The sequence below is a fragment of the Antechinus flavipes genome, chromosome 4, assembly GCF_016432865.1.
Source record: "Antechinus flavipes isolate AdamAnt ecotype Samford, QLD, Australia chromosome 4, AdamAnt_v2, whole genome shotgun sequence".
Taxonomy (NCBI): Eukaryota; Metazoa; Chordata; class Mammalia; order Dasyuromorphia; family Dasyuridae; genus Antechinus; species Antechinus flavipes.
In genome coordinates, this window is record NC_067401.1 from 25,340,246 (window position 1) to 25,484,424 (window position 144,179).

General features: G+C 43.0%; 4 protein-coding genes and 1 long non-coding RNA gene across 17 annotated transcripts in view; 3 read left to right on the forward strand and 2 right to left on the reverse strand.

Annotated features, from left to right (window-relative positions):
* Window positions 1–36,650: 36,650 nt before the first annotated feature.
* LOC127558806 (uncharacterized) lies at window positions 36,651–43,102 on the forward strand. Its single transcript, XR_007952982.1, has 2 exons — window positions 36,651–40,175; window positions 41,081–43,102. It is a non-coding gene; the product is annotated as an uncharacterized LOC127558806 (long non-coding RNA).
* Window positions 43,103–50,046: 6,944 nt separating this feature from the next.
* Window positions 50,047–102,375, reverse strand: AKAP10 (A-kinase anchoring protein 10). 4 transcript variants are annotated; one of them, XM_051992114.1, is made up of 15 exons: window positions 101,255–102,375; window positions 89,541–89,588; window positions 82,212–82,394; window positions 80,315–80,869; window positions 76,013–76,111; window positions 74,236–74,320; window positions 73,535–73,658; window positions 72,216–72,352; window positions 66,143–66,287; window positions 65,879–66,049; window positions 61,822–61,931; window positions 60,314–60,396; window positions 56,110–56,162; window positions 55,171–55,266; window positions 50,047–51,603 (listed from the first exon to the last, which is right to left on the reverse strand). In XM_051992114.1, the coding sequence occupies exons 1-15, from the start codon at window positions 101,397–101,399 to the stop codon at window positions 51,598–51,600; spliced, it is 2,040 nt and encodes a 679-aa protein (XP_051848074.1). In that variant the 5' UTR covers window positions 101,400–102,375; the 3' UTR covers window positions 50,047–51,597. The 4 variants fall into 4 exon arrangements, with proteins under 4 accessions (XP_051848074.1, XP_051848076.1, XP_051848075.1 ...); XM_051992116.1 differs by lacking the exon at window positions 101,255–102,375 and adding an exon at window positions 101,103–101,248; XM_051992115.1 differs by lacking the exon at window positions 89,541–89,588 and having other exon boundaries at window positions 101,255–102,374.
* Window positions 102,376–107,092: 4,717 nt separating this feature from the next.
* EXO5 (exonuclease 5) lies at window positions 107,093–126,247 on the forward strand. Its single transcript, XM_051992123.1, is given in 7 exon segments — window positions 107,093–107,676; window positions 111,750–111,814; window positions 111,817–112,017; window positions 115,320–115,424; window positions 117,802–117,974; window positions 122,344–122,634; window positions 124,907–126,247. Coding segments are annotated over 7 exon segments (1,203 nt in total). The 5' UTR covers window positions 107,093–107,488; the 3' UTR covers window positions 125,087–126,247.
* A 441-nt stretch (window positions 126,248–126,688) lies between these two features.
* LOC127558808 (tapasin-related protein-like) lies at window positions 126,689–138,287 on the forward strand. Of its 4 annotated transcripts, XM_051992120.1 has the most exons (7): window positions 129,909–130,908; window positions 131,862–132,092; window positions 132,284–132,628; window positions 133,879–134,211; window positions 135,681–135,770; window positions 136,904–136,920; window positions 137,013–138,287. In XM_051992120.1, exons 1-7 carry the CDS (start codon window positions 130,455–130,457, stop codon window positions 137,025–137,027), a joined length of 1,485 nt encoding a protein of 494 aa, XP_051848080.1. In that variant the 5' UTR covers window positions 129,909–130,454; the 3' UTR covers window positions 137,028–138,287. The 4 variants fall into 4 exon arrangements, with proteins under 4 accessions (XP_051848079.1, XP_051848078.1, XP_051848081.1 ...); XM_051992119.1 differs by lacking the exons at window positions 136,904–136,920; window positions 137,013–138,287 and adding an exon at window positions 126,689–128,532 and having other exon boundaries at window positions 130,693–130,908; window positions 135,681–136,895; XM_051992118.1 differs by lacking the exons at window positions 136,904–136,920; window positions 137,013–138,287 and having other exon boundaries at window positions 129,906–130,908; window positions 135,681–136,895.
* A 5,808-nt stretch (window positions 138,288–144,095) lies between these two features.
* The window catches only part of RAP1GAP2 (RAP1 GTPase activating protein 2), a 261,381-nt gene continuing 261,297 nt past the window's right edge, over window positions 144,096–144,179 (reverse strand). For all 7 annotated transcript variants that reach the window (XR_007952983.1, XM_051992129.1, XM_051992127.1 and 4 more), the window contains one exon: window positions 144,096–144,179. This exon is cut by the window's right edge and continues 5,993 nt beyond it. The gene's annotated coding sequence lies outside the window, so the exon portion shown is untranslated.

Consider the following 144,179-nt stretch of genomic DNA (forward strand, 5'->3'; position numbering starts at 1 on the left):
GATCCTCACAACAACCCTGGGAATTAGGTGCTGTTATGACCCCATTGTACAGATGAGAAAACTGAGGCAAAGTTTGCCCAGTGTCATCCAGCTGGGACCAAGGCTGCATTTGAACTCAACTCTTTCTGACTCCAGACCTGGCACTCCAGCCATTGCACAATCTACTCTCTCCCCCATAACAGAAAAAATGCCGATGTGAAGCTAGAGAACTTGGGTTCAAATTACAGCTCTCTCAATTACAACCCATGGAATTTTGGTCAAGTCTTTCCAACGATTTCCTCATCTGACAAAGTTGTACTTGACCTCTAGACTCCATTCTATCTCTGAATCCTATGCGGTCAAGGCCATGTCCTGCCGTAAATAGCAAATGTGTGATTTGAACCAAGAACCTTTTCTTCTGATACCAGAACTCCTCCTCCAGGCACCGGCTTCCCACTTGTAGAAGACCAATTCCATTCTCTTCTTCAAGGCTCGTGGTTCAGTTGTTTGGGGGTTTTCCAGCAGTGTCCAGTCGGACTCTGTTGGACACATGAAGAGTTCTTCCTGACCACATTTTTGGGGGTTTCCTTAGCAGAGGGACTGGAATGGTTTGTCATGTCCTGCTGTAGCCCATTTGACAGATGAGAAAATGGAGGCAAACAGGGTGAAGTGACTTGCCCCGAGTCACACAGCTTAGAAGTGTATAAAATGGGGTATTGTTATTACAACAGGCTTGTTGTGAGGTTCAAATGAGGGTCTGCAGGGGCAGTGGTCAGGACACTGACTTTGTATTCAGGGAGCCGTGGGTTTGAATCCTATCCCTGATATGGACTAACTTTGTGACTAAGGTCAAGTCACTTAATCTCTCTGAGCCAGTTTCCTTATCTGTAAAGTAGTGATGAGAGAGCCTGTGTTCTGTAAGGGGCTTAAATGAGGTCATAGCTGTGAAGTGCTTTGCAAACCCTAAATCATAATCTGCCCGTCTGTTGCCACTATTACCATTAGTTAAGAACAAATGGGAATGGGAAAATAGAGGGAGTTTGGAGCCCGGCTCTCCCGGTCCCTTTAGCTGGGCTGCTTTGTGCCAACTAGAGAAAAAGTTATGGCCAGAAGGCAAGTGACTTAGCTAAAGTCACCTGATGAGTCAGGAGCAGGGATAGACGGAGAAATTCTCCCTGCCCTGTCACCTGATCCAACTCTTAGATAACCATTCCAAGAATCTCTAAGTAGGGGACAAGCTCTACAGGAGAGCCCTGCTAAGAAATGTCCTTAGGCGCCCGGGTTATAGGTCAGATGGCTTTATAAGGGACTCTCAACAAGACAGCCTCCTGGAAGGGCATCAGGACAAATCTGCCGGGTTCTCTCAGAATGAGAACTCTGGGCTCACCAGAAACCAGATCCAAAGCTGACTCCTCCACCCCAGAGAACCCTGGTCTCTCTTTGGCTCATTGTCCCCATCCCAGAGAACCTGTTGTGCCCAAGTTCCCTTTTTCATGTCGTGACCCAGTTTCTCCAATTGTCCTATTTAGTTATTCTGCCTTAGGTTATAATCTTTCCCTCTTAATGTTTGAGATAAAGCCTTTATATCTTTCGATTATAGAGATTCCTTCTTAATGTTTGACAGGATAAAGGTTTATCTCTTTTAGATGTCATTAGAATATCAGTAACCTCCCTCCATTGTGTCATCCTAGGGGCCTCCCCCACCATTAGGTTATCCCCACCTAGGTACCTCCCCCATTGTGTCCTTGTTCTTGGTATCCTATAGAAAAGCTTGCTGTCCCAATACTCGGGGCTATATCTTTGAGATGATAGTCTCATCTAGCCCTGGGATCAAACATGGATCCATTGGTCCCAGTATTTCTCTCCATTGAATAAATTATTGAAATGGTCTCTAATCTCTTGTCTTGCTCAGTTTCTTCGGCATTACAAACCATGGTCTCTTTTTGGCTCATTGTCCCCATCCCAGAAGACCATGGTCTCTCTTTGGTTCATTGTCCACCTCCCAGAGGATCATGGTCTCTCTTTGGCTCATTGTCCCCATCCCAGAGGGTGATGGTCTCTCTTTGGCTCATTGTCCCCACCCCAGAATAAAACTCAGGAGAAATATAAATGATGTATGACTCGTGCCTTGTTTTCCCCAAGAACAGCATCCTCATTCCTGCAGAAGTCCACAATCTGAAATACGAATGTAGGGTACGAGACAGCCTCCTTTACACCCACCGCAGAATATGCCTGGGGTGCCAAGGAGTCACCAAAGTCCATGAACAAATAGGCAACTATGAGGCGCTCAGATAACCCACTAGATGTGGCTGAAATAATACTCCCCCATCCACCTCAGGGCCACACCAACTGAGCAGCTCAAGCGATGGGACAGAGGTTTGCAAGATCCAGAACACCTGCCCTCGTGGCATGGCTGGTTCTGTTCAGTTTTAAGGAGATGAGGTAGAAGAGGAGGAAGAAGAGAAAGAAAAGGAAGAAGAAGAAGAGGGAAAGAGGAGGAGGAAAAAAGAAGAGAGGGAGGAGGAAGAAGAGAGAAGAAGAAAGAGAAAGAAGAAGAGGGAGAAGAGGAGGAAAAAGAAGAGGAAGAGGAAGAAGAGAGAAAAAAGAGAAAGAACAGAAAGAAGAGGGAGAGGAAGAAGAAGGGGAGAGGAGGAGGAGATAGAGGAGAAAAAAGAGAGGGAGGAGGAAGAAGAGAGAAGGAGAAAGAGAAAGAAGAAGATGAAGAGGAAGAGGGGGAGAAAGTGAAGAAGAGGAAGAGGAGCATGTAGCTTTCTTTCTTTCTTTTTTTGTTTTTATTTTTTTAATTGAGGATGTAGCTTTAAGATTTGCAAGATGCTTTACAAATATTTCATTTGATCCTCACAACACCCTAAGAGGCAGGTACTGTTATTATCCCCATTTTACAGACAAGGGAACAGATGACCTCTTCTGGTGAGCCTCCTCTTGCTTCTTAAATACTCCCAGGATTAAGGAAATCTGTTCTGAGAGGCTGAGCCCACTTCCAAGCTCTCTACCCTCTTGGAAATTCTGGAACTCCAGATCAGCCAGGAGGTAATTTGCCTCCTCGGCTACCCAGTCTCTGACCCGTGCTCTGAAAAGGAACCGGAAAGAAATCAGGAAACGGAGCTACAGAAACTCCCTTCCCAGGCTCAGCTAGGAAGCCCAGACCACATGCTGCCCCTACAAATTGCTGTTTTATGCCCGGGGTGGGATAGGATCGTGGTGGCTCAAGAAATCCCTTTACTCCTCCCTGACCCCTTGCTAGAGTTCAGCCTAGAAGTGCAAGGAAGAGAAAACATAGAAAAGGGAAGGGGAATAGAACCTTTCGTGGCTCACACTGAGGGATCACAGTGACCAGAAGTTCATACACTTCTCCCCCATAAGTCCGTCCTACTGAGCTGGAGTTAACTGTAAAGCCCCACACTGCTGCGGCAAGGCCCGTGTTTTGTAATATCATTTAGCTGATCCGGGGAAAGTCCTGGGATTGATGAGGGTCACGTGTCCCTTGAGAGAGAGCTTCTCTGTGCATGTGCTCCTTCTTCCCCTTCCACTGTGCATGGTTGTGGAAGAATCTGCCCTGGGTTTATGGAGAGAACAACTGGTCACTCTTCTTCTAAAGATGCCTTCTCAGCAGATGTTCTTGTGTTTGAGCTAATTTTGGCTCATGGCTGACTGCTAAGGGGAAGGATGCCTTCGAAGGTTCACAAGCTACGGTTTTAGGGCTGTGGGACCTACAGTTTTTCTGAACCAAAGAGAGCCATTTTCTGGGGAGCCCAACCTATAAGAGCAGGTACAAAGAAAGGGTACAAAGTGTGAGGAGTCATTATTTTTTATGAAAGTTTTTTATTTTCAAAATAGTTCATTTTCATTCACCCTTACAAAACCGTGTGTTCCAAAATTTTCCCCTCCTTTCTCCCCATCCCCTCAGACGGCAAATAATCCAGTATATGTTAAACATGTCCAATTTTTCTATATATATTTCCACAATATGCTGCACAAAGAGATTTTAAAGGAGGGAAAGGGACCTGTATGTGCCAAAATGTTTGTGGCAGCCCTCTTTGTAGTGGCAAGAAACTGGAAACTGAGTGGATGCCCATTAATTGGAGAATGGCTGCATAAATTGTGGTATATGACTGCTGCACAAAGAAAAATCAGATCAAAAAGGGAAAAACGAGAAAGAAAACAAAATATAAGCAAACAACAATAAAAAAGGTGTAAATACTATGTTGTGATCCACGCTCACTTCTCACAGTCCTCCCTCTGGGTGCAGCTGGCTTTCTCCAGATCAGAATTGATCATCATATAGTCTTGCTGTTGCTGTGTATAATGATCTCCTGGTTCTACTCACCTCAGCATCAGTTCATGTCAATCTCTCCAGGCCTCTCTGAAATCTTCCTTCTGGTCATTTCTTACAGAACAATAATATTCCCTAACATTCATAGACCACAATTTACCCAGCCATTCTCCAGTTGATGGGCATCCACTCAGTTTCCAGTTTCTAGGATTACAAACAGGGCTGCCACAAACATTTTGGCACATACGGGTCCCTTTCCCTCCTTTAAAATCTCTGTAGGATACAAACCCAATAGTGGATCAAAGGGTATGCACAGTTTTTTAGCCTTTTGAGCACAGTTCCAAATTGTTCTCCAGAACGGTTGGATCATTTCACAACTCCACCAACAATGTACCAGTGTCCCGCATCCCCTCCAACATTCCTCATTATCTTTTCCAGTCATCTTAGCCAATCTGAGAGGTGTGTAGTGGTAGCTCAGACTTGTCTTAATTTGCATGAGAAATGATTATTATTGACAAATATCTTGGAGATTCTCCCTGTTCTAACAAAGTCCTGACTCGAAGTTCAGTTCTTCAGAAGGACATTACTGATAATGAGATTACACTGACTCTCCAGATCTTGCTCAGACACCACCCATCCTTGCAAGGAATTTCATTTAGCTTGAGGAAGCCCACTGTGTTCCACTCAGGCTTGGGAGGGATGTACGTTCTTTGAACTGCTAACCTAAAGCTATGGATGGCCTGCCACACAGATACCTTCCCCCAAAAGATACTCAGTCCGGCTCCCATCACATTAACCAATCAGATTTGATGGCTTTTGATGGACCATCTGCTGTTTTGAAGGGTCTGCCATTATTGTCTTTGGTCTAAGACAGATGGCCAAATGACTTTTTTTTTAAATTAATAACCTGCTGCTCTTATTAATAAATTACCAAATTACCCCAAAACTATGTCTCTCAAATCTTTTTAAACTTCACACAACAAACAAGATCAGAGACAAAGTTAAAGCAGGTCCAGAAGAGGATGACTATAGAATGGCAAGAGCACTTAGGAATATGCCCTATGATAGCTAGTTAAATAAAATGGAGACCTGTAACCTGGAAAAGGCACGTGAATGCATTCTCATTCAAGTGTGGAGTGTATGTAGGAAGTCTTTAAAATATATATATTTTGTTTGTTTTTTGGGGGGTTGTGAGGCAGTTGGGGTTAAGTGACTTGCCCAGAGTCACACGGTTAGGAAGTGTTAAGGTCTGAGGGTGGGCTTGAATTCAGGTCCTCCTGACTCTAGGCCCTGGTGCCCTTTGCACTTGGCCATCTAGCTGCCCCCTGTCCTTAAATATCTGAAAGGCTAATTAGACTTGTCTTCAAAAGGCAGAGAAGTTAGAGGAGAACAGCAGGTCCGTATCAGCGCCAGTTGTTACTATCCTTATCAGCACCATCACCATCGTCCTACCTGTGCTGAAGATTATAATCAATCAATCAATCGATGAACAAGCATTTATTAGGTGCTCGGTACATGCCAGGGGCCTTGCAAGCACTGAGGATGCTAAAGAGACGGAAAATTAGAGCTGGCTTTAAAGGAGGTTGTATTCTAAAGAAGAGATGCAGTCCCCAATAAAGCTCCAGGCCCCGCCAGGTTGACCTTCTCAAGCCTAGAGGAATTAGCCTTGCCCCTGGAAGAGTCCTGTCATGGGAACAGGTCTCTATGGAGAGCTGAGCCCAGACTGGACAGAGCCAGTGCAGGGAGAAGATTAAGTTGGCAAAAGCCGTCCTGGAAGAATCCTGGAAAAACCGGCTGCCCTCCCAGACCTTCAAGGCCAGGAAGGGCGCTGAGGTGGTGAGTAAGGGAGAAGCTGAAAGAAAGGGTCAGAGGTGAGGATCCTGGGAGGATTTCCCAAGCAGAAGCAGCTGGGCCATCCTGTTCTGGTAGAAGTATGGTTAATATGGAAGAAGGAAAGGAGTGTCATTTTCAGTTCCCCCTGTTTGTCTACTGCCTGACCTTGGCCCTACAAAGTCCCTCTTTCAGAAACTGGAAAAGGTTATTTTCTCTTCTTCTTCCTCTCTTGCTCCCCATTTCCCACTCCCTTTCTCTCTCTCTTTCTTTCTTTCTCTTTTCTCTCTCTCCTTGTCACTCTCTCTCCTCTCTTTTCTCTCTCTGTCTCTCTTTGTCTCTCTCTGTCTCTGTCTCTCTCTCTGTCTCTCTGTCTCTGTCCCCTCCCCCCCCTTTCTCCTACTCTCCTTTCTGTCTGTCTCTTGCCATAACCAAACCTGTACCTGAACAGGAAACCCCTCCATGATGTTGCTGACAATTAACCCTCAGCCAGCTGGGCTTGGAGCCCGAGGGACTGTTCTGTGCAAAGTCACACAATCTCTTAAATACTCGGGCTACGCCCAAGCCTTCTCTCAGTCCTGGGGCTCCCTGACCTGGGGGTATCCATCCCCTTCTCCGGGTTAAGCTTTCGTCCTGGGGCTCGAGACACCGTCCAGGAGCACAGTCTCAATTTAATGTCATTCAACAAACACTTACTAGGGACCTACTGTGTGCGCAAGGCCCAGCGCTAACGTTAGGAATCCAAAGACCTAGTGACAACTTGGGGCCTGGGGCGGGGAGAACCTGCCCCGGAAGGTGGGCGATGTATTAGCGAGCGCGCACACCGGGAAGGGCGGAGAGGCTGCGGGGGCCGGTGCTCAGGCAGAAGGCGGCACCGAGAGTCTGCCCTGAAGGATGCCGGGATCCCGGAGGCAGCGGGAGGCGGCACTCAAACCCCGCTCTAAGGGATGGATTGTCTCACAGCTCGGACTCAGAAGCAGGAGGGGCTTCAGGACTCGCCGGCCGGAGGAGGAGCTCGGGCCCAAGAGCCCCCAGGGGCGAACGCGGTCCCGGCCACAGAAATGTGGGAGAGAACAGTTTGACTGAAATTCGAGGGGATCAGATTAGAGCTGAATGGGAGCCCTCAAGCCATTAAGTCCAAGCCAGTCATTGTACATAGGACAGAAATGGGATTCGTGGAATTTGTTTGTTTTTGCTGAGACAATTGGGGGTAAGTGACTTGCCCAGGGTCACACAGCAGGAAGCGTTAAGTGTCTGAATCGGATTTGAACTCGGCTCCTCCTGACCTCAGGGCCGGGGCTCTACCACAGCGCCCCCTAGCTGCCCCGAGCCTCCGGAGGTCGGTTCTTTCCACCGCACCCGTTCTGCCCAAGCGGATGCGTCCCTTCCCCCACTTCTCGGGGCCGTGCGTCCCTGGGAAGGAAGCGCCCGGGACGGGAGATGTTTCCCGCGGCCGGTGGGAGGATAACGAGGCGGGCTTCACCCCACACGCGGATGGCCGACGGTTACCAGGCGGTGGGCGGGGTCCCGGGCCCCCCAAGCTGCCCCTCCCCCGGCTGGGGGCTCCCTCCCAAGCAGGGCCCCTCCCCCAGGCCCAGCGCCTCCGGCTGCCCCTTCGGGGAACGGGTCGGCGGCCCGGGCTCGCAGGCGCCCAACCGCCTCCCTGGGGGCCGGACGGAAAGTCAGCGGCTGCCGGGGAAGAGCCTCGGCCGAGGCTCCGGGGCGGGGCAGGCTCCCCGCCCTTCCTCCCTTCTTTCTCCATCCCGGAGCCAGGCGGCCTCCCCGGGCATCCTGCATCAGCCTGTTCCCTCCGCTCCCACAGCCAGCGGTGCTCCTCCCTCCCGCCACCTGCCAGGTGTCCCTCCGGCCTCCCCGCCCCCCCAACCCTTCCCTTCTGCCCTGGCCGGGCCAAAGGTCCTCCAGCCCACGACTGGTCAGGTCCTGCTCTGCCGGCCAGTGAGGGACCCGGGAAGCGGCCGGAAGCCAGGGGTCAAGTTCAAAGTCTTGCCGGGCCGCTTCTCCCGAGCGAGCTTGGGCAAGTCCCGTCTCCTCCCCAGGGAGCAGCTCCTCAACTGTTATTAAAAAAAAAAAAAGTCTACATGAACTGATGCTGAGTGAAATGAGCAGAACCAGGAGATCATTATATACCTCAACAACGATACTGTTTGAGGATGTATTCTGATAGAAGTGGATCTCTTCGAGAAAGAGAGCCTTAATTGATCAAAGATGGACAGAAGCAGCTACACCCAGAGAAAGAACACTGGAAATGAATATAAACTGCTTGCATTTATGTTTTTCCTCCCGGGTTATTTCTACCTTCTGAATCCAATTCTCCCTGTGCAACAAGAGAACTGCACACATATATTGTATCCAGAATATACTGTAACCCATTCAACATGTAAAGGATTCTTGCCATCTGGGGGAAGGGGTGGAGGGAGGGAGGGGAAAAATCGGAACAGAAATGAATGCAAGGGATAATGCTGTAAAAAATTACCCTGGCATGGGTTCTGTCAATAAAAAATTATTTAAAAAAATAAATAAATAAATAAAAAGTCTGGCCTACATCTTGCCATGGACCCAGATGACTTTGCTCCCCCTGCTTTCACTGAAATCCACCTCACTCGCATGTCCCACGCTCCTCTAGGAGAATAAAGGACAAGGGGTCAGGCGGACAATACAGCTCTCCTCTTCCTTCCTTCCCAGAATATCAGACAGGGGGCTCTGCCCAAAGGAGTGTAATTTGGGGGGAGGGGAATCCCCGGGACTTCCCTATTGTCACGGTGCTCTTTGAGGATGACGGACAAATCCATTGAGAAGATAAGCAATATGATAGCAATGATACATTAAAGTCATGCAATGACTTTAGCACATGTTGCCAAAAAAAAAAAAAAAAAAAAAAGGCAAGAAAATGAAAAAGTCTGCTTCGATTTGCCCTCAGATTGATCTATTCTTTCTCTGGAGATGGGTAGCATTTTTCATTGACTGCTTCAGAATTGTCAGGGACCATTCAGTTAAGCTCAGTCTCACAACTGACGTTCATTACAGTTGTTATTATTATTGTGTGCATGTTCTATTGATTCTGCTAACTTCGCTTTGCATCAGTTCATGTAAGTCTTTCCAGGTTTTTCTGAGAGCATTCTACTTATCATTTCTTATAATACAATAGTACTTCATTACATTCATATACAATCAACTTGTTCCACCATTTCCCAATGGATGAGTATCCCCTCGATTTCCAATTTTTAGCCACCACAAAAAGAGCTGCTGTATTTCGGTACATATAGGTCTTATAAGAGAAGCCTACTCCATCCCCCAGAATCTTGCTTTCCTTCTAATTTTGACTGCATTGGTTTTATTTGCAGAAAGCCTTTTTAATTTCATGTAATCACAATTATCCATTTTACTTCCCACAATCCTCTCTTTTATTCGGTCATAAACTCTTCCCTTATCCATAGATTTAACAGGTACATTTCCCCATGTTCCCCTAATTTGCTCATGATATCCTTTATGTCTAAATTATGTACCAGTTTTGACCTTATCTTAGTAGGATGTATGAGATGCTGGTTTCTGCTTAGTTTCTACCAAAGTGATTTCTAGTTTTCCCAAGCAATTTTTATCAAGGAGTGAGTTCTTGCCCCCAAAACTTGGCTCTTTGGGTTTAACAAATATGAAATTATTATAGCCATTTATTACAATATATTGTGTACCCAATTTATTCCATTGATTTCTCACTCTATTCTTGTTCAGTCGTTTCAATCATGTCTGCCAGCGATTTGTGACCCTATTTGGGATTTTCTTGGCAAAGACACTGGAGTGGTTTGCCATTTTCTTCTCTAGTTCATTTGACAGAAAAGAAACTGAGTCAGATTAGGTTACGTGACCCGACCAGGATCACACAAAAAAGTGTCTGAAGCTATATTTAAACTTGGGAAGATGAGTCTTCTTGACCCCAGACAGCATGCTCTATCCATTGCATGGTTTAGCTGATCTTTCTATAGCTTAGTAAATTGTTTCCACAAGTCCTGCTTTGTAACATGAAATCTAGTACTGCTAGGCCACCTTCACATTAAAAAAAAAAAAAAAAAAAGATTCCTTGGATATTCTTGGCCTTTTGTTCTCCCGTATGAATTGTAATTTTTTCCTAGCTCTATAAAATATGTTTGGGTGGTGTGCTCTGTCTAAGCTAATTACTGTGGATGAAATGAAGGTAAAGCTCTTCCCAGAATAAGTAACTTTAAATATTAAAGAAATGGAAATAGGGGGAGTTTGGGGTTTTGTTTTAGTAAATAGAGATCCTCGGCTGGCAAGGACAGCGTGAGCCTAACAGATTTCTAACTAGAAGGAAAATATTGGTCTTAAAGATTTCCTAACACTAACAAGATTAAGCGACAGAGAAAACATTGCACTGGAAGAAGCCAGATCTTCAGCAACTCCCGAGACGTTCAGATGACCCATCCCCCAAGGTTAACACATTCTTCCCAAATCGCCAGACGTCCTCTCCCTACTCAGTCTCCCCCAAAAGGAAAGTGGCCGAGCTGCCTCCCCCAACAGGCTCCAATAGCCCCGAGGTTGTATAAGCAGTGTCTGTATGTGCCCGACAAATGTGTATCATCCCCTTTGTTCTATGACTTCACCTTAAAACAGGAAGAATAAATACAGAGGCAAGAAGTATCGGTCCATCTACCCGGGCCACCTGTCAGCGTTGGATGGGAGAACTCAACCCTCCCTCCTTACAACACTGTCTTTCTCTCGCCAGAATTTGGTCCGGAAGGAAAAAGTCTGACCAAAACGAGCCAACAAGCATTTATTAAGTGCTTACTGTATACGAAACTCTGGAAATACAAAGACAAGGTAGTCCCTGCCCTCAAGGAGCTTACATTCGTAAGTGGGGAAGATGGGCCGTAAGAAGACGCTCAAGTGGAAGAGGGCACAGGGGCTCCCGAAGACACGCTGGAGAAAGTCTGGAAGGTTAAAAGTCGAGTCCTGGAAGAACCAGCTAACGGGCGGGCAGGGACAAAGGGGTGCGGAGGTTCCTCGGCGCGGTGAGCTTCTGGGGAAGGGAGAGAACGCCAGGAGAGGAGGGGATTTAGGGAAAGGAGCTCCGGTCCACGTTCCGCGCCACTGGTGCCTTTTGAAATGACCCCAGGTCTGGACCCGTCGGGGAGTTACCGGAATAAATTACGGAATGTGTGGCCGCGCTCCAAGCCGGTGGGGATTGCATCAGCCGCGCCCGGGGTTCAGGCCTTTCGGACTGGGGTTATCCCAGGAAAGCTCCAAGCCTGTGGGCTTGTCTCGCCCTCCCCTCCGCACCCGGACGCCCCACCCCAGCTCCCCCAGGGCTCATCTTCCAGCCGGACACTTTGTGACCCTTTGCTCACCTCGCTCTTCACAGCCGGGGCCCCCAGCCCTTCCCTTGCGGAGCTCCCACCGCCCCTTTAAAGACCGGCTCACTTGGGGGCCGCTTCCTTCGAAAGCCTGGGGCCTCGATTTCTTAAACTGGGAAATAAGCCCGTCCCAGCCCTAATCCCCGCTCCCTCCCAGCCGGCCCCGCTCCGGGAGGCCCCGAGCCCTTGCCAGCCCCCACCTCAGTTCCTAAATTGCGAGGCTCTGGGAGGCTCGTCTGGCTCGCAGTTCTGTCGCTTCCTCCCTGTGGGACCTCAGGCGAGTACCCGAGCCGCCTGGGAGACAAGCGGGTGGCCAGTGACCCGCGAGCCTTCTCCCGCTCCCGGGATCGCAGATCACTCCGAGGGGGGCGGCCCGGCCCCGGCTGCCCCGAGAAAGGTGCATTTCAGGAGCTGGGGGAAGGGCTGAAGCCTCCGCGCCCGGGGGAGGCTGTGGGGGGTTGGGAGAGTTCCCGGCGGACGGGCTGCCAGGTCTGTGGCGAGCCGGCCAGGATCAACAAGCGAGCGAGGAAAGGGCGGCGGAGGGCGACGGCTCCGAGCCGGGAGGAGGCCGCCCGGGGGCAGGGCCCCGCAGTCCCCGGCTACTGGCGGTCCCCCGGGAGCCGGGCTCCACCCGGGAATGATCTGAATGCGCGGCACTCGTCGGGCGGAGGGAGCGTCTGTGTGGGCGCCCGGGGGCAGAGCCCGGTCTGCCAGCCTCCTTTAAAGTGCCTGCGGCCGGGGCAGGCCGCTCGCCGGGCAGGCGCTGGACAGCGTCACCCTCCGGGACGCTCCGCGGGCCTCCCGCTACCTGCCAGGGGCACTCGATTTCTGCAGTCGTCTGTGGGAAGCTTTTCCCGATCCCCCAACTGCTAGTGCCCCCCCCCCCCATCTCTTACACACACACACACACACACACACACACACACACACACACACACACGCAGAGTTATATATGTTTCTGCGGGTCCCCCCAACACCATCAGCATTGGAATACAAACTTGCTGTGAAGAGGGCCTGTTTCCTTACACTTGTGCTGGGCACATAGTAGGTCCTCCAGAAATGCTTGTTGAAGGGCTGTTGGATAGTAGGCCCACTAAGCACATATCGAGGTTAGCAGAAACCCGAGGATTAGCGGTAGAAGCCAATTTAATGAAATAAAGGGATGGGATTAGAACTCAGGTCCTCTAACTTAAAAGCCCGAGAATTTTCCACTGAGCCACACTGCCTCCCCTTGGTCGAAGCGCCTCCCAGACAAGGCAGCGCCTGCCCGTCCACCTCTGAAACTGAGAATCTTAAACAGGAGCCTAGGGTACAAAGAGATTAAATTCAGGGCTATACAACTTAGAAAGTTAAAGCAGTATACAAGATATAATATCAATAGCGTTATTTATTTATTAAGTTATAATAAAACGACTAAATATGAAATAATATTTACAATATCATATATAACATAAATTAACACTTTATATGGAAGGTTACAACACATTTTCCATATATTTGTCGTTATAATCACCCACAAGATGATGGTAGGATTTGAACTGAGATCCTGAGCCTCCAAGGTCAGTGTTGTTTTTACAACTATCCCACCATGTGTTTACACGTGTTCTGACTTGTCCGTGCCCTTACTGTGACCCAGCATAGAACTGATGGGCAAAGGCTGAGTCCCAGGGAGGAAAAGTCCTCTTCTCCCATGACAGTCACCGTGTCTCTGATGACTACCAGGTCCAAAGGGATGCTTCTGCCCCAGGCTCCCTTCCTGCTGTTGATAGAGAGGTGGTTTTTGTTTTGTGTGCCCTACTGGTGCTGCCACTGTGCCCTGCCCCCAGCCAATCCGTGAGAAGAGTAATTTTGCATTATCTGGAAAAAAACATACTTTTTCATAATTATTTCATTTGATGACTGTCAGATTCCCTCATGTTCCTTCCCTTTGATTTCCTATTTGTGAATTTCATTCAATGTATTATGAATATATTTTTAAAATGTTCTGAATCTGGCTTTTCTTTTCTGAACTTTCGGATCCTTACTGTGTTCTGAAAACAAAAATAGAACAGTAATGAAATGGTTTGTTTTTATATATTTCAAATCTCAAAATATAGATGAAAACATTTAAAAATAACTTAGAAATAAAATGAGAAAACATTTTCCCCATTTGTTTAAAAGTGGTATAAATATTTTTAAACCCATTTTTCTTTTTTTAAAATAGTAGCTTTTTATTTTTCAAAATCTATGCAAAGGTAGTTTTCAACATTCACCCTTGCAAAATCTTGTGTTCCAAATTCTTCTCTCTCCAGCTCCCCTTCCTCCCTCCTCTAGACAATCCAATATAGGCTAAACATGTGCAATTCTTCTAAATATATTTTCACATTTATCATGTTGCACAAGAAAAATCAGATCAAAGGGGAAAAAATGAGGGGAAAAAAGCATTCAAACAACAAAAAACAAAATACTATGTTGTGATCCACGTTCAGTCTCCATAGACCTCTCTGAGTGCGGATGGCTCTCTCCATCACAAGACCATCGGAACTGCTTTGAACCACTTCATTGTTGAAAAGAGCCACGTCCATCAGAATTGATCATTGTATAATCTTGCTGTGGCTGTGTACAATGATCTCCTGTTCTGCTCATCTCACTTAGCATCAGTACATGTCAGTCTCTCCAGGCGTCTCTGAAATCATCCTGCTGGTCGTTTCTTACAGAACAATAATATTCCATAACATTCATATGCCAGAACTTACTCAGCCATTCTCCAATTGATGGGCATCCACTCAGTTTCCATTTTTTTTTCCACTACAAACAGGGCTGCCACCAACATTTTGGCACATGTGGGTCCCTTTCCCTCCTTTAAGATCTCTTTGGGATACAAACCCAGTAGAGACACTAATGAATCAAAGGGAATGCACAGTTTGATAGCTCTTTGGGCAAATTGCTTTCCAGAATGGTTGGATCCATTCACAACTCCACCAACAATGTGCCAATGTCCCACATCCCCTCCAACATTCCTCTTTATCTTTTCCTGTCATCTTAGCCAGTCTGAGAGGTGTGTCACGTGGTACCTCAGAGTTGTCTTCATTTGCATTTCAAATCAATAGTGATAGAGAGTATTTTTTTCATATGACTTAGAAATGACTTTAATTTCTTTATCTGAAAATTGTCTGTTCATATCATTTGACCAGTTATCCACTGGAGAATGGTTTGTATTCTTATAAATTTGAATCAGTTCTCTATATATTTTAGATATGAGGCCTTTATCAGGAACACTGGATAGAAACATTTTTTCCCCAGTTTTCTGCTTCCCTTCTAATCTTGGCTGTTTTGGTTTTGTCTGTAGGAAACCTTTTTAATTTAATATAATCAAAATGATCCATTCTGCATTTTACAATGTTCTCTAGTTCTCCTTTGGTCATAAATTTCTTCCTTGTCCACAGATCTTAGAAGTAGACTATCCCTTGTTCTCCTAATTTGCTTAGATCATCACCCTTTATGTTTAAATCATGAACCTATTTTGACCTTATCTTGGTATAGGGTATTAGATGTTGGTCAATGCCTAGTTTCTGACCCAATTTTCCCAGCAAATTTTGTCAAATAGTGAGTTCTTATCCCAGAAACTGAAGTCTTTGGGTTTATCAAACACTAAATTACTCTCGCCATTGAATATTGTGTCTTGTGAACCTAACCTATCTTCCACTCATCCACTAATCTATCTCTTAGTCAGTACCAAATGGTTTTGATGACTGCTTTATAACATAGTTTTAGGTCTGGTACAATAAAGACACCTTCAATTGCATTTTTTCTCCATTAATTTCCTTGAAATTCTCAACTTTTTGTTCTTCCAGATGAATTTTGTTGTTATTTTCTATAGCTCTATAAAGTAATTTCTTGGCAGTTTGGTATAGATTAATTTAGGTAGAACTATCATTTTTATTATATTAGTTTGGCCTACTCATGAGTACTTGATATTCTTCCAATTGTTTAGATCTAAATTTATTTGTGTGAAAAGTGTTTTGTAATTGTGTTCATATAGTTCCTGGCTTTGTCTTGGCAAATAGACACCCCCAAATATTTTATATTATCTACAGTTATTTTAAGTGGAATTTCTCTATCTCTAGCTATTGGATTTTGTTGGTAACATAGAAATGCCTATGATTTATGTGGTTAAACCCATTTTTCTATCTGATATCGCAATTTCTTATTGCTTTTTAAAATAATTTTTTTCAATTACATGTAAAAATTTTGTAACCATGTAAATGTACATGTAATATATATGTATGTAAATATATATGTAAATGCATATTTAACATGCATATTAACAATGCAAAACACATAAATGTTTTCAACATTCCTTTTTGTAAGATTTTGAGTTACAATTTTTTTCCTCCTTCCTTTCCTTACCTCCTCTCTCCCCAAGATGGCAAGCAATCTGATAGAGGTTATACATGATTTAAAAATACTTTGTATGGGTCAAAGGACTATAAAACTGTGTGCACCTTTTGATCCAGCTGGGTCTGTATCCCAAAGAGATCAAAAAAGAAGGCAAAGGACCCATATGTGTAAAAATGTTTGTAGTAGCCTTTTTTGTAGTGGCAAGGAACTGGAAATTGAGTGATTGCCCATTAGTTGGGGAATAGATGAATAAATGATATATGAATAGAATGGAATATTTTTATTTTATAAGAAATGATGAGCAGGCTGATTTCAAAAAAGCCTGTAGTTCACGTAACTTTCTACAGGCTTTTTTGAAATCGGATAAAATACAATTTTTTGTATTTTTTGTGCTTAGGACAATGTGATAAAATACAATTTTTAAAATGACAAAAATATAATAAAACCAAAAAAAAATTTTGTATGCATATATTTTAACATATCTAACATATATGGGACTAGCTGCCATCTAGGGGAGGGAGTGGGGAGGAAAGGGAAAAATTTGGAACACAAGGTTTTGCAAGGGTCAGTGTTGAAAAATGACCTATGCATATGTTTTGTAAATAAAAAATTTTAGTTTAAAAAAAAAAAAGAAAACATACTTTGTATGCTACTATGAGCAAAGACCCCTAAGGTCATGGTCCCCAGAGACTGCAACAAATTCCCTCCTCAGTAAGATTAGAGGTTTGAGTGAATGGCCACTGGGGTCCTTTCCAGGCCCAACCTGGGGATTTTTAATCTCCCACCAAGTCTGACTCGGATCAGAGGGCAAAAAAGTAGGTGGGAGGCAGCCCGATACAAAGTGTGCCTTCCTGTGTGACCTCATCCACACAAGAGGACTGACCTAGATGACCTGTGGGGTCCCTGCTAAATCTCTGATCGAGGATTCCATTTCAAAGTTTTAACTAGGGCTGGCTCTGGGCCCAGAAAATGTTCCTCTTCTTCCTCCTTCCTCTTTCTTCTCCTCTTCTTTCTCCTCCTGCTCTTGGAGAATTCTCTGGGTCGCCATTTCCTCACTCTTCCCCCTCCATCTTCTTCTCCCTACTTTTGACCCCCAGAATTCTGAATTTGGGGTGTCAGCATTCAGAGCACTAGCTCACAGCAGCAGAGAACTGCAGGGAGGCTCTGGTCCAGACCCTTCTTTTGACAAATGAGAAAACCAAATCCCAGATCGATAAAGCCAAGAGCTAAAACACATTAACGGTCGGAGTTGATCTTGGGTCAAAGGGAGAGATTTGAAGCTCCGAGGACTCAGAAGTGATATCATTTTAGCATCCCTCTTTTTACAGTTAAGGAAACTAAGCCCCAGGAAAATGAAGTGACCTAAGCCCTGGGGATGGGATGTGAACCCAGATATTCCACGCTCTTCCCACTGGGCAATTCTGTATATGTTCTGGAGAGGATAAAGCTTGAGCTCAAGTCCAACAAGATGCCCCCTTGTGGCGTGGAGATGGCACTCTTGGGAACAGACCATGAAAGGAAGGAGGGATTATTTCAAAAACAATTTATTATTAATATATTATTATAATTTATTATAAAGGCATGGCAGGTCACCATCAGCATCGCCAGCACCCAGAGAATGAAATCGCAGATCCTTGAATTACTGGAGTAAATATGGACAAAAATGGATTTGGCTGGACTGGCAACCCAACTCCGTTTTATGTTTTTTTTTAAATAGTTTTTTATTTACAAGACATATGCATGGGTAATTTTTCAGCATTGACAAATGCGAAACCTTCTGTTCCAACTTTCCCCCTCCTTGCCCCCACCCCTTTCCCCCGGATGGCAGGCAGTCCCATATATGTTAAATATGTTAAAGTATAAGTTAAATACAATATATGTCTGCATGTCCAAACCGTTATTTTGCTGCACGAGAAAAATCGGACTTAGAAATAAAGTAAAAATATCCTGAGAAGGAATTCAAAAATGCAGGCAGACAAAAACAGAGGGCGTGGAAATGCTACGTAGTGGGCCACACTCATTTCCCAGAGTTCTTTTGTTGGGTGTAGCTGGTTCTCTTCATTATTGAACAAGTAGAACTGATGTGGTTCATCTCATTGTTGAAGAGAGCCACGTCCATCAGAATTGATCATCATATAGTATTATAACAGTTTTTCAAAACAGGAAAATGCCTCCCAGGTTTCAGAGAACAAACCGCCTTTAAATTGAAGGATGGACGGCAGTGGATGGTGCTCCAGACCGCAGGCTCCCTAAAAGTCAGACAGAGCTGGGGCTGGGCGGTCCCCACCTCAGCTTCCTGATCCCCCAAGGGCCCGTCCGGGATGTGATGGTTTCTGCAGATTGGGAGTCAGCATCTCTCTCACCATCTCCCTGCTTTGCCAAGCGGTTCGTTATTCTTTGGTGTTGGGTTATGTCCAAGCCTTTGTGACCCCACATGGGGTTTTCTTAGCCGAGATACTCAAGTGCTTGGCCATTTCTTTTTCCAGCTCATTTGACAGATGAGGAAACTGAGGCACCAGGGGTTAAGTGGCTTGTGCAGGATCACGCAGCCATTGAGTGTGGGAGGAGGAAGAGTTTTCCTGGCTGCAGACCGGCCCTCTGTGCGCTGCCCCGTGTCTCTCTGCCGGACCACCCAGCTGCCCTCTTCGAGGCTGCCCTAAGTAACCAGGAGGACAGCTTCTGGCTTTTGCAGGTTCCCAAGGGCTGGATGCCTAGCTGGCCTTTACAAAGCACCTACTGTGTGTCAGGCACTGTCCTAAGCACAGAGAAACCAAAAGATGGCCCCTCCTCCCAAGGAGTTCAAAGTCTGATGGGGGAATATAACGTGTAACAAAATTGGATAAATGGGGGCTGGGGCTAAGATTAAGGAGGATTGTGAAAGACTTCCTGTGGACCTGGGCCTTGAGTGGAGGCTTGAAGGAAGCAGGGGGAGTGCAGAAGTAGACATGAGGAGGGAGCACTCTAGGAGATGGACATGAAGAGGGAGCACTCCAGGAGGTGGACACAAGGAGGGAGCACTCCAGGAGTTGGGCACAAGGAGGGAGCACTCTGGGAGGGGCACATGAGGAGAGAGCACTCTAGGAGGGGCACATGAGGAGGGAGCACTCCAGGAGGGGGGGTACAAGGAGGGAGCACTGCCAATGAAAGTTCACCAAATTGGGAGAGAGAGCGTTCAGGGAACAGCTGCAGCCAGAAGGGAATGAGACAACTGGGAAAAGGCAGGAAGAAACGAGATTAGGAAAGGTTTTCAAGTCCTGTTGCCCGGTCTTGCTGGATTAGGAAAAAGTACACTCTGTGTTGAGGTCTGTTTGATGAAGTCTTGTCCCCCAGTGAACCTGAAGGGCTGCTGGTTCTCTGCCTGCCCCTGGCAGACGCCCCGAGGTTCCTCCAGCTCCAGACCTGGCACCCGGCCGGGACGATGGTCCCCCGGCTCTCCTGGTAGAAGTCCTGCAGAGGGCTGGTGGTCCCGAGCTGCCCCGAGGAGGGCTCAGGCTCCACAACCAGCCTGGACTCTAACACCCTTGCCCACAGCCTCTGCCGCTCCCGAGACAGTGGAAGATAAACAAGAGCCCTGGAGAAAAAGCGGAGGCTGGCTGCAGCTGGCTGGCTTTGGAGCCCGGGAGCTCGGATTAGAATCCCAGCTCTGCGGACCACCTGGGGCGGCTGGGGGCTCCACTGGCTCTCACAAAATGCCCGGTGTCCAGCCCCCCCTTTTCTGTCTCCATCCTCCCCTGCTCCAGGCCCAGCTCCCCCCACAACAGGCCCGGGGCAGGCAGATTCCCCGACACCAGTTTTCACTCCTCCCTTATTTCTCCTTTTGGAATTCCTCCCAAGGAATTTCTGGCAAAGGCAGGGGAAGGGGAAGGGAGGGGGGAGAAACATGTGGACCACGGAGCCTCCTCCCAGCAGCTTCCCCCAGGACTGGCCTGGAATGGAAAATTCTCCACCTATTTTAGGGCACTGGCAGGTGGGGATCAAGAAAGCGGCAAAAGGGGACTAGGTCAGAGCCTTGTTTAGCCCCAGCCTTGGGCCCCAGGATCATGAGCTCCTGTATCTCAGAGGCTCGGCTATGTAGAGCTGGAAGACACCGAATCCCTTCTTAAAGGCTGAGGCTCAAAGGAACCAGCTGACCCAGGATCATTCAGAGAGAAGTTGACCATAGGCCCTTTCACTGTTATCTCTCCAAAGCCCTCCCTGTAGAGATGAAGGAACTGAGGATTGTGGGATTTTTGTTTGTTTTTGCTGAGGCAATTGGGGTTAAGTGACTTGCCCAGGGTCACACAGCCAGGACATGTTAAGTGGCTGAGAGCGGATTTGAACTTGGGTCCTCCTGACTCCAGGGCTTGGGCTCTACCCACTGCACCACCTGGCCGCCCCTGGCTGGGATGTTTTGAGGGGACTTGTTCAAGCTCAAACAGAACGTCAGCATCGGCGGCCAGATGTGAATCCCAGGGTTCTGAAACTGCACCGTAGCCCATCTCGCCCCTCCCTTGCCGTCCCCCCACCCCCAAACCTATGTTGTGCCCCCATCCCCCCAGCAGAATACAAATGCTTTGATGGGAATTTTTTGCCTTTATGTGTACAGAGTCTTGTACACAGCTGATGCTTAATAAGTGCGTGTATGTTGGTTGAATAGTGGTACCTACTTCATCAGATTAGTGTAAGGATAAATAATAAGTGAAAAACCTTTCCTAAAGAGTGGAACACTTCAGAAAATATTAATGATTGTTCCCCATGCCCTCTGGCCCCCTGACCCCCGACCACAGTGATTAGGCGCCAGACCTCTGCTGTCCTGAGTGCGGGTCCAGGTCACCGGCTAGGAGCAGAAGCCCAGGGGCCCAAGGAGCTCCTCCGGGATCAGGGGTCTTGTGGAACAGGACTGGCCAGGAGAGCACGGAGGGGAGCACAGGGAGACTCCAGGCTGTTAGGATGAGATTCACATGAAACAAATGGGAAAAAATAACCAACCCACGGACCAAATGTTTCTGATTATAGTTAAACTGAGCACTTATTAAGCACCTAATATACCAGACACTGCTAAGCACTTGGGATACAACGGTAAAAACCACATCATTCCTGCCCTCAAGAACCTAACATCCTGGGGGAGGGGGAGACAATGGGAAGGGAACATGTCCACTGGTAAGTTAATACCAAACAGTCAATCAATTCATAATCATTAAACGCCTACTATGTGCTAGGCACTTATGCTAAAGGCTGGGGACCCAAAGAAAGGTAAAAGACAGTCCCGATCTCAAGGAGCTCATGTTCTCATAGGACGACAACCTGCAAACTATTATGTGCAGACGATTTGAAATTATCAGCATAAAGTATACGCCAAATGATTGCATGGGCAAGGAAGGAGAAGCATAAACTTCCAGGAGGAGCAGGGAAGCAGGGAGGGCTTCCTGAAGGAGAAAATGCTTAAATTAGGCCTTGAAGGTAGCTAGAGATTCCAAGAGATGGCCATGGAGTCTGGAGCCCTGGGTTCAAATCCCGTCCATGCCAAATGTGGGACCCTGAGCAAGGTCTGTCCCTCTGGAGCCTCAGTTTTTGTATCTGTGAAGTGGGAACACGGATATTCCCTTTGCTGCCTCCTTAGCTGGTGGGGGATGGAGGATGAGGAAGCACTAGACAAATACTGAATATTCCGGTTATTGTTACGAGGCGCCTGGTGACCTCCCGTACACAGAGCTTCCTATTGTAAAGCCATTCCAGCGGCAGAATTCTCAGAAAGTAACTTGGTACCAAAAGGCTGAGGGAAAGGGCGGCACTTACAGGAAGCAAAACCAACCTGGGGAGCAGGCGGGGCTGGTAACTGGAGACGCAAGGGAGAGAGGAGAAAGCTGCCCCCATCCAGCGGTCAGTCAACAAACAGCCCGAGCTCCCTGGTGCAGGCCTTGGGCTAAGCCCGAGCACAAAGAGACGGGAGCTTGGGAGGGACCAGGAGATAACCTACGAGGCGGGCACTGGAAGCGAAAGGCATTAGCTGAGGCAGTCGGGCGGTGGCCATGGAGGAGGGAGGAAATACGCCCCTATTTTAGGGACAGAGGTTCCCAGGAGGCAAAGTCCAAGAAAGGATGGATGAGGAGCGGCCTTCAGTGCTAAAGCACGGGCAGGACCCAGATGGGGGAGCAGGGGGAAAGTAAAAGGCCGAAAAGGCCCCCGAGGGCTGGAGGAGGGGCACAGCCGGCTGCACAGGATGGCCCTGGCTCTCTGGGGACCCTTGCCAAAGGGCCCACGGGGCACAAACCCTGGTCCCTTGGTCTCTGCTCTTGGAGACTGGGCTTCGGGCCAGAAGGAGCCAGAGACCTGCAGGCTGTGGGAGGAAAAGCAGCGTTTTCCTTCTTTCTGTCTCCCTTGCTTGCCAGCGGTGGGAGAGGGGAAGGGGGACGGGTTTTCTCTCTCTGCCCACCTCCATCCTCCCGAAGCTGGGGCACATGTAAGCCCGGGCAGTGAGGGTAGGTCCTGGCCCATTAGGAACTTAGAGCGGAGCCTGGCACAAGCAAACGGGCAGTAAATGCCCGGGGACGGCCTGCCTGATGGCCTGGCTCTCAAGCCCCTCCTGCCCGTGGCTCTCCCTCAGTGCAGGCCACGGAGCGGAGAGCGGGGTTCCCGGGGGCTGAGGGCTGTGGGCTCTGGGAGCAGCGAGCCCGTGGGATGGCAGCAGAAGGGCTGCAGCCCTGGCAGAAGGAAGTCCTCCCCAAGGCCCGATGGGGGAGAGGGCCCGGACTCTGTCAGCAAGGCCCGGCTTTCAGCCCCACTTGACTACTGACTAGTTGTGATCTTGACCAAGTTCGCTTTCCTCGTGTGCAAAAGGACCGGCTGGACCCGATGGCCAGAGGCCTTCCAGCTCCGGATCTATGGTCTTAGGTGCTTTCTCACCCAGGCATGACTCCAATGGCCTTTTCCTTCTAGGAATCACAGCATCAGCCAATCAACTAGCATTTATTAAGCTCCCACCAGTTGCCAGTCACTGAATTGTACTTACACAGATCAAACAATCTAGTGCTCGATTATTATATTGCTCTAGGATCAAAGTCTGTTATTGCACCTGGATCTCACCTGGATCAGAAGAACCTTGAATATTATTCTTTTAAAAATCACTATTATTATATGCCTTTATATAATTAGATCCTATTGATTATTACACTAAGAAAATTGATAGTATCAAAAATGGAAGTCAATAATAGTCGATAATAATAACGACAAAAATAAAAATAACTGATATTTCTAAAGTTCTTTACAGTTTGCAGAATGTTTTCTTCACCACTCCCTTGTAAGATAAATACTGGGAAGTTTTATGACTAATTATTAATAAACGTTAATAATTAACAGATACCAATTAGCAGCAACAATCAAAACCTTTTTCTTATTCTGAATTTGATAAACAAAAGCATTTCTATATATAAAGAGGAGAAAGAAAAGCACACAAAAACACAATTCCCCATTATATGAATTTTGCTTTAAAAAAAAGTATACATTGACTTCATCCCATTGACCCCATTGTCACCTCTGAACTTTCTTCTCTTTTGTACTTAAAAAAAAAATGCTTCACTGACACTCTGTGTTTTTCTTTTTTTTTTTTTTTTTTAGCATCATTATCCTTAATCTCCCCAAATCTCTGGTCCCTCATAAAATAAAACAAAACTCTCTTATAGCATAACCATGCAAACTAAATCCACACACTGACCACCACAGAAAAGATCAGTCTTATTCTTTACCACTGGTCCATCACTTCTCCGTCAAATGGTAGAGCATCCTTCACCACTGGCCTTGTAGAATCTTGAGGAAGTCTTCATATTGATCAAAGTTTAATAATAATAATAATAGGGGCAGCTCAGTGATGCAGTGGATAGAGCAGTGAATCTGGAGTCAGAAGAGCCTGAGTTCAAATTCAGCCTCAGGCACCACTTACTAGCTATATTCCAATTGCCTTGCAAGGAGAAAAAAAAAGACAAAAAACTAGCACTTTTATGTTGACTTATTGGATCCTCACAACAACCCTAGAGGTAGATGTTATTATGAGCTCTGTTTTACAGTTAAGGAAACTGAGGCAGACAGGGTGAAGTGACTTGCCCAGGGTAATTCTTCATTTCCTTCTTTAGTTCCTTTGACAGATGAGGAAACTGAGGCAGACAAGGGTACAGTAACTTGCACAGGGTCACACAGGCAGTAAGTGCCCGAGGCCAGATTTGGTCTAAAGATGAGTCTTCTTGACTTCAGGCTTGGCACTCTATCCCACTATGGCGCCACTGAGCAGCCCAATTCTTCCCTGCTCTACCCAATGAAGTTTCTGGTTGCTGTTGGCCATCAACCTCCCCAACCCTTCACACAAGGGACTTCAATGTCCACACTGATACTTCCTCAAACATCCTAACCTTCCAACTAACTCCTCAACTTGATCATTTCTTATGACCTGCTCCTCCACCTCATCTCAAGTACACGTAAAAGATGTCACCCTATGGATCTTCTCACCCATAAATGAATCACCTCCCATGTTCACAAATTCTGAAATTCCCTTATCTAATCACTATATATTGTCATCCATCTCTCTCCATATCTTATGACCCTAAACTTTATTCCTTACCCTTCCCATTGTCCTCCAAACCCTTAGCCCCTCAGTTTCCCAAGTCATCACCCTCTCCCCTTTCCCCTTCTTGACTCATTGGAGAACCAGCTTCACTCTATGCTACCATGTGCTCTCGAGTCCCTGACCCTACCCTTGAGACCAATCTTGCTTTGTTAAATCTCAGCCTTAGATTAATCCCCCCCATTTACTGCTTCCATTCTTCCCACTACAAAACAGTGCTGACCTGGCGTGGAACTAGTCCACTGCAAATTTGTGTTACCTAATCTCAGCAGGAACCTCACTTCAGCAAGGCAGTCGGGTCTCTTTATACCTTCCTAATTGCCTCATTATCCCCCTTACCACATCATCTTTCCTGAACCTTTTTATCTCTCCCCAAACTTCCCATAACTCTCCTCCTTCTCTCCCTCTCTCCTGAGAACCTCATTTCACATTTCTCCAAAAAGAAAAAACCGAAGCCATTTGCCCGGAGCTCCCTCTTTTCTCATCTTCTCCCCATCTACAACACTAAGATGATTCATAATGACGTGGCTCTCTTTGCCAAGATTTACAAGTGACCCTAGTGATTACAGAAATGCAAATGAAGCCAATTCTGAGGTACCACCACACACGTTTCAGATTGGCTAAGATGGGTTGGAGGGTATGTGGGAAAACTGGGACACTGATACATTGTTGATGGAGTTGTGAGCTGATCCAATCATTCTGGAGAGCAATTTGGAAATCTGTCCAAAGGGCTATCAAACTGCATACACCTGATCCAGCAGTGTTTCTACTAGGTCTGTTTCCTAAAGGGATCATAAAAGTGGGAAATGGGACCCACTTGTGCAAAAATGTTTATATGGCAGCTCTTTTTGTAGTGGCAAGGAACTAGAAACTGAGTGAATGCCCCTCAGTTGAGGAATGGCTGAATAATATGGTCTATGAATGTTATGGAATATTATTGTTCTGTAAGAAACGACCAGCAGGATGATCTCAGAGAGGCCTGGAGATGCTGAGTGAAGTGAGAGGAACCAGGAGATCATTGTACACAGCAACAACAAGATTATGTGATGAACAACTGTGATGGACATGGCTCTTCAACAATGAGGTGACTCGGGGCATTCTAATTGTCTTGTGATGGAGAGAGCCATCTGCACTCAGAGAGAGGACTATGGGGGTTGAATGTGGATCACAACGTAGGATTTTCACCTTTTATTGTTTGCTTGTTTTTTTTTTTCTTTCTCATTTTTTCCCCATTTAATTTGATTTTTCTTGTGCCGCCTGATAAATGTGGAAATATATTAGAAGAATTGCAGATGTTTAACCTAGATTAGATTACTTACTGTCTAGGGGAGGGCAAGAAAGTGAGGAAGGGAGAACAATTTGGAATAAAAGGTTTTGCAAGGGTGAATGTTAAAAACTATCTTTGCCTCTATTTTGGAAATAAAAAACTATGATTAAAAAAAGAGGGATTTACAAGTGATCCATTCCATCCTGTCTTCTCCAGTTTCCCTTCTATCATCCCTACTCATTTATCTTCAATCTCTCCCTGTCTACTGGCTGCTTCCTATCGCCTTCAAATATGTCCATGTCCCCTCTATCCTCAGAAAACCTTCCTAGATCCATCCATCCTCAATAGCTCTTGTCCTATTATCTGTTCTCCCTTTTGTGGTTAACACTCCTTGAGAACACTGTCTACAACAGATGGTTCCTCTCTCTTTCCTCTCATTCTCGACAGTCTGACTTCTAACCTTATTTACTGAAACTGCTCTTTCCAGTTACCAATGATCTCTTGGCTGCCAAATCGAATGGATTTTCCCTCCTCCAGTATTCCCTCTTCCTGAATCTCTCTTTTCTCTAGGCGACATCCCTCTCTCCTGATTTTCCTCCCCCCCCATGTGAGCACTTCTCACTATCCTTTGCTGATCTTCACCTTGTTAATAAGGGGCATCTCACTAGACTTTATTCTTCTCTTCTGCCTCTATGATATATCGCTCAATGATTCCATTAACTCAACTATCAACTCTATCTGATAATTCTTAGATCTATTTGTCCGGCCTTAACCTCTCTCCTACCTTCTAGACTCACATTACCAACTGCTTATTTCACATCTAAAAGAGAGTTCCGTAGATATCGTAAACTCAATGTGTTCAAATCTGAACCAGTTTCTTTCCCCTCCTAATTTCCCATTCCTGTGGAGGGCAATAGCATCCTCCCAGTTACCTAGAACTGCAACCTGCACAATGTTCTGGGTGCTTTACCCTCTCTCCCTCTCCTTCCTGCCTTCCACCCCGCATCCAATCCGTCGCCAGGGTTAGCCGATTTCATCTTCACAACATATTTTGATTACATCTTCCTTCTTTCCTTTAACATGTCACCTCCCTGGCTCAGGCCCTCATCCTCTCACACCAGGAATATTGTAATGTCCCAGTTCGTCTGGCTGAATCAAGTTGCTACTCGCCGCAAGCCATCCTTCTCTCAGCTCTCAAACTGATATTGCTAAAGAGCAAGTCTGACCATGTCATTCCCCGTATCCGACCAATTCCAGGGGCTCCCTATCACCTCTCTATAAAATCATCTACGTGGGAGACTTTAAGGCGTTAATCATTTGGCCAGCCCTATCTTTCTAGTCTTCTTATCACATCATTCTCACTACAAGGTCAGAAACTCCAGGGTCTCGGTGAGTGGGGATGCTATTAATAGCATTAAGGAAGTGGAGGTGGATGGAAGAGAGGCAGATCTCGGAGGGAAAATAGAATTTTTTTTCTCTTTAAAAAAAAAGCTTTTTATTTTCAAAATATATGCATAATTTTCAACATTTGCCCTTGCAAAATCTTGTGTTCCAATTTTTTTCTCCCTCCCTTCTCCCCATCCCTCCCCCAGACAGCAAGTAATCCAAAATATGTTAAACAGGGGCAACTCTTCTGTACATATTTCCCCAATTACCTTGTTGAACAAGAAAAATCAGATCAAAAAGTTAAAAAATGAGAAAGAAAATAAAAAGCAAGTAAACAACAATAAAATGAAGTATTATGTTGTGATCCACAAACAGTAGATTTTAAACCCACGGATTTGGAGGTGCCAAGGAGAAATCTGGCTGCTGATGTCTTAGGGAGGGAGTCTGTGGATAGATTTCATGGGAGGGCCCATAAAATTAGCTGGGGAAAAGATATATTTTAATATAAATAAATAATATAAATAAAACATCAACTACAAAATATAACAATAAAATAAATGAAAACATCTTTATTTTCACTAATTTTTCACTGTAATATAGCATTTGCTTCAATTATTTAAAAACCTTATTCTGAGAAAGGGTCCATGGGCCTGTCAAAGGGGCTCCCCACTCAAACTGTGTCCTGGGGAAGTGGGAGACAGGAGCTGTGAGCTAAGAAGGGAGGTCCAAGCTGGAGCTATGACCTGGAAGTCACCCTGCAGGGGAGAGAATACAGGTCGCTGCCAAGGGACAGAGAGCTTGTGCATCGGGGTTCCTGCTGCCTCCTTCCAAGTACAAAAAGTCTTCCTAAGTAAGGCTGGATCCCCCTCCAGCTCCGTGGGCCCGGTTTTCTCCTCTGTAGAGCGAGGGGGACAGACTGGATGGCCTCTGAGGGCCCTTCTCCTGCTGGATCTCTGGCTCTAAGACAGAGAGGAAGAGGACTCGGCGGCTGTCCTTCCCTCCCTCGCAGAAGGGGCTGTTGTCCAGCCCAAGTCTGCACTTGTGTGAACGGGGCTGACCTATGCTCTCCATCAGACGTCTCCCTCCTGGCCGCACAACAGAGAGGAAATGGTGGCAGGACAGGACGTTCCCTTCCTGCTAACTCTGGGGAAGATAGCAGATGAGTTCCTCTCAATAACAAGAGACAATGGAAAGAGGAACACAGATTTCTCAGTGGGGACAAATTACATAAATGCACCATCAATACCTGGAGTTTCTGGGGGGAAAAACAGTCTTAAAACACACACACAAAAAAACCTGTCTTATAAACGTGAACGATCCTGTTTGATTGTACTTGTTTGTCATAGAGACAGGCTTTTAATTGGAGGAGGTTGTGAGGAAAAGGAAGCAAACAGAAAAGAACATCAGTGAAATAGCCCAAAGTACACAGAGAAACACTGGCAGGGAAACGTCTGCGTGTTAAACGGGACATAAACACTCCGTAACGCTTCGTATGTAGCCTTTTTCTAGCTAATTAACCAGCATTTCTACCTCACTCGGAGGTTGGTAGCGGCTTTGCAGGGGATTTCCCATGAGTCTCACACCCAGGGAAGGAGGCGACTTTATGATCCCCAAGGCTGAAGGGGTCTCTGAGGCAGGATCTGAAGGCGGGCCCTCCTGGCCAGGGCTCCGCCCAACAGACTATCCTAACTGTATGAAAATGTCATGTTTATTAGCTGATAATGAAACGGCTTAACAGAAATTCACAGCTGTACATAAATGCAAGTCCGGTCCAAGCATTTATCCATGTCCGGGGCCAAGCGCTAGCCCATAGTGAGCTAGTCAAAAAAATAAGCATTTAGTAGGCACCGACTGAGTGCAAGGTATTTGTGCTAAGTGGCTACAGACCCAGTTCTTGCTAAGCAAGAAGCATTTATTAGGTGCCTACTGCATGCCAGGCCTGGGCTAGGCACCGGGGCACAAAAACAAGACTGACATAATTTCAACGACTCTTAAGGAGTTTGCAGTCTTGAAAAGGCAGCAGCCGGTTTGCTATGCAAATAAAGTGGCTAACTAGACTGGCAGGGCTGGGGGAGGAGGCGCTTGGCAGGAGAGCCAAACGAGGCTCATCTAGTGGCTCAGACTGGCTCAGCAGGGCCCTATTTGGAAATAGGTCCCCAGCGCGGCGCTGGCCCTCACGGCCCGGACCCGACCACGGCCTGCCTTTCTTCAGAAATGCTTCTGGCCCGGGCAGGCGGGTGAGGGCGGGGGCTGGGTGGGGCAGGGAATGCAGATGGTCCGTCAGGCATTCCGGACCTCCCACTGCCCCTGGAGCCGGCATCTCGGCTCCCTCCGCCCGCCAAAGCCCCGGCCCAGGCGGACACAGAGCCTCGGCTCCCTCTGCCCCCCCAAAGCCCCGGCCTGGATACAGAGCCTCGGCTCCCTCCGCCCGCCAAAGCCCCGGCCTGGATACAGAGCCTCGGCTCCCTCCGCCCCCCAAAGCCCCGGCCTGGATACAGAGCCTCGGCTCCCTCCGCCCCCCCCAAAGCCCCGGCCCAGGCGGACACAGAGCCTCGGCTCTCTCTGCACCCCCAAAGCCCCGGCCTGGATACAGAGTCTCGGCTCCAGCCCCGGCCCAGGCGGACACAGAGCCTCGGCTCCCTCCGCCCCCCAAAGCCCCGGCCCAGGCGGACACAGAGCCTCGACTCCCTCCGCTCCCCAAAGCCCCGGCCTAGCGGGACGCAGAGACTCGGAGGCTGGCTGGGGGGGAGCTGGTGGTCTGCTCCTGGCCCGGGGGCTACTGTCCATCCTGGCCCCGCTGCCCCTGGGGCAGGGCTAAAGTGAATAAAAGCAAGTCAAAGCGAAGTCCCTGGGGACAAAATCAGCCCCGCTGAGGGGTCCGAGCCCCCACGGATGGGCTTCTCTAAGGACCCCAAGGAGGGGAGCTGTCCGGCCCCGGAGGCGCCACCCTGGGCGGGAGGAGGGAATAGGAGCCCTGAGAACAAAGCAGAGAAATCATGGAGCGCCCCCCACCCCCACCCCCCAGCAAGCTTCCTCCTGCCTCTGTGAGGTGACAACCCCAGGAACCTCCCAGAAGAGCTGCTGGAAGCCGTGGGTGGGGAAGGGGAAGAAAGCCAGGGACAGAGAGAGGAGGAAGAGAAGGGAAGAGACAGAAGCAGAGAATGACGACGAACAATCAGGTGGTGTTTACAAAGAAATCCGGAGAGCTCCTGACACTATCACCCCCTTTTTACATATGAGGAAACTGAGTCCCCGAGCAGTGAAGCAGTCTGAGTCTCTCCTATGTGGAAGCCCGGTGCTTTTCGTTTCCACAGGCCCCCAGAGGAGGCTCTGGCTGGTTGGGGAAGCCTGGAAGCAGCAGGTGAGGGATGGGGCCACACCAGGATGGGGAGTCCGAGGTCCTGGGTTCAAATCCCTGCTTTTTGAACCTTGGTCACCTGGGACAAGACCCCGAGTTCCCCTGCCCTCCGAGTTGGACCCTGCTCTAAATCTGATGCCATGAATCCCCTCGGAGGCAGAAAGTTCCCAGGGAAAGGTGATCATTCTAGACGGATTCCCAAGTGGATCAGCTGCCTGGAGGCTTGGACAGAATGACCAGGACAGCCGGGGCCTCCCCTTGTTGCCCAGCCCTCGCTGGGGGCGAGCTCTCTGCCCTCCAGACTGCCCCTTCCTCGGACTCTCTGCTGGGCTAAGCGCCCCAAGCCCCAGCTGCTCTCTCTCAACCTTGTATCTAAGCAATCAGGCTGGAGCCAGGGGCAGGACGCCTGGGGAGCAGCCCTAGTTCACCTCCAGCCTCTGCTGCCCCCTCCTCCAGGAAGCCCTTTCTGGCCCTTCCAGTTAATAGGAGTCTCCTTCCTCAAAACACTCTGTTTTTGTGGTAGATCTTAGGGCTGACCCAGTAGTCACATCTCTGGGGGAAGGGGGAGGAGGGAAGGGTTGGGTTCTAAAGTCAAGACAAAAATAATGGAACGAATAGGGATTAGTGTCTCTGATGGACTAGAGTTGATTACTATGGAAACAAATGAATGTCAATTTTATTATTCAATACACAAAGGAAAACTGCGGATGGGAAGGATGGGGGCGGGAAAGAGAGAAAATAAATCTGTTCGTTAGGGAAAAAAATAAAAAATAAAAAAGCTGGAAACCAGAATTTCAGCTAGAAGAAAATAGAAGGCAGTAAAGACTTAGCTGGCTGAAAAAACTGATGATTACAGTAAGAAACAAAAACAAAAACCCCAACTCTTAAAAAAGCTTCACACATAAGCGTGATTCTATTAGCGGGATGATCTCACCGCCACAGAACTGTTTCTTCTTCTTGCTTCAGCACGAGGCAAGAGCCGAGACAAAGAAAAGGGAACACAAGGCCGGGGGCTGTCCCTCGCCTCCAAGAACTGGCCCCAGCAGAAGAGGGTACGCCGCTGTTCGGCCCCGGCTGACTCTGTGACCCCTCTTGGGGGACAGAGACCCCGGAGGGGTTGCCCATTTCCCTCTCCAGCTCATTTTACAGCTCAGGAAACTGAGTCAGAGTTCAGTCACTCGGGTACGTGGAGCATCCCAGCTTCCAGACCCAGTGCTCCGTTTCACTATGGCGCCACCTGGTGGCCCTCGTGGGTATGAGGAAGAAATGACTCCCTTACAGTCCCCAGGTGGGCTCCCAACATTCTGGGAGGGGGATCAGAACTGGCTAAAAAGCAACAGGCTCCCATCATCCCTCGGGTGCAACCAGCTGTTCAGAGAGTCAGCAGGCTTAGGGGAAAGCCCCCTGCCTCTGGACACAAAGCACCTGCCTTCACATCCCACCTGGAGCTTACCTGGGAGACCCTGGCTGGTCAAGGATTCTCCCTGGGTCTCCTTCCTCATCTGTAAAATGAAGGGACTGGCCTAGACCAGCAGAGTACATACAATTCAAATAGAAATGGAGCCACTGAGCTGCACATAAACTATGGGCCAGGTTTACCGCAGGTTTCTCTGATGGAGACCCGGGGCGAGTTTATCAGAATATGAGCAATTCCCTGATAGGTAAATGGTCATGAAGGAGATGAGGTGAGATCTTTCAGGACAGTTGTAAAAATCGAGTGAGGCTTCACCTAGTTCAGAGTTGGAGCAGGCCTGAAGGACTTTGAGCATTGACCAAGGGCCTACCTAAGTCCCCTTCCTGCTACCCTCCATGACATCATTTTCTCCTTATTTCAGTCAAATATGGGCAACTAGGTACTTATTGGTCAAGTTCAATTTCTTGGGTAGTTCCCGCCGTTTAGAATGTAAGCTCCTCGGCCAATGAAGATGAGGGTCAGTGGTGGGAGGGGTATTTGCTTCAGGGATTAAAAGTGTTGACCCTGCCCCAGAAGGTGCTTCCTCCCTTGTCTGCTTGATGGGTGAGTCGCCCTTTTCCCCAGAATGTATAATAAACTTTGCTTTGCTTCTAGAGATTTCTCCAGCTTTTTTTTTTTTTTTTAATTAAATGATGACCCCTCCCCATTTCTGAACCACACAGTTACAAGAGATGAACAGGCAGTTTTCAGAAGAAATCAAAGCTAAATATAAAAAAATGCTGCAAATCACTGCTGATTAGAAAAATGCAAATTAAATAAATGTGGGAGGGGATGTGGGGAAATTGAGACACTAATACACTATTGGTAGAGTTGTGTACTGATCCAACCACTCTGGAGAGCAATTTGGAACAAAGCCCAGAAGACTACAAAAAATGTGCATATCCACCAATATTATTACTAGGTCTGTCCCACAGATAATTAAAAAAAAAAAAAAAAAGGAAAGGTCCTCTGTACAAAAATATTTATAGCAGCTCTTTTTGTGGTGGCAAAGGATTGGGAATTGAGGGGATGCCTATCAGCTGGGGAATGGCTGAACAAGTTGTGAAGTGTAATGAAATACTATTGTGGCATAAGAAACGGCAACGTGCTCTAGGAAAAACCTGGAAAGACCTACATGAACTGATGCAAAGTTGAGCAGAATAAGGAGACTACCCTACGGAGGAATAACATTTTTTTTCAATGGGATTTTATTTTTCCAAATCTATGTAAAGATAGTTTTCAACATTATTCTTGCAAAACTTTGTGTTCAAAATTTTTCTTTCTCCCTCTCCTCTTTCTTCCTACCCAAAACATCAATCGGCTATAGGTTAAATATGTGCTATCCTTTTAAACATATTTCCATATTTGGCGTGAACAATAATATTTTTATGATGAAGTCACTTGGATTGATTTAGCTTTTCTCAGCAATACAATGATCCAAGATAATTCTGAAGGACTCATGATGAAAAATGCTATCCACCTCCAGAAAAAGAACTGATGGGAGTCAGAATGAAGTATTAAGGCATACAATTTTTTCAGGTTGTTTTTTTTTCTTTAGGGGGGAAGAAGCTGTTTTCTTTCACAACATGACTAATATGGAAATAAGTTTTGCATGACTACACATGTGTAACCTAGATCAAACTGTTTGCTGTCTTATGGAGGGGGAGGAACATGAGGGAAGGAAAGAATTTGGAACTCAAAATTTTAAAAAGTTGAAAATTGTTTTTTACATATAATTGGGAAAATATTATTTTAAACTCCACATAAGGATTCAGTGGACATATTGGCTTATAAAACCACTTATTAACATTACCTTTGTTTTATTACATTTTTATTTATTTGGGTAAATATTTCTCAATTACTTTTTAATCTGGTCTGGGTTAGATAGTGCTGAAGGTTCTGGGCCTCTGTTTGACACCTCAGGACTAACTGGCTCTGAGCTCCCTTCCAACTCTAGATCGGGGATCATGGATTTGCTGTCCATGATGCTTTTTAAAAAATATTTTGGTAGCTAGATGGCACAGTGGATAGAATTCTGAGTCTAGAGTCAGGACCTGAGTTTAAATTCAGTCTCAAGATTACTGTTACCCACTATCTCCTTAGTTTCCTCAACTGTAAAGTAGATATAATAGTAGATATACCTCTCAGGATAGTTTTGAGGAACAAAGTAGGTAGTAAAGAAGTAGATTGTAAGGTGCTTTAGCAATTTTAAAGCTCTAGACAAATGTTAGTTATCATTAATGTTGACTTTGTGATCCTATGTATTTTATTTTATGCATCGTACAAACATGATTCTGAGAAGAGGTCCATAGTCTTCCACCAGATTCGGCCCAAGGGGACCATGTCCTAGATGGGGAAGAACCCCTCCTTCTAGAGTCCTGTTCTGAGATAGTTAATCTCTCTGCCCCTTCCGTGGCTGGCCCGCTCAGTTCCCCAGCAGCCTCCACACTTACCCTTGATCATCACTCCCACTGTGGACCCAATCCACCACGGCATTAATATCAAGCCCCATTTCCTTCCATAACCTGTAGCCAAAGGGCTGATCCGAGCCCTTTCCCCTACAACCTGTACTCCCCCATCCCTCTGCCCAAGATCAACCTCTTTCCCAGCTACCCTTTCCTTCTCCTGCTTCAAAGTTTACCTCAAATCCCCGTTGTGGGCTGGGAGCAGAAGCTGGGTTGCCATCGCTCAGGCTTGGAGTGGAGGGCTGCAGGTGACACTCTGTCCTCGGCGCTCCACCAGGGCCTAAGGCGCTCAGTTCCTGACCCGGGGCTGGAAAGCCATCTAGTGTCCCCCTCATTTTCCAGACGGGGAAGTGAGGTCCAGGACAAAGTGATCCATTCCAACCCCTCTCGTTCCCACTCTTCTTCCTCAAGGTACCTTGTGTTTACTCTTGGATAATTCATGACTTAGCCCGTGCCTGCCCCATAGTAGATACTCAATAAACGTCGATTTATCATTTTTTAAAAATTTTTATTTAATAATTACTTTATATTGACAGAATCCATGTCAGAGTAATTTTTTTACAACATTATCCCTTGCACTCATTTCTGTTCCGATTTTTCCCCTCCCTCCCTCCACCCCCTCCCCTAAATGGCAAGCAGTCCTATATATGTTGGATATGTTGCAGTATATCCTAGATACAATATATGTTTGCAGAACCGAACAGTTCTCTTGTTGCACAGGGAGAATTGGATTCAGAAGGTATAAATTACCCGGGAAGAAAAACAAGAATGCAAATAGTTCGCATCCGTTTCCCAGTGTTCTTTCTTTGGGTGTAGCTGCTTCTCTTCGTCATTTATCAATTGAAACTCAGGTCTCTTTGTCAAAGAAATCCACTTCCATCAAAATATGTCCTCATACAATATCGTTGTCGAAGTGTATAATGATCTCCTGGTTCTGCTCATTTAGCTCAGCATCAGTTCATGTAAGTCTCGCCAGTCCTCTCTGTATTCATCCTGATGGTCATTTCTTACAGAACAATAATATTCCATAACATTCATATACCACAATTTACCCAGCCATTCTCCAATGGATGGGCATCCATTCATTTTCCAGTTTCTAGCCACTACAAATAGGGCTGCTACAAACATTTTGGCACATACAGGTCCCTTTCCCTTCTTTAGTATCTCTTTGGGGTATAAGCCCAATAGAAACATTGCTGGGTCAAAGGGTATGCACAGTTTGATAACTTTTTGGGCATAATTCCAGATTGCTCTCCAGAATGGTTGGATTCGTTCACAACTCCACCAACAATGCATTAGTGTCCCCGTTTTCCCGCATCCCCTCCAACATTCATCATTATTTTTTCCTGTCATCTTAGCCAATCTGACAGGTGTGTAGTGGTATCTCAGAGTTGTCTTAATTTGCATTTCTCTGATCAATAATGATTTGGAACACTCTTTCATATGAGTGGTAATAGTTTCAATTTCATCCTCTGAAAATTGTCTGTTCATATCCTTTGACCATTTATCAATTGGAGAATGGCTTGATTTCTTATAAATTTGAGTCAGTTCTCTATATATTTTGGAAATGAGGCCTTTATCAGAACCTTTAACTGTGAAGATGTTTTCCCACTTTGTTGCTTCCTTTCTAATCTTGTTTGCATTATTTTTGTTTGTACAAAGGCTTTTTAATTTGAAGTAGTCAAAATTTTCTATTTTGTGATCAGTAATGGTCTCTAGTTCATCTTTGGTCACAAATTTCTTTCTCCTCCACAAGTCTGAGAGATAAACTATTCTATGTTCCTCTAATTTATTTATAATCTCGTTCTTTATGCCTAGGTCATGGACCCATTTTGATCTTATCTTGGTATATGGTGTTAAGTGTGGGTCCATGCCTAATTTCTGCCATACTAATTTCCAATTATCCCAGCAGTTTTTATCAAATAATGAATTCTTATCCCAGAAGTTAGGGTCTTTGGGTTTGTCAAACACTAGATTGCTATAGTTGACTATTCTGTCTTGTGAACCTAACCTTTTCCACTGATCCACTAATCTATTTCTTAGCCAGTACCAAATGGTTTTGGTGACTGCTGCTTTATAATATAATTTTAGATCAGGTACAGCTAGGCCACCTTCATTTGATTTTTTTTTCATTAATTCCCTTGAGATTCTCGACTTTTTATTGTTCCATATGAATTTTGTTGTTATTTTTTCTAGATCATTAAAATATTTTCTTGGAAGTCTGATTGGTATAGCACTAAATAAATAGATTAGTTTAGGGAGTATTGTCATCTTTATTATGTTCGCTCGGCCGATCCAAGAGCACTTAATATTTTTCCAATTATTTAAGTCTGACTTTATTTGTGTGGAGACTTTTTTATAAGTTTGCTCATATAATTCCTGACTTTCCTTTGGTAGATAGCTTCCCAAATATTTTATGGTATCGACAGTTATTCTGAATGGAATTTCTCTTTGTATCTCTTGCTGTTGGGTTTTGTTGGTGATGTATAAAAATGCTGAGGATTTATGGGGATTTATTTTGTAGCCAGCTACTTTGCTAAAATTATGAATTATTTCTAATAGCTTTTTAGTAGAATCTCTGGGGTTCTCTAGGTATACCATCATATCATCTGCACAGAGTGATAGTTTGGTTTCCTCATTGCCTATTCTAATTCCTTTAATATCTTTCTCGACTCTTATTGCCGAGGCTAGTGTTTCTAATACGATATTAAATAATAATGGTGATAGTGGGCAACCTTGCTTCACTCCAGATCTTACTGGGAAAGGTTCCAGTTTTTCCCCATTGCATATGATGCTTACTGATGGTTTTAAATATATGCTTCTGACTATTTTAAGGAAAAGTCCATTTATTCCTATGCTCTCAAGTGTTTTTATTAGGAATGGATGTTGGATTTTATCAAATGCTTTTTCTGCATCTATTGAGATGATCATATGGTTTTTGTTTGTTGGTTATTGATATAGTCAATTATGCTAATAGTTTTCCTAATATTGAACCAGCCCTGCATTCCTGGTATAAATCCTACTTGATCATAGTGTATTATCCTGGGGATGATTTTCTGTAATCTTTTTGCTAATATTTTATTTAAGATTTTAGCATCAATATTCATTAGGGAGATTGGTCTATAATTTTCTTTCTCTGTTTTCAGCCTACCTGGTTTAGGTATCAGTACCATGTCTCTGTCATAAAAGGAGTTTGGTAGGACTCCTTCCATCCCTATTTTTTCAAATAGTTTATTTAGCATTGGAGTTAATTGTTCTTTAAATGTTTGGTAGAATTCACATGTAAATCCATCTGGTCCTGGGGATTTTTTTTTAGGGAGTTGATTGATAGTTTGTTCTATTTCTTTTTCTGAGATGGGACTGTTTAGGATATTTACTTCTTCCTCTGTTAGTTTGGGCAAGCTATATTTTTGGAGGTATTTTTCTATCTCATTTAAGTTGTCGAATTTATTGGCATAAAGTTGGGCAAAGTAACTCCTAATTATTGCTCTAATTTCCTCTTCGTTAGTGGCGAATTCTCCCTTTTCATTTTTAAGACTAACAATTTGATTTTCCTCTTTCCTTTTTTTAAACAGATTTACTAAGGGTTTGTCTATTTTGTTGGTTTTTTCATAGAACCAACTCTTAGTTTTATTAATTAATTCAATAGTTTTTTTACTTTCAATTTTATTGATCTCTCCTTTTATTTTTAGAATTTCAAATTTAGTGTTTGACTGGGGGTTTTTAATTTGTTCCTTTTCCAGCATTTTTAGCTGCAAGCCCAATTCATTGACCTTCTCTTTCTCTATTTTATACAAATAGGCCTCTAGAGATATGAAATTTCCCCCGATTTATCATTTTTAATAAATAGTGGATCCTAGTCTAAGAACACTTTCAAGGCAAGTCTCCTGCCAGCAAGGATTGGGTTAATGAGTAGTGCACAGAGTCCTGCATGCGAGTGCTTAGTAAATATTTGCCCAACTGTCAACTTGGAAGTGCACAGCACGGTGGTGTATGAATTACTTGGTACCAAGTAAAATAACAAATTTTATCGACATGCAATAAATATAACTTTCTGTATTAAATAACTCGACATGCCTGAAGGTTCCTTTTGCTGCAATCAGTGCTGCTGGCACTGAGTTTACTCATTTTTTTCTAGTTTGAGAGTATTTTATTTTTCCCAGTACACATATAGTTTTGAAAATTCATTTTTGTAACTTTGTGTCCCCAATTCTTCTCCCTCCCTCTATTATCTCCCCCTCCCCCAAGACAACAATCTGATATATGATCACTTTTTCCATATTTGTCATGTTGTGTAGCACTGTTGATGAGATTTGACATTTATTCATCATGAAACCACACATTATCTCACTGAGCATTAATTTCATCTTTTCCCCAAATAGAGCCTCAATTAGGGTCCATGTTTTTGTTTGATTTTTGGTAACTGCAGGGCACTGGGTGGCGCAGTGGAGAGAGCAGATCTGGCCTCAGACACTTGACACTTCCTGGCTGTGTGACCCTGGGCAAGTCCCCGAACCCCAATTGCTTTTTGGTAACTCCCTGGCCTTTTGTGACATACGTCACACGGCGCTAAGTGATGCGATGGTTAGGGGGCGGGGCTTGGACTCTGGCAGCCTGGAGGGAAGACCAGCCATAGGCCCTTACTAGCCGCGTGAGCTGCTCACAGCACCGGTTCCTTATCCGCAGAGCGGGGTCCGGAGAGCGCCTGCTTCCAGGGCTGGGGGAGGAGCAAAGCCGCGATCACAAAGCGCTCACACAAGCCCGGGCCTCAGTAAGCGCATAAACGGCGGCTCTCGTTACTACCCACGGTGCTCAAATCAGGTCTTGCCTCCCACCCGCTCTGTGAAACGAGGCGATCTCGTTAGTGTCCATTGTTATCCATGAAGCCCGCCCCGGAGGGAAGAAGGTCAGCCTCGGACTTGGAGACCGCGGGTTCAAATCCCCCTCTGCCCTCGGGGTAAGGGGTCTCAGCTTTCTGATGTGTAGCAGGGGAAGATGCGCTCGGGAGCCCCGCCCCCCAACACTGTGATTCTCCGGGCCTCGGCTTTCCCTCCCAAATCCTTGCTTCAAATGGCCCGGGTTCCCGGGGTACACCGGCAGTGCCTTCGGTAACGGGGGAGGGGCCGTGGGGCTCCCGCGCCCCCTGCTGGCCAACGGCCAGAACAGCACCGGCTGAAGGCGAAGGCGGGCACCGGCCAGAGCTGCTCGGACCTTCCCAGAGCCCTGCGGGCGCAGGTGGTGACATCACCTCTTGTAACGGAGGTGAAGGCCGCGGCACACGTGACGGGCCTCCCTTGGAAGCGGCTGCTGAAACAGCTTCCTCCGGGGACCACCCCTTCCACCTCCCGCCTAATCGGGGGAATCCTTCCTGCCGCCAGAGCAACCGTGGCTCGGGCAGCTCCAGTCTGCAGGGCCGAAATGCCTTGTTACCGACCCTTCTCGGTTAAAAAGTTAACGCCCAGGACTACAACAAAGGGAACCGATCATACGGAGACGCGGTCGTCAAAATGCACCAAAAATGAGTTTGCTGGCTTCCCCAGCTGAAGGAGCAAAGCCCAAAGGCCAGGGAAAGGTACCCAAGGAGGACGGCGAAGTTCCCCGAATCTCCTCTTCTCCAGCTCGAGCAGCCCTAGTCCTTTAACCAGCCCCCATCCGGGTCCTTGAGCATCTCCCCCCCACGGACCCGCCCCCGTTCAGAACCGAACCCGAACACGTGACTTTGGAAGCCCTGACACGGAGGCCCAGCTCCTGGCAAACCCGGGCAAGTGGAAGCCTAAGCTGCAGCACAGGTGCTGGTCTGCTCTGGGAGGGGGGGGGGGTTCTTTCTGGGAAGAAAGAACTTTCCCACAGGATAGGTAAAAATAAATTACCTTTCTTCTATAAATAACGTCCTTATTTAACAAAAACCAGACCAACTCCTTGGAGACTGCTCCCGGGAATGTTGGTTTTCCTCAGAGGGAGCACGTGGCGCAAACTGGACCGCTTTCTGCAAGACGCCCACAATATCCGACGCCCGGTTCCAGGGCTGGAAGTCTCCACCAGAGTCCGCTGGGAAGGGGGGGCGGCGGGGATCGCCCACAGTGGGTTCAGAAGCGAGGCTTTTGGCTGATTAGACCATTCTCAGACTAATGGTCCTTCCTATTTTTTCCCATGCTATGGACCCCTTTGGCAGCCAGCTGAAGCCTCTTTTCTCCATCATGGCTTTTTAAAAAATGCATTAGATTTCAAAGGAAATCAATCACACTGAAATTACCAAAACTTTTTCTTAAAAAAAAAAAAAAAAAATCATGGATCCCAGGTCGGGAAATTTCTGGTTTGAGAAGCATGAAACTGTGTTTTCCTCCAGATGTCAATCTTCCCTGACCACATCAGGTCAGAGTGACTCTCTCCTCCTCCCAATATGGATAACAGTAGAAAACAAGCCAGAGTTAGCATCTGAGTCATGGAATGCTAGAGCTAGAAGGGACCTCCAACAGTTTCCAGAAGAGCACAAGGGAGGTCAGGAGAGGTTTACTAACTTAGCCATGTCCCCATAGGGAACCAAATGGAGAAGGGAGGATTCTCGCAGATCCTTTGACCAACCCTAGTGAGCTTCTCAAAGGCGCCATTGCTGGATCTCTGGAAGATTAAGAGCCAGAAGAAAAAGTTTATCTTAAAAACCCCCAAACCTATTAAACTGCATTGTCTATTTTAGGTTCTCAATAAAACAGAAGCCAACAATCCTGTACCGGGCGGCCCGAGCCATTAGCCAAGGTCAGGATCCTTGCTCCCCATTCTCTTCCTTCTCCTTTCTCACACGTGTGAAACAACTTTGGGGTTCAGTAGATAGACCAGCACAAGTCAGGAGGGCCCGAGTTCAAATGTGGCTTCAGACAAGTCCCGGACCAGTTTCCCCATCTATAAATTAAGAATAATAACGGCACCTACCTTGTAGGGCTGTTGGATCAAAGGAGATAATAACTGTCAAGTGCATAGCACAGTGCCTGGAATAAAAATGCTGCCTCCTAATAATTCTTGCCTGGCTCAGTTTCAGCTGCAAAATGGGAGGTTGCCGAGAATTAAATGAGATGATTTGTCAAGTGCTTGCAGAGTTCCTGACACATATTAAGTAGGTACTTAATAATTGCTTCTTTTCTTCTTTCCTACGTACACATGTATGCTGCATAGCGCAGCACAAACGCTCCAAGGTGGACTTCTAACGGCCCGATGACTGCAGATGTCTGAGACCCCGCAGGCCCAAAGGCGACCCCCATCTCCCACAAAATCTCGAGCTGCCAGGCTTAGTGGGGCTGTCCCAGGGCCACGAAGGCAGGCAGCTTCACTGAGCTTCCCTGCCACCCAACGCACCCTCCCTGAGCTATCAGGGCTTTGGGCAGGATGTTCTGGGAGGGCAGGCAGGGCCTCTCTCCTTGGACACTCCTAACCTCCTCCAGGGCCTCCTCTCACCATCCTCCACCAGTGACACTATGAAGGCCCAGGCCTCCTGCTGCTCCCTTGGTCATTGACTTCCTCCTGTCTCTGGGAGAGTCCTCCATAATCTGGCTCCAACTGGTCTTTGCATATGGTTCCCCTTCCCATAGAGTTTAACTATCATCTTAACAGGACTATCCTTTCCTGAGAAAACAAGAAATAACGATGCTTATCCATGAAAAGTTTTCTATATCCTATTCAAATAGCTTTGTTTCTTAACTAGAATTGTCTACATTTATATCTCAATGCCTCTGGGATCAAATATAAAAAAATTTTAAAAGCCCTTTAAATCCACCCCCTTCTACTCTCCAGTCTTCTCACATCTCCCTTCTCCGGCCAGTCCTCTTGAATCTAGTGACATCAGACTGTCCTAACTCTCAGCTCAGGCTATTTTCTCCCTCTTCCTCCTCCATCCAACTGCTGACCTCCCTGGTTTCCTTTAAATCCCAGCTTACATCCTGCCTTCTACAGGGAAGCACTCCCTGACACCTCTTCATTCCAGTGCTTTCCCAGTCATTCATGTTCTACTCTTGCTTTGTGCATATTTGTTTTCATGCTACCCATTCAACCATAAGCTCTATGAAGGCAAAGGCTCTCTTGCCTCTTTTTAGTTTCCCCGCACTTAGCACAACTTAAATTTGCCTGCTGATCGACTAAAGCATGTTTTATTCCAATGTATTTGTCTTTTCCCTCTTCCATGTTTTCCTCTTCTTGTTAGTATGGCGAAGAACAGAATAAGCATTTTTGATTGTTGCTTTTCTGCATAAAAGAAGCAATGTGGAAGCAAGTTAGGTTTGCATGAAAAATCTCTTTGTGCTTCTCCCTAACACAGCAAGTAGGAAAAAAAATCCATCGACTAGAGATTGTCTTGTGAGGTTGGTCTATCAGCTGGTTTCCTCTCTCTGGCTTCCATGACTTTATACGGTCCCTCCCCATGCCTGGAACATCTTGGTTCTGGCCTTTTAGAATCCTCCTGATGCTCTTCTGCCTGAAAGTACCAAACTCACTTATTCACTGGGTCCTAGGATCACATGTAGGGCTGGAAGGGCCTGAGAAGTCATCAAAGGCAAACCTCTCACTTCACAGATGAGAGAACTGAGGCGTAATGGGGAAATAACACTATATAACCAGTGTCTCAGCAGATTCGAACCCAGGATCGACAACAGGCTTCCTCCATCAGACCCCGAGCTCCTTGGAAAGGCTTGTTCCTGTTCTTCCATCTCCCACTGCCCAGCAGACCCTTACCGAGTCCGCTAAGGAGGACCTTGCAGGCCTTGCCCATTACTGCCCTTTGGAACCTTCAGTTACTAGGACTAGCTTTGCTTCCTGTTGTCACAGAAAAGGACGTGTATTTTATGAGTTCAAACTTGTGTTTTTCCATCTATTCCATACTCACCCTTCCTACCCCCTCCAAGGTCACAAAGGTCCTTGATACTACAAACCTTCCGTTTTCCATCCTTTTAAGGCCCTATAATGAGGATAAATACTTGGTACAAAATACATACAACTTTTCTTTAATGTTTCTGTTAGCCCATAGGCCCCATGGCATGGTGAGAACCATGGCACAGCTGTTACATAGCCAAGATACCCTGTGCACACAGTAGAGGTTTACAGATCTGGTTAATGATTTACTTCTATAAGCATTTTTTAAGGCACCAACTGTTTTCAAGTATTAGAAGTAGATAAAAATGAGAAAATGAGGACATTCTAGATGAGACGTTCCTTACGTTAGAATCTTACAGAAAACCCTCGGATTGGGAGGAGACAGGGTGCTATGTGGCACAAGCTTACTGTTTCCAATGTCCTTGGTGGGAAGTGGAGAGAGGGTCCTGCAGTTTTATCATAAGAAAAGCTGCTGAGAGAACGAACCATGCAGCCATATATCCAGGAGAGCCCTCCAGGTAACCTGGGTTGTGCTGGGTCTCTTGGAGCTTTTGTCCCAGATTCTCAGGGATTTGCATGAAGGGACATCAGAGGTTTGGGCCTCTCTTGCTTAAGCCAGAAGCTCTTCTAGGATAACTGCTTTCTGCCCAAAGCAGCCCACCTTACGCCCGACTCATGAAAGACATTTCTGCCTTAGGCAAAACCCACACTGACCTCTTAGCAGCTTGCTCAGCTCTGGGATCTTCCACCTACTTTCTCTCCATACTTCCAGAGGGTCCCTAGTTATTTAGATGTGGTTTCTCCTAGCAGAATGTGAGTTGCTTGAGGGCAGGGACAGACTTGCTTTTCTTGGCAGCTCCAGGGCCTAACCTGACTGCTTCAGACTAAGAAGAACCAGGCTGGTCCTTCTTTCCCCAATTCTAGTCCTTCAAACGCTCCAAGGTTCTTATCATGTGCTCAGGTTCTCTTTCCGCCTTGGCTCCTTCATCCAATCCTGATACAGCATTGTCTCCAGTCCTTTCACATCTCCAGCACTCGGCCTATGACCTTCCTAACATCCTATACAGAGATTCACTCATTTTTCCTAAGAGGAGCATCGGCCCAAGGAAGGCAGAACCAGCTCTGGCCTGCAATCATGTGCTCCTTGGAGTTGCACAATCAGCTGAGGTCAGACTCGCCTGAAAAACTTAGTAACCTTTCTTGCAGGAGATGCCGAACAACGGACACTCTATGTCAGTGCTGCTAAATACAAACTGCACAGACCACGTGGAGTGGGGAGCCTGGGGATGGCCTGGTGGTCTTAGAGCACACTAGTGAGCATACAGGACCTTTACGAACCATGTCACAAAGACATCTTCCGGAACTCCAGGTATTCTCCTACTTCTGAGCACGTGCCATGACAAATATCATGGCTTTGGTCCCACACTTAGATGAGGCAGGGATATGTCAACAGTATTGTGAGATGATCAACTACGACTGACTCAGCTCTTCTCAGCAACACACTAGCTAAGACAAGCTCAAAGCCTATGTTTCCCTTTATTCTTTCTTTTTTTTTCTGTTTTGATAAACTATATCAAAATATCTACCATCTTTGGAAGAGGGGAAAGAAGGAAAGGAGAAACATTTGGAACTCAAAATCTTGTAAAATGAATGCTAAAAATTTTCTTGACTATATATAAACTAGCGGGAAAAATACTATATAATTTCCCTAAAAAAAAAAAAAAAAAGATGAAGTAGAATATCAGACTCTATCTACAAGCTGCAAGCTCTTCAGGACAGGGACTATGTCCAAAATTCAATGTATGCCTGGAGCAAAGCCTAATGCTTCTTATGCACATAAAACACCCCATGAATGCAGTGATCTGAATAGGAAATCATATTTTATCAGCAGATAGGGAACAGAATAATTTCTATCTCTTGAAGAACTAATTTTTCATCAATCAGAAAATCATTTCTCCAATTATAGGAAATTAGCATGATTTCACTACATAAATTAATGGCTAGCCAAATGCAAAACAGTTTATAATTGAAATTCGGGGATCCAGTTCTAATGACCAATTCTACTTTTCATACACTCAACAAGTCAAGACATCACAAACACACAGACACGCAGGTACATCTTGTTTTAGGTGAAAGGCAGGTTCTTGAAAACTTGAGTCTGTTCTGGATTGTGTATGTTGTATCACTAAAGGAACTGGAAACTTAATGTTCTAGGAATTCTTTTCTAAGGAATGGTGACAAGCCCATAAAGAACTAACTCTACAATTTGCAAAGTCCTTTGAAAAAACCTCAGTTGACTCCTCCTACTCAGAAAACTACACTGATGACAGGGATTATCAATTTTATAGATGGGAAGCCAAATATAGTAAAGGGAATGTCTTTTATCCCCATATGGTTACACAGCTAGGGGATAGTGTCTTGTCAAGTTCAATACTGTAACCCATGCATGAGCCTGAAAACAAGAAAATTTCTGTAGTACAAATAGTCATCTCCCATTTTATTTTGCAAACCAGATAAAAATAAAAAGACAAATTTTCTATAAGAATGGGTTTATAAGTGATTTTAGTTGGTTCAATTTCTTTTGCAGTTCGAAACTTACATAAATCTCCAGGAAATAAAACTTATGTATGAACTCCTCCTCTCCCCTACCCCAATACTATTCTATTACTTTGTCAGCATTTCTATATTTGCATGACATGATACACTTTGGACATGAAACCCTCATCTGAATTAGTTTCTGAAATGTTTCCTGAAGGTTGTTGTGAATATGCTTTAGGGTAAGGCTTATGGCGTAAATAGAAATAATCATTTTCATATAGCTGGAAGAAATAATGACCTATTTTATCTGTCCTCTATCATTACATTTTTAAGTGGCTCTTATAGCGTCAGTTTAAGTCATGTGGGAATTCTGACAGGAATTATAATGAACTTAACCTTTCCACTATCCTTAGGGATTAGGAATTTAGTGGTGGGGAAATTCATGAAGGTCATTTAGAAGTTTTCTATTTGTCCTTTAAGTGTGTTCACTCTACAAGACAGAAATAGAAGGAAGGAGTATAGCTGAGCTCCCATCCACAATGCCTCCAAACAGATTTATAAAATGCCCCAGGCTGAATCTCGACAGAGAAAGTGACACAGTGCATCTTTTATCTGGCCTGGTTCAGCAGACACTGGAACTGATGGGGGGGTGGGAGCATGGGGTGCTCTGGCAATCGGAGAGCTCTGCACCAGAACAAGAGGAGGCCCCAGACTCCCACTGGTACATTCCCTGATCCCTACCAGGGAACTGCTATGGGGAGAAGTGCCAACTTAACACATCACTCATGACCCAATGCTGGGTCAGAAATGGAGGGCAGCGTAAGAAGGGACCCTATATATAGAAGCCCTGGGTAACGGACCAGAAGCGTGCAGCAGCAGCAGGATCAGTATGGCCCAGAGTCCAGCCCCATCATCTGCAGAGGAAACCCAGACCTAGGAGGAGCTGGTGATTATGCCACAGAGCTTTCCTGTGAGTTAATAGGGGTGAGGGTTTAACAGAGCTCTACACTTGTGCAGACCTAAACCCAAGTCAAGAACATGCAGAGCTCAGACTGGGGGCAGCAATCAAACTTTGCCCTGGATCACACCCCTTAGAAGGTACAGAAAGCTTGCAAGTTCCTAGCCTGTCCTGGAGATCCCCTGGATAAGACAACACACAATATCTCAAGAATTCTTAACAGCAAAAATACCAGTCCAGACCTTTCCTCCAAAATTGCTGTAGAGCCTGACACTAATACTGAATATGAAGTAAGGAAGCAGACTGGAAGAATGAGTAAACAAAAAAAAGGGCCACACTATAATGAATTATCAGGGTGGAGGACACTCAAAGACACAAATGCGAAAGAAGAGGAGGATTTCAAAACATCTACGAGCAAAGCCTCAGAGAAAAACACAAACTCAACTAGAATTCCTGGAAGAAATGAAGAATTTAAAAATCTTTTTATAATTGGAATGAGAGAGTTTGAGAAATAAATTGGGAAATAAATGAGAGCTATGAAAGAAAGTACTGGAACAGGAATTAACAACTTTGGAAGAAACTCTCTGAAAATTAGAATGGCCCTAATAGGCAATAAGAAATATTAAAATCAAGTCAAAAGGTTGAGGGGGGTGGGAAACCCCAAAAGAAAATGTAAAGTCTCTCTTATAAAAAACAAGTGACTGAAAAAAGATCAAAGAGAGGTAACATAAGAATCACTGGATTGCCTTAAAGCCATGACCAAAAAAAGAGCCTAAACATCCTATTTCAAGAAATTTTAAAGAAAACTGCCAAGACCTTAGAATAAGAGAATAAAGTGGAAAGAACTCACCATCCCCTCTTGAAAGAAATTTCAAAATACTTGCAAGCAACGCCCCCTCCCCCACCCCATTCCCCCCCCCCAAAAAAAAAAAAAAAAAAAAGAATTCAAGATCTGGAGCAGAGAACTTGGAATATGGTATTTCAGAAGGCAATGGAAATGGACTTACAATTAAGAATAAGTAAAACTGACAAAGGAAAAAATGGATCATTGATGAAATGAAGAACTTTCAAGCATTCCTGATAAAAAGACCAGCACTACTTACTTAGAAATTCAGAAGTTCAAACACAGATGTGAAATACAGAAGAGAAACACAAAAAGTAAACGTGAATGAACAATGATAAAGGACCAAAAAAGGATACATCATTTTCATTCCAACAGGGGGAGATGACACGTGTTTCTTCTCTAAACCCATCATCATCATCAGGTTCACAGAGAGAGAGCCTAATTTGACAAGTTATAGGAATAGTTCTGTCTTGATGATCTGAAGAATGGAAAGAAAGGAGAAGAGAAAGATACTAGGAGGATCATGTGATGATTAACTGTGATGGATTTGGCTCTTCTCAACAATGTGGTGATTCAAGACAATTCCAATAGACTTGGGATGGAAAGAGCCATCCGTATCCAGAGAAAGAGAACTATGGAGACTGAATGTGGATCAAAGTATTTTCACCTTTTTAATATGTTTTTTTCTTTCTCATAGTTTTTTCCCTTTTGGTCTGATTTTTCTTGTATAGCATGACAAATATGGAAATATGTTTAAAAGAATTACACATATTTAACCTATATCAGATTGCTTGCTGTCTTGGGGAGGGAGGAAGTAAGAGGAGGAAGAAAAATTTGGAATACAAAGTCTTATAAAAAAATGAATGTTGAAAACTATCTTTACATATATTTGGAAAAAATAAATACTACTGAGAAAAAAATCCACCTCATTGTATAGGAAAACAGAAGGAAAAAAGGAGAAAGGGGAAGGAAAATTAAAGAAAAAGTAGACTAAGAGAGGGATGAGTCCTAAGCAAAGGTATCAGGATCTACAAAAATATGTTAAGTTCTTTTTGAGATGGCAAAGAATGAGAAACTGAGAGAAGGTCCATAAAACTGAGGAATGGAGGAATTAAGTGATGGCACACCAATGCGATGGAATACCATCACATTGTTAATCTGCAAGATGACCAACTAAGACTCCAGAGGACTAATAATGCAACACAGAGAGACGAAGGACCCAGGATGAGACAAACATTTTTAGGATATGGATAATGAAGAACACTGCTTTGGCTATAGACATCCTTTGTGATAGGTTGTTTTTTATCTCATGCTCTTAACTAGGGATGAGAGAATGAGATACTTCTTGACTAATTAAAACAAACAAAATAAAGAAAAAATAAGTGTGAATGAAAAGAACTCCTTGAAGAACGTTTGCTTAAGAGAACACACTGCTTTCAAAGGCAAAAGAGGAAAAAGTTTGGAACCAAGTCAGGAAATAAGGGTTTTAATCTGGCTGTATAAGTTATATAGCCTTCAGCAAGCTGACACCCATCTATGGGTATTTATTCTACTCTTCTCCAATGATGGTTCCAAAGTTTAGTGGGCTAGGATTCTGTGACTCACTCAGCAGGAGTGACATATAAACAATGCTAATTAAAAATACTCTTCTATTTATTAAAGCAGGTGTGACAGATTCCCAGGTGAATCACTATTGACTACTGGTTTGAATGTATTTCTTTAAAAGGGTCTATTCAAATCTTCCCATTGATATAGATAACTCATCCCACAAATTATCAACAATAAATGCTCTTCAATAATTTCATCTTTATTCACTAGGTCTGAATTCTATGCCATTTCCTGAACTGGCCAGCCTACCCTGCTCATTTTGCAGACGAGCTGGTAGAGACTCTGCCGCGACAGGATTTGTCCATAGTACTGCAGTCAGTTAAGAGGCAGAGCCTGGATCCTAACTCTAACTTCCAAACTCCCATTCTGGCCCTCTTGCAATTTACTATGCTATGTGGGGAAAAAGTAGCTTTCTGTGGAATGGACATCTCCTGATAAACATGAAGAAAAATGGACTCAACTTTTAACTGAAGTTGACTAAACTGAAGTAACTAGGCTGTTCTCATGCAAATAATCGTGCCAAAATATGTAGGAGAATGAGATCCATCCCAAACCTCATTTGATTTTATGTTCTTTATATAGTTTTTCTATGAAGACTAAAAGAAATCTCAAATGGGCTAAAAATGAAAAAACCAGTATCTGCCAAACCAAACCGGCTCAAACATACCACCTGCACCCAGGGAAATCAGAGTGGCTAAAAATTCACACAAAGGTCATGGCCAATAATGACTCATATTCATACAAACGTACTAGTTCTAATGAATACTTAAAAAAAAAAGTTAAATGAAAACATTCAGAAGTTTCAACATATAGATTGAAAAGGCCATAAAAGCCCCTCCAAGCAGAAAATGGACACGACTTTTAATATATTTTATAGATATTTATATATATTTTAAATCAAACACAATTAAATAGAATATGGTTTAGGTACATGAATACTTGGGCATCAGGAGTAATAGAGGTGGTACATAGTACCAAAAACCTATACACAGCCTTTCTGTTTCTTCTTGTTGATAATACACAGTGTGCCTCTATACAATCAAATATTGCAATGGAATAACATTCTGTATTCATTCAAAGACTCTCAAAAACGGAGATGATTGATAATCTTTATAAAGTGATTTTTTTCCCCCAAGTCCCTTGACAAAAAAGCAGTAAAGGGAAAAAAAAAAAACCTTCCCCATCCCATCAAAACAAAAACATCTTACAAGGAAATATGGGCAAAAACATAATGGAGTGATAACCAAATGCTGTGCTGCCCTGCAGAATTGCTTCAGGGTTCCAAGCAGAAACATGGGAGAATCTGCTTATTGTCTTAATGACAAGGAAAGGAACAAAGGTTATAAATGGCCAAATTCTAAACTACCAGCAGAAGCAGGAGATGGGAATAACTGCCAAACAGAACTGATTAATATTTTAAAAATTTTTCTTCTTCTTCTTCTTCAAAAAAAAAGTCCTATTTGGGAGCAAACATTCTAATTTATAAGGAGAGCACAAGATGAAAACCTGGAGTGAGTCATTATGATATAATCAATAAACCAATTGGTATTTTTAAATATGCTGCTTCTTCTACATGTATTTCTGGACAAGGAGTAGTAAGTAGAGAGCAGAGTCCAGGGAGAGCAGGGAGACGTCGATGCTCACACATGGCATTCTTAATTGCACCTTCGGCCTTGTGTTAGCAACACAGAGTTATACCAGTGAGACACTGGTTTTTATATATTTTGCATCTCAGAAGCTAGTAAAAACACAAAAATTATATACCTCTACCAAAGGCAAGGAGAGTGTAGTCACTTTACTCATGGCCTATTCCTTTCCTTCAAAATTAATGCTTCTGCAAAGGAAGGAAATACATTTAGTTTGTAATTAATACTCACCTAGTTTTGGTAAGGAAAGCAAACCGACAGAGCTCTTAGCCCACATGCCTTCCCAAAGAACATTTTAGGACAGGGCAGAATCTTTTTAGATACTCGCTCTGCAGTCTTCAGAATGTGTGATTATTACTATAAGTAACATTAGCAATAGAACTAGTGCTAAGCTTGCCTCCACACTTGCTAGTGTGAGTGGACCAAGACTATTCCCGAGAGTCTAACAATCTCTCAAAAATGGCTTCTTGCTGCAGTGAAGTCCATCAATCACATTCTTCTGGCAACAACATACAGACCCCCGTCGGTCTCTTCGACTCTTCCCTATGTGTGCTATACGTGCAGTGACGGGCAGACTTCTGGATGGGACTCCGCACTGAGGTGGGGGGCCTTGGATGGCTCCCAATCCTTCCTTAGGAAATGACGGCGGTATCAGTGATAAAATACAGTGCTTGTTTTCATTGGCTGTGTTAAAGAAGAATCCAACCAAAGGAAAAAAGTTCACTTATCTTCAAAAGCAGATTTCCTGGATCTCATCTCTAAAATCATAGCTGGAAAAGAAAACAAAGACAAACTTAACCCGGAGGAAGCTTAGCCTGAGTGTTTACTCTGTCTGTGAGGCTGGGGCCTGAGAGCAGTACCAGCTAGAGCGGCCCGTGCTGCCAGGGAAAGAAGAGCCCGGCCTGCTCTGCAGAAGCCAGCCAAGCATTCTGTCCAAGAGGCTGGCCCTTGCAGAACCAAACTTCAAACTGCCCTGTCCACTGAGGAGAGACGGGCCCAGGGTCAGGAGCTGGCCCTGGAAGGACTAAGCCCCAAGAGGTCACCAGACACCTGGACAGGCCAGCCAGAACGCAAGGCCGGGCTCTGAAGAGGGTGCAGGGAACAGGATTTACAGGGACATCCTACAGTGAAAATGCAAGACTCCAATTTTCCTTCTCCAAATCTGCCTTTTCTGCATGACCTTTCCATTTCTCCCAACTAAACGCAGTGCTGTCAGCGTAACGCGAGGCAGAACCACAAAAAGTAGGCCTCTATTTTTATCTTAGGCCTATATTTATCTCCTTTCCCTCCCGTGGCATGGATAGCTGGAGCTGTGTAGCTAAAAACCAACTCAGCAAAGGCTGCCTCCCAAGGAGGGCAGCCCACCCTGCACATGGAACTGTGGGTTCTGGGGGGAATCCACTCCCACCGTCATGTAAAGATGCTCAGAAACGGCTCCCAATGAGGGCTCGATGCAGAAAAGCAGAAAAACCGGGTCCTGCTCCAAAGACCAGAGGGAGGCTGAGGGGGTTGGGGCTCAATCTGGGTTGAGTTCTTTCTCTGGGTCTTTCCAGCTACTGCTTGGGCAATCACCCAGGGGGACCATCTTGTCCTTTCAAAGCATCTAAGCAGAACCTGCCTTCTCCCAGCGACTTCCCAACCTAACGGTCTGACTCCTATTGGGGGTCTAACTCACTCACCGCTTTGGTCAGCAAGGCTCCTGGGTCTTAAGGCTTAACCTGAGGGTTAGCGCACCGGCCCCCTCTCAGAGGGTCCTCTTGGCTTCGCTGGAGGTCTGAGGTAAAAACTGGGTTTGAACTTTCTCCAAATATCCTCAGAGAACTTTATTCAGAAATTTATTTCAACAGAAAGCAGATTCCATCCAGCCACTGGATAGATGGAACAATGAGAGCACAGCGCTGTCAGCGAGGCTCACGGCCGCTGGAGCTCCACCTTTCCTGCCCACTGCCCTCAGGTGTCTTTGTGTGTCCCCTGTGCTCTTCTCGGCCCTCTCATGCCTTCTGGCCTGGGCTCTTTTTGCCTCTGTCTCATGCTTGACAAAGAGCCCACTTGTGACGCAGCAGCCTCAGTCCTTTTACTTTTGTGTGCAAGGAGAGGCTGGGGGTCCTCGACCAACGTCCCCCAAGCCTTGGCCTGCCTCACTCTGCAGCCAGAGACCCTCGGGGTCTCTGATACCGCTGAGAACAGACGGAGGCAGCTGAAGCTCACCACGCACTTTCTAACTGTCCTTTGGGCCACTTAGAATTCAAGCTCTTCTGATGCCTCACGCATCAGATGTTTCTTGATTTGCAGCCACATTCTTTTTTTTTTTATTTTATTTATTTTATTTATTTTATTTATTTATTTGTTTGTTTATTTATTCATTTATTCATTCATTTATTTATTTATTTTTGCAGCCACATTCTTTAAAAAAATCAACCAACCAACTAGCACTTGTAAAGCACTTAGAAACACTGCAAATCACAAAGACCAAAATGAAATAGTTCTAAGGTGCCTCTCTGGAGTGCGCCTTTGTCTATATAGTAACAGACTAACTCAACTGATAATTATCCATCAATATGCATGTCTTAGACTGGGCTAGTTGTATTTTTCATCCAATTAACTTATGTAGTATGAATAGTTACTCCACTTTCCATCCTATTACTATGTATTTTCACTGAAAAGCTGCAACAATTTAGAGTGTGGTGCAAAATAAATTATCATGACTTATAAATTACCTACAAATAAGAACATTTAAAGAATATTACCATCAATAAGTAAAATACTCTACTTATAGTACTCTGACTAAAATGTCTTCCATGATATTAGTAAATGTCTTAAGAGATTATCTCCTATGTTTTATTCTCAAGGGACATTAAGGCTCAGCAGATCCCTATACAAACATTTTTGGGGTCATCCCAATTACTAGTGCCTTCTCCCTCCCTCACCCCACTGCTTTGTTTATTTTGCAAATAATTCATAAATGCTGATTTATGGATATGCTACCTCCCCCTATCGATTATATATTCCTTGATGTAGGCTATTCTTTTATCTCTGTATACCCAGCACTTACAACAGTGTTTGTCACACAGGCTTAAAATAAATAAGCAAACATACATATATTTGTGTGTGTGTGTGTGTGTGTGTGTATGTATTCATATTCCCTACAAATCTCTTTCAGTTATGTAAAGATCTGACTGGTTAAACGAAGTCATTGAGGAAGCCAACTTTGTGTTTTTGCCTCGATTTATGCCCAGACACTTGTAAAGATGCTATAGGTATAACAAAGTGGTCCCCATCTGTTCTGAGGGGTAGAAGGGACCTCTGTGTTCTGTTCCATCCTTTGTACAAATACTACTGGCTAACCATGTGTTGGAGGCACTGATAAGACAGACGATAATTGTGACTGTCCCACTACCATCATTACAGAGATCAAGTTGCCCAAGAATCAACTGCAGATGCTTCATTTTATAGTTTTCCTATTAGTTTCATCTACAAATTTTCTTGGGAAGGTCTGGCTGAGTTTGATTTCAGATGCAGTCCCCTGCTACTTTGTGAGGCAACAGAATTCACAATCTCCATAATGTTTTGCAAATGATCTTGTCTTCAAAACCAGTGGAGCCCTAGCTGCGAAAGAATGCCTCTTTGTTTGGCAAAAAGAATCGAAACTTACTGGTAGGGTGGCTTCCATGGTTTGCAATATTTAAATCTTTTATTCTTTTAAGTTTTATATATAAAAAAAGGCTTTTTATGGCATTTTCCTATTTTGGGATACTTACTGGAATTCATTATCTTTCAATCCAAAGTCTTCCTAAATTCCGATTTTTGCTTATGGCACCATTGTTCCATTCACCCAGTTTTACAATCTTAGCATCACTCTCAATTCTTAGCTCTCTTTCCCTCCCCAAAGCCTCTCAGTTGCTGAGCCCTACAGAGTCTTTCTCCACTTCCCTGCTCTATCGCTAGTCAATATCATTAAAAAAAAATTATTAAGCAACTAGTATGTCTCTATTAGGGACTTTAAAGAGGCAGGAGTGAGAAGGGAGGACACTGAATAGCAGTACAAAGAGGAAGGAATAAGGGCCAGAACCAGGATGGTCGCTGAGTGCAAAGGCAGGGATGGATGGGAGCCCGACAGAAAAGCCAAACAAGGCAACAGTGAGGGGATGGGGGGAGTAGTAAGCGATGATCTGTATCTCTCAGGTCCAAATGGACGCCACCGAAGGATAGAAACAATTTCATCCTTGGTATTAGTATCAATAATACCTGGCACACAGTAGGAACTTAATAAATGCTGCTTGATTAATGGACTGAACGAGGCCGTGCTGTTGTGACCAGCTGGACAACATGGGTCTTACCTTGGTCGACTTCTCCAAGGGCACATCGTACTGCGCCTGCTGCATGACATCATTGACGATCATCTTGGCGATCTTCCAAGCCATCTCTTCTTGGGCCTGTGACAGTATTTAACACAACACTTGAGCCACTCATTGACTGGTTCTGGTTCTCTCACGTAAGCCCGCTTCGGGCAGAGTGTTCTAGGTAACGTCCTGACTATGGTCCCAGGGCCCTCTGTGGGGGTCCAAGGCTGCCAGCCCCCTACATGGGTAAGCCAAAGGCCGGGGCTTAAAGAACTAGTCCCCAAGCCCAAATTCTCTGGGGCTGCGGCCGGGGCACCACCCAGTCAGAGTTAGGAGAGAAGTTAGGCTGTTACTCTGAGCTCAGCAGGTTAAAAGGATATGCCCTTCCTCTGAGAAATGATCAATCCAGAACTGAATAAGGAACAATTCTGGGGTGTTTTGTAAAGACAAAAAATTCTCCTGAGTGAGTTCTTTATTCTCAGAACCCGCTTAGAGAGCTAAGAGCAAATTCTGAGTCACCATCAGGTCAGTTGGACTGCCACTAGGGAGTCTGAGAAGCCATTTCCCCCCAACACCTCCAAGGCCTCATATGAGCTCAGTTCTGGTGCTTTTATCCAGCAGGTAGGCAAGACTGTTTCTTACGGTTGAAGAATAAGATATCAAGTTGGTGACAGAGCATTAACAGTTACCCTCCGGCCACCAAATTATCTTCAGCTGGATTGAATATAGCAACTGAAAAGGAGATGAAGGGGTCACAAAAGTACCACTCTTCCTCACTGCATCCTGGACAAGGGGAACCCTTTGATTTTACAAAAGGGCTGAAATCTTGGCAGTGACATTTAAAGGGAGCTAAAGTAAGAGGGGAAATGAATGGCATCTACTCAGAGGAAATGATATTTATAACCAGCTATCTATCCTTGGGGAAAAAAAAGTTACCTCATCAGTGTTTCCCTGCACCCATTTCTTCATAGCTTGTGAAAACATGGATCCTACATAGAACAAAAAAACACAAAAGCCCCCAAATTGATTATAATTTTCTGGATCTGCTTTCACAAATTCATGAAGTATCTGAACTTTTCTTTAAATTAAACCCCACATCTAAGGTAAGATATAACAAAATGTTTTTATTTTTTAACTTCTTCCTAAGACTAGAGAATCAGCACACAACCACTGATTAAAAAAATTTTTTTTTTCTGAAAAATAAACCTTTAATTTGGAGAGACAGAAGACAGAATATAAAACTCAGAATCTGACTAGGTCTTTTCAGTTATGCAAAAATGCTGTAGCTTTGGGGCCCTGCTCTTTTCCCTCTATATTCTTTCTTGGTAAGTGTCTTATGACAAACATAGAAAAACTCCTATGAAATGGGTCCAAAAACCCTGAGTCCACTTTGCCCCTGGGGCACCCTCTCTTAGAAGTAAAGAGATAAAACAGCATTATCCCAAGTCATGACTAAGGCCCCCAAAACCCAAAACAAAGCAAAAAACCAAACCCAAAAGGTACGTGCTGCCTACATTTGTGGATTTCCCTTAAGTCTGTGCCAGAAGGACTCAGATCAGCTAGTAGAGACCCTGTGGAACTCCCATCCAGCTGATCCCAGAGGGAGCGACGGCCCTCGAGTAGCCTCAGACAATCTGACAGCTTAATGCTGGTGACAAGTTAACTGTCTCCTGAGCCCACTGCATCCCATTTTGCTTATGCCGCTCCAACATTCCCACGAATGTTACTCCATGTAAAAAATAAAAAGCATTGAAGCAGACAGCCGTCCTTCTCCAAAGCCAAAGGCAGTCACCTCACCAGCTCCCACAGACTTACCTATCTCTAGGCAGATGACACAAGTTCATGGCCATCTACAGCTACAGACTGAGATAGCTCCCTCTCTCCTGAACTTCAGGGATGCACCACGGCCTATGGAACATTTTAACCTACATGCCCCAGACATCATGCACAAGTGACCTCGTCTCTGTCCCAGAATTCCTCAATCCGGGCAAAGCACAGCCAACTTTCCCGGCTCCTGGAGTCCCTTATCCCCTCATTGGCTGCCAGAGCTTGTGCAGGGTCACAACATCTCTCCCATCTACCTCCTTCTTCTCCACTTGCACGGCTTCCCTAACCCCCTTGGTTCACCCAAGCAACAGCTGCTTAAATGGCCTTCCTGGCTCAAGGTTCCCAATACTGGTCTCTCCTACAGGCTGCGGCAGGTCTAACCGTGGGACTCCGCTACGCCATCAACTCCAATGCCTCCCTATGGCCTCCTGGACCAAAAAACAAATGCCTCTGTTTTAGCTCCGGAATCTCCCCCACAATCAAGCTCATTCCACGTTTTGGAGCTCCCCTGGGCCACATCCCTCTTCTGGACTCTTACTAGCCAGCCTGGCCTTTCCTCTGCTCTTCACATAAGATGCTGCAGCTCCAGCTTCCCTGCCTTTGTCTGGTCTGCCCCATAGCCAGAGGCCATGTTTCCCCACCCTCACCTCACAGAATTCTCCTTTCCTCCAAGACTTGACTCAAGCCCATCTTGTACCACATTGCCAGTGTTCCCTCTCCCAAACCATGCTGGAGTTAATTTGCATTTATTCTGCTTATACTTAAGTATGTACTTGTCTCTTGCCACAGAATGCAATCTTGTGAACAGGAACAGTTTCATTCTTGATATCTAGATCTCAAGGGTCTAGTTAGTGCCCTCCCTCTTAAACTGTCTAACTTGTACTGTCTAATTTGAATACATCTTGATTTTTGTATGTATTTATTTGTTTATACACTTTACATTTTATATACCTGTTATCACTATTAGAATGAGGTCATTGTAAGGAAGATGGATGGCATTTTGTATACTTGTATCCCCAGTGCCTTGTGAAAGTGTCAGGTAACAGCAGGTGTTTAATGAATGTTTTGCTGAGCGATTATTACTTTATTTTTGTTTTTTATATTTATTACTGAAAACTAAATACAAAATAAGAAAAAACAAAATAGAAAAAAAAAAAGAAAAGGAAAATTTAAAAAACCAAAACATTATCATGTGCCTAGCAGAAGATCAGGAAGGATTCAACACATGTAACAATAAATTTCCATTTCAAGAATATAAAATAACAGAAGAGATTATGTTCATGACTGTCCATCTTTTCTTTGCTTTCTTATGGTTTATTCTTTTGCTCTCTGCTGTGCACTTTTTAGTTTATTCTTTTTTTCCACATTCACCTTCCCTCCTGTCTCTAGCAAGCACTCTACAGTTAAGCACAGGTAGACTTACATATATATGTGTATGTATAAATATATATGTGTAAATATATACTTGCACATCCACCAACACTCACACATACGTCTATATACACATATACATATACCAACAAACACCAATGCATTTATACATGCATAGATATGCATTAATACAGCTGACATCTAATGTAGACTTCTTTCTTGTTTAAATCTTTAAGGCTCACTTTGTTTAAGATCAATGACTACTAGCCCTACTTTTTTTCTCCTAATAAATTCTACTCCTGCTCTTTGCTATGTTTGTGTGTATCTCTTATTTCCTATCCCTGCTAACTTTTCCACTTTAATTTTGCCTCTTAGCTCGCCTTGCTATTACTTACCCTCCCCTTACCCATGGATCCTTCCCTTATCTTAATTATTAATCTTAACAGGTTAACTGCTACACTTACTCTTCAGCCTTTGCAAAAATGAACTTATTACTTTCTTCTATTTTTGAATCCACATAAATTAATCTCTTTATTTGAAGCAAGTCAGTCAAATTACAACTTAAAAAGTTTTTAATTATCCCTTTAATGCTGCACATTGGCTTTCTGATATCTTTATTTATCAGTAAAACCAAATACTGTGAAACTCAAGTCAGTTTCTAAGATGTGTAGGAAGCAAAAAGCACTTGGCATTCAATTCTTGAATAAAATCAGAGTGATATTTACCCAACTTAGCTTTTATTAACTGAACATAGTGAGATCTTTGTTTCATTTTAACTATTTGAGAGTTCTCATTTGTTCACTGATTACTGAATGTTTTTACATGATTGTGGTACATTACATCATCTCAAGAGACCTTTAAAGTCTAACTTTCGTTTAGAGTACTGTCCTGAAACAAAATAGTGATTGAACAAAGTTTCCACATCTCGAATATTTTAAAAGAGATTTCAATTAAATTTAGTTCATGGGAAAGTTACAAAAATGACTGTACTTAATAAAGTTTAGATTGCTTAAAAATATAGTCAATCCTTAACATTCATGTGTTTAATTTTCACAACTTCAAGCATTTATGTGATTTTTATTAGTAACCTTTTAACTTTTGCACTGGCAACTGTGCACCTTTACAACTATGTGTAGCAGAGAAAAAAATGAGAGGTATTTTGTGCACGTCCTCTAGGCTCTAAGTCCAAGCATCCAAAGTCAAGATGCACCTTAGTGAGAAAATAAGTATTAGATCAACTTCTTGGTAGAATGTCTACAGTCACTGATGGCCTAAGCTTAGTGTTAACAAACAAATCAATAATCTGTTATATTCACAAAAGGAAAAAAATTATTTCTAGTGTCATAGATTCCATATGTTATGAAAAAGGAATATTATCTGAAATCAGTGTTTTATTTTGTTTTTAAATAGAGATGTTAGCACAAAAGATCACAGAATTCTAGGGAACTACTAACGAAAAAAATGTTTTGTATATTATCAATGTTATTTTGAATACTACATTTTATGCATAATTTCACAATTACTGTTAGGAAAAACAGAATTAATGTTTCAATTATAAAGAATTATATGCAGAAAAATGTATTATTTCAGAAATCTTTAGTGAAGGATTAGTAAAATTTTGGTGGGTGTTGGAACCTAATTCCCAAATTCCCACACGTTCAATGTATCAGCATTTTGTGTGTTTTTTTTTTTTTTTTTACTTCTATATTGTTTTTTGGAGAACATTACCCTCATGAAAGTTGGAAGGCAGACTGTATTCTTTCAAATTTCTAAGTTAATGGCCTAATAATTTTGTGGAGTACATGCCAGACACAAGTTGAGTAACGCAATAAAAGTTTACTTTATAAAACCAATTTTAGTTTTTGTAGCTGAAATTACCTTGATGACTGTCATTATACTATTACAAAGGAAGATTCAGTCAAGTGTAAAGAATACCACAGACCTCTGGATTTCTTTACATCAGGCTCAGGCTCAGATTCCCGGATGAACTGCCCTAGGTCACTGACTCTTCCAAAGGTCATCTTCCTGAGAAGAAGAGAAAGCGGAAATGACAAACTGCTAAGAGTCAACTTTAATTTTCATGGGGAAAATTTTATTAATATTCAACTTTATATAACTGTTGGAAAAAGTGGCAACTATGTGGCCTACTTGGAGCAGTCTTATTTCAGTTAAAGTGGGCTTGTTTAATCAGCACAAAACAGAATTTGGGACTACCATTTAACAAACTGCTACTTACAAATTTCCAACAATGGAAATGCCCTTTTTCACACACTTCAGGAGGACACTAGTATCAGGTGCATAGCACTTTAGACATCTCTATATTTTGATCCCATTATTCTACAGCTAAGGAACACTGAAACCTCTATGTCTAGTCCTATATTTTACATAATAAAACATGTGGAAATGAGGCTATAGGTGAGTGAATTTATTTCTAAAAAAATTGAAGTCACATCTCTGGTGAAATATTAATTCTTTTGAGCCCCTATTTGCTAAATGACTATTATAAAGAACTTTAAAAAAATATCCAAGAACTTATGAAAAATGGACATGCTCAATTATAGTTCCGAAGTTCTTTCATTTAACTCCATCCACTACCAAATTCTCATTGCCCCAGTGTTGAAAAGGCTGGAAGCAGAAATGATGAGGTGGGTGCACACCAGTAACTCCTTCTCTTAGACACTGATCACTCGGAGCTTCAGCGGCTAAGCTGATTGAGAGTTAACACTAATGAGGTGAGTCCCAGAGCAGGAGGCCATCAGGACACCTTGGGAAGTGTCCTGACTCTGCTCAGAACAGAGATAGAGCAGGTCAAATACACATTACTAGTGGGATTAGGCCCATAACTGGTCTTTGCGCTTTCAGCCTGGGTTAGATAAGAAAACTTTTTATTAATCAAATCAGTAAAAGGTTTTGTACAATTCTGTGTAATTTTTAAGGATTTTCAATTCTTCCAAAAAATTCTACTCGACATAACTAACTACAAAGGAATCTCTTTTTTAATGCTATGTAGGATGGTAGCAGTGGTCAGAAGGGAGAATAATCTTCCTTTTTAAAGGGTTACACACTATACTGGATTCATAGAGTATTTTGGGTGGGGTATGATAGACCTGTGGATGTTGTTTCACAAAAGAAAAAAAAATGAATTTAAGTCTAATGAGGGGCTATGTTATGAAGAATTTTAATGTCCAAGTCATATCTATTATTTAAGGATAAAATTATGCAACTAATTTCCTAAGTAGAGAAGAATAATGTGGTAAGTTTAGTTATATAGCTATAGTGCTGATTCAGACTTTTTGCCTTTACAAAAAAATCTTTATATATCTGGATCAATGATTATCAAAGATCTGCATCTCATGTATATTTGGGATTCTTCAATATAAGCAAATTTAATAGTATTAAGTAGATGTAAACTAACGACAATGGTAAAAGTCTGCCACAAGCTCACTTTACCCTGCATATGTCCGTTGATATAAAGATTCAGGATCCAGACTTGCAGCATCTACAATTATTGCTTCATCAAAATTTTTCAGGATTTTAACATTGGCCTTCTTCACATTGAACTACAACAGAAATTCCACATATTAATGCCAAATGGAGGAAACAAATCCACTCAGATTTTTTTGAATCACACAGATTATATTACTGATAATTACTTCCTATATTATCAGGGCTAGTTATTCCAAGTTGATATCACAGGGACAAAGTTTCCCAGCCATGCAAGAGATAATCCACCACATATCCCAAGGTAACTTAATGTTTGCAAAACACTACAAATCAATAAATCCAGAATATAAAAAAAAGAAAAACAGTTGGGCAATTTGTTTTTGGATAAAAATTGGACATCCAAAATCTTCATGATGACACAAATTTGTAAGATCAAGGATCCATTTCCAATGGCTAAGTAGTCAACACCAATGCTCAATAATTGCTTGAAAAATTATTCACACTTATCTAGTAATCCAGGAAATGAAAATTTACTTTAAAAATCCAGACACATTATAACCATCAAATTGGGAAAGAAAATTAAACAGTTAAAAGTCAGTGTTGTTTGGGCTATATAAAAACAGGTCCATTCTACTGGTAAAGCTAATTGTAAAATGGAATAATCTTTCTGGAAAGAAATATGATAAAACACAGTCAGAACCACCAAACTTTTTATGTTTTTGACCCAATGGTCCCAAACTACTAGGACTAAGCAAGCCTAAGAAAGCTACTGTAAGAATAAAAAAACCTATTTGTACAAATATACTCCAATATTATTTGTAATAAAAAATAAAAACAAAACTTGGAAAAAGCCCTTTTGTATGAACATGAAGTAATAATATGGTATTATCAAAAATGACAAATATAAAGAATACAAAAAAAGAGGAAACTTTTTATGGAATAGTGTTTAATATGAAGCAGATAGAATTTGAATATAAATTTATGTAAAAATATGATTCCACCAAGAAAATCACTGAAATTAAAGACCAGAAAAGGAAAGCAAAAGCAAATAGTCGATGCTTTACTAGTGTATTAAAGATGAAATACACTCCTCAAATTGATAGAGGAATGCAAACCCCAAGGATTTATCACCCAAGCAGTTTGATGTACAATCATTTTTTAGTTTACAGTTATCAAGAGATACCAGAGTGGTCTGCTCATTTTACAGATGAGGAAACTGAGGCAAACAGGGTGAAATGACTTGCCATGGGTCACACTGCTAGGAAGTGTCGGAGAGCAGATTTGAATTCAGGTCTTCCTGATGGCAGGCCCAGGGCTACCACCTAGCTGCCCAAAGGATAGATTACATTAATTCTAATTTCCTCTGACTCTACTCAAATAACTTCATTAACTATTTAATAGCTGCAGTTTTTTTTGGACATTTATTCAGATTCCCTCTCCCACCATTTGGGGGGGAAGGGATCTTTTAGCCAATAAATGTAGAAAGCAATTTCTACAGGAAAAGAAAATGCTGGGTTTCCTTGATAATGCCATATTATTACTTCATGTTCATACAGTCTGGTCATTCTCTGCCACAGCCTTTTCCACAGAAACAAGTGAGGCTAGGTATTAAGTATTCCCCAAGTAGTTCATTAAGACCTCAAATACAAAACTAGGTTTTTCTGGTGTGAAAAGTCCACAGAAGGATTCAGAGAAGAAACGAGGCCCAATCCCATTTCAGGCAAGTTGAGTTTTATGTGAGCTCACCCTGTTCTTGCTACCTCCTCAGCCCAATTAACATCCAGGCCTGAAACAAGGCAGAGCCTCCAGTCTCAGTCCACAGAGCCCTTTTGCACCAGACTGGTTTGAACTCCATCTCTACTAAGTGTCAAAGCACTGAACCTCTGAGTCAATGACCAAGATTAAAGGATCTATTTTCTTCTAGCAACCACAATGACTTTTAAAAGCAGGCCTCTGCTCCAAAGAGATTCCACCAGGCACACAGCCTCGCTAGCTAATAAGTAGCCAGCTGGAAACAGCTCACAGAGATGAAATGCCCAAGAAATAGCCCAGGAAACAAAGGAACATCGATGCTGTACATTTACTTAGGAGATGGAAACGAAGCCATCAAAGAAAAGAGGAAACCGATCCTAGGGACTAGTCCTGAATAAAACTGGACTGTCTCCTGACTGAAATGGAAACACTGGCTTCAGTGACTTCCTACAGCCAGAAGATAATCAGAGTCAAATCTGACCGAGGCTGGGCTTTGTAATTCAAGCTAATAGCTGCAAAGTACTCATGGGAAACATTATTTATTTTCACTGTTTAACCTCAAAGCCCAAGGTTAAGAAGCCATTTGCAATATTTTATAGCCCATAAATCTTAGGAGGACCTAAATGAATCCATCAGGCTACATTACTTTATGAGCCCTGCTGGCAATACTTCTCATTTCTGTATAGTTTAACTAAAATGATCAATCAGCTCGACAAGGTGAAGAGTAAAAACTGAGAATGAGCCAGTCCAAAAGGCTAAAGTTGGGGACATTGGGTATATTTTCTTCAACAGAGTTTTATCTGGCCCTCTTTTATACCCAGAAAATGAAAAGTACCTAGGTTATCAAATCCCAAGGGCCGGCATTCCTTCATCAAAGAGTATTATTACTGCTACTCTTCCCAGAGCTGTAGTAACAGCTGGTCCATCCTGTTCTCAGACCCAGTCTAAAAAAGAGCTGGCCTTTAGGTAGGAGGGTGCGAGGGAGGTTGGAGCCACAATGCTATGACCCATTGGCTGGCTAACCTTAAAGACAAACCATTTGCTTTTCCCTTTAACCCTAAAGCTCATTATCTTCTCTCACCCACTTAATCCAAACTGTCATTATTCTCCCTATACCATTTCAACTGGGCTGGCTGTCTCCAGATTCTCCCCTCTTTGATTCATGCCCCATTATTATCATGTAATCTTTCTACATCACCAATCTAATCATATCACATTGGGTTCAAAAACTTTATGCTTCCTTATCACGTACAAATAAAATCCAAATTCTTTTTCTTAGCATTAAAGACATCTTTCCAGCCTGACAGCCAACTATTCTCTACGGGGAGCCAGTGCTCCTGCCAAGATGGACTATTCAATGTTCCCAGAGTGTCTGCTGCTCCACCTTTCTGATTCTAATTTCAATTCCTACCCTTCCTCCAGCGCCAAGCTCACCTGCTACCTCCTCTACCAGAAGCATTTTTCCTCCTCTGCCCTCTAAAAGCAAAGTGACATCTTGTCACATTCTTTCAATAGGAATTTAGTTATCTGTCTCACCTCCTCTACTAGAAGACAGACACTTTTTATTCACGTCTATATCCTTGCCCTAAAGAAAGCACTTAGTAGATAAATGCTTGATAAATGTTTTCTGACTAGATAGATAAGTAACTCATGTGAAAACAGTTCTAAAACCACAAAGTGCTCTCTCTGTACAAGATAGTATTTTAAGTCAAAATTGTAGTCATTTAACTGCACATGTGTGATCTATATAAAACTACTTGCCTTCTCAATGAGAGGGTGGGAAGAGAGAGAATTTGGAACTCAAAATTTAAAAAAAAATGAATGCTAAAAATTACATGTAATTTTGAAAAAATAAAATATTTTTTAAAATAGTCATTTAAAATTTCTAGTTAATCCCAATCACAGTTGTCTGCATTAAAACTATTTTATAACTAGCTATTCAAGGAACATTAGGATGATATCATGAAGGTAACGATCACTCTCTTCCACAAAATTGCAGTGTCAGAGAACAATGGCTAGACTGATCCTTAATTTGAACAAATGCAGGATTTTTTATGATTTTAATGGTGTTACAAAGAAAGGCTAAACATAAATAAGAAATAAGATCCCTTCTGGGGTAATCAATGTGTTATTGTACTGATAACCCTTGAATACTTCATTTAAATTATATGTAGACTTAAAAGATCTGTTTACCTCTCCCTCAAAAGTGATCCAAGGTATAAAGAGTTCATTAGAAACTCTGATTAAAGGTTTGGGATTTTTTATTTTAACATGTATAAACTCTTATTTCTAGAAAAAGATCAGTTTGTACCTGAGCAGAACCATCATTGCTTGAATGAGTCTCCTGATCAGGAGGGCCCCCAGAGCCAGCAATTGTCAGTGCAATATTCCCTCCTGGAAATTCATCTCCTCGTACTGAATGGATAAGGTCGTTCAAGTATTTATAATAAAGATTGCTGGACAGGAAGCCAGGTAAAAAAACCTACAACAAAGCACAAGCATTTTTTTTTTAATGAACAAGCAGAAAGAAGGGAAGTTGAGCTGAACACCAGTCCTGAAACTCTGGGTTGGTTACCTTCTCCATGGTCGTCCAGGCCTGACGCAATGGAGTAGTGAAACAGCTCGGGAGTGGCCCTCCTTCCCTGCAGATGTTGGATTCAATTTCTAATCTTACAAAGTCATCAAATCCAAGAGGATGTGTAGCTTGAAGGGAGAAGTATCTATGGCAAGAAAACAAGAAAGACAGGTCATGGTGGCACAGGCAAAAATTCCAAATAAGAAACAGCAAACATGGGTTCAAAGGCCCGCAATGGACCAACAAGGACACTGTCTGCATGGCAATGACAATGCTCTCCTCTCTCTCAGCTGTCTCCTCCTGTTTGATTTCCCTCAGCTTTTAGCAAATCCAGGTACTCTGGTGCCTTGCATGCCTGGTACAACTTTATTGAAAACATTTAAAAAAAATAATAGCTTTTTATTTTTCCAAATATATGCAAAGATCGCTTTCAACATTCACCCTTGCCTCCCTTATCTGTCCTCCACTAGACAACAAGTAATCCATTATAGATTTAAATATGTGCAATTCTTCTAAACCTATTTCCATATTTGTCATGTTGCACAAGAAAAATCTAACCAAAAAGGAAAAAAAATGAGGAAAAAAAAAGCAAACAACAACAAAAAAAGCTGAAAATATTACAGCTGGGTGATCGGCTCTCTTTATCACAAGACAACTGGAGTTGACCTCAATCACCTCATTGTTGAAGAGAACCACACCCATCAGAATTGGTCATCATATAATCTTGTTGTTGCTGTTTACAACAATCTCCTGATTCTGCTCATTTCACTCAGCATCAGTTCATGTAAGGCTCTCCAGGCCTCTGAAATCTTCCAGCTGATTGTTTCTTATAAAATAATAATATTCCATAACATTCATATACCATAATTTATTCAACCATTCTCCAGCTGATGGGCATCCACTCAGTTTCCAGTTTCTTGCCACTACAAAAAGAGCTTCTATAGACAATTTTGCACATGAAGGTCCTTTCCCTTCTTTTCTGATCTCTTTAGGATACAAACCCAGTAGAGACACTGCTGGATCAAAGGGTATGCACAATTTGAAAACCCTTTGGGTATAATTCCAAATTGCTCTCCAGAATGGTTGGATCAGTTCACAACTTCTCCAACAATGCATCAATGTCCCAGTTTTCCCGCATCCCCTCCAACATTCATCATTATCTTTTCCTGTCACCTTTGCCAATCTGAGAGGTATATAGTGGTACCTCAGAGTTGTCTTAATTTGCACTCCTCTCATCAACAATGATTTAGAGTTTTTTTCATATGACTAGAAATGGCTCTAATTTGTCTAAAAATTGTTCATATTCTTTGGTTATTTATCAAACAGGGAGTGGCTTGTATTCTTATAAATTTGAGTCAATTCTCTATATATGTTAGAAATAAGTTCTAGTACAACTTTGATGCAAATCTGGAAGGACATACAGGCCTCATCCAAAGCCCTCAACCTAGACTCAGAACTCCTGGAACAAGTCTCAGCTCAGATGCTTTTGACCAAGGAAAAGTCATTTAACTGTTCTGAACCTCAATTTCCTGATCTGTAAAACTGGGGTGATAATCTTGGTACAAACCACACCCTCACCTCATGGTCAGAAAAGAGCTTTGTAAACCATGATGCTGACTCCAGAAGTCATTCTCATTCTCCTCATCGCTTTAACTTGAAACGAAGTCCTCCGCATGAGAGGCGTGCAGACCCAGGCGGTCCTGAGGATGTGTTCCTGGGGCTTCTCAGCAGTTCTGCTTCCCTACCCAGGAGAAGGAAGGGATGAGGCAGGGAGGCCAGCCATGAAGGCTTCCCACGGGCAGGGCTGTGTTCTGGCCAAGCACTCGGAAAAACCAAGCCAGCCCCTCTTAGCCCTTTCCAAAGAATCCTTCTAGGGTCTTCTCCATACTCCAGGACTAATCTGGCACCAGTTCCCTACAGCAACTGGGTTTCAAGGACTCATGGAAGGGGATGTGGGCCCTTCCTCTATCGAGATAGACTGTCATTTCTCCAGCTGCTCTTCCCCAATAGGCAATGAGACACGATGGAAAGCTTCTCATAAGGGAATGGTATCATCAGATCCAGGCTTTGGAAAGGCTGCTGATTCAATTGATCAAGGATGGACAGAAGCAGCTACACCCAAAGAAAGAACACTGGGAAATGAATATAAACTGCTTGCATTTTTGTTTTTCTTCCCGGGTTATTTCTACCTTCTGAATCCAATTCTCCCTGTGCAACAAGAGAACTGTTTGGTTCTGCACAAATATATTGTATCCAGGATATACTGTAACCTATTCAACATGTAAAGGACTGCTTGCATCTGGGGGAGGGGGTGAAGGGAGGGAGGGGAAAAATCGGAACAGAAGTGAGTGCAAGGGATAATGCTGTAAAAAATTACCCTGGCATGAGTTCTGTCGATAAAAAGTTATTAAAAAAAAAAAAGGAAAGGCTGCTGAGCTGAATTACCAAGGGGAGACATGACAGAGCTCCAGGAGGGCAGCGACTTGGTGGCTGAAGAAGGGATGATTCAGAAGCAGAGCCAACCACTTTGCAGCTGACTGGATAAGGAAGCTGGAGCTGGGAGTTAGAGCTCAGCATGATGCCCCCGACCCAGGTGGTGGGGAGCATGGCGGCCCTTCTAACAGCCAAAGAAGGAGTAGGATACGGGGGAAGCGTGGCTCCCTCTTTAAATGTGGGGGCTAAGATACAAACAAGTCAACAGGAGCAATCAAACATGTCACTAGAGCTACTGAGGGAGAGATCCCCCTTAACTGAAGAGCCCAACGCCGTGGAGGGGCAGTGGTGGGAAACAGAACTCTGAACGAGCTGGGAGGTCCAAGGCAAGTGACTTCTAAGGACTCAGCAGTCGCTGAGTCACAAACGTCCTTTTTCCAGGCACACAGAGCTGTCAAAAAGCCAAACTCTATTCAGTACATACTCTCTATTCCTTGTTAAAACCAGGGATTACATTTAAAATAACTGTTGATAGGATAAAATATTTGGGAATCTCTCTGCCAAGGGAAAGTCAGGAACTATATAAATAAAACTACAAAACACTTTCCACACAAATAAAGTCAGATGTAAGCAATTGGAAAAATATCAAGTGCTTTGTGGATAGGTCCGGGAAATATAATAAAGATGACAATACTCCTTAAACTAATCTGCTTATTTAGTGCTATACCAATCAAACTCTCAAAGAAACTATTTTACTGACCTAGAAAAAAATAACAAAATTCATCTGGAAGAACAAAAAGTCAAGAATTTCAAAGGAATTAATGGAAAAAAAAAAAAAAGCAAACGAAGATGGCCTAGCTATACCAGATTAAAACTATATTATAAAGCAGCAGTCACCAAAACCATCTGGTACTGGCTAAGAAAAAGAGTAGCTGATCAGTGGAATAGGTTAGGATCACAGGACAAAACAGTCAATGACTATATCAATCTAGTGTCTGACAACCCCAAAGACCCCGGCTTTTGGGATAAGAATTCACTATCTGATAAAAACTGCTGGGAAAATTGGAAATTAGTATGGCAGAAACTAGGCATTGACCCACACTTAACACCGTACACCAAGGTAAGGTCGAAATGGGTTCATGATCTAGACATAAAAAATGATATTATAAACAAATTTTCAGATGAAGAAACTGAAATTATTTCTACTCCTATGAAAAGATGCTCCAAATCATTATTGATCAGATAAATGCAAATTAAGACAATTCTGAGATACCACTACATACTTGTCAGATTGGCTAGAATGACAGGAAAAGATAATGACAAATATTGAAGGGGATGTGGGAAAACTGGGCCATTCTAGAAAGCAATTTGGAACTATGCTCAAAAAGTTATCAAACTGTGCATACCCTTTGACCCAACAGTGTTTCTACTGGGCTTATATCTCAAAGAGATTTTAAAGGAGGGAAAGGGATCCTCATGCACAGGAATGTTTGTGGCAGCCCTCTTTGTAGTGGCAAGAAACTGGAAAGTAAGTGGATGCCCATCAGTTGTAGAATGGCTGAATAAATTGTGGTATATGAATGTTATGGAATATTATTGTTCTATAAGAAATGATCAGCAGGATGATTTCAGAGAGGCCTGGAGAGACTTACATGAACTGATGCTGAGTGAAGTGAGCAGAACAAGGAGATCATTATACACAGCAACAATAAGACTATACGACGATCAATTATGGTGGACGTGGCTCTCTTCAACAATGGCATGATTAAATCCAGTGCTACTTGTTCAATGATGAAGAGAGCCATCTACAGACAGAGGGAGAACTATGGGAGCCGAGTGTGGACCACAACATAGCATTTTCCCTCTTTCTGTTATTGTTTGCTTGCATTTTGTTTTCCTTCTAGGTATTTTTTCTTTGTAGATCTGATTTTTCTTGTGCAGCAAGATAACTGTTTAAATATGTATACATATATTGCATTTAACATATATTTTAACATATCTAACATATATTGGACTACCTGCCATTTGGGGGTAACGGGAAGAAGGGGAAAATTTGGAACAGAAGGTTTTGCAAGGGTCAATGTTGAAAGATTACCCATGCATATGTCTTATAAAGAAAAAGCTATTAAAAAACAAAAAAAAAAAAGAACAGGGATTGGCTCAGCAGGGGTTGTAAAGTCCCAGTTTTCCTCAGGTGCCCCTATGTCTCATTGGTGCATGTGCAGGCCAGACCTCTGCCTGCTGCTGCTGCCCTATGTGCAGATTCTAATTACCTCCCACCTGGATTATGTCAATGGTCTGCAAATGGATGCACTTGTCTCAAGTCATCTTCTCCACCCCAATTCAATCTCCCAGATCAATATCAAATGCCTGGTCTGTCTTTATTTTTGGCTTTTTTTCCTCCACAATCCGGGCCCTTCTTTCCATTCATATTGCACTGGACTCCTCCTCTACATACTCTAGGGGCCACTGAGGCTGGCCTCCATGTTGTACCTTCTCTGGCCTCCTGGCCTGTTCACTGACTATTCCCCCTGTGCCTAGAATGCCCTGCCTAGCCTCCTCCAAGTTTCATCTCAAATTCCCCCTTCAAAGAGAGGTCTTTCTTGGTCCCTTTGAAATTAGTGCTTTCCTTCTGAGATACTTTCCATTTATACTGTACAACTCTTATAAGCATAATTTTTAAAACATAGTTTATTTTTTCCAATTTCATGTAAAAACAATTTTTTAACATTTGTTTTTTTTAATTCTGAGCTTCAAATTCTTTCCTTCCCTTTCTCCCCTTCATTGAGAAGGTAAGTAATGTGCTATATGTCATATGAATAATGATATATATATATATATATATATATATATATATATATATATATATATATATATATATATGTCATAGGACTAATGTTTTGCACATTATCTTCCCATTAGAATATAAGTTCCTTGAGAACAGAGAAAATGTTTTATTTTTATCTCCAGAGTTTAGTAGTCTGGAACATAGAAAGCACATAAATACTTGTTCAATAGGATGTCAATGAGAAAATGGGGCATCTTACTACATGTCTGCAATGGAAGGAAGAAGCCTGCCTTCAGCAGGGTCCAAAGTCTCCAGTGTTGCTAAAACTACTGTTTGGTTTTAGTCAGATGGGAACAAAAAAGGGGAAAATCTGGTTCTTGCTCCTGCAGATAACTCAGAAACATTTATGCCTAAAAACTGTAAGCACAAGTGGATCTCATCCTAATTCATCTATTAATCATGCTCTAATTGATTCATTCTGTGATTATAAATGTCAACTATCTGCAGTCTTTCCACTGGAGAACCTCACATATTTCCAGAGGGCCTCATTCTGCCACCTACTAGTACTCTAAGGAACGCTGTCCCAAGGTGGTGCTACAGCCATACAATTTAATACAAAACTTGGCCATTCTGCTGATGAGAAGAGCAATGGTACCAGATTCTGTAGAGTTGGGCACATCACCAACATTTCCATTACTAAAAGCTTTCAACTCTTGACTCAGGACTTTTTCTGTGGGAACAAACCTTTCAGCTGGATAGATACCAATGAAAAAGCAGGCTTTGCTAGAAGTTCACTTTTTTGAACACAACCATCCCTAAGGTCAGGAGGAATTGTGAACCAATCCAACTCACTTGTCATATAAAATCATGGCATCGTTCTGTGCTTCCTGACCATCGTACTGGCCTTTTTTGGCGGCAAGCTGGGACTGGAAGTTATCAGCTGCTAACCAAAACTGTAAGATATTCACTGCATCTTCTTTCTCCATGTACTGAAAAATAAAAATATAATAAAGTTAGTAAAAAAAAAAAAAAAAAAAAAGGCTTCTCTTACTACTGCTAGCCCACCCTTCCAGAGACATTCGTTATATTACATGATCTTGCAGTCAACAAGCAAGATACATTCAGTGCAGTTACGGACAGACGGCATCTCAGGCTGAAAATGATCATATTCTCATTTACAAAGGATCTATATCCATCATACTAGAAGCAAGATTAAACCTGCTGGTTCCACTTTCATTACATAAACAAAATTAAACATTTTAATTCTTTGCTAGAAACACATAAGGAAGATGATAGAAAAAATCCTTTACACACAACCATTTTCATTATTACACATTGCCACAGCAGTCTGAATAAATGCTCCAGGCTTAAACTTGCAGCAGTTGAAGTAATAAAGAACACAGCCAGCTAGCCGCGTGCTACAGACGGTGCATGTTACCAATGCAGCTGAAGACAGAACCAAAGTTTGCTCTTTGAAAGCCATTCCTTTGGAAGATGTGCTATCTTGGCTTGCACTACTTGTTAGACTTGGATGAGTAAAATGTGTCCTTTGCTAAAGCCATCTGAGAGCTGTCCAGTAAAAATGCCCCACCAAAGTTCACTTACTCGCTGCTTCTAGTAATGCTTCACATGGCACTGAAATTGCTCAATAAGCTAAAATTAAAAGAATGGTAGCATGAAAGAGTATTTACTAACAAATTTTCTCTGTTGTTTAGTCTGCAAATACTATTTCATGAGACCTAGCGATGACAGAGCATGTTTATGAGATATCTCTAAAACAACAACCATAACTACGGTGCTTCCTCATTTTACTGATGGGGAAGGAGACTTCATCCATACCTATGGGTCACCCAACTATTAAATTAGAGCTGAGACTCTACCTCCAAATGAGTATCATCAGATTTGATGAAAAGCTAAAAATCTGGTTCAGAGTATTCTCCAATATTCTAGTGGCTATTTTAATAATTTTACATTTAACTTGTTTTCTCTTTCATTTAACCATTAAACTTTTTGAATATTCACTCCATTAAATGGAATATATATCTGGAAGAGAAAATATTTTCATTTAATTCATTCTACCTTTCACATTCTTTTCTATAGGAAATGCCTTAATATGGATGGATTTAGGGACACAAATGCTACAAAAGGGTGAAAAGAAATATAGATTTTACCTCTGAGAAATAAAACAGGGCTGATTCACAGAAGAGAATGTCAGCCAGGTAAACAGTTCCACTGGTCAGCACTTCAATCTGGTATTTACAGAAATGGTGACTTCGCAAAAACTCACTAAAGTGCCTGAACATGACAAAATGGAAAAAATCTGAAGGAACCACAACCAAGTACAGTTTAATCAGGAACAACCTACACTATTGTCATCATTGATCATGGCACATGCAGGCTCTGAAGACAATTCCCCCCAAATTATGGGGTTTTCCTGTCTTTTTTCTTTTTTTAAAACATGAGTAGATATTAGGGAGCAGATTAAATAAGCACAGGAGAAAAAATAATGGAGAATTGAGGAATCCATTCTTAGCCTTTTACCATTTAATGAAGAAGCTAGTTGACTATTCTAGTCACAAACACTTGAACTGTTAGAATTGAAAATTAGTGTTTTAAACTCAGGTAGAAAAAAAAAGATCAAGCAAATTATAAATGAAAAATGAACATACAAGTGCAAATTAATTAATATTTATATGTTTCTCTTTTATAGGAACCCATGCTAAGAGTCACTGTCAAGCTACATGGAGCTGCAATTATTTTTCTTGTAGGATCTCTGCATCGCCATCGCACTGCACTGTACTGCGTAACAACATACAGCATAAAACCGAACCCCCAAGTATCCAAAATGTTGCAAACCTCCAAGTTAACTTACTCTTGTTCCATTGCATGAAATACTATGGACTGTGCCATAATAAAACAGTTGGGATCCACCTGTCCATCCTCCCCGCAAATCTTTGCTGTAAAAGAGATAGTAAATAACTTAACTTCAGGGAAGCCCAAGTTATAAATAAGCACAGTAACTGGCAGATAGGAGGAGTTTAATAAATGTTCACTGACTGACTGATTTAATTCATTCAGTCATCTTAAATTAAAATGTGGGATAAACTGAGAGATAAAATTAGTTTCTTTTTTTAATGATCCCTGTTCCTACACCACATCACTATATAAACTACTCTTTCTATAAAAACTAAAACCCGTTAGGATAATGAATAAATTCTAATCTTCCCCGATGATGACATTTGGTGGGGATGGGGTTTAAACTTTTGCTCTATGGATGCCAGAGGGTTTGGGCTACCAAGTGAGCCAAGAGGAGCAGTCCCAGCCCATCCTACATAGGCCAAGCTTCTGTCTTTTGAAGCAGTCACCAATGTTTCCTACTTTAGGGTCTGGGCTGAAGATAAATAATTCTCTTTAGTCAGGTACAGTCCTGACCTGGAGAAAGGGAATGCAAGGGAAGAAGAAAAAGCCGTAGCTACCAAATTCTTACAGGAAGAAAAGTTCAAAATAGCCAATTTCCACAAAGGAAACACAGGATATAGTGCCCTAACATAATGTCCAATGCTCATGTTAATGGATGCCTGTTCTGTACTTAACATGAAGCAATTCTGTTAACACATTTATAAAGTAAGAGGCAGATTCAATATAAAGTATCTCTCAGAGCAATGTATGTATTCCCAGAATGATCACCTAAGAGGGTCCCCCTTTCACTTGGACGTCCTTTATACAAGTAAATTCTAGTCAAAATGAAGATGAAGGGGAGCCTTGAGATATGTGTGAATGAAGAGAGCATGAAGGCTCTGTGCTCAGCCCTGGAGATGTGGGAGACGAGGAGAGAGTGGACAGGAAGGAGCACTTCAGCTCTTCCCTCTGCTAGGAGCATCCATCTGTCTTTTTCAATCACTACCCTTCTGAAATTCACAGCAGACCCAGAGTCTCTCTGATCTACCAGCCGCAAAGATCCTCCCTCCCATCCCTGAGTCCTCCTCCACTCTCATGGGAAGTGTCCAGCTAGCACCACCTCCACCCTCCACCAGGAGGCGCAAAGGAGCAGAGAGCTAGGAACCGGAGCAGGAGCAGGAGCAGGAGCAGGAGCAGGAGCAGAGCAGGAGCAGAGCAGGAGCAGAGCAGGAGCAGGCCCCGGCCCAGGCCACAGCCGGCAGGCCTTAGGAGGTGAACTCAGAAACCTGCTTCACTTGTACTATTATTTCTATGAGACAAAGCCTTTTGTGTCCCAAACAATGGACTAGACAGAAATAACCCTTCCCAGCAGCCTCCAGCTGCACCAAGCACCCCGTTGCCGATGCTGGGGGTGCTGACAGGTGACCTCCCCCCCAACCCCCACCCCAGGGCCTGCTGCAACCTTCAGAGCCAGTGGCCCGAGGCTGCACGATGGCAAGAAGTTGGGCCCCCGACTGCACCGGGCACAGCTTTGAGACTGACTTTTCAAAACAACACCTGGGACCCCCCAATCAGAACACTTGGAGGGGGGATGCATGGCTACCTTGTGGATGCAGGCTAAGAAAAATGGGTGTTCCATGTGAGGCACCTGACGGGCCGGAGAACAGAACAAGCAGAGACGACACAGCGCCCCCTGTCTGAGATTCCTTTGGGCTTCTGACCCTAGGCTGGGAACACTGAAATGGCCTTACCTACGATGTCATTTCTCATCGCCTCTGTTATGGGGATCGGTTTAGCAGCATCTGGAGATATATATTTGGTAAAAGTACTCACTGCATCGCGTTCTATACCTGGGGAGAAAAACAAGATGGTGGCTTTAGACATCGCAGCGGCTTCCTGGGCAGGCACTGGCTGAACGCCCCCAGCGCCTGACCTGCTGCACAACCCCCGTTACTCCTGCTCTGCTCGTTCTGGAGCGGGCCGGATTATCCGCGGGGGACGCGTGTCTGTTGTTGGGGTTCGTCTTTCTCCTTCCAGCCCATCCCATGTGAGCGCCTAGCACAGTGGGGCCCGGATCCTGCACAGGCTCATTCAGAAAGCCGTGCCCAGGGGGAGGAGGCAGAGAGGGCCGGCCCCCAGTCGTCTCCTCCGGACTCTGCTGGGCCCTGGAGAAGGGGCCAGTCCCCCACCAGGGCTGGTAAAGCTGTGGCCAGGAGGACGCTGCTGACGGCCCTTCCAAAGCGGCCAAAAACTGGGGATAAAGGTCTGGAGATGATTCTTACTCACAGACAAGCCCTGGAGGCCGAGCATGAGCACGCTGACCAATGAGATCCCAAAGAGGACCTGAAGGGGCCCTGGCATTGGAGTAGCCTTGGACACAGAACTCCAAGATGAAATGCTGACCAAACGCTGACCCCAGAGAAGAGCAGCAGCCAGAGGGGCTCATCAGAATGACAGGAGAAGCCAACAGCAGCCAGTCCCATCCTCTTTGGGGGCAGAGGCTGCCAAGGGCTGAGGAGAGCTAGGGTACGGTTTGTAGGCAGACATATGGATCCCCAAAGTTCAAATTTTCATCTATCATATTTGGTGACTTGAGAATTACTTAAAGTGGCACAGATGCTTTTTCACTTCCATATTACAAAACAAAAATTCAAGACGAGGCAGATTCGGGGGAAGGGGGGGAGAAGGAAGGAACACGAAAGAAAATGCTTCAATGTCAAATTTTTTACTTTAACTAAAAAGATGCCTTTTAGAGGAAGCTGCCAGAAAGGGAAGTTCACTGCAAGAATCTGAGGACATTAAAATCAAGTGGTCTAGGTTTCTGCATTTTAACTTTCAGCTCCTCTTCCTTCCTCTTTAAGTGCAACAAACCTCAATCCAAAAAACCAGAAACTGCTCAGAAGAGATTTCATTTAGTTATCTGCTCTTTAGTTCAGAATAAACCTATTTCCATTAAAAGGAACATAATAAAATAAGCCTGAAGTTATAAATTGTTTCAGAAAAGCTCTAAGCATTCAATCCCAAAACAAAAACTTTGGGAATTGTGTAATACAGAGGCACTGCAGCAGAGAGGAGAGAGCTGGCCTCCAAACAAAAAGGACAAGGTTTGAATCTTACTGATTATATACTGGCCATGTGATGGCCAGTGCCCCATGTCAGAGGGGCCAAACCCATTGCCTGAGCTACAAGCTCATCAGGCAAATCCAGATCAAAAGGTAATTGTAAATGTTGAAGAAATGTTTTTAAAAAAACAGAATATAGGTAATGTTCATTCGTGCTTTTCTAAGTCAGTCTACGGCCTAGAGGGCTTCCTTTCTATCTGAGAGGTACTGATCTCTATTAGTGGAGGGAAGGTCCTCACTTGGGAGTTTTCTGTGTCAGTGAACTCACAGGTCCAGTCCACATCTTAGACATGTTACAGTCCACATCTTCTCTAATTTAAAGTTTGTAATAACTTTATTTGATAAAAAATCATTAAATAAATTCTTTTGTAGGGGCAGCTAGAATGCAGTTGATAGAGCATTGGCTCTGGGGTCCTTCTGACCTGAGTTCAAATGTGACCTCAGACACTTAACACGAGTGAGGGTTGTTTGACTCTGGGCAAGTCACTTATTTCTGAATGCCTTGAAAACCAAAACCAAAACAAAATCAAATCACATCAAATTTCTTTTCAGCACCCATGGTCCCTAAACACGAACCAAGCTTCCCTAAAACATTAGGGAACATACGTTTTTGGAAGGTACAAATCATGAGGCATGTGGGGGGAAGGGGAATAGTTCAAGATAAATGTAGTCAGAGAATGCTGATTCAGCCTCTCAAAGGCTGGCCAAAAAATCCTGGATTCAAGTCCTGCCGTGTCATACCAGACAAAACTCTTGTCAAATGGGGATGAGGACACTGCCCTGCCTGGCTCACGGGCAGTGAGCTGGCTAGGAGTAACATCATTGAGAGCTTTCCATAATATATCCCACCAGTTCTAACAACTCCAATACAGCAAAACCTTGCTTGTTGGAGGGATACTGAGCGCACACACTAGTTCTTATCTATCAGCCCATGGTGACCTTTATTCTGAGTGAAAAGGAGGGCTGGGAATGTCTTATGTTTTCCTCATTCTTGGGAAGAATACAATTGTCTTTATTTCTACACAGATCTGCATACGTGTCAGAGATAAAGTGAGAAAGATGGTAATTAAACAGGGCCTTTTGCTGTTTGGTCATTTATTCATGTCCACTTTTTGTGACCAAAACCCTGCAGCAGCTTGCCAGCTTATTTCACAGATGAGGAAACTGAGGCAAAAGGGTTAAGTGACTTGGCCAGGGTCACATAGCTGGCAAAAACCTCGTGGCTCCAGGCTCAGCACTCTACCTACCATGCTGCCACTCCAAGAGGCCGCCTGAAGGCTCATGAGACACTGCAGGGAACATCCCCAGCCCGCCAGGTAGCCCTATCAGCAGGATTAGACCTTCTTAGGTCTGACCCGTGGCCTACTCTCCTGCCTCAGAAGCCATCTGCTCTGAGTTCCATCCAAAATTGTCACTGAAAGGAAAACCACTTGTGGCACGTCTGCTCCACGCCTGCACGAAATGAGGTTCCAGCTGAACCTAAAACAGCCAAACTTCGAGTTGTCCGCTCCCCAACGGGGTTCCTGAAGGAAGTTATGGAAAAGGAACTCTAACCCTAGGAGCTCTGCAGCCCCACTCGTGGAGCTCTCCATTTCCACGGGCAGCTTTCGTCAATTAATGCAGCAGCTGAGCAGGCCTTCCAGCCCTGCCATACTCCTCCAATACCCTTCTTTCAGCTGAAAATTACAAAGACACAAGAGAAGATCTGTGCTCCATGAAGGGCATCTAAACAAATGGAACAAGGAAGGTATTTCTCCAGTTTGTCCAAAGAGATCTTTTCCCGCAACACAACCTGAAGTTGACAAGGTCAGATAGGAATTATAGGTGAAAAAAGAGTTTCCATCTGGGCTCCACTGAGGCATTTATGGCCAATACAAAAAGATTTTACATCTGGCCCTTGGGACTGGCCAACAGATTTTACAGAACAGAGAGCTGAGGGGTATTGGGGAACATTTCTATGCTACTTATCACTTTACACTTAATGCAAAGTCTACCAGAGTAACATGAGCAGTTAAAATAAAATTTCCCCAACGTTCTTAGAATCAAAGAATTTTCAACATGAAAGAGATTCTAGGAGTGACAGTCAGAGGCAGCCTGCCATCGAGGAAGGTCTGGGTTCAAATGTGACTTCAGATACTGACGACGACTCCTGGCAAGCCCCTTAATTTCTCTATGACCCCCTCAGCTTCCTCATCTGCAGGCTCCATGGCCTCTGCTCCCCCTCGAGGATGCGATGACTTTCAGTGATATGGTCTGACAATCAGAGAATGCTCTTACTCAAATCCACTCATTCACTTATATTTCTTTTGAAAAACTGCGTCTTTCTGATTTAAAATCTTAACTGGTTCTCCTTTTAATCACTCAAATAAAATTCCAAATTGCTCTTGCTGTATTATATGAAACCACCAAAGTATGTAAAATTTCTTTAAAAGACTAAGTGTATTAACCAAGTGTTGTGAAGATAATGAATGAGACCCCTCTCACAATCCTGAGAAAGAGTAAGATAATTGGGGGAAGAAGAGGCAGATGAAGTGCAATGGAAAGAGCAGTGGCAGTGAAGCCAGATGCCAGCTTCAACTCCTAGGGTGGCCTTGGTCAACCCCCTTTCTCTGGCCTCCACAAAACAGGGAGTGCCTTGCCTGACTACCTCACAATAAGATCGTGTAGAGACATTACATAAATTTATTCAACTACTGAAGTCAAACAAGGCTTCCCCCCTGTGGGCAGGCTTCCATTAGGCTACTCTGCCCCTCAGGTGACAGGAATCACTCTGAAGATCCTCCTAGGTCCCCTAATCCCTGTGGAGAGGTTGGAGGCCATGATGTGCATAGTCTGGGATGAGGTAAGGCCCATGCCAGTCCTCCTCTTCCTCCAGCCTCAATCCTGATTGGGATGAAAAAGGAAGGTAAAGCCAACACATTACCTACTTACTTCTCATTAGTTTTCCTGATAATTCCTTTAGAGTAGAAGAAGGACTATTTCTATTTGATCCCGTAAGTCTGGAAGAGTCTTGATATTCCATAGAAACTTGAGTCACTTCCTTGGACATTTCAAGATGGAGAGAACGAACATTATCTCTATCCTGGGAAGGCAGCGAGTGATTCTGAGCATTGCTAGTTCTATTATTCATCTCTGTTCCTTTTGAGTGGGTCATGAGCAGCTGGACTGTGCTAGAACTCTCCAACCTCTGGTCAAGAAACTCAGATGGAAAAGAGACTGTCGTTTCATGCCTTTTAGATGAAGGAGAGAGAGGTTCTGCCAAGGAGCTCTGTTTAACTGTATTCAGACTGTGTGCTCTTATGCGGGACCAGGTTGTAGAACGGAAACTTTCAGCTTCTAACCAGAATTTCACTAAATGTTCCATTCTCCGAAGTTCCATAAACTGAATAAAATACGGAAGGGCAATACTGTCCTGCAGGACTTGTTCAAGGGTCTTCGAAAGACTTGATTTGGTCTCTTGAGTCTGATAGTCCAAACAAGATCTGCCTAAAAGACAAAGCAGCAAAAAAATTAGCCAGAAAAACTGGATAATTTAAGATTAAGAGACTGGACACCTTTAATAAGACAAGCATCGGCTATCTGCAATAAAATGTATACACAACTCAAAATAGCTAGAAAAAGAATACATGGTTTAATTGGCTGTAAAATAAAAAAAAAATGAGAGCACCATAGAAAACAGTTTTTAGTCATCAGAGGGGAAAGAAAAGAACAAGTGATCCATAAATGCATTCAATATTTTTATCTAAAAGGCTCCTTGTTAGTTGGCTAATCCTCATTATTCTGCTCCTGGAAAATGAGATCACATGATAAGCCTCAAGATTAGCACAACAGACTTTGTCTAAATTTCTAATACAGTCAATTCTCAAACTCCAACATTGTATTCTTGTCCCTAGAGATTAGAGCTAACTTACAAATTTTCTGCTCCCTTCCCTCCTTTGTGGCCATCCCTAATCCTTAGGAATATCTGTCCCATAAAAAAAGGATATGGAGTAACTGAAGAACGCTCTAGTTCCTCAGCCAAACAAAGACAGAAGGCAGTAATGTGACAAGAGATCAACATCAGAAAGTGCCCCCTGGAACTACGAGAAGAGTCGCAAAGCATTCTACAAGACAACCTTGGAGCAATGGACCAGCTGGTTAGAAAAGGTCCTGAAGGAGAAAAATAAAACAGCACGGCCCCCCCCCCCCTTTTATGGCAGACAAGTGCAGGTTTCCTGGGACACAGCAGAGTACACTTGTCAGACGTTTTTACTTGTTTTCTTTGTCACAAGGAAAGATTCACTCAGGAGTAGGGGTAGGAAGTGGGAAACTGATTTGAATACAAAATATTTCAATAAAACATTTTTAAAAATCCAATTCACCTCCCTTTAGCATTAAAGACATTTCTTGTCTCCAGTAGCAAACATTTCAGAAAGTGTTGATTCTTCTCATATTAGATCATTAAATCTCAAGTTTTTCCTGATATTCTCTTGAAAACTGGATATCACATCCTAAGAAACTAAGCTGCTGCTGGAAATTCTATCTGCCAAGTCCCACCTGACCGTGGCTACAACAAAGAAATTATAAGTGAGTCTATGATTCATCTTTTTATTTAAAACAGATGGCCACAAACATCTGCTGGCTCATTAGGTTACCTGAAAGACTAGAAGAGCTGCATTTTTTACTTAACTCAGCTGACATCCTGTTAACACCATCTCTGATGCAGAACCAGTGCACTGTCTTACCTATCACATTTGTAGATGATACTCTGACACAAATAGTCTTCCAAATAGTTTCCTAAGTGTTCTGAAATATCGGAGCAATCTAAAAAAATCCTTTATCAACTTACCGAGGTCACCAAAATGAGCAGCTTCCATGTGACTAGGCTGTTTTTTAAGAGCAGCTGTCCTGCTACTTGAAAAAGAGTCCATATTGGCAGAAATGGCATTGATTGCCACATGGCTTGGTCCGGCAGCCTCCAATAAGGCATGATTTCTAGGGCTCTTTTGTGGGGAATGTACTGGTAGTGCAGCTGTAATTAAAAAAGAAAGAAAAAAATGTTTACCAGAAAACCTTTGATTTGAACATCTACAAGCTTATTAACTCCTAAGAGAGTATAGCCATTTTACTAATTTAAAAATTAAGTATACAACTCTTTGTTTTCTAGGAATATTTTAAACACTGATTTTTAAATTGTCACACATTTTAAGAACAAAAGGCTACACACAGCCAGCTTCTGAATCAGGAAGATCTGCTTCATGTTGAATATCTGACCCACTCTGGCTGTGTGACCCTGGGCAATTGACTTAATCTCTCTGGACCACAGGCAACTTTCTAAAACTTTTAATATACAGAGAAAGTGTCAATCACTGACAAAGGCAGTTTCTCACATAGAAGAGCTCTATCCAATAGGTCTCAAAGTATAACTAGGGATCCCAGTGGACTCTTTCAGAGAATCTTAAAAGTCAAATTATTTCCATAATAATATAGATTTTAATTTCAAAAGTGATAAATGCTGATAGATATAACTCACATAAACAAAAGCTCTTTAAAGGTTGCAGGACCAATGTCAATCCTATTCCTCTCTTGCTCCAATGTACTAAGAATATCGGTTATAATACTACTTGGACCTTATAACATATGTAACAGGCCATTTTTCTTTTCCCTGTCCAGAGACCAATGAATTTGAACATGGATTTAAACAATATGTACATTTGCATTCCTCTCTCCCATCACCATTAAGCCAGCAAAGTTGAATTTTTGTGCTCTTTACATTCATGGTAAAGAAAATCCCCAAGGCTAACTGAATTTATTAAATTTTCAGCTATGTCTAACTGTGTTAGGGTTTTCTTGGCAAAGATACTGGAGTGGTTTGCTATTTCCTTCTACAGCTCATTTGACAGATGAGGAAAATGAGACCATCAGGGTGAAATGATGCCCTGGGTCACACAGCTAGTAAGTATCTGAGATCAGATTTGAACTCAGGGAGATGTCTTTCTGACTGTAGGCCTGGAGCCTTATCCATGGTGTCACCAGTTGCTCCAGTAACTACATTACCAGTCTACAAACAGCTAGCCGACAACCAAAAATCGGGGTTAAATAATAAGTGTGCACCCAGACTTTCTGTGTATTTGCTACAGGTAATTTTCAAGGTGCCAACTTTATTAAACTCACTTTTCTCCCTCAAGCTAAAGCAAATGAAAGCTAGAAAAAATTTCAGATCCTTTGAAGATTCACTGGTGACTATGCAGAAGAATAGGCTAAGAAGAATGACCACACTTCTGAATCAGGGAGAATGAGAAAGTTTTCTCTTCAAATGCAAGATGGGAGATAATGAAGATGAAAAGCAGTTTTACAGTCTTTTCACCTCTCCATGGGGAGCCCATGCCGGCCTTCCAGTCCCCCCATCTCGATCCTGCCTGTCCCCTCTAGTCCTGGAGGGTTCCCGCCTTCTTGTTCGCTGTTCATTCTCGGGGCTCCAAGCATCACCTGGAGCACTGATGGCTTCCCAGCCCACATTTGTGGTCCCACCCTAGAACCACACCTTCTCAAGCACTCGGAGCAACCCAGGCCTTCCCCTAATCTGGAGGGCCTTGCCTCCTGGCTGCTCATCTCTGTTCTGGAAGACCAATATCCTCACTGTGCTCATCTGTAGGCAATCTGTCCAATACGACCCTACTGGCTGCACACGGACTCCAGCATCTGTAAAGGAGCATTTGCAATGGGGATGGCCTCTCATTTCCACACGCCAGTGTGATTCTGCCTGCCTTAGGTGAATTCTCTGTAAAATAGGCTTTTAGGCCACAACTGTCTGGCATTTGAACCATGTGCCAGCCAGAGATGCTCTCTGGAGCGGAGCCTCGGTGTCTGCCATGCTCCCTTGCTGGTGATTTCAGAATCTTCCTAAGACTAAGGGGGAAAGTTCTAAGGCTCTGATAAGACCAAGAGGATCACGGCATTTGATGAGCTCGGCACTACGGCTCCGGAGACCGCCAGGGGTGAGATTGCCAAGAGCAGTTTGTTCCCACACTTTCCTTCAGAGACTCCCCAACATGAGCTGGCTCTGGCAATGGGCGCATCAATTTCACCATTTACGTGGATATCCCTGCAAAGTCCCCTGCCAAAGTAACTGGATTTATCCACAGCATTCAAATTTCCCCCCATACTGTGACTACTGGTTTCACGTACGGATGGTGTGTTATTAGCTGGTGGAAAACCTGCTTTTTTGGTGTTGCCAGGACAAAGTGAGCAGAAAATCGATCCACATTCTGTTGCATCTCATCGTCAGATGCTGCATGAAGTACACAATCACCTGCAGAGGTGATTTTTTTTTTGGGGGGGAAGAACAGAGGTTATTAACTGTATAGCTCATAGATTGTGTTATAAATTTCTGTGGTTTCAAGCTAAGAAAATTATTATGTCACCTGCAAATAGGAACTATTTTGTCTCTTTTGACAATGCCTTTATTTCCCTTATCTAGCATTTTTAGAACAAAATCAAATTAGTTGGGCTTTTTTGGGGGAGATGGATCTTTGCTTTATCTATGCTTGTTAGGAAAGAAAATGCTTCTCCATTACAAGTAATGCTAATTTTGGATATCAATCAATAAACATTTGTTTCTGCTTTGTGCCAAGCAATTTGATTTTGGGAATACAAAAAAATTAAATAGCCCATGCTTTCATGGAGCTTACATCCTATGAAAGGAGATAAGTACATGTATAAGAATTAAAAAAAAAAAAAAAAGGAAATACACTATAATAGTTAAATATAAGGTAATTGGGGAAGGGGGGAGATTATAAGCTGTTATAAGGTTTTGTGTTTAAAAAAAAAAAAAAAAAAGGATTTTTATGAACCCAAGGTGAAGACTCCAGACAGGAGAGATGGCCAGTGTAAAAGCAGAGATGGGAGAGGAGTGTGTGAAGAACAGAGACAAGTGCTGGGCAGCAGGGGATGGCACCGGCCCCATCCTGGTAGCCCTCTTCTTGTCACTTGTGCACGGTCCCACCAGACCCCAACAGTTCAATCGCCATCTATGTAATGATGACTCCATGGATAGACACGCGCATGTCCATGTTCGGCCTTAGTCTTAGAAGCCCCAGCCCTTCATCACTAACGACCTCCCATTCCTCATCCTAAACCTTCTCTCTCCCCCTTCCAAAATCCCACCCTGTGCTGAAGGCCCCCTATCCTCCAGCACTGGGCCTTCTTGTTCCAGAGCTCTGATGACTCTGGAGGAGTCTGGGGGCCCAACTCAGGTCCCTCCTGATTTGTTTGCCTGGACTTCTCCCCCACCTCCCTGATCCACTCAATCCTGCCTTTTTGCCCTCATTTCTCACCTTTTCTCGCCATTCAGAGACTCTACAGCTTAAGTACCTTCTTTGACAGGAAGCCCCTCATGATCCCTCCCTAGCACTGTTCTTCCCAAACAACTCTGAATATATTTTATCTATTAACTTTTTGTTTATGCGGCATTTCTTTTTATAAGTACTTGTTACCTCCCCCACTAGAATATAAGCTGGAGATAAAGGCCCGGCCCCTAACAGCATTTGGCATACAATAGGTGCCTTTTTGCTTATCTATTTCTCAGGGAGTTTTTGTGGTAGTTTTTCTTTCTGTTTAAATATCACCATAGTTTTCCTCAGCATGCCTCCCTTTCCCAAAGTGCCATCTCACATAACAAAAGACCTGCTGGTCAATAAGCATTTAATAAGTACCTATTTATTCTGTGCTGGGCATTCTAATGCAAAGAAGGGCAAAAAAGGTTTTACTCTCAAAGAGTTCACAATCTAATGAAAGACATAACATGCAAACCACAATGTACAGACAAAATTTATATAGGATAAACTGTAAGTAATTTAAGTTATTTGAACCGATTAGTTTTAAATTAAATGTACTTTTTATTTTTAAATTTTTATATTTTATTTTCCCAATTATATATAAAAACAGATTTTAATATTCCTTAAAGTTGAATTTCAAATCTGCTCCTCTCCTCCCCTCTTCTTGAAAAGACAATTTTATGCAGCTCATTACTGTACAATCATGCAAAATATTTCCATATTAACCATGTGGCAAAAGAAAACAGATCAAAAAAAGCTCAAGAAAAATTAAAAAGGTAAAAAAGTATACTTTGATCTTCATTCAAATTCCATCAGTTCTTTCTCTGCAGGAGGACACCATTTCTCATGAATCCTTCATAATTAGCTTTTCTCAATTATACAATGATCCAAGACAAACCATTCCCAGCTGATCATATAATATTGCTATTACCATGTATAATGTTTTCCTGGTTCTACTCCCTTCACTTTGCATCAGCTGATATAAACCTTTCCAGATTTTTCTGAAACCATTTTGCTCATCATTTCTTACAGCACATTACAATTTTGACAAAATAATATACCATGACTTGTTCAGCTATTCATAAATTGATAGGTATTTCTCAATTTTCAATTTGTTGCCATCACAAAGAGGTGCTTTAAATTTTTATACATAGAGACTCTTTTCCTTTTATAGACTTAGCAGTATTGCTGAGTCAAAGGGAATGCAGTTTTATAGTCCTTTGGGTATAGTTTCAAATTGTCTTTCATAATAGCTAGACCAGTTCACAACTCTACCAGTGGTGCATTTAGTGTACCTACTTTTCCACATCCCTTCCAGCATTCATCCTTTTCCTTATCTGTTATGTTAGCCAATCTGATAGGTATAAGGTCTTTCCTTAGAGCTATTTAAATTTGCATTTCTCTGTAGATAGTTTTAATTTCTTCTTCTGAAAACAAGTTGTTTATATTTTTGACAATGTTTCAATTGGAGAATGAGGCCTTTATCAGAAATTTGGTATAAACCACCCTTCCCTTTCCCTGCCACACACACATACGCACTTTTCTTCTAATCTTGATTACATTGGATTTGTTTGTCCAAAACCTTTTAAATTTATTTTATTTTATTTTTTGGAGCGATTGAGATTAAGTGATTGACCCAGAGTCACAAAGCTAACAAATGTCTAAGGCCAGATTTGAACTCTGATCCTCCTGACCCCAGGGCCAATGCTCTATTCCCTGCCCTTTCTTTTTAATCTCATGTAATCAATATTAACTATTTTACTTCCCATAAAGCTGTATGGAGTTTTGCCATAAATTTCCCCCTTTATCCATATATCTGACTGGTAAGAAATTCTGTTCCCCTAATTTGCTTATGATATCACCCTCTATGTCTAAGTTGGAGACCCACTGTGCTTTATCATGGTATATGATGGGAGACGTTGGTCTACACTATTGTTCTTCAGTTGCTTCAGTCCTGTCCGACTCTTCATGACCCCATTTGGAATTTTCTTGGCAAAGATTCTGGAATGTTTGCCATTTCTTTCTCTAGCTCATTTTACAGACAAGGAAACCAAGCCTAAGGAAACCAGGCCATTAGGGTTAAGTGCATGAGGCTAGTCTGAACTCGGGTCTTTCTGATTCCAGACCTAGTTGCTTTAAACATAGAAACTAGTCTATGCAAGTTTCTGTCCAAATGCTTTCCAGATTTCCCAGAAATCTTTGTCAAATAGGGAGTTCTAAATGAACTTTTCAATGCTAGTTTAAGTTGAAAATAATAAAGGTTAAACATAATATTTCTCCATAAAAGTCCTACTTAGATGCTACTGTTAGGATGGAGGTAATTTTGTTTTCTCCACATCCAAATGGAAAAGGCTATAAGTTCGAGTAGGTCTGTCACCATCTAGCTAAACTCAAAAAAAGTTATCCTCAGAAGAATGGTTACCTAAGGTTTTTGGCCTCAGAAAATAATCAATCATTATTTAGGACTTCTATTGGTATCATCACTAATTATACACAATAATAAAATCTTAGCTCTTTGAAAAGTGAGCTTTTTTAAGCCAAAACACCTCTAAAATTTAACCTCAAGCTCACCAAATTAAGGAAGGATGACAAAAGATGAAAATAATCAATATCTAAGGGAATATAAGCACACCAATATACTGTTGATGGAAGGGTCCAACTATTCTGGAAAGCAAACTGGAATTTTGTGAAGAATGATTAAAACCCTAATCAGAAATCCCACTGTTAAGTATATTGTTCTTGGCCCTCCCTCCCTTTAGTAGGTGAAAGATCCCATATATGCCAAAATATTCATTGCAGTACCTTTTGCATTAATAAAGAATTGATAACAAAGTAGATGAATGTCCACTGGCACATAGTTAAACTATGGACTATTACTGCACCATGTGAAATGAGGACTATGAAAACTTCAGAGGCATGGGCAGACCACGATGAACTGCCAGGGAGAGGTAAACAGAATAGTAACTCCACAACAGTCTCTAATTATAACCAAGCCTGTCCCAGGAAACATTTCACAAACTGTCAAACTTGAACCATGACTAGCTGCTGAGTTTTGCTCAATTCTTTTACTTCCTTTTTCTGTGGTATTCTTTGTTACAAGGGATGGTTCTCTGGAGAGGAAGGGAGAGGGACAGATAATGGAAATCAAACTAATACATATAAACAAAAGTTAGCAATTCATTTTTTAAAAAATTATTTTAATTTTTTTAGGTTATACATATACATTCTTTTTTTTTTTTTTTAAACATTCCCAGATGATTCATGGTGGGAGAGAAAACTGAACAAAAGGGAAAACCCATGAGAAGGAAAAAAAAAAGAAGAAAAAAAGAAGAAGAAGGAAAAAAAAAAAAAAAAAAAAAAGTGAAAATTATATGCTTTTCCCTACAGTAAGTTTCCATAGCCTCTCTCTGGATGCAGATGACATTTTCCATCCAAAGTTTATTGGGATTGCCTTGAATTACTGAATGCTGAGAAGAATCAAATTGATCAAAGTTGATCATATTGTCTTGTTGCTGTATACTATGTTTTCCTGGTTCTGCGTGTTTCACTCAGCATCAGTTCATGTAAATCTTCCAGGCCTGTCTAAAATCAGCCTATTCATCAATTTTTATAGAACAAAACTAATCCATTACCTTCATATACCATAACTTATTCAGCCATTCTCCAACTGATGGGCATCTATACATTCTCCAATTTTTTTGCCACCACAAAAAGAGTGAGCAATTTATTTTTTAAAAAAGATAAATTGATTTGTATGGTGCAATTACACAAGGTGAAAAATGTTCTATGTAGCCAACGAGTAACATAAATTTTTTAATACAATGAAACTTCATTGAACTTACCTTTAATTGCCTTTACATCTGTGGCCTTGTCTTGTTCTTTGCCTTTTACTATTAGGGAAAAAAAAAGTCATTATCAAAAGCTGAAGTAAAAAAACAGAATTCAAACGCTGGACTTTGGCAACTAAATGGATTGTCTATTGTTTATGTCGTTTCAAATCAATGGAGCTTTTAATTTTCAAATACAAAAAGTCATGCATAATTACTTCAGGATTCCATCCCTATTTTTGCTATGAAGTTTCAAGTTTTATAAGTTACTTCAGAGAGAAAAAAGAGAGAGAGAAGAAAAAAAGACAAGATGAGATGAGATCTGGAGATGAAATCCTCTGACTCTTTATCCTATATTTATATTCACTTACACACACTGTCTATCTCTGTGACTCTGTCTCTGTCTCTCTCTCCCTTCTCCTCCCACTTTCTATACTACTCTGGAGCTTTACTAACTGTTTCCAATTTGCCCTAGGAGCTTTCTGGCCTCTACCCATACCCTTTCAAGTGGTGTTTTCCTATTAAATGGCAAGCTCCTTAAAAAATTTTAAAAAATAAATATTGCAAGCTCCTTGAGAGCAAGAGACTATTTTTAAAAATTGTATTCCTGGCATTTAGAAGGCACTTTAATAAAATGAAAGAGAAAGAAAAAAAATGACATTGAGAGAGGAAAGAGGGGAAAAAAAGAAAGGAAGGAAGAAAAAGATATGATCTCCATGGGTTCATTCATCTAGAATTACATAGATTTACAGAATCCCAAAAGCTGGCAGAAACCTAAGAGGCCATCTAATCGAATCCAACCTACCCACAAAACCAAGAATTCTCTTTACAACATTCTTACATGTAACATTGTTGTCTAGCAGCAGAGAGCACATCAACTCTAGAGTTAGGCCCTTTCACTCTGGGAGAGCCAAGTCATGACATCTTTCCCTCTCTATAAAATCACTTTACATAAAATCTCTATGTAAAACAAACAGGGGAACAGCAATGTCATTTTAATTTACCGATTCAACTATTTAAAGATCAAGTCATTAAAGTCTGATAGCATGAACAGACCAAGAGCACAGTTCTGTGACTACCAGCAATGTTTGATAGAACAGACAACAAGCGTTTCAAACATCTGAAAATAAAACCCTCTCTTCCTAGGATGGCTAGAAAATAATATAAACACACACATAGAGTAATATAAACACACAGTATACATATACACATACACTCACCCTCATGGCCCTCCCATAAACAGAAATAGCTCTGGAAAGGAAAATATCATTCCTGGGCAGATATATGGATTACACGTCAAAATTTTAAACCAGAAGTAGCGAAATCAAAAACATGAATCTATATCCTCACTCTTCCTAGCCCCAATTTTTCTTTCTAGCTTCCCAACAAGGGGCTAAGATTCCTTCCAACAAAGGGAAAGGTATCTGACTACCAGGTTCCTGGTGAGTGACTGCCTGCTGCTGCTGTGAACAGGTCAGGCAAGGTAGGAGTAGTGACCAGCAAAGTGGCAAGCTGGGCAAGGCTGGATCAGGAGGACAGATGGACAATTGTATAAGAGCAACAGACAGCTGAACTTCGGGAGTGATAGTGAGAAGGAAAAGCAGAGTCTGGAAAGAGGTGCTGATATGGCCATTTACATGGGAACTGAGTGTCCAAATGATCAAAGCCAGATATTCTGGTTTGGTTAACTCTGGGTACAGCACTGACAGAAAGAAGGGAAGACCAGCCTGAGCTCCCAGAAAAACCAACCTGCAAACATTTTTTATAACAGACCTAATTTCTGAGAATAAATACTACAAGAGGTTGCAGGTTATACAATGCATTCATGCCTATCTAGGTCCTACCACAATTTCAATATAGGGAGTTCATCCAAAACGCTAAAGGGCGATCTCTCTCTTGTTCCTCTGACATCACAAAGCTATCAATAGCATATGTGGGCTGACTAAAGACTGTCCAAAGACAGCTGCTCTTGGCGCCTTCTGTCCATTTTTGGGTTCCTCTTTCATGCCCTGCAGAATACAAATCCTACTCTCTACCTCTCCAGGTTTGGGGGTCCCTGTACAGTTACATTTGTTAGTGGGTTATCACAACTAAAAATTTAACATCAACCAGCCAGCCCTTCCGTGTTTTAGCGGGCATGTCCTGGTTTATGGACTGTGCTTGAAGCCTTTTCAGCATAACAGATTTGGAGCAAGAAAAAACTGACAGGCCATCTAATACAAACAGCTTCTAGAGCAGCAGACCTGAGTTCAAATCTGGCTTCAAACACTTACTAGCTGTGTGATCCTGGTCAAGTCCCTTTCTTAATCCTGTCTACCTCAGTTTTCTCATCTGTAAAATGAGCTGAAAAAGGAAATCACAAGTCATTTTTGTCCAGAAAACCCCAAATGGGGTCAGGAAGAGCGGACATGACTGAAATAACTGAACAACAAAGTCCAACATTCTGAGAACTGACCAGTATTCATATTAAAGAAATGAAATACAAATATTAGCTCCTGCCACATGCTATACAGCATATTAAAAAACTCATGACAATTCCCCAAAGCAGCATACACATCTTAGTCGGAAAGAAAATAAATATACAGGCCATGAAGAAGTAAGTACTTTTGGTGATAGTCTGTATATTGTTAAGGAACCAGCCCAAATTAGGAGAGACTCATAATCATGTTAGCCACAGTGAAAAATTTGGGGCCTTGCCTATTCTTAAATGAAATTAGACATACATGGAGTAGTGAATATCAAAACAGGTTTAAGCTCACAAATACATGTGATCTACTACAAAAAAGTTAATTAGGGCAAACACTTAATTTGGCCTAAATCATTCCCATATACATAAAATAAATACATACAAAGGTCAACTATAGAATAGTGTATTTTGAACTAGAAAAAACCTTAGACATCATCCAGTCCAATCTCCTAATTTTATGGCTCAAGACAGAGGTTCAAAAAATGATCTGTCCAAAGTTAAACACATAGTTTAATGGAGTCAGGACTATCAGACAAATTCAACTCTCTTCTTTCCATACCTAATGGCTGTTACTCTACTTGTATACACAAATATACACACATATACATGTCATATCCTACCAAAAGAATCCAAGGTTCTTAAGAGCAGGACATTATCATTTTTTAAATCTTGTATCTCTCTGCCTAGGCCAGTATTTTGAACAAAATAGGCACTTAATAAGAGTTGAGTCAATAAAATTAAAAAACTGAAATTTGAGGGAAAAGGTTGCGGCCAAAAATATTCCAATGATATAAATCAACCAATAAGCATTTAACATCTATATGCCAGATACTAGGGAACACAAACATTCCCTGTCCTTAAAAACCTATATTCTTCTTGGGGTGTGGGGAACAGTGGACAATATGTGCACATATAAATGAGATATAAATACTCAAGGGATGAAATATAAGTGGATAGATACCATTTTTTAAAAATTACTATATTAATTACATTTAAGGTTCAAAAGATGAACTATTTAAATATAGGTTAAGCTGGCGAAGGAAATGAATTGCTCAAACCTTTCCATTAATAGTAAGAGTACTTAAAAATAAATCCTGTGATCACAGTTTTGCTATGGTGTCTTTCTGAATGTTTTAATGAGGAAGAGAGAAGAAAGAAGATGTCAAAGCTTGGTGATGAATCCATCACAGAAGGCAACATCCCCTGAATACAACAATATTACTTCAGAGAGGAATAAGAGCCAGAATTCATTACAGTCACTCTATCCAAATCACTATAGTATTTAAAGGCTTATGTATTTTCCCAAGTCACCTATTCTTTCGTATGTCTATAACCAACATCTGGAGTCCTCATTATAGTACCTGGATACTTATAGCACTCTCCTAGTTTCTTTGCCTCCATCTACTCAACAAATGCAGTCAATTTGCCCATAAAGCGTTTCAAAAACTAAATTTGTTCCATTGTGACTGGCATATCAAGGAATATTTTTGTTCGTAACTTTAAATTCAAGTTTGTTTCTTTGCAATTTCTTCCTTAAAGATCACTGTCCCACTTCACAGTAACTCCTGAACTGCAACCCTTCAGAAGCCCACTTATATAAGCAAGCTTCAGGTTTTTTGTCAAAATAAAGCGCCACAGCCCTTTTTGTAGTGGCAAGAAACTGAAAAGTGAGTGGCTGCCCATCAGTTGGAGAATGGCTGAATAAATTATGGTTTATAAGTGTTATGGGATATTATTGTTCTGTAAGAAATGACCAGCAGAATGATTTCAGAGGCCTGGAGAGAACTACATGAACAGAAGCTAAATGAAGTGAGAACCAAGAGAACATTGTACACGGTAACAAGATTATACAATGATCAATTCTGATGGGCGTGACTCTCTTCAACAATGAGATGATTGAGGCCAGTTCTACTTGTTCAGTGATGAAGAGAGCCATCTATACCCAAAGAGAGGACCGTGGAAGCTGAGTGTGGACCACAACATAGCATTCTCACTCACTCTTTCTGTTGTTTGACTGCATTTTGTTTTCTTTCCCCTTTTTTCCCCTTTTCGATCCAATTTTTCTTGTACAGCAAGATAACTGTATAAATATGTATATATATTGGATTTAACATATTTTAACATATTTAACATGTATTGGACTACCTGCCATCTTGGGATGGGGTGAGGGGAAGAAGAGGGTAATTTGGAACAGAAGGCTTTGCAAAGGTCAATGTTTAATAATTACCCATGCATATGTTCTGTAAATAAAAAGCTTTAATAAAAACAAGTAATAAAAATATAACAAAACAAACAAAAATATGAAGTATCATATTTATTGTATATATTCTGGGGCTGTAAGATTAGTATTAATCTAGACTGCCTCATCCCTCTTTCATTAGGCCTGCCTAATGCACTTTAGAAGCCCAGTGTGGGGAAGGAGTGGCTTTAGTGTTTAGTGTATTTTTTTTTATGTTTTTAAGTATTTAACATATATAACAAGATGTTACTGTTCTTAGCTTTAATATGCCACTAATGATATGATACCCTAATCCTGCTTTCCCAGAAGCTCTGTGATTTTTACTGCTCAATGCTTTTGGAGATGCTCATATCAAGTTAGAGCCAAACCCAGCACACCTGTGAGTATAAGGCACTAAAGCAGATAGAACCCTCTTGGTAGTCACATGAAAAAGTAAAACATGTTCTCCATCCTCATGGAGCTGAAAGCCCGACTCTCAAACATCCCCTTTACCAACACCAATTATTTGAAGCACCACTTTCATGACATCATTGCTCTGTAAGAGAAGGGCCTAGGGCCTGCTACAACCTATTAACCCAATCCCCTTTGGCTGGCCATCAGGACCTGGATCCCGGGTAACAATTCAACCACAAGCATTCTTATTTTCTAACATTTCTTCTCTCAGCTTTAAACAAAAGAATTTGCTTACCACCTCCCAGAAATGATGAACTGGCTTTGCCCAGGCCATTCTTCTCCCCAAAACCTTTCTAATCTTGGGTCCATTTGACTATCAACTGGAGAAAGGCTTGTATTATAAATCTGAGTCAATTCTCTATATATTTTAGAAATGTGGCCTGTTATCAGAACCTTTGGATATAATTTTTTTCTCAATTTACTGCTTCCTTTTTAATCTTATTTGCATTAGTTTTGTTTTGTACAAAAACTTTTTAATCAATATAATCAAAACTATCCATTTTGCATTCTATAATGTACTCTAATTCTTCATTGATCACAAATTCATTTCTTCTCCAGAGATCTGAGAGATAGACTAGCCTTTGTTCTTCTAATTTGCTTACAGTATAAATCTTTATGTCTAAATCATGAACCCATTTCAACTTATCTTGGTATAGGGTCCCTCTCTATAGTATTTAGCACACTGCTCAGTACATAAGAGACCCTCAAATACTTATTAGCTGGGAGACAATATAGAGACCAATTTAGTAGTTTAATCTCAATTTCATCACTACATCCTGTTACAGAGAAATTAAAATTATAACATCCTAAATAGGAATTTTACAAGATGGTAGTTTGACTGGAAGGCTGAAGCCTATTAGAATACAATAGGATAAAATAAATCTCCCTCCCTCATCCTCTAGTCAAAATTTACCACCTCTTTAAATCATACTCCAAAAGCTCTTAAAAAAAAGGGTGGGGGGCGGGGGGCTAGGACACAGTAGAAAAGAGCTGTTATTTGGTGCTTAAGCATTAAAAAATAAAAACACACACACACAAAAACAAAATCTACACACGCAACTAAAAGTCAAAGGTAAACAATAGTACTAGGACTATAAAAGTATATCCACATCACTGAGGTAACAGAGATATCAAGTACCCTTGGGACAAAGACAGTATCTTACAATTTTAAAAGTGCTTTTCTATATATCTTCCTTCTATTCTCACAATAACCCTATATGAGAAAGCCAAGACAGGGATTATCAACCCTATTTTTACAACCAGATTTTAACCACTACCCAAATCTATGTGGTAATAGTAGAGCCAGAGTGAACAAGCCTGAGCCCCTGGTCATCCTCCTCTTCTTCCATATCATTCTGTACTTCAAGGAGGTGAGGGACTGGAACTCTCCCAAAACAAACTCAAGATGGAGAAGCTTGAGAGCACTGATATCCACACCCTGGGACGTGAGAGGGGCAACTGGATCTCAGACAAGGACCCACTTCCATGAACCATCCTGGGAAAGCCCTGTTTCTGTGTTGTTAGGCTCACTTTCAGCGTTTTAAAAATGTTTTGTCTGTTACTGTAGTTTTGTTTCGTTTTTCAGTTTGTTTGCACACCCTCTCATTGGTTCTTATTCATGAATCTTGCTTTTATGGGATGGAATTTTTTTTTTAAAGCTATGGCAAACTTTGTTTTAAAACCCATCACACCAAGTCATTACCAACACAAGACCATGGACATACCATTCCTATGCCAAAATGTTTAAAGCTACCAGAAACCCTGACCAACAGAAGGCCAAAGATGAGAAATCTGTAGTATGTTTTCTCTTCTGCTTGCTCAGGATCGCAGCATCAAAAATCAGCACAGTTGCAGAGCCCAGATATCAATTACTATTTCCTCAAGGATTCATTCACTACAGTGTCTTAAGGCGGAGTGAACTCTTAATTTCCCTATTTGGGATATGTTCTTGTGTTAAAAGCAAAGTAAAAGCCAATATAATTCTAACTGCACTGGGCATGGCCAGCTATCAAAAGCTTCCCCAGTATTAAGTGAATTAAGGCATCTAAACAAAATCGACTCATTTGACTTAAAATAAAACATTAAAAGATTCAAAAAGTGCAACAAATGTCACAACTCTACTTTATTCTCATTTGGCTTTGACATTTAAACCTTATTTGTACTCACAATTACATTCCTTAGCAGCCAAAGGTTGAATACATACCATGACTAAATGAGTTGTCAAACAATGGGTATGATTCTCGGAATTAAAGAAAATCTATTTATAGATTTTATAATAAAAGTTTAATTTTCATAATATAGCTTTTTCTAGTACACAGGAAGTGAACATTAACAAACAAATCTTAGAAAGCAACTTCATGTAACTGTTTAAATGAATTAATTTACTCAAAGATCTACTTACAGCACAATTTCTAAATGAGCAACGATGCAGACAAATTCAAAACTGCAGTCTCAACTCTGGCCAATATTTAATTCCAACCATTTCCTGGATTTGGTTGGACAAAACAATGCCTAAAAGACAAACTGTTTTCTAGCTTTCTTGTGTGCATACTATACACAGAACAGAAAATAAATTTCAGGTATAATGTTTCTTCATTTCCTTTATACATTACCTTACTTTCATATGATTCAACATAAAATAGAATTCATTCTGCACAATTACAAAAATTACTATTAAATTCTACACTTTTTTTGAAAACACACACACACACACACACACACACACACACACACCCCTCACCCCTCTATGCAGGATAGAAGAATTTTAAGAAAAGTTTTTCTTTTCTTGGTCCTCTTGCCTTCTTCCACCAACAAAATGTAAAATGCATCCAGTGCAATCATCTTTGACTTAATTCAAAATACTACAATCAGATCATTCATGAACAATTGACCTGGGAAATCTTCCAAAACCATAAATAGAATAAGATCTGTCTTTAAAATGAAATTTTTACATTGCAAAGCAAGAAAGAATATCTTAAATTTTTAACAACTACCTAGCAGGTATCAAGGCCTCCACATTTATACAACTAACACTACACTGTCTGAAATACTTATCAGCTATTTCCAGAAAGCAAAAATAGAAAAAGAATGAGCAATTCCGCTTTTTGTACAATGGTTTACATTTCTTTGGAAGAAATTTCCTAAACCAGACACCCTTTAAAACTTGAAAATATAGTTTGTAAATTGAAACAAAAACTTTAGGATACAAATGCCTTTCTTCCAAAGACAATATGAGAATATCATTAATGTATAAAGAAACTAGAATCATTCAGTTATTTTCTATATGGAGACAAAAAAAAAAAAAAAAACCTCGGTCACTACTCTCTAGTTTTGTTATTGTAGAAATATTAATAACAGTAGATTACAACCATTTGGTCTTTAATATTTAAAGTATTTAATATTTAAATATTTAAACCACTATGTTTGTCAATTTCTTTTAAAGCCTGGTTCCCCACTTCCATTTGTTCCTAATACTACTAAGAGTCAAACTTTTCTAGGGGAAGTGTTTGATTAAAAGAGAAATATGAATACTAATTATGTTGCCACTACTTACATTTAGCTGCAACTAGAACCTCAACTAAAAATCTTGTAGACTAACAATCTTTTGAGCCAAAGATCCCAATATTAGGGATGTTGTTCTAGGGATATTATTAAAAGGTAAAGACCTACCTGTACAAAAATATTCATAGCAGCTTTACAATAGCAAAAATTAAAAGCTAAAAATCACCTAACTCATCTGGGAATGACTGAATAACTTGTAGTAGGATATAATAGCAACTGAGTAATTTTTAAAAAAGTGAAAAATGACAACTAAGTGTAGAAAGCCTTGTAACTAAGTGGAGTAGATAAAAACAGAATTAGAACACACATATCATATTAAGTCTATATTTAAAAAAAACAACCTTCTAAAATAACAAAATGAAAAAAGACAATGCAAATTAATTACTTTGTAAAATAAAAAATATAGGCAAGTTTCATTGTGAGTTAAAAAAAGATTAAATTCTATTTTAAGTCATGAAACAAATTTCAAACCCATTTTACTACTTTATTTCTAAGCAACAATAATAGACCACATAAGAAACCTCAGCATTTGCATCTTTTCACTTGTGAACATAAGGCCTGCCCATATTTTATGACATGATATAAAGCTTGAGCAAAAACAAAAAATAACTTCCCAGAATTTCCCTCTGATAACATTTTGTCATTTTTGCTTCAGATATGGGCAATTAATATGTTTAAACATGATGACCTGACTTCACTTTAAAACACACATTAAATATGGCTTTGCCTTTAAAAAGACATTAAGCAATAAAACCTGCTGACATTTTCAACAGAAAGATGACTAAATTAAAAGTCATCTGAATTCTAACTTCTGATCTGGCAATGTGCAAGTCTGGTACCTCAGCTTTCATAACTGTTAAATTGGGATAATGCCATCTTGACACCCTCCCTTCACAGGGTACCTGCAAAAATCAAAGGAAATATATGAAAGCATTTATGAAAAAGAATAAAAACCCTATATAAACACAAGGCACTGAGATTGTTGCTAATAAAAGTAGCCAGATAGATTTGTACAAATTGCAAACTTTTGGTAAAAGGCTATTTCCGCTAATAAAAAAGTGAGAATTACACATGTTTACCATATATCGGATTACTCGCTTCTAGAGGAAGGGATAGGGAAAAGGGAGGGAAAAATTTTTTGGAACATAAGGTTTTGCAAAAGTAAAAGTTGAAAACTTTGTATATATTTTAAAAATAAAAAGCTATAATTAAAAAAATAAAGGAAATCCACACAGCTCAATCAAATTGTACCTCATTTTTAATCCTACTATGTTTTCTTAGTCACGTGTCCAACAAAACCATTCTAGGTACTTAGAATATAAAAGAAACAAGATGAAAAACAGCCCCAACACACAAGATGAGTTTACATGAAAATCTGGGGGAGAGAAACAGCTAAAGGCATAGGCAATGGCTTCCCAGAAGAGGAAGCAAATAAGTTGTGGCTGGAAGGGTCCTGGGGTCTAAAGAGGCAGAAAAAAGAAGAGTGCTTGGGGGGAATGGGAGATGAGCGGTGTTAAGGCAGGAAGTAATAGAGAGGGTGAACTCAAGGAACAGTAAGTGTTGGCCATTTGGCTGGACTGAAGCTTGAAAAGGGGATAGGGGAACATGAAAAATAACCCTGAAAAAGTAGGCTGGGGCCAGATGGTGAAGGGCTGTAAATGTACAGCTAATGAGTCTGTGTTTTATCCTTGAGGTAATAAGAAACCACCGGAGGTTCTCAAACAAGGGAGTTATCAGGACAGACCTTTGGTTTTAGGAAGATTATTTTAGCAGCTGTGCAGAGTGTGGAATGGAGGACAGAAAATAGAAGTCAAGAGTCCAATTCAGAGCCATTGACAACAGTTCAGATGAGATAAAGAGGGTCTTAGATGGGGAGCAGAATATTCATAGAACTGATAAGATGACTACTACTCAATGGACCAAGAAACTGACAAAAGAACAAAACTGAGGCACGTTTCCTTACTACACTTAAGTGTGTCTCATTGGTGTGAGCACCCACAAGTGCTCTCATCCCTAAAATAACCGAACTCCTCCTCCCTCCCGGGATCGATGTTGCTCTGATCATTCCTGACCTAGCACAAAGCTGTCACTCGCACCACCAGCAACCGCCAACACAGCATCAAAACGCCCAGACTGACTTGACCAGATCTGAAGGAATTCTTTATTTCTGAGTGATAACCAGGACTGATGTGTAGTTTTGGATTTTCAACTGACCCGCTTAAGGATAAAAAGTACTGCCCGCACTCGGGTCAGAGGTGGAGCTGAAATATTCCTAGAGATACCCGGGATTTCGGGGGTAGGGGATAAGTGGAGCCCCGCGCCCGAAGCCGGTCAGCATCCAAGCCTCTTTTAATGATTTATAACAAAGTTCAATGCACAGAGGCTTCGTGAAGGAAGGCTCGGCTTCCCTGAGCACCGACCAGAAGACCTTCCTTGGAGGAGAAGCATCTTCCTCTCGGCCGGAGCCGAGAGCAAGAAGCACTTGGTAAGCGCCTACTGTGTGCCGGGCGCTGCGCGAAGGTCACTAGTGGGCTTTCTCGGAGCGCACCCATGGGCAGGCAAACGCTTCGGGGCGACCTTGGACGGGCGGCCTGCCCCCAGCTTCCTCCCCGGGAGAAAGGCTGGACGGGCGCGAGGGCCGCTCGCTGCCCGCGCTCCTGCTCGGGGATTTCCGAGCGCTAGGGGCCCTGGAGGCTCCAAGAATCAAGTGCAAGACCGGGGTCAGCCCAGCTGGGGGCCGGCGCGCGCTCCCGCACTCCCGAGCCCGGCCGGGCCCGGCGCAGAACAGTGCGGGAGTCCGCCCCGCTCCCGGAGCCGGGGACCCGGCCCCGCTCCCCGCCCCGGCCCCGTCGCCTACCTTTCCGCCGGAAGAAGGCCATGGCGGGGCCCGGGTCGGGGCGGAGGGCGCGGGGGGACTCGCGCGGGGCAGCCCCGGCTCCCCTCATTCAGTGACCGGTCCCCCCGCCGGAGCGAGCGCCGGCGGCTCCCGCAGCGGCCTGCCCAACTAACCCGAGAGAGGCTCCTTCCTCCCGGCGCCGCCGGCGCCGCCACCGCCTCCCGCTGCCCGGGTGGCCGCCACAGCCGCCACCGCAGCCGCCATATTGTCAACAAGCCGCCCGCCCCGGAGTTCCGGCCCCTTCCCGGCGCGGGGCATCACGGGAGGCTACTGCTTCCCTCCTCCCCCGCCCCCCCGCCCGGTCAGGACTCCGCCCCCTCGGCCTCCGCATACCTCTCCGCACATGTGACCCGCTGTGGGGCCGCAGGCGCCGTGGGTCAAGGGCGGGACGTTTCCTCCTCCTCTTCCTCCTCCCTCTCCCTCTCCCGCCTCGTGGGCGGGGCTCTTCTCCTTTGACCTGCTTCTCCCGGGCTGAACTCTTCTGGGCAGCATTTCACTAAGGTTAGAGATTATTCTCCGGGCTTTCAAAATATATCTTGACAAGTTTATTTGAATATAATAAGTCTTCGTTATAATCCCTTGTGTTTTATTTAATGAATTTAAAACTATTCCTCTGATTGCTCAAAGGGTCCAGAATACCCCCCAAAAGTCAAAAAGCCTGGTTTCCGATGCCCTCCCTCCAGGGAGCCTTGCGTCAGGCCCCCAAAGAGCAGCCTAGTTAACTAATCACTATTAACATATAGTTAATAAAATCCTGAAAATCGAAAGTCTAGCCAGCGGGGCAAGCTGGTCGGTGCCAAAGGCACCCTAGCGTGTGCCAGGAAGGTCAAGGATGCAGGACTGCAGCCCTCGGCTGTTGGTGGAGCTGGGAACACTGAAACGATTTGGGATTGTACGGGAAAGCCATCAGTGAATTCCCTTCGAAGCAATGATATCACTATTGGATATTTCCCAATCAATCAATAATCAGTAAGTTCCTACTACTACTGGGAATACAGGTACCAAAACTCTCAGCCCTCAAGGCGTTTCTCCTTTAGTGGGGAAGCTAATACACAGTGGAAAAGGGGAGGAAGAGGAAAATCTACCAGATAGTAAAGAAGTCCTAGAAGTCCCAACATAGTACAGCCGGGTGAAGAAGGAGATGTCTGCTTTCTGCTTAAAAGGATGTTTGCAGGGCCCTGGAGTCATCATGTGCCCAAGATATTTACTAGCAATGTCATTTCATCCCCAGTGCCTCAAAAAAAAAAAAAAAAAAAAAAGGAGATTTGGAATTCATGACCTCATCCTCCAATCAGTGGTGAAATAAAGTTCTAAATAAGCTTGCTGAGGTCTTACAGGATGATGAGGTGATCCCAATATTGAGGTTCCAAGGACCTGGTGGTGAGGTGCAACCAAGTGGGAAAGGAGATTCAAGCCCTGGAAAAGTCTTAGGGTATACAAAACTAGAGGGTGTCCCAAAAGTCTTAGTGTGAAACTGCACTATGTTTATGTCATCATTAAAAAAAAAAACCACAATATTATTATGGAAATCTTTGCTTTTTACATCATCTACATTTCCCAATGTATTCTTTCTTCTAATTCTCCCAGAGCCTTATAAGGCCTTTAAAAAAACAGAGAGAGAGAGAGACAGAGAGACAGAGAGAGAGAGAGCAGTTCAGTAAAACCAACCAACTTATAGAAAAGTTTGACCTAAGATGCCATACTCTACATTCAACCCACTCCCCATCTCTCTGAAGAAGAGAGAGAAGTGCTTTCTCCTGTCTTTTCTCTGGCTCCATAGTTGATGGGCCTGATTATACAACAAGGTAACCTGGATGGATGGCTAAAGCATGGTGTAGCAGCTAGAGTTAGCCAGTAGATAGAACAGGCTAAGTTGGCAGTCACACAACTGAGTTGGGAGCTCCCAAAATGAGTATATATATATACACACACACACATATATATGGTCATTGACTGACTGTTGAATGACTGACTGACTTCCCCAGGATCTGGGGCCTAGATTCCAGAAGATCTGGTGTAGAAATTCAGGTTTCAGATCTGGTGTGGAGAATGATGCAGCACATGGGGAGATCAGCATCTCTGACAGTGGGTGAATAACCTGGCTGGATGGAGTTCAAAGCAGAAGCATAAAGTTTTACTGATTGTACTTAGTTCATTGTAAGGGGGGAATGAGGTGAGAGAAGAGTGAAGAGACAAAGAGACAGAAAAAGTGAAAGGGAAAGAGGGAAAAGCAGAGAGAAGAAGCAGAAGCAGGAAAAGAAGCAGAAGAAGATGTGATGGTGAAGGGGAGGAGAAGAGACAGAGAAAGAAAGAAGCAGAGATGGAGAAATATAAGTGAGAGAGACAGAAAGAGAAAAGAGGAAGGAAGGGAGGAGGGAAAAGAGGGATACACAATGAGGAGAGAGACAGAAGAGAGAAAGGGAGAGGGGAAGAAGAGGAAAGGTGAGAGAAAGAAAGAGGGATACAGATGGAGGAGAAAAAGAGAAGACATAGTGGGGATATGGAAGAGAAGAGATAAAGACAGAAGGGAAGAAAGGGGGAGAGAGAAAGAAGAGGAAGGATATAGAAAGAGCCAAATGGGTAGAATTCCTGTTTTGCCTATCTCTCATTTAAAAAAAAAATCTCTTTCCAAGCCATTTTGACTTACATTTTGAAATAAGAGTGAAATAAAGACAAAATTTCACAGAGATAAAGCAAAGATGCAAAGTTCAATTTGGTTTTTTAAATTTGTTTAAGTAGAACACTAATAGCTTAAAATGCTGAGAGAATAATTTTCCTGAAACCATTTTAAACCATGCAAGACTAGAGAAAGAGGAACTTCTGCTGATTGGCTAAATCAAAAAATATTTATGCTCCTAATCAGTAATTCAATCTACAGGCATTATTCATTAAGGGCCAGTTGGATCCCAGCCACTGTGCTAAATACAGAGGATACAAAGAGAGGCAAAAGACAGTATCTGCCTGCATGAAGCCGCCAATCTAATGGAGAAGACCATATATGAACAACTATGTATAAACTAGATATTTGCCAGATAAATTGGGAAAGAGGAGGAGGCTTTAAGTCAAAGGGAAGGCACTAAAATTAAGGAGAACTAGGAAAGACTTCTAGATCACAGGGGAATTGAGTTCCCTGAGATGAAGATGAGGAGGAGAATTCCAGGTGCTAGGAAGTCTGAGGTCCTCGCTGAGCTTTGAGTAAGTTTCTCTTTAGAAACTAGTTAAGCCTTTGTTAAGGATGAATATAGAAAATTTCAGGGCAGGTTTTTGCCTCTCTGGAATTTAAATATCGAGAAGGCTGTTTCAATCAAGTGAATATGAAAGGACGTCAGACTGAAATAGTTCTATTTTTCAATATTTCCTTGAAGAAAAGGAAGCTGGACTTGGGGCATTATGATCTTGGATCTTCACAGTTACACAAGTATCTGAGATCCAGTTCCTTCCATTTTCAAAATTTTCTGTATCATCCATATCTATGTAGGTGGGAGCCCTTCAATATGTAGGTCTTCTCTGGGAGATCTATAAGATGATATGGGAAAGAATGTAGTAAGATTAGAAGGCATTCATGTGAGCAGCATCAGGGAGAAGCATGCTCATTGATTAGACTCCAGTTCATTCATGTAGAAGAATGTCTTCTGTATTCCTCTTCCTGGAATATAAGCTGCTTAAGGACAAGGACTGTTTCATATTAGTCTTGGTATCCCCTGAGATCTAGCAAGATTCATTGATCTTGAGTTGGAAGGAAGGAACTTAGAGACCATCTATCATTCCCCTTTTTTACAGATGAAGAAACTGAGGGGAGGAGAAATTAAATATTTTTTGTAAGATCATATAGGTAGTAAGCAAACAAGGCTTTCTTTGTCCACATGGGAAGGATCACAATTTTTTCCAGAATACTTAATATCTTTCATGTACCAAGATAATTCTCCAGACCCAAGATCAAGTTTTATATTTTTGTGTTTTGAAATTTTAAAGTTATTATTAAAGTTATTATTTTTGAAATTAAATTTTTCCTGCATCTCAAATGTATATCAAGTGTTAACTATTCATGGAATCGTAGGCTTGAAGAAATCTTAAAGGTCATGTAATCCATCCTATTACTTCCCCTACTCACCTCACCCCCATTTTACAGAGGAGGAAGCTGAAAGTCAAGGGGCTTAAGTGACTTGCCAAGGTAAAACACTAATTCTGTGGTCAGAGTATCCAGCTTTTTTGCTTGCACTCACATGGAACGTCTTTTTCTTAACACTGTAGCACTTCACCAAACACACATGAAGCCACTTGCCTGAGATGAGTGGTTCTAAGGCACGGGGGAAAGTCACAAACCTGGTCCTCAGTTTTCTTCTCTGTAAAATGAGAAGGTTGGATGCCAAGATGGTCTGGAAGATAACCCTTCCAGTTCTGACATCCTGTGAATTGACAGCAGGGGTTAGGGGAGGCATTTCAAGAAAGAAAAGGGTATTGGCTTTGGGAAACTGAGATCCTTCAGTTTTCTTTAGTGGGAGCCAGAGGGAAGAGGCCTCTGGGCTTATTGGTCACTAAATATCTCAAGGAACCTCCCCACGGAACTGAAGTCCTAGCCTATGGATAGGTGGGAATGGACCATGGGACAATTTCCAAAATAGAGCTGGGTGAAGCAAAAGAAGACTAGGGCCTCAAGAATCTTGAACTTTCCAGAAGGAGGAGACTAGACCTTGGGGCTGAGAGAAACTGTGGAGTGTAAGAAAGATGGGATGTAGAAGAGTAGGAAGAGAAAGGAGCAGGGAGATGGGGTGCACTGAAGTGCTGGGTGTATTAGCCAAGTAGGGGAAGAGACTTGTGCAGGATTAATCTAGGTTTGCAATTCACATTCACAGGCACAGACTAAAAAAGGTGAAAAACAGAAGTTTTTCTTCTCAGATACTTGATTTAAACAAGAAATAAGAAAAAAGAGGAAACAGCATAAAAGTAATACGCAATTAACAGACATAGTGATCACCAAGACAAAATAAGAAACAAACAGATAACAGATACATACAACGTATTTTTTCACCACTTCAAGGAAGCTCCAACTTGGATTCCAACAGCTGGGAGAGCCTGAGTTACAGCAATCCAGAGTCTCAAGTGGGACACTGGTGAGTGTTAGGCAAGGGGTACCAACTTCCTAATTGAATTCTCAAAGTCCCTTTCCTCTAAGGGATTTTTAATAGACTGAGAACAAAGAAAGTTGCACCAGATATTCTCATTTGATATATAATTCTTGAGATAGAACAGCCCCCCTCAGGTACAAAGAGGTTCATTAAAATAATATTTATTTTTATTCCTTTAGAAGGACTATCTTTACTCCAGGAACTAGCCAGGTTTTCAGGGCAAACACAGGTCTACCATTAAGGATGTTCATTAACCAAGGCTCCAGGAAGATGGCCAGTCCTCCCAATACCTCCTGAGATTTATTAGATGTTAAGGAAGCCTTCCAAAGTTTTCAGCAAATAAATTTACACAAAGGCATGCCTGAGACTTATTGGGATTCCTCACTTTCCCTACAGCTTGATAAATCCTAATTGACATATATATAAGCCCATCAAACTCATTACTGCATTTGGTCCTTACAACCACTTTGGGAAATAAGTACTTGGAAGATAGATACTATTCTAGAGGTAGTTTGAAGAGACCATTTCCAGGGGAAGGGTCCGACTAAGCCACTCAGATATAAAGCTTCAGACAGTAAGTTTCTTGTGTGTATGATTGGGCTTTATCTGTCTTTGAGTTCCCAACATAGAGCCTGGCATAGTACAGACACTTAATAAATGCTTCTTTTTGTGATGGACTTGGCTCTTTTCAACAATGAGATGATTCAAGGTAATTCCAATAGGCTTGTGATGGAGAGAGCCATCCGGATCCAGAGAGGACTAACTTTGGAGACTGAATGTGGATCAAAGCAGAGTATTCTCACTTTTGTTGTTGTTTGCTTGTTTTTGTTTTTTTGTTTTTTCTCTTGTTTTTCCTTTTGACCTGATTTTTCTCGCACAGCATTACTAATATGGAAATATGTTTAGAAGAATCACACATGTTTAACCTAGATAGGATTTCTTGCCGTTTAGGGGAAGGGGGTGGAGGGGAGGGAGGAAGAAAAATTTGGAACACAAGGTTTTGCAAGGGTGGATGTTGAAAGCTATTTTTGCTTGTATTTGGAAAAATAAAAAAGCTATTATAAATTTGCAACAACAGAGAAGAACGCTTGTTGCTTTGTCTTGATGTGAGGATTTAAACCTGCGACCTTGAGGGCTCCAAGTTCCCGGAGGAGGTCCGGCGCCCGCCTAGCAAGGGGCAGATAGTGGGATGCAACTGGCCCAGGAGGAGGGCGGGGAAGGATGGATGACGCGAGAGGAGGGGTTCCCCAGCGGAGGCTGCAGGGCCAGGAGGCGGGGCCGGGCTCTGCCCGCCCCTTCCGCAGCTGGAGCAGGGCCATGGCCGGGCCTGGGCGGGAGTCCGGGGCCGCCGAGGACGCCGATTTTGCGGATTTGAGCGACTCGGAGTTCCCCGACTTTTCGGAGCTAAGGTGAGAGGTGATGCGGGAGCGATCGGAGCGGGAAGGGAGGAGGGAGCGAGGCTTCAAAGCCCCGGGGGCCGGGGAGGCGAGTGCATCCCTCACCTGGAGGGAGCGGACCCGCTACCCACTCACCTGCAGCCCTTCGGGCCAGAGGATGCGCTAATCTGAGAGGCAGGCGAAGAACAGGGGCTTCGAAGCGATCCTCGAGCTCGCGCTCCCCACCTGTCTCTGTGTCCATCTGTCTGTCTGTTTCTCTCCGCCTGTCTCCCTCCTCCTATATGATCCTCTCCTACCCTCCTCTATCCCCACCTCCATCATTCTTCTCCCGCCCCCATTTCTCTCTGTTTCTATCTCTGTCTCTCCCTCCCTCTTTCCTTTCCTCCTTTTCTCCCTCCTTCCCTCCCTCCCTATCTCTGTCCTCAGTCTTTCTCCTTTGCTCCTGCTTCTCTCTCCTTCTGTCTCTATACACATGGAAGGTAAGAGAATAGGGCTTACTCTGACCCTCAGTGGCTTCAAGTCATCAGGTTCCTGAAAGAAGTGGAAAATGCCCATCCCTTAAAAATAGCGGGGACTCCTTTAAGTGGTGGGGAGCTACAAGTGTGAAATGTGAAAAGGCTATACCTTGGTGGATTTTGCTGGGTTCTTGGATTTTCAATCAGAGGTCTCTTGAGTTCAGAATGAAATTCTGCTACTTGCTACTTCCTGCGTGATCTTGAGCAAATCGCATTCATTTCTTTTGACTTCGATTTCTGCATCTGTAAAATATGCAGATCCCTTCCGGCTCAAAGGAACTGGTGTTTAATCTTGTTCCTAGGTAAGACTTTCTGGGGAGAGAAGGCAGAAAAGATATATTTAGACATGAATGTAACATAAAAGCAAAAACATTAATAAAACTTTTTTTTTTTTTAAGTAGTGGCTTTATTAGGCCTACATCCACAAAAGTTCAAATACAGAGGAAAAAGATATATACACACACACATACATATATATAATATGTATCTATATGTGTGTATGTATATATATATATGTATATATTTATAGCAATACTCTTTGTGTTGACAAAGAATTAGAAATTGAGGGGATGCCCATCAAATGGGGAATGACTTATTGGGTATAGTGTCTGATCATGACTACTATTGTGCTATAAGAAATGACAAAGGGGTTGGTTCCAGAAACCCCTGGGGAAGACCTGTGTAAATTGATGCAAAGTGAAGTGAGCAGAACCAGGAGAACAGTTTAGCAATCTTGTAACAGTAACAGTAATCTTGTAACCAGTAATAGCAACCTTGTAACCAGTAGCAGCAACCTTGTAACTAGTAGCAGCAACCTTGTAAAGACAATCCACTTTAAAAGACTTAGGAACTCTGTCACAAAAAGCAGCCACAATGCCAGATTGAAGATGAAATAGCCCACCCACCTCCTGATGGATTCAGTGCAGATAGAGATATTTTTTGGATATGGCCAGTTGAGTTTGTTTTGGCTGGCTCTATATGTTTGTAATTGGAGTTTTGTTTTTCTTTCTTTCTAATTTTGGAGGGCAGAGGTTTGTAAAGGGCTGAAACTCTTGAGTTGATGCACTGAGGTCGTACAAGGGATTCGGATTGGACAATACTCTATTAGCATATGCTTGGAAAATGGCCCTTCCCACTATTCTGTGCTGACTCGATAATTGGTGTATACAGAGAATTGTAGGAGGGATTCCAATTGTGGAGTAAGACTAGCCAGAGTCACATTTTGCTCAAGAGATGAAGAGGAGAGGTCATGGAGATCCTGCGCCCATCCAATTCACTTCTATCCCTAAAGACCAAGAATAAAGAACAAGGACTTTTGCTTATCTTGACTCCAGCTGATTCTAAGGTATCCAGGGTGCTAACTCGGTCTTCACAGAGGTTGGAGGGAGAGAAGACAGATCTTCTTTTTAAAAATTAATTTGAATATAAGACAAAACAACTAAAGTTATGGGGGAATCAGAAGAGTTGTGGTTTCAGAATGGGAAATAAATAGATGTCTTGGTTTGGAAAAAAAGAGAGAAAGGTAGATTGTCTACTCTATAGTCCAATGAATTTGGCTTGGTTGGTCTTGACAAAAGAATAAGATTTGTGAACCCTTAAGACAAAGAACTGGTTTTCAGGAAGAACCAGCATGGCTTCATCAACAACAAACAGAGCATGTTCCACTAACCTGGTTTTCTAAAAAGGATAGATCGGGGAATTCTATAAAATCTAGGCTACTTGTTAGTAACCTCAGTTCTGTGAACTTGTTTTTATTTTTATTATATTATAGCTTTTTATTTACAAGATATATATGCATGGGTAATTTTTCAACATTGACAATTGCAAAACCTTTTGTTCCAACTTTTCCCCTCCTTCCCCCACCCCCTCCCCCAGATGGCAGTTGACCAATACATGTTAAATATGTTGATGTATAAGTTAAATACAATATATGTATACATGTCCAAACAGTTATTTTGCTGCAAAAAAAAATCAGACTTTGAAATAGTGTACAATTAGCCTGCGAAGGAAATCAAAAATGCAGGTGGACAAAATAGAAAGATTGGGAGGGAATTCTTTGTAATGGTTCATAGTCATATCCCAGAGTTCTTTCACTGGTTGTAGCTGGTTCAGTTCATTACTGCTCTATTGGAACTGATTTGGTTCATTTCATTGTTGTTGAGCGCCCTGTCCATCAGAATTGATCATCATATAGTATTGTTGTTGAAGTGTATAATGATCTCCTGATTCTGCTCATTTCACTCAACATCAGTTCCTGTCAGTCTCCCCAGGCCTTTCTGAAATCATCCTATTGGTCATTTCTTACAGAACAATAATATTCCATGTTATTCATATACCACAATTTATCCAGCCATTCTCTAATTGATGGGCATCCACTTAGTTTCCAGTTTCTGGCCACTACAAAAAGGGCTGCCATAAACATTCTTGCACATACAGGAATTGGTTTCCTTTGTAATCCTTCTGAGAAGGGGCCCATAGGCTTACCCAGACTGCCAAGGGTGTACATGACACAGAAAAGGTTCAAAACCCTTAAAATAGATATGACCATTGTTTAGTGATATTTGAAGGACTGTCATGCACAAGAGAGAATAGAATTAGTTTGCCTGGGCCCAGAGAAGAAAATTTATCACAATGAGGGAAAATTGCAAAAAGCCAGATTTCAGATTCATTATCTGAAAAACTTCCCAGTGGTGAGAACTATTTAAAAGTATAATGGACTGCCATGATAAGTAATGAGTTCCCCATCCCTGGAAGTCTTCAAATCAAATTTAGATGACAGTTTGTTGGGAATGCTGTTTTGAGGATTGGGTATTACTGATCACATTCTCTGTGGGTTAGAGGTCAACAAATATTTGAGTGTCTCTTCCAACACCTACTTAACAAGTACTTTTCTCACAACAACCTCTTTAGGTTAATAGTGCAAGTATTTCTACCACCATTCTTTTGGACATTTAAAAAAATAGTATTTTATTTGTCCAAATACATGTAAAAATAGCTTTCAACATTCACCTTTGCAAAACCTTGTATTCCGAATTTTTCTCCTTTTCTCCTCTCTCTCCAAGACAGTAAGCAATCCGATATAGGTTAAATATGTGCAGTTCTTCTAAACATATTTCCATATTTGTCATGCTGTGAAAAAAACAGTTATCACCATTTTACAAAGAAGGAAACTGAGGCTCAATTAAGTGACTTGTCCATAACAAATATTAGAGTCAGAATGGCACCCATATTTTCCAGACTCTCAGCCCAGCATTGAATATTAAGTTACACCATGCTTTGAAGCTGGGAATGGTGCCAGGAAGCTTGGGTATTTGGGAAAGGAGGAAGTATTTTTTAAATACCTACCATGTGCTAAGCACTTTATAGATATTATCTCCTTTGATTCTTAAAACAGCTTTGAGATTCAAGTGCTATTCTTGGCCCCATTTCACAGAGGAAGAAATTGAAACACATAAAAATACAGCTAAATTTCTAAATCCAAATTTGAATCCAGGGCTTCCTGACTTACAGCTCTTTCCACTGTGCCACCTAACCCCATATGGCTGAAAGCTCAGCATTGTCTATTTTCAGAGATATTGAAGAACTTGGAAACCAATCTGGCAGCTCTTTGGGGAACCCCAGAAAGCAAGCTGACTCCCAGGGCCGGGGAAACGGAAGCGAGAGGCAGATGTCCCAACACCAATGGAGAGGTTCCAGCTCAGGTACTTGTGGGTCACTGACCTGTCCACACAGAGCTGGTGTGAGCAGCAGATGGTGTACAGGAAGGAGCTCCCAGGTTTCCAGTCGGTGGAAAAGGCTGCTGTGCTGGATGCCGGATCCAGTATCCACCTGGCCAGAGGTAAGAAAGGGAGCCACAGGAACTGTAATGCTGCCCTCTGACCCCGGCCTCCAGTAAAACCCAGAATTTGGCCCTAAAAGTGGGCCGTGGTTCTGGAGCTGGAAGGAAACTCAGAGGCCAGTCAATCCAATCCTCTAATTTTATAGATAATTATAGTGATTGCCATAAAAGCCAGCATTTATATTGTGCTTTAAGCTTTAACCCCTTTACATAAATTATATCTCTTGGTCCTTACCCTTATGAGGTGAGTGCTATTATGATTCTCATTTCATGAATGAGGAAACTGAGGTAGAGAGAGATTAAACAAGGATACCTCAGAATGCCTGTCTACCCCTAGCTGTCTGCAGTGGAGAATCTGAGCTTCATTGAGGTGATGAGTGACTTGCCTAATGGCTCATAAGTAGTAAGCAATGGGAGATGGGACTTGAACCCAAGTCTTCTTTTCCACATTGAGAGAACACGTCACTGTTGACATGGGATCCAGGTATCTTGCCTCTTGCATCTTGTGGTTACTGCTTATAAAATTGATCCTGCCTCTTGAGAGCCTTAGCAACCTTCCAAATCATCATAGTTCAGGTGATTTTGATGTTACTTTGTACACATTATTATATTGTAAATATATATTTACATATAAAGTATAAATAAGTAAATATATATAAATATGTTTATATATAAGATATATATGTAAATATAGATTATATATAAATATAAATAAGTATCTATAAATTAAATAAACATGCATATAAAATATATGTTATATATAAAACATAAATGTAAATATAAATTTATATATGTATATATAAATATATATTATTGTGTATATAAGTATATGTGTGTATGTATGTGTGTGTGTATATATATATATATATATTATATATATGCTACTGTAATATTATGTTCTAGGCTTTTGAAAGTTGGCTGTCCCTTATGTAAGAAGATTATAGTCTTAAAACTGGCTGGGAGGGACCTTAGAGGTCACCTTAGTCCTGCCACTTCATTTTACAGAGGAGGAAACTGAGGCCCAAGGAGACTGAGTCACCATCCTTTGACCCAGTTTATTGTACCTACTTTTGAATGTTAGAGATTTTTAAAGACTGGCCAGTCATATTAAGAGCAATAATTTAGATTATAGGAGTATATTGGATTTCAAATGAGGCCAATAAGAGGTGACCAGAGGCAGGAGTCACCCAGGAGGGGGTTGGTGCAGTGTGATGGCCCTCAGGCAATGGCCAGAGAAGGAAGGTGGTGAATGATGGGCCCGTGGGGGGCCACCTTCAATGGATGGCCCATCCTCCGAGCTTACTGTGCTGATGTCATGCTGTCTAGGCTGGGACACTGAGGTCTCTGCCAGCATCAGACCAGCTCAGAAATGCAAAAAGGGCCAGGGCCAGAGTCGGGTCAGGTGTTTCTGATTGGTTATCTCCTTATGATGTCACAGGCAGAGAACCGCCAGCAGCCTCCCTCAGGTACCACAAGGAGCTGGATGATGTTAGCATGGAAGGAAGGTTCTAGATAAGGCTCACTGCAGAGGTCTTAGGCAACATGAGTGGACAGGAAGTCATGGAGCTTAACAATAGTCCTCTTCTCTGGCCATTGAATGTCTCCATGTCACTCAGGACAACTTTCAAGGTCCAGATTCCTTCTCAAGAAACCCATTCATTTCTGAGAAGGTAGAAAATGACCCAGAGGCATTTATCCCTTCTTTGAGCAGAACTCTATCACATTCAGCTTTATAATACAAGGTGTCTCAAAAATCTTAGTGCAGTTTTAAGCTTTTAAACTGCACCAAGACTTTTGGGACACCCTGTATTATTACAGTAGATCACTAGCATTTTTTTTTCTTTTCCCCCCCTGAGGCAGTTGGGGTTAAGTGACTTGCCCAGGGTCACACAACCAGGAAGTGTTACGTGTCTGAGGTCAGATTTGAACTCAGGTCCTCCTGACTTCAGGCTGGTGTCCTATTCACTGTTCCATTTAGCTGCCCCATTCAGCAGCATTTATTTAGAGTTTGTAAAGTACTTTGCAAATATTATTTTATTTGATCCTTACAAACCCCTGTTATTCCTATTTCACAGAAGCAGAAACTGAGGCAGACAGGGTGAAGTATCACACAGCTAGTACTTGTTTGAGACTGGATTTGAACTCAGGTCCAGCACTATATCCATTGAATCATCTAGCTTCTAGAATTCCAGACCCTTCATTTCCTGGATGATGAAGTATTCTATAGGCAGAAAAGGTCTCTCTGTTCACAGCAGAACTGAGTGATGATGCCTTGGGGTGTGACGTGTGAAGGGCGTGGCCAACAAGAAGGGTCTTCTGGGTCTTTGGCAAAAATACACTTAGAGTGTCCTCATCCTAGGCCTTTAGGGGCATCACAGTGCACAAGCCCCAGGTCTAGAGTCAGGAAGACTCAGCATCCTAAATTCAAATCCAGCCTCAGATACTTCCTAGATGGATGACCCTGGGCAGGTTACTTCACTCTGTTTGCCTCAGTTTCCTCATCTGTAAAATGAACTGAAGAAGGGAATGGCCAACTGCTCCAGGATCTCTGCCAAGAAAGCCCCAGATGGGGTCACAAAAAGTCAGACACAACTGGAAAATGACTGCCCTCACCCCATCTGGGATGGCCCTGACTGCATAAACTCTCTCTGCCCCATGGAGGGGCCTTTTCTGTGGAGACTGTGGCTTTTCAGCTTCATCTCTCCCAAGTCTATTCAGAGGCTCCTGAACCTTCTCCCATTCTCAAGTCTGGGAAACGTAATCATTCTGAGAAAGAGAGAGATACAGAGAAATAAACACAGAGACAGAGACACACAGAGAGAGATGGGAACACAGAGAAACAAGGATGCAGAGAGAAAGACACAGATAGACACAGAGACAGAGACACACACAGAGAGAGACAGAGACACAGATAAACACAGAGAGACACACAAAGAGAGATGGGAACAGAGAGAAACAGGGATGCAGAGAGAAAGACACAGATAGACACAGAGACAGAGACACACACACACACAGACACAGAGAGAGATGGGAACACAGAGAAACAGAAATGCAGAGAGACGAGGCCACAGAGAGAGATGGGGGGACACACACAGAGATGGGGACATACACACACAGAGAAAGAGAGATAGAGACACACATAGAGAGAGAGAGAGACGGGGACACAGAGACAGACCCAGAGAAGGACAGAGAGAGGGAGAAACAGAGAGCCACTGAGAGATAGAGACAGCAGGTGTTTGGGGTAAGGCTCCTGCTGTGAGGAGAGAGGGACAGAACCAGCACTAACCCGATTCTCCTTTCAGAGCTGGAGCTCCATGACCTTGTAAGCATCCACACCTCCACTAAGGAAGACACGTGGGCAGTGAAGCTGCTGAACATTCTCTCTATGATACCCACCCTGCAAGCAGGTGAGGGGCTGTGGGAATGCAGATCAGAGCGGGAAGGGGCCAGCGAGTCTATAGATGAAGGACGGCCCTTCTTTGACTAGGCTGCATTGGTTTCAGCTGCTAAAGCTCTATCTATGGGCTAGGAAAAAAAACAGACTGAATATGAAGAATTCTGAGAGAAATAGAAAAACATAAATGAGCTGATGCAGAGCAAAGTGAGCAGAACCAGGAAGGGCATTAACCTGCCCACTACAAGGTTGTACATGCAAAGAGCAAAAAAATAAAATAAAAAATGAAACTGAATGCTTTGTAATTTTAATGACTGCCCCTCCCCTAAAGCAATAAGATGAACCCTCCCTCCCCGCTCCTTCTTTTGCAGAGGAAGTACTATGGAACACAGCTGTTCTGGCCCAGGCATAACTCAGACCATTCCAGTGGGTCAGATTTGGGGTGGGGACTGAGGTAGACACTTGAAGAATCTAACATTTACTAGAAAAGAATTGTATGGGAAAACTCTTCAGTAATAATAAAGAAAATAATAATAATGATGATACAGCAGTAGTTAACATTTATACAGTGCCTGCTTTGTTCCAAGCCCTTTACAATTATAACCTCATTGAGCTCCACCACAACCTTGGGAAATAGATGCTATTATTATTCCCATTTTACAGATGAGAAAACTGAGGTAGACGGAGGTTAAATGACTTATCTAGAGTCACACAATTAGTATCTGAGGCTGGATTTTAACTCAGATCTTCCTGACCTCAAACCTAGAGCTCTATCCCTTGTGTCACCTAGTTTGCTCCAATAGGCAAGCATTCAGAATTGATTTAATTAGGCATTGCTACCCTGCCTCCAAATTTACCAAGGTGGACACTAGTTAGGAACATATGTGAAACCCAAGATGTCACTGACTCCTCGTACTCTGTGCTTTTGTACCTAAATTCAGGAAGTCTTACAGATCTACATAGAAATGGGAGCGATCTTCTCCCTCTATGGATAGGGAAGGTATATGTAACCAAAGGAGAAATAGAGAAGATTTCAGAAAAGAAATGGACAATTTTGATTGCATTAAAGTAAGAAGTTTTTCACAAATCAAATCAATACAGATAAAATGAGAAAAAAAGCAGGTAACTGGGAAAAATATTTGCAGTAAATTTCATATATATGTATATGTATACATGCATATACATACAAATAATGCTGCTAGAATATTTTGATATGAATGGATCCTTTCTTTCTGTCATTGAACCCATTGGGAGTGTTTAACCCAGGAGTGGGACCCTAGGGCAGGTCAAAGGGAATAAGAAATTTATTTTCTCAATTTAGTCATTATTTTCTCCAATAATGAGAAATAGATCACTTAATGAAGATGCTAAGGCCTTTGGATTGTTACTTGTGATTGGAAGGTACCTACTGAGGCCCCGTCTGTCTTTTCTCTTGTTTTATTAAAATTGTATTGATTTAGGTAGTAAGGGTGCTTTATATCACTTTCATTTCCAAAAATATCCCTTCCTTTTCCTCACCTGAAAGCCATCCCATGAAACAAATAATAACAAAGAGGGGGGATAAGAGCCAGTTGAGCAAAATTAATTAATACTTTGCCCCAATGAGACAGTGTAACTACACAACATTCAGTTTCAATTTTTAAAAAATGATTGTTCTTTCTATTTACATGATCATAGTTATTGATATTTTGCTTTCCTGGTTCTCCCTATTTAATTTGTATCAGTTCATATGTGGGTTTTTCCTTATTTTAAGAATGCCTCAACTATGTCTCTTTTGTTAAATGTTCATTTCTTTGTGTTGATGATTATTCTCAGCTTTGCAGAAGTTATTTTGGTTCCTTTGCCTTTAGAATTTCTCCGAGACTCCAAAATTGAATGATTCAAATCTGGGTTCTTTATAGCTCTAGTTCTTTCTCCTGGATACTTGCAAAATAAGTTGTTTTTGAATGAGTGATGAATGAAAACGCATTTATAAACCCCTGATATGTATCTGGCATAGTACCAAAAGTTGAAGCTTCCCTCTGCTTTTCTGTATTCTTCATATTCTGTTCCATTTCATTATTGTGTTCCATTCCATCCTAATTTGTTTAACCATTCTTCAATTGATGGCTACTTACCTTTTCACTATAGAAATTCTCCCCCTGCCCCAACTCCAAGAAACCATCCCTACTTTTGTCCCATGTTTCCAAATTATTATTTAGAAGAAAACAGGGAATGCTACTTATATGATGAGGCATTGGACTCTAAGGATACTTCCCTCTGTCTTTTTTTTTTTTTCGGGGGGGGGGGGTTGATCTCTGTTTGGAAGCAGGGAAGCCTCAAACCAGAGTGGGGGGATGGGGAAATGAATGGATTACCTGGGAGTGATGTTACGTTCTGTTCTCTGACAGGTGGGACAATCCGGGAGTTCCCAGTCTTTGGGGAAATAGAAGGGGTGTTCCTGGTTGGGGTGATCGATGAGTTACATTACACTTCAAAGGGGGAACTGGAACTGGCTGAGTTGAAAACTCGCAAGCGACCCATGATGCCATTGGAGGCTCAGAAGGAGAAAGACCGTTTCCAGGTGTGTGTGGCAGAACATATAAATGTGTACACAGTATATATGTGTGTATATGTGTGTGTATATATATGCACATATGTACTATAATATGTACTATATATTTAACGATGTATAATATAATAATATGTAACTATAAGATAACATATATAACATAAACAAAAGTATATATTTAACTATATTGTAGAATTTTTTTAGAATATATAGTTATACATATACTATATTTATATCCTCTATGTATATATATTCACTATTTGTATAAGTGTATCTATACACTGTCGGTTTGTATATTTCCCGAGAATACATATATATCTAACTATATATAATCTAATTTATACATATGTACTCTAGACATGAAATCTCCTTATATAATAGCGAAATGTCATAATTCCAGTTCCCAGTTATTTCCAAACCCTGTTGCCTGAGTTCTGCCCATCCTCTTCCTACCCCTCCTTTGGAACTTAGATTCTGTCTTGGGGATCCTGAGTCCTACATGCTAGTACTCAACCCCTGCCAATCCTTCCAATTGGTTATGTTCTCCCTTTTCTCCTGCCTTTTCTGCATTGTTTTCTCTTATTAGAATATGAATTCCTCAAAGGCAAAAATTGTTTACTTATATTTGCATTTTCTATATTTGCACATTTGTGTTATATTTGCATATATTTGTACCTATGACAGATGCATAATAGGGAATTTGTAAATGCTTTTTCATTCATCATTCACTCAAAAAACAACTTATTTTATAAGTAGCCAAGAAAGAGCTAGAGCTGCAAAGGAACCTAGATTTGAATCACGCAGGTTTATTTTGGAGTCTTGGAGAAACTCTAAAGGCAAAGGAACCAAAATAACTTCTTCAAAGCTGAAGAATGAAAGTTAACAAAAGAGACACAATTGAGGCATTCTTAAAATAAGGAAAAACCCACCCACTAAAATGAATTTCATATTTGGTTTGCAAATAGTCTAAAAAAGGCAAACACTAGAAAAATAGAAGGGCAGCTAGAGGGCGCTGTAATGCATAAAGTGCCAAGCAAGAATCTTCCTGAGTTCAAATCCAGCCTCTGATGCATACTAGCTGTGTGACCCTGGGCAAGTCACTTAACTCTGTCTCAGTTTCCTCATCTGTAAAATGAACTGAAGAAGGAAATGGCAGACCACTCCAGTATCTACCCCCAAATTCCCAAGTTAGATCACCACAAAACAACTCCACCACAGCAGAAAGATGGATGTGAACTTATCAAGAAAAGGCTAAATTGCCAAATCTTATCTTTATAGATTATTTAAACAACTTGAGTTGTAAGTTAAAAGGAAGAACAAAGGAGAAGCATCAAAGACAACTTAAAGAATTGGGAGGAGATGAGGGGGGAAAAGCTGAATGACTCTTTTGTGGACTAAACCTTATGACCCTCACATGTGTAGATCTTTATCTGGTGGAAAGAATCACTGGGAGAAATGTTTGGTTTAGGGAGTGGGAAAATAGGAGATAAGGATGAGGCTAGTGTAGGAGATGGCCCCCACCCAGTCCAGAGTCTAGGGAGAGTCTTTTCTTTAAACTCTCAACAAGAATGAATACTATGGGAGAATAAGATAAAATCTGTGTGGACAAATAACAGCCTCAAAAGAAGGAAAGAGATTAAAAATCAGTGGAAGCAAATAATAGCCTCAAAGGAAGGAAGGGAATAAAAATCAGTCCCTAACCCAATAATACCAAAAATTAAAAATCAATATATAAGAAGGAAAGGGAAGAAAACAAACTTTGGTCAAAACTTTGAATATAAATGAATTAGGCAATCCAAGAAGACCCAAAGAATGGCAATGGAAAAAACATTTCATTGTAGATAAGATACAAGTCTATAAAATGAAGAAACAGAGGCAATCAGGGTTAAGTGGGTTGCCCAGGTCACACAGAGCTAGTAAGTTTCTGAGGCCATATTTGAACCAGATCTTTCTGATTGAGCTCTATGTGCCTCAGTTTCCTCATCTGTAAAATGAGCTGGCAAATGCTCCAACTATTGCACCCCACCTAGCTACCCCAAGAAACAAACTTAATGAAAATGAGAGTCTAGAATGAAATTTACTGTGAATGAATGAATGGAGGGAATGAAAAAAAAAAAAAAAAAAACATTTGCTAAGTATTGATGATGTCCCCAACACTATATGTTGGAGATACAAAAAGAAAAAAGGCAGAACTCTTCTTTTGTCCAAGATTTGATCCTGTAATTTGGGGAAATGATACATAAAACTAAGGTCAGGCTGTGATCAACTATGAAGGTCTTGATTCTTCTCAGCAGTTCAGTGATCTGAGGCAATCCCAATGAACTTTATGATGGAAAACACCATCTGCATCCAGAAAGAGAACTATGGAGATTGAATGTAAATCAATATGTGATATATTCACTTTTTTCCCTGTTTTTTTTCTCTCGTGGTTTTTCCTGTTTCGTTCTGATTTTTCTCTCCCAATATGATTTATGATGAAATATGTATTTTAAAAGTTAATATACATGGATAGCCAGAAACAAAGAAAACAATTTTTAAAAAAAACTAAGTAAAAAAAAATTAAGGTCACTTGCAGAATGTCTATAATACCCTAAGAATATAATGTTATACCTGAGGGGGATACCAATAAGAAAGCAGTCCCTGTCCTCAGGAAGTTTAAATTCTAATGGGGAAAACCAGACTTCTGGAGGAGGGGTGTTGCAATGGCAGTACTGACTTGGCAGTTGCGTAAGAGTTGGACAGGGAAAGTAGGAAAGGGAAGTAGACAGAAATTTAGTAAGCCCACCTCAGCAGAACTAACAGCAAGAAGGTAATTGTAAATTGAAGGATGACATTGTGGGCCAAGGGAAGCACTCATCAGTCAAGACAGCACGGGTGCTTGGGTGGGAGTTCCAGAGCTGAATGAATGGGTTAAGTACCCAGGGTTTGGTCTGTAGACTTGATGGGTCTGTCCGAGGGTACCAGGTCAGAGGATGGCCAATGTATGGCTGTTGTTTGTCCTTCCTTCTTGATGTTCTTAACATTTTATTTTTTTTCTCCGGAGCCATCTGGGCCTAGTGGCCAGATATAGATTAGGATAATGGAGAAGGCTCCGGTTTGGACATTTGTTGGATTAGTCCAGAGTGGGAAGCCAGCTAGAGAGCACAGCCAGAATCCATCAGTCAAGTCATTAGGGGTTTCCAAAGGGTGTCCTAAGCACACTGAGTTAATGATAACCTAGATTAGAATGGCAGCTAAAAGAGACATTTCAAAGCTGACTTTGGTCATTCTGCTCTGACTCCCTCCTAGAGGGGAAAATAGGCTTTTAGTCTTTGTTCATGATAATGATTCATATTCATCGATGGCTTCACTGCTCCCAAAATAATCTTTCTAAAGCACAGGTCACTCTCTTGGCGAAGAATCTCAAGTCCATCTCTGAAATAAAATACAAACTCCTCTGTTTAATATTTAAAGCCCCTCAAGGTCTGACGCCAGCCTGCCTTCCCAGATTTACTTTATATTCTTGTTGTTCAGTCGTTTCAATCATGTCTCACTCTTTGTGGTCCCATTTGGGGTTTTCCTGGCAAAGAAAGTGGTTTGCCAGCTCATTTTACAGATGAGGAAACTGAGGCACATAGAGCTCAAGTGACTTGCCCGAGGTCACCCAGCTAGTAAGTGTCAGCTGACCTGACCCCAAACCCTTTCTATCCAGCCCTTATTTCACATTATTCTCCCTTATGCATTCTCTTTTCCAACAACCAGTCCCTTTGCTGTTTCTGGCGTAAAAAATTGTTCCCCTATATTTGGAATGCCTTCCTTTCCATCTTTGCCTCTTAGGATCTCAAGCTTCCATTCAAAGCCCAACTTGTGGTTGAGGTACCACCTCTTTCAGATGTTTTCTTATTTCCTTTCTGCACCCACGCCTTCTCCCTCCTTCTCCCCAGTTGTTAGCTCTTTCCTCCTTTGAGAGATGACTTTACATTTACTTGGGATATATAGTATATTTTCTTATCTGTGTCCATGTTTTATCGTCCAAGCAGACTAAGCTGCTTGAGGGCAGGAGCTGCTGGTCTTTTGACTTTGTATCCGCAGTCTTTGGCACATGGTAGGTGCTTAAATAAATGCCCAGTTTGAATTGAATTGACAAAAGATCTCTCCCTCACAGCAACCTTGTAAGGTAGGGGATATTTGTTATACTTATTTTACAGATTGGGAAACTGAGGCTCAAAATGTTTTTAATTCAATGTAGCAGCATTTAAGGAACTTTGGAAATGGTAAGTGATCTGTTTAGGATAAAAAGTTTTCCGGTGTTAACCTGGAGCCGTTCAGTGCTGATAATTACCCAACGGGGTTTGGGGGTTGAGTCTGGTTGTTTACCTTCACCATGCCTTCTCTTCCTTAGGTCAGCCTCTATAAATGCATCTTCGATGCCATGGTGCAGGGAAAGGTGACGTCTGCCAGCCTGGTTCACCACATGAAGCTTTCCCCAGAGCTGCTGCTGGGGCGCCAGGTGCAGAGCCACGCCCGGCAGGGGGGCTTCCGTGTGAAATCCTTCGGAGATCTCCTGGAGCTGACTTTCTTGTCGTTGACGCTGTCCGACCTTCCGGTCATTGACTCTCTGAAGATAGAGTACAGCCATCAGGAGACCAGCACCGTGTTGGGCACAGAGATGGTTGTCTGTGAGGAGAAGCAGGTGAGCAGGAGTGGAGCTGGGTGGAGAGCAGCAGCTCTGGTACCGTCCGAGTTGGGCCGGGCCCATTCCTTACTCTCCCCAGATCTCCCTCAGCTGCAGTCACCATAGGGACCTGAACCCTCTGAACTGAGATAGGATAATTAAAAGTCCACTGAGGTTAGACAGGATAGCAGAGGGGAAAGGCGGAATGGGGTGTCCAAAGATTGGGAATGTGTGAGGGATCAGCAAGGGGATCAGCCTCTTATTAATACATAGCACTCCATCTCTTACCTCTGCACTGGCCATATCTTCCCTTCCTCATCTCTTCCTCTTCACTTCCTCCAAAATTCACCTCAAGGACCACCTTCTTCATGAAGCCTTCCCTGATTCCTGTAGTTGCTGGCCTAATTACCTTATATTTATTTCATATTCCTTCTGTATATTCTTATAGGTTTTTCCTTTTTTTTTTGGTACCCCATGTATTTAGCATAGAACCTGGCACATAGTGGGTACTTAATAAATGCTTGTTGAGTTATTGATTGATTGAAGTATATGTTGCCTCTCCTGATAGAGTAGGGGTTGTTTCATTCTTTGTATTAGTATCCCCATTGCCTTGTAGAGTACCTGACACCATAGGTATTTAATAAATGCTGGTTGATTCATCAACTGTTTGATATACATATTGTCTCCTCTGATAGAATAGAAGATCCTTGAGAATGGGGTCTGTTTCATTCTATGTTTTGGAACCCCAGCACATTGTACAGTGCATGGAACACAATAGGTGCTTAATAACTGCTTCTTGATTAATTGTAGAAAAACTAAACTCAATTCAAGCTAAAAAATATTTTTAAAATTATTATCTTATTTTTGCATCATTTTTATTTCCAAATATATCCTTCCCTCTTCTCCTCTGCATTGAGCATCCTTTGTAACAAAGAAGAAAGACTAAAGGCAGATCACCAAGGCTAAAATGTTGACTAAATCTGATCACACATACAGTCTTCCATATCCATTTAGCATCAGTTCACGAAAGTCTCTCCAGGCCCCTCTAAAATCATCCTGCTGATTGTTTCTTATGGAACAATAATATCCCATAACATTCATATACCATAATTTATTCAGCCATGATGGGCAGCCACTGCCAAGAGGGCTGCCACAAACATTTTTGCACATGTGGGTCCTTTTCCCTTTCTTGCTCTCTTCTGTGTTGGATTCTGGGTGCAGTAGGGGAGAAAGAAAGGGAAACAAAGGGAAGAAAATAAGGTTTGTGAAGCACTTGCTTCTCTGATGATTCACCATCCGTATCTTACAGATGGGAAAACTAAGGCTCGGAGAGCCAATGTTACTAGCCCAAGATCCCCCAGTCAGTAAGTGAATGAGCATTGATACTGAGGTCTTCCTGAATCCAAGTTTTCCACTCAGACCCTCAAGCTACCCATTCATTATCCGGGGAGACAAACCCATGCCCACAGAATGGCATGTGGCATATAATTTCATAGCAAATTGTGCAGACTGGTCTCTGTACTTTCAGAATTAAAAGAAGGTAGAGACTATTATGCTAGTCCATGTTTCTCTTCCTTCCCCTTCTTTAAAAACAAACAACAAAAAAAAAAAAAACAAGTTTTGTGAATCCCTTTTGGTTTTTTGTTATTACTCCTGATTAAGGAACCTCCCCGAATAATCTTCCTCCCTTTTTTTTTTTTTTAACAGAGGAAGATAGTTAAAACCGACTGATGTGGGGACTCTTTCTGACTGTGCATGCAACATTCTGTACCATTTCTCTACCAGGAAGAGAAAACAATTGATTGGGCAGCTTCAGATGTGTGATTATATTTGTCTTGGGAATTCCTGGTGGGGAAGATTCCCTCCATAGACGCCTGTTGAGAACCTGCCTATAACATGTTGCTTTAAAGGTTTGTCTGGGTCCCGGTCAGGCTAAACGGTCACTCAAGCAGATTCTGTCAGTCCTGATTTGAATACAGACTTTCCTGGTTCCAAAGCTCCTGTCTCTCTGTCTATCTCTGTTTCTCTCCTTTTTCTTTTTGTCTCTTGTTATAGAAAGGGAAGTTTCCCCTTCACCAGCCATTCCAGAATGGGAACTTGTCTCTGATGTACTGCCAGTGTGACATTGGCCAAATTATCGAGTGTTTCTGGGACTCAGTTTCCTCCTATGTAAAATGGGGGCAGGGAGCTGGACTAGACAGCCTCGATAGCACCTTCTGTAATTAGGATCCTGGGGACCGCACAGACCCGGGGCCACCTACGTCTCACCTCCCTCGGTTTTTCCCTGCAGGTGAGGGACAAGCTTCGACACCACCTCGAGTACTGGACAGGACTCAGGGAGCCCCAGGGAGTGACCGCGAAGGAGGCGTGGAAGTGCCGCATGTGCGACTACGCTGCCATCTGCGAATGGAGGCAAGGCGGTGGCCCAAGGACTTTGTCTCAGGGACAGCGTGCCAAGGTGACCCAGTGAGGCTGGAAGACCCAGCGGAGCCAGCTTCCTCCAGGCCAGGAGGAGTCCCAGGTGTCCCTGACCAAGAACCCCATGGGAGCGGTTGACAGGGGAGCACTCTGGGAATGTGCTCATTTTGCAGCTACAACACTGCCTGATTTCCTGGGCCTCAGAGAAACACAGAATCCCCTTTTTCTCAGCGATGCATGTGGAGGAAGGGTCTGGTTCCCTGACTAGAATTCTGCTGCCCTCATCCTGGAGAGGTCCTGGAAGGGGCTGCACAGGGACTGCCCAGGGCTTTCTGGGACGGCGGGCTGAGCAGCCATTGTCCCTTCTTTTTCTTAAAGAAAATCCTGCTCTCCCATTCTTTGAGTTTTCCAAAGCAGGAGAGTCTGTGGCTTCCCAGTAACCAGTTGTCCCAAGGTCACACGCCAGGTCAGCAGCAGGGCTACAGCCAAGAGCCAGCTCTCCTCCATGGGACACTGCAGATAGGGGACAGCCTTGGGGCCAAGGCAGCAGGCTGTCTTGGCCCTTCTGCAATGGATTTTTCTTTCATAAAAACTGATTGCTGTCCTTTGTGTTCTTGACACCTTCATCTCCCTTCCCCCAGAGAACTACCCTTTGTAACCAAGAGTAAAGAAGAAAAAAATGGATGGGAACACATTGACCAAGATGGTCAAATCCACTTCCAGCCCCTTCCCTGAAGAAAGGGGGGAGGGGATTTCTTCTTTAGGATGAAGCTTCATCATTAGAATTAGATAGCCTTCATTTTGTGCTTCCTTCCTTCCTGCCTGCCTGCCTGCCTTCCTCATCCTTCCTGCCTTCCTTCCTACCTGCCTCCCTCCTTCTCTTGCTTCCTCTTACGTCCCTCTCTCCTGCCTTCCTTCCTCAACTTTCTTTCTTTCTTCATTCTTTCTTCTTCTTTCCCTCCTTTTCTTTTTTCCTTGACTCTCATTTATTTCAACACCCACAGGCCTGATTTCTGGATCGTTTCTCCCCTTTTTAAGCAGCTCAGTGGTTCCCTCACCCCCTGGAGTGCCATAATGAATGAAATTCTTCACCTTGCCTTAGAAGCATTTTATTTTTCAGTTCTGAATCAGATCCTTTGATTGTAGAAGGAAGATGGGGCAAGGGTTATTCTTCCTGCTTGATAATGGTAGAAAAAGAGGGAAGAGGCACTGACTAAATGCTTTACAAATATGAATTATTTCTCACTAAATCATTATTATAATAATAGCAAAGATTTCATTTTTTGATTTTCAATAAGTTTATTTTTAACACACATTGCTTTATTTTTTATTTTTTTAAGTTATCAAGAATTTTTAAAAAGTTATTTATTTATTGAAGTTTTTTATTTTCAAAACATATGCAAGGATAATTTTTTACTTACAAAACCTTGTGTTCCAATTCCCCCCCTTCCCTTCATCCCCTCCCCTAGATGGCAAGTAATCCAATATATGTTAAACATGGTAAAAATATATGTAAATCCAATGTCGGTATACATATTTGTACAATTATCTTTCTGTACAAGGAAAATCAGATCAAAAAGGAAAAAAAAAAGAGAAAAAAAATAAAATTCATGTAAACCACAACAAAAAGCGTGAAAATATTATGTTGTGATCCACATTCAATTTCCACAGACTTCTCTCTGGGTGTAGATGGCTCTCTTCATCATAAGATCATTGGAACTGGCCTGAATTGTCTCATTGTTGAGAAGAGCCACATCCATCAGAATTGATCATTGTATAGTCTTGTTGCCATGTAATGATCTCCTGGTTCTGCTCATTTCACTTAGCATCAGTTCATGTCAGTCTCTCCAGGCCACTCTGACATCATCCTGCTGATCATTTCTTATAGAACAATAATATTCCATTACATTCATATACAATTTATTCAGCCATTCTCCTACTGATGGGCAGACACTCAGTTTCCAATTTCTTCCCACTACAAAAATGGCTGCCACAAACATTCTTGCACCCTCCTTTAAGATTTCTTTAGTATTAAAGTCCACTAGAGAGACTGCTGGACCAAAGGGTATGCACAGTTTGATAGTCCTTTGTGCATAGTTCCAAACTGCTCTCCAGAATGGTTGGATCCACCAACAATGCAGCAATGTCCCAGTTTTTCCACATCCCCTCCAACATTTGTCATCTTTTCCTGTCATCTTAGCCAATCTGAGAGGAATACATATTGCTTTATGAATCATGTTGGGAGAGAAAAATCAGAGCAAAAAGGAAAAACCATGGGAGAGGTGAAAAAACAGAAAAGAGAAACGAGCCTAGCATGTGTCGATTTACATTCAGTCTCCTTAGTTTTTTCTCTGGTTGCAGTTGGCATTTTCTGTCCAAAGTCTATTGGGATTGTTTTGGATCCCTGAAATACTGAGAAGAACCTTTCATTGCTGATTGCACACTCTTGCTGTTATTGCATACAGTGTGTTCCTGGCTCTGCTTGTTTCGCTCAGCATCAGTTCATGTAAATCTTCCCAGGCCTTTCTAAAATTGGCTTGTTCATCATATTTTTATAGAACAACAATATTGCATTACCTTTGTGTGCCACAATTTTTTTTAGCCATTCCCCAATTGATGGGCATCTACTTTTTCCAATTCTTTGCTACCACAAAAAGAGCTGCTATAAACATTTTTGCACGTGGGTCCTTTTCTGTCCTTTATGATTTCCCTGGGTTCCAGACCCAGTTGAGGAGTGGAAGGTCACCACAGGGGAGCCCCAGACCCAAGGGTATATTCCATGTCATTTCACAACTTCATTCTAGTCTTTCCAGACTGGACCACTTTATAGGAGGCACTTCATGTTCCAGACAAGGGCTTAATGCAGGCAAGAAGGGTAAGCTGGGGGTCCTCCAGTCCCAGGGGGCTGGGAGGCTGATTCTCAGTGATTCCTGGGATCGGACTTGAGGATTGGTACCAAGCTGCCTGTTTTTCCTTCCTCCCCTGCTCTGGCCCATCCCCTAAAACAAGAACTCTTTATCCCTTTTTCTGTTGTGTCCTGGATCCCTTTGGCAGTCAGGTAAAGCCTCCTCAGAATGACGGTCCCGAACAATCGGAGAAAATGCTCATTTTCAGGTAGAAGTTAATGAAATAATTTTGTTTTCTCATACTAAGTTCACCGATGCCCTAAAATCCTTCTGGGAAAAAACTCCGGATCTAAGAACAGGGACCCGATTCTTGGCCCCTTCCTTCTCTTGTGCCCCTTTCCCCTCCCTGCCCTGCTTCAGGCAGGGAGAGGGGAGCAAAGTGGGGAGATAGAGGAGGAGTTACTGGGTTCTGAGCAGTCTCGACTTGTCCTCTTCTGACTGAAGTAAATGAAACTGAAAGTGAGTCCGAGAGTGAGTGGAGCTGGGGAACTGGGGAACTGGGGAGTAGTGAGGAGGGAGGGGACGGAGAGCCCCGAGAGGTCGTGGGGAATGGCGGGAAGAGCAATGCTGGTCCTGTTCCTGCTCAGCCCGGGTGAGTTCCGACCCTTCTCTGCCTCCCTGAGGAGCCGGCCGGCTCACCTTGCGCTAGGGAGCAACTGGCAGGTATGGCCATCCTGCCTTCTGCCTAGAGGCAAGAACGCTGCTCCCTTTGCCCTAGTGGCTCCCAATGTCCAGGGAAGGGGCTCGGGGAGGGGAAGGCCCAGGGTGCTCTCAGAGAGGGCTCCCTGGGGTGCTCCCTGCCCCAGCCCCTCCCCCATTGCCCCGGCTGGGGAGCTGGCCCCGACCTGAGAACGGACTAGGAAGCCTCTGAGGGGAGGGCTGGGGGAGGGCTCTCAGGGACTTTTTTTCCCTGGAGTCTCCCCCCGGCTTCCATAAATCCCGCCAGTGGGGAGGGGGTGGGACACTTTGACCACCTAGCCACCGACAGACTCCAAAGGGTTGCTTCTTCCCACTTCCTCCTAGAAGGCGACAGAAGGAAGAAAGGGAAACCCAGGATCATTTACGTACTCCTCAATCCGGCCAGACTGCTTTCTTGCTGTTGCTCCCCAAAGTGTCCCCTCTCCCACCTCCTGCCTTTGCCCAGGCTGTCCCCCTTTCTCCTCACGGGTCCCCCTTAGCTCCCCCAGCTTCCTACAGTGCTGACCCAAACCCCAGCGCCTACAAAAGATGGGCTCCCCTCCAGCGGCTAGTGCCAACCAAAGGCTGATTTTGTTCAATTAAATTCTCTCTCTCTCTCATTCTCTGTCTCTCTGTGTGTGTATGTTTCTCTCTGTTTCTCTGTCTCTGTCTTTTTCTCTCTCTCTAACTCTGGGTGTGTGTGTGTGTGTATGTGTGTTTCTGTTTCTGTTTCTCTATTTCTCAGTCTCTCTGTCTCTTTCTTTTTTCTCTGTCTCTGTTTCTCTGTCTCTGTTTCCCTGTTTCTCTCTCTGTGTATATATATATGTATGTATGTATATACAATATACAATTTAATTGAACAAAAACAGTATATATACACACTGTATACACATTGTGTATATATATACACATATATACATTGTATTTATTATTTTATTTATATTTATATATATATAACAAATATGTTATATATATATAAATATAAATAAAATAATAAATATTTTATTTATTTATTATTTATATTGGGACTAACCCAGGGAGGGAGCAGCCTCGTCCTCCTCCACACTCACTTGCTCAAGTTCCATTTCTTTCCTTCCAACTACCTTGAATGGCCTTCTATGAGTGGAGGCAATGTGCATATTGAATACAGAGCTGAGTCAGCCCCAGATTTAAATCCCACTGTGGACACAGCCCATCCGGCTATTTATTTAATAAATAAATAAAAATAAATAATAAATATAAATAAAAAATTAAAATTAAGCAAAAATAATAATAAATAAAACTATATTGTATTATATAAAAATTAAATTGCATATATTATTCTACATATTATTATTTCTACATATGAGAGGCAGCGTGGGATGGCTGCTGGAGAGCTGCCCCAAGAGCTAAGGTTGGAGGCACTGATCTGCATAACTTGGGGAATTTCCTCCTAAGGGACATCTGCTATGAAAGGGCCCATCAGGACACATTTTCCCTTTTTTGTGTGTTCTCTTATATGTGCCTGTGCTTTTCCCCAGGAGAATGGAAGCTCCTTGAGGGTAGTTACTGTTTCTCTTCTGTATTTGTAACCCTAGCACCGCCTGGCACGCTTATTGTTGTTGATTATTTCCCACTCTTTGCGAGCCATTTGGGGTTTCATTGGCAAAGATACTGAAGGAGTTTTGCCATTTCCTTCTCCAGCTCATTTGACAGAAGAGGAAACTGAGGCAAACATGGTAAAGTGACTTGCCCGGGGTCACACAGCTAGTTATTGCCCGAGGCTGGATTTGAACTTGTCGAGATGTGCTCTGAGCCCAGTGCTCTGCACTATGGCTTCATCTACTACTCTGCCACATGGTAAATGCTTCATGCATGATTATTGATCCATCGATTGAGGTGGGGCTGAGCCCAGACCCTGAGCTCATTGGCAGGAGTCACCTTCAGTATAATAGAAGCACAGACTATCAGCCCTGGAAGTGGTCGGCTACTCTGATCCATAATTGTTCAAAAGACCTAAGGGCTTGTGTATCTCCAACCAGCAAGTCTCAGGGGCACAGAGGTCACCTTCTCCTACCGACTCTTATTATCCTAGGGCTGTTATGGATTCCAGGCTGGCAGCCGGTGGAGGCTGGCATGAAGCTGGGCAAGGTCCGCCAGCTGCCCTGCATCTTGGAGGTGCCCCCGGTTCCCTCCAAGACCCTCGAGGGAGATCTAGGCCTTCAGCGGCAACATATCCAGCTGGTGCTGAGCAGTTCCGAGAGCCAGACCCTGCCCCACCAGGCGGGCAGCGCCACCTTCCTCCTGCAGGGTAAGCGCCTCTTGGCCACGACAGGGAAATGGAGGGAGGGGGATTTCCATTAAGGGTTCCCTATGTCCCTGCCATGATGAGGGCTGGAAAAGAGACAGACAGACAGTGAGAGAGACCAAGACAGAGAAACAGAGATAGAAGCAGAGAGAAAGAGAAAGAGGGACAAGAAGAGAGAGACAGAGAAAGACAGAAAGAGACACAAACACAGAGAAATAGAGACAAATAGAGGAGGGGGAGAGAGACAGACACAAGTGTGTTTGTGTGTGTATGTGTGGGGGAGTGTTGGTCCATCTAAGTACCGGTGAGCCCGTCAGAATAGAGATGTCTGAGAGGGGGCCCTGATGGCCGCTCTGGGAGGGAAAGAGGTATGAGCAGCACTAAGCAGGAAGCCGGAGCCCTGGGTGCACGTTTTGCCTCTGCTACCTGGCTGGGTGACACTGGGCGGTCCCGTCTCCGAGAGCAGCCGCACCTCTCCCTCTCCATGCTGAGTGCTGGGGAAGGAAGCAGACTGGCATTCTTCCCAGGGGGTCCAGGCCCCAGGGGCTCCCACCCAGTAAGTGCTCGGTGACTGAGGGAGAACGGGGTCTGCTTCTGTTCGCATTTTGGGGCCGGCTCAAGACAGAGGGAACCCCCGGGATCTATAGTCCATCCCCCACAGGTCCCCAGCTGCTCTGCAAGCATAATCTGTGAGAGCCGAGTGGAACACGGAGGGGTTGGGGGACTTGCTCAAAGTAGCCCGGATGGGCTGAGTCCCTGTGGGATGTGAACCTGGGGCTGAGACAGCTCTGTATCCAATACACCCCTCTCCTCCACCCATAGAAGGCCATTCAAGGTAGCTGGAAGGAAGAAATGCAACTTGAGCCAGTGAGTGTGGAGGAGGACGGGGCTGCTCCCTCTCTGGCTGCCCCCCCCCCCCAGCTGCTCCCTCTCTGACCCTTCCCCTGCCTTTGCAGACAGGGCAGGCGTCCTTCTCCCCCACGTGGATGAGGCCCCGGACCAGCTGGAGTGCACCATGACCCGCTATTTCACCCACAACATGCAGATCCTGTGGCCGGGCCTCCCTCGGCGCCAGGCCCAGCTGCCCACCTGGTACGTGGTGACCGTGACCCACACGGGCGGCCGCTTCAGAATCAGCACCTTCTGCTTCCAGCCCGCCCAGGGCCCCGGGCCGGCGCCGCTTTCAGGTGGGTACCTGGGGGAGGGGGGCGGGAGCCCATCCCGACCCTGGCCAGCAGCCCCGATGCCGCCTCTGACCCCTGACAATGACCTCCTCGGCTCCAGAGGCTCGTCCCCGCGCCCTTCCCCCACCTGTCACTCTCACTGACTCCCCCCCCCCTGCCCCCTCCCACTGCCGCCTCTGTGCCTCTGCCCCCAGGAGTGTTCTCCCTTCACACCAAGGACCCCCGAGTCCAGGTGCGGCCACAGGAGACCGTCTTCCTGGCCTGCGGATTCTCCGTGGACCACGCCCTCGAGGCCGTGGACGTGTCGTGGGTGCTGCAGCAGAAGGGGGGGCAGCGTCGGGAGCTGCTGACGTACTCCGGGAAACAGGGCCGGCTGACCCACCTCCACAAGCAGGCCGAGGCCTTCCCGGCCGAGATTCCCCGGGGAAACGCTTCCATCCGGCTCGCCAACGTGGCGGTCAAGGACGCGGGCAACTACGTCTGCTCGGCCAGCGCCGCCGGGCTCCGCCTGGAGCTCCCCTGCGAAGTGGCTGTTGTGGGTAACTCCCTGTTCTCCGCCCCAGGCCCGGGAGGGGGCGCCGCAGGGGATCCCATCCTGGTCCCAGCCCCGCCGTCACCCCCAGTGTACAGGAGGCGCGGAGACCCGGCCGCGAGGATGGCCCACCGAGGATCAGGCGCCTCCCTTGTTAACAAGTGCGCAGCCGCGGTCTCTCGTAGCCGCCTGACCGCCTAGAACCCCAAGCGTTTCTTATATACCGCAGTTAAAAATGGAAGCGTCTTGTCTGACCCCCGCGCCCCGACACACGCCCTGCACCCGGATAGCCCACGTGGGCGGCCTGCGCTCTGTGGCTCCCCATGGCCTAGGGCGCCCCGCCCACTTCCTGCCGCTGCCTCTGAGCGCAGACTGGCCCGGGCTGCCCGGGAGACCTTCCCAGCGTTCTTAGGGTTCTGGAGGCGGAGCAAGTCAGCTGATAAGCATCTATTAAGTGCCTCCTGGATGCCAGTTAACAAGCATTTATTAAGTACCTCTTATGTGCCGGGTCCTAAGTGCCAGGGATGCAGAAAGGAGGTTCCAGCCTCAGTGTTAGGATCCAGGGAAGCAGTAACAACAGTGAAACAGAGTCTGAGGGGGGCAGCTGGGTGGCGCAGTGGATGGAGCACCGGCCCGAAGTCAGGAGGATCTGGGTTCAAATGTGACCTTAGACCCTTAACACTTCCTGGCTGTGGGACCCTGAACAAGTCACTTAACCCCTATTGTCTCAGCAAAGAAAAAGAAAGAAACAGAGCCTGCCTCAAGAAGCTTCCATTTGAATAGAGGGACTGATAGTAGTTTCTATATGGGAGTATGGGGGGGCGGGGGTTCGGAGAGAGACAGAGACAGAGAGAGATAGAGACAGAGAGAGAGAAAGAGAGACAGAGAGAGAGAGACACAGAGACAGAGACAGAGAGAGAGAGAGAAAGAGAGACAGAGACAGAGAGAGACAGAGACAGAGAGAGACAGAGACAGAGAGCAAGAGAGGGAGAGATTTAGTCCTGGTTGGGAAGCTCCTCTACCAACGGAAATGGCCAATTGCTCAGAATCTTAGTTTAGAGGTTAGTGGCGTGGGCCACTGCTGATTGTCCAGGGTCCCCCGGTCACTCTGAGCCCAGTTCCGTCCACTATCCCTGTTAACAAATAGCTCCCATCCTTCCCCCTGCCCGCCCCGTGGTGCCCTCAGCAGCGCCAGTCTCCAGGAGCACTCCTCCTCCCTTCCCTGGTGCCCAAGGCTCCATCTTTCTCTCTCCCCAGAGCCCCCCAAAGTGACGCTCAGCCCCCAGAGCCAAGTTCTGACCTTGGAGGAAGGACAGGAGCAGAAGCTGGTGTGCGAGGTCAGCCGCTACTACCCGCTGGAGGCTCACACCCAGTGGCTTCGAGAGCCTCTGGAAGGGCGCATGCTCCCAGAGGTGGTGAAAAATGTTCTCTTCGGCAATCATCGGCAGAGCGGCGACGGAACCTACAGCATTTCCAGCTACTTCCTCCTGAAGGCCTCGCGCCGCGATGATGGCGTCCGCTACACCTGCCGGGTGGAGCACCAGGGCCTGCGGTTCCCCATCAGGAAAAGCATCACCATCTTGGTGACAGGTACGTGGTCAGCCCCGCCCTGCCGTCCCCAGGGCCACCTGTTTGACAAGAGGGGGTAGCTCGCTTCAGCCCCGGCTCCCCCACCATCAAGCCGGCAAACAGGTGGACTGGGGCTTCCCCAGCTTTTTATTGGGGAAAGAAATGAAATATCAGAACATAGTAGCTGGAGAATTCCTGGATTTCAAATGAATCTGAAAGCTTCTCTTTGGGAATTCTACCCAAGGCCTCCCTCCCTCCCTCCCTCCCTCCCTTCTTCCTTTCCTTCTTTTCTTCCCTCCTTCCCTCCTTTCCTTCTTTTTTTCTTCCCTCCCTCCCTCCTTCCTTCCTTCCTTCTTTCCTTTCTTCCTTCTCTCTCTCTCTCTCTCATTCATTTGTTCCAATTACATGTAAAGAAGTTTTCAACATTCATTTTAATAGGTTTTTATTTTTCCAAATACATGTGAAGAGTTTTTAACATTCACCTTTGCAAAACTTTACATTCCAAATTTTTCTCCCTCTTCTGCCCCTCCCTTAAGCAGAAAGCAATTCAATATGGGTTAGATAGGTGCAATTCTTCTAAACATATTTCCATATTTGTCATGCTGCATAAGAAAAGTCAGATCAAAAGGAAAAAGAAAAAAAAAAAAAGGACAAGCAAACAAATATAATAAAAAAGGTGACAATACTAAGTTTAGATGCACATTCAGTCTCCATAGTTCTCTCTCTGGATGTGGATGGCATTTTCCATCCCAAGCCTAATTTGAATTGAATCACTGCATTTCTGAGCCTGACTAAGTTCCTTACAGTTGATCATCGTATAATCTTCTTGTAACTGTACAATGTTCTCCTGGTTCTGCTCACTTCACTCAGCATCAGTTCCTATGAGTCTCCCAGACTTTTCTGAAATCAGCATGCTCATCATTTCTCACAGAACATTACATTCATATCCCATAACATATTTAGCTGTTCCTGGACTCAGTTTCCAGTTCCTTCACACACACAGAGTGAATGGTCTTTCAGGTCCCTTCCCGATCTTATATTCCATAGTCTTCTACTTTATATAATATATATATATTTGGAATATAGTTGGAAGGGACCTCAGAGGCCATTGAGCCCAAACTTCCTATTTTACAAATGAAGAAACTGACAGATGAAATGACTTGCCCAACACCACACAGCTTGTCCCTACAAGGCAGGATTTGAACTTGAGACTTTCTTGACTCCAGATCCAGTTCCCTAACCACTGACCCCTCTATTTGCCCAAAGAAGTGAAAACCTCCAAGGGAAACTCTCAAATAGGGGCAAGGCCAGTGACCTCTTTGTGCCTCCCCTTTTCTCCTCTGGGAACTATTCCCCAAATTCCTCTCCTCCAGTTTTCTCAGCCAGCCCTTTTTAACATGAAAGGGACTCCTCCAATGAGTGGGGATGGGGGCTGGTCTTGATCAGGCTCCAGGCCAGCTGTTCATTGGGCTGTCCCGATCTCTCTGCAGAAAAGTTTGGGTACGGTTTGTGGCTGTTCCTGTTCATCCTCGCAGTCCTAATGCTTCTTCTTGTGGTGCTTTTGAAGTACCTGAAGCAAGGTAAAGGGCAGTGTTTGTTTTTTGGGGTGCTCTGGGAGAAAAAAGGAGGGAAATCAGCAACACCCATCGCCCCTGCTACGAGGAGGGCTGCTCTTCAATCCAGTTCCATCCAGAATTGCATGGCCTACCGGATGGTCTATACTCCAATCTTATCCTATCCTTGATTAACAATCTCCCATGGATGAAATATCTGGGGACCTTGGGGGAAAATAAAAGTTCAGATTCCCAGAAAATCTTAGTCTCAATCCATCAGTCAGTCAATCAACAAACAAACTCTATGGTAGGCACACCATACAAACACAAAAGCAAACAGACCCTGTTCTTGAGCTTACATTCTATTGGGAGAAGGAAGGAAAGATATATGCAAAAGGAGTGCCTGATGATTTGGGAAGGGGAATGTTAACAATTTGGGGAAAGTCTTTTGGGAGAAGTAGCTCTTGAGTTGAGCTTTGACAGGAGCAGAGTTTTAAGAGGTAAAAGGAAGAATAGGGAAGCAAAAGGGAGAGCATCACTTTGGTAGCTGTGGGAAGGATGGATTGAAGTGGGGAAATATTAGGTATAAGAACTAAAATTGAGAGGAAGATTCTAGGTTCATGGATTGAAACTGGGAGGACTATGCAATCATCCAGGTAGGAGGGAATGAAGGCCTGGATCTGCATGGTTTGGGGGTCAGTACAGTCAAGGAGACAGATAAGAGACTGAAAAAATAGAACCTGTAAAGCATGGGACTTTGATTAGCTGTGATGAGTGAGGGAGAAACTAAAATCAAGAATTCCATCAAGTCAGGGATGTATTTAGAGGAAAAGATAATGAATTCTATTTCAGACATGCTGAAATTGGGGTAGAAATATCCAGTAAGCAGTCAGAAATCTCATCCTGGAGTTCAGCAGAAAGATGAGCACTGAATATCTAGAACTGGGAGTTGTCTGCATAGAAATGATGGTTAAATCCATGGGAACTGTTGATCTCAGGTAGAGAGTGTAGAGAGAGAATAGGAGAGGGTCCAAGACTGAGCCTTGGGATACATTTATATAAAGGAGACAGGACATGACTACAAAGACAAGAAACAAACAGTCCCAGCCTCCAAGGAGGAATATTCAATCTAATTCTTTTCTTATCCTTTTTTTTTTTAGTGAGAAGTATAAACAAGGTGAGACCTTTATCTAATTTCTATTGCCTTCTTAATGGGATCTTGGAGGAGGACTGCAGGACTCTCACAATCTTTTGTTTGTCTTATTGCAGAGAAAACCATACTAGGAATTTGAAGCAGATGTTGGGGAAAGGAGAGAGAGACCTTTGGAAGTCAGTGATTGAGAGCCATCCAGTGCCATCCAGTTTATATGGTGTAAGGCTTGAGCAATACACTAGAAAGGCCCTGACAAGACATAGGTTCTAGCTCCATCTTCTATTACGTGACAACAGGCAAATTGCTAGACCTTTGTGAGCCAATTTCCTCATTTATAAAGTGGGGACGATAAAACCTGTGACCTGAGTATCTCACAAGATTGTTGTAAGGAACAGATAATATACATAAAGCACTAGATAAAGGGTTACCTCTTGTTTAGGATCCTTCTTGGTAGGGACAACCAAGTCAATATTCATTGAGCAAATCTTTAGTTACAATCTATAAAACGTTTTCCCATCCCGCAATTGTGTTCTTCTTGGGCCAGTTTTGATCTTTATCTGTCCTTAATATTGTTATCTGACCTACTAATTTAGCTTAAGGACCCTTGTCATCCTCCCTCCTTCAGTGGTCTTTGGACTCCCAGGCCTTTCTATCTACAGAGGGCTTTCCATTTTTATCACCAGTGCTTGACACATAGGAAGTGCTTTAAAAAAGCTTTTTAACTAATTCATTCACTTTTCATGTGAACAAATTCAGTGTAATCCAGCTATGTGATTAATAGGACCTCATGCTGACATCATGAAACATTGATATGATGTTGGTCACTCGCAGATCATCTCCGCGACCTACCTCAGACCAGTCAGTGAGCCCCCTACCATTTGTTCCACTTGGCTCTGGGTCCTTCCTCCTCCCATCTTCTAGCTTCTCAGCCCATTCTGCATCTCATGACGAGATTACCAAAGCTTCCACTCATAACATTATTTCCAAGGCTTCAACTGCTCCTTTTAAGGTTGTCACCTAAAATTGTTATTTTCTCTGATAGAATTTGTGCTCTAATCCCCTTTTAATTTTTGGTAACTGAGGATTCAAGAAAGCACATAGATACACAAAACAAGCCACCTCCTCCCCTGTCAGAGCTTCTTACAAGAGGGTCTGCATCCTTCCCTACAGTGTAGGGGAATTGTCAAGAGAGCCCCAAAGGGGCAATTATAAGAACTGTGTTCAAATTCCATCTTAGAGATCGATGTGCTGTCTGATACTGAGCAAGTCATTGAATTTCTCTGAGCCTCAATTTTCTCATCTGTAAAATGGAAATAATACCAGTATTGTAATACTTACCTCAAAGGGCGTTGTGAGAATCAAATAAAATAAAGTGTTTTGAAAAACCTCGACCCAGATGTCATCTATAGTAGCACTGCTGGGATTCCATTCCAGCTTCCTTTTCCACACCCAGCGAGGTCACCTCTTGGTTCCTTTGCCAGGGGGACAGGGTTTGGGATAGCCAAGTGCGCATTTGGGATAGAAAATATACCAGCACTGGGGGCAGTTAGGTGGTGCAATGGGTAGAGCACCAGCCCTGAAGTCAAGAGGACCTGAGTTCAAATGTGGCCTCAGACATTTAACACTTCCTGACTGTGTGACCCTGGGCAAGTCCCTTAACCTCAATTGCCTCAACAAAACAAAACCAAAACAAAAAAATTCACCAGCATCTGTCGAGATGCAGAAAGCATCTTCTTCTCCCCTTCCCATCTCTCATGTGAGGGAAATGCTCAGGTAAAGGCAAAGGCAGAGATTGTCTTTTATCTTCCCAGCATTAGCACGGTACCTGGCACGAAGCAGGGGCCTAATACATTGATTGACTGGCAATGGCCGAATAGAGCTGCAATTTTTTCTTTTACCAGCGGTAGGACGTCGGCAGGAGAGGCAGCTTTATCATTGGTCCGGGGATCACCTGAGTGGGTTTGTGCGTGGGGCCGGTTTCTGGGGAGGTCTGGGGCTTCTGGGGTTAGATGTGCCATAAAGTGGTTTTTTGCTGTGGACGTTCCCATGGGGCCTGCAGTCTGGTCCTCTTTGGGCATTCTGGCCACAGCCCGACCAGAAAGGACAACTCAACAGACACTTATCTCCTACAACGCAAGAACGTAAGAGAGGAGATGATGGCCAGAGATCTGAGGCTCACGTGCATCATTGCCCAGTAAAGTCTTCCTCTGCCCTGTGAAACGAGGGTCTTCTTTCCAGATATATTTTTCCATAGACTATATTCCATCCTCCTTGGAGGGGCTGCCCCAAAGGCAGCTCAAGATACTCTATGAATCTATACATACCTGCTCAAGAGTCCCCACTGATGTGGTGACCTCTAACACTCGGCCGGAAGACACAGAAGTTTAAAGCAAAAGGGATTTAATGAAACTGCATAATAAAAAAGTGATAGTGAAATATTTTGCCCATGAATCTGAGACATACACACACACACGTCATCACAGGGGTCAACAGACACCGGGAGCTAGTCTGATCAGGAATGTGTACATATGGACGTGCAGCTAAGGGAATACTAGGATGTTGGGGCTATTTTTGACCTCCAGGCCCGGCCCTGATAGTTTTTGCTCTCTCTGTATTCAACCAAATAAAAGATGGATTTCTGCAGCTTGTTTATAATGGAAAACAATGCAGCTGATCATACAATATCAGGGTGGTCAGAGAGAGGAAAGCCCTTCCTTATAGGGAAATGGGGGGGAAGGGGGAAAAGAAAGGGGAAGACTAATAAAACAGAAGTTTTAGGGGAGAGAGGAGAGCCCTTCCTTATAGGGAAATGGGAGGAAATAAAGGGGAAGACTAACAGAAGAGAAAACAGAAGTATTAGGAGAGAGAGGAGAGCCCTTCCTCATAGGGAAGTGGGAGGAAGGGGGAAAAGAAAGTAAAAGACTAACAGAAGAGAAAACAGAAGTATTAGGGGAGAGAGGAGAGCCCTTCCTTATGGGGAAGTGGGAGGAAGGGGGAAAAGAAAGTAAAAGACTAACAGAAGAGAAAACAGAAGTATTAGGGGAGAGAGGAGAGCCCTTCCTTATGGGGAAGTGGGGGGAAGGGGGAAAAGAAAGGGGAAGACTAACAGAAGAGAAAACAGAAGTATTAGGGGAGAGAGGAGAACCCTTCCTCACAGGGAAGTGGGGGGAAGGGGGAAAAGAAAGGGGAAGACTAATAAAACAGAAGTATTAGGGGAGAGAGGAGAGCCCTTCCTCACAGGGAAGTGGGGGAAAGGGGGAAAAGAAAGGGAAAAACTAACGGAAGAGAAGTTTTAGGGGAGAGAGGAGAGCCCTTCCTTATAGGGAAATGGGGGGAAAGAAAGGGGAAGACTAACAGAAGAGAAAACAGAAGTATTAGGAGAGAGAGGAGAGCCCTTCCTCATAGGGAAGTGGGAGGAAGGGGGAAAAGAAAGTAAAAGACTAACAGAAGAGAAAACAGAAGCATTAGGGGAGAGAGGAGAGCCCTTCCTTATGGGGAAGTGGGGGGAAAGGGGAAAAAGAAAGGGGAAGACTAATAAAACAGAAGTATTAGGGGAGAGAGGAGAGCCCTTCCTCATAGGGAAGTGGGGGGAAGGGGGAAAAGAAAGGGGAAGACTAACAGAAGAGAAAACAGAAGTATTAGGGGAGAGAGGAGAGCCCTTCCTCACAGGGAAGTGGGGGGAAGGGGGAAAAGAAAGGGGAAGACTAATAAAACAGAAGTATTAGGGGAGAGAGGAGAGCCCGGGCCAGTGCAGATGGAGTCAGTCTGGGGTATGGGGCTGAAGACATCATTTCTGCCTCCCAGTTCCCCTTGCCTGTGGGGCACAGACCCGCTGGGTGCATGGCTGGGGAGCATGTGTGAGTTTTGCTGAAGCCTTTGGCTCTGGGATTAGCTCTTTTTCAGGAGAATAATCGGTGGTGTCAGTTAAACTCTCCCAGAAAAATCAAACCTTTGCCTTCTCCCCGTCTCGAAGCAAATAAAACCTAAAGCCTTTTGCTTGTTCTCTTAAGCCCCGAGCTCTCTTATCTACAAAGCTTTTCAGCCTAGCTGGGGGTTTGCCCCAGGAACCAAAACCAAAGGGCAGAGATGCCCCCGACAAACCCAAACTTTTCTTTGGAATTGGACTTTCTGGTCTAAAGTCTGAATCTCTCCTGCCAGAGATCTCCACTTTGACTCTAGTGAGCATCTCCTGTCCCTCCCGGGTTTTATCTCTGAAAGCCAGATTCATGCTGGGGCTTTTCATCCAACGTGGCTGATAACAGGAACAGGTGGTACAATGGGCAGAGCACTGGGTCTGGAGTCAGGAAAACCTAAGTTCAAATTCAGTCTTCCTGGCTATGCAACACTCACCTCACCACCGTCTGCCTCAGTTTTGTCATCTGTAAACTGGGGATAATAATAGGCCTAAGTCTCCATGTTGTGAAAATCAAACGAGATAAGTTGTAAAGTGTTTACTCCAGGGCCTGGCACATAGTAAATGCTATATAAATGTTATATTAGGGGCGTGGGACTATGGAGAGACTGAGGCAGAAGAGGGGGATATTGAGGGAAATGGATGGGAAAATGAGAGCCCATTAGATTGGGGCAGAGTCTTGCAGAGAAGTTCCTGGATCTTTGGCACCTAGAACAGAGAGAGTGTGGGTCCTGGAGACTAGTACTAGCAATGTGATCCTGTGTAAGTAACTCCTCCTGTTTGCGTTAGTTTCCACAGTTGTAAAACAGGGATCATAATAGCACTTCTCTCCCCAGGTGGTTGTGCGGATGAAATGAGAGAATATTACTCGGTTTGACAGACTTAGTTGTGTGATCCTGGGCAAATCCCTTAGTTTCCCCATCTGTGAAATGGGGATCATAAAAGCACCTCTCTTCCAAGGTTGTGGTGAGGGAATATTGCTCGGTTTGGACAGGCTCATAGGCTCATGGTCAATAAGCATTTATAAATAGTAGCTAGCACAGCGCTTAACAAGTATTATCTAAGCTTATGTCTAAGGAAGGCCTGGAACTCGGGTCTTTCTGACTCAAGCCTGTGCTCTGTGCCCCAAGGCACCACCTGGACTCCTCTGACTGTATAACACTTGGCAATGCACTGAGACCCGAGGATCATGGGTTTAGAGACTTAAGGGACCTTCTGGGTTATCGTAGTAGACCCTCTTAATTTTCAGATAAGGAAACTGAGGCTCAAAGATGTTGAGAGGGTCTGGCCACCAAAGCAAATTCCTTCTTCTTACAGATCGAGAAACTGAGACCTAGAGAAATGAAGAGGACTTGGGATGTCTTCTAACTCCAAGAGTTTAAAATGCTCTATTCTAGTGAGAGGGCAGCAGGCAGCACTGGATAGAGCTGCAGTCAAGAGGACCTGGGTTCAAATTCTGTCTCAGACATTTACTGTCTGTGTGACCCTGGGCAAATCACTTCACTCTATTTGCCTCAGTTTCCTCATTTGTCAAAAGAGCTGGAGAAGGAAATGACCAATCACTCCAATATCTTTGCCAGGGAAAAACACAAAAGACATAGTTGAACTAACTCACACACTCTACCGTACACAATCACAACATTCTAAGTGAGGCTCTGAACCTTGACCCTTACTCGGATTACTTTTGGTGTGTTCTGTCCAGTTCCAGGACTACTGATAAGATGCTGCTGGCCCTAGAGGAGATTGACCAGGATGCTGAGGAGGCTGGAGGCCACGTGGGATGGAAGCTGGGATCAGAGTGGTGGTGGCAGGGGCTTCTGGGGCCACTCCAGAAGATTGACCCATAGTTATTATCTTGAGGATGGGAAAAGTTGTCCCAAATTTTCCTAAGCTCCAAATGCTGACAGGTCTCTTCCTTTCTTTTGTTCCTGATTTTGAGACTGAGGAAAGGGAGGTATATTCTATATCTTTTTATATTTATATAATTTATATTATATTTATATTTCTTATTTATATATTTATCTAAAAGCACCCCCAGCTTTTAACCTTCAGTTATTAAAGTCATTTTCATTGTATTTTGTAGTTCATGAGTGCCTCTTGCTAATTTTTTTTTTTTTGTACTGAGGCAATTTGGGGTTAAGTGATTTGCTCAGGGTCACACAGCTAGGAAGTATTAAGTATCTGAGGTTGGATTTGAATTCAGGTCCTCTTGACTTCAGGGCTGGAGCTCTATCCTTATAGCTCCATCACTTATAGCTTATAAGCTCATCACTTAGCTGTTCTCTCCCAGAGTTCTTGCAAGCCTCAAAGTGAGATGATCATTATAAAAGGCCTAGTCCAGTGCCTGGCACATAGTAAGTGCTATATAAATGCTAATTATTATTATAACCAACAGACACTTCTTAAGTACCTACTATGTGCTGGGTACTATGCCAGGTGATTGGGGGGTGGAGCGGGGCCAAGGGTAAAATGAAACAGTTCTTGTTCTCAATGAGTTTGTTGTAACAGGAGAAATTATTAACACTGAAACTGCTTATGTAAAGTGCTTTTTTGCTTTTTGTTGAGCACCAGTAGCACCCGTCAGCATCTGGGGATTGTACCTGGATTTAAATCCCAGAGCTGAGCTGAGAGAAGCTGACTTGGAAATTAATGTGAAACAGCAACCACAAGACTATGTGATGATCAATATTGATGGCCATGGCTCTTTATAATGGCGAGGTGATTCAGGCCACTTCCAATGGTCTTGTGATGGAGTGAGCCATCTACACCCAGAGAGAGAATTGTGGGGGGGACTAAGTGTGGATCACAACATTGTATTTTCATTTTTTTGTTTTGTTTGCTTACATTTTATTTTCTTTCTCATTTTTTCCCTTTTTGAGCTGATTTTTCTTGCGCAACATAATTGTGGAAATTTGTGCAGAATTGTACGGGTTTAACATATATTGAATTATTTGCTGTCTAAGAGAAGGAGAAAAAATTTGGAACACAAGGTTTTGCAAGGGTTAATATTGAAAACTTTCTACACATATAGATAAAAAAAAGCTAAAAAAAGAAATGGGAAAGAGCTGAATTTTCATCGGAGAGGGCTGCTTGTAGGCAGTGAGAGTCTTGAATTTTCTTTTTTTTTTTTTAATTTTTTATTTAATAATTACTTTATATTGACACTCGTTTCTGTTCCGATTTTTTTTGAGAGTCTTGAATTTTCAAAGAACTCCAGAAGGTCCGGATAAGCTGGGTCAGGAGGTTCAAAGCTGAGGTCCCACCCAAAGAAACTCATACACTGATGGACACAAAATATGTTATTTATTGTGAATTTCTGCAAAGACACATTTAAGCAACAAAATATACATTTGTGAACCTTTTAGAATTT

Bases quoted from the DNA above. Each gene is read 5' to 3' on its own strand.
- AKAP10 (XM_051992114.1), bottom strand. From the start codon at position 101,399: ATGCCCCGCGCCGGGAAGGGGCCGGAACTCCGGGGCGGGCGGCTTGTT. The intron at 76,112-80,314 runs GTAAGTAGGTAA...TTTTCTCCCCAG, and splicing joins ATCAGGAAAACTAATGAGAA to GTATAGAACGCGATGCAGTG. The intron at 56,163-60,313 runs GTCTGTGGTATT...TGTTCTATGTAG, and splicing joins TGATGTAAAGAAATCCAGAG to GATCCATGTTTTCACAAGCT.
- LOC127558808 (XM_051992118.1), top strand. From the start codon at position 130,455: ATGGTAAATGCTTCATGCATGATTATTGATCCATCGATTGAGGTGGGG. The intron at 132,629-133,878 runs GTAACTCCCTGT...CTCTCTCCCCAG, and splicing joins CTGCGAAGTGGCTGTTGTGG to AGCCCCCCAAAGTGACGCTC. The intron at 134,212-135,680 runs GTACGTGGTCAG...ATCTCTCTGCAG, and splicing joins CATCACCATCTTGGTGACAG to AAAAGTTTGGGTACGGTTTG.